At 38.5% G+C, this 144,179-nt stretch overlaps 1 protein-coding gene across 3 annotated transcripts; it reads left to right on the top strand.

Moving 5' to 3' along the window:
- The first annotated feature begins 62,581 nt into the window (after positions 1–62,581).
- On the top strand, positions 62,582–136,403 carry ADGRL4 (adhesion G protein-coupled receptor L4). Of its 3 annotated transcripts, XM_040073193.2 has the most exons (17): positions 62,588–62,814; positions 62,945–63,005; positions 64,452–64,601; positions 100,563–100,715; positions 106,714–106,869; positions 107,375–107,445; positions 109,146–109,319; positions 109,409–109,592; positions 111,832–111,948; positions 113,031–113,224; positions 114,500–114,667; positions 116,182–116,385; positions 117,379–117,599; positions 117,694–117,760; positions 132,488–132,579; positions 134,082–134,250; positions 134,690–136,388. In XM_040073193.2, exons 2-17 carry the CDS (start codon positions 62,984–62,986, stop codon positions 134,750–134,752), a joined length of 2,205 nt encoding a protein of 734 aa, XP_039929127.1. In that variant the 5' UTR covers positions 62,588–62,814; positions 62,945–62,983; the 3' UTR covers positions 134,753–136,388. The 3 variants fall into 3 exon arrangements, with proteins under 3 accessions (XP_039929126.1, XP_039929127.1, XP_039929128.1); XM_040073192.2 differs by having other exon boundaries at positions 62,582–63,005; positions 134,690–136,403; XM_040073194.1 differs by lacking the exon at positions 106,714–106,869 and having other exon boundaries at positions 62,588–63,005; positions 134,690–136,403.
- The last annotated feature ends 7,776 nt before the right edge of the window (positions 136,404–144,179 follow it).

Genomic DNA, 144,179 nt, shown 5'->3' with positions numbered 1-144,179 from the left:
TCCAAACCATTGCTAGGCTTTACACTTTCTGATGCTGGAAACAGATCAGAAAAGAGGAGGGGAAGCAAGCTCTCCAAAGCTTTTCTGTAAGACTGCTCTGCTCCCACCCTCAGGACAGGCTATCTGTGAAGATCAGCTCACATCTGAGACGCAGCAGCTTCTCAACACGTGCCAGCAGAATCTGCGGAGTCCTGGCAGAAGCATGCTAATGTCTTTGGGGTAGTTATTTTATGTTCATTTAAAATGCAATTAAACAGAACAAATACTGTGAGGAAATGGACAAGATTTTACATTTGCATACAAAAATTAGGGGAAAGATCTTTCCATCACATTATAAATTTTATATAAACATTTTGGAAGGGAAATAATATGTGGCAATAATATAGACTGATATAATGAAATAACTAGAATGATGGTATTGTCGTCCATGGGGTCAAAAATTGTTCCCAGGAAAGAATGAATAATTTATGGAAGTGTTTATCCCTGTAATTAAATGCTGGAATTGGGAGCCACCTCCTGCTTAGTTGTTCTGCAAAAATCAATCCTAAACCCTAGAAACAGAAACATGTATGAAAAAAATAACTTTAGAAGGTTATTGTATTTTTGTCTAAAAAGGCTCCTTTGCTCTGATTTATAATGGGATGAGCCTTATTTTCAGACAAAATGTAGGATGCAAGCAAGGGGAACCATGGGATTTGTCTTGGAAAGGGAATTGGAAATGAGCAACCAAACTATGATTTTGTACATGTAGCGTAGTTGTACTAAATGGTAATGAGATATTTCAACATATTTCTTAACAAGTGTAGTGCTAGACACTGTCAGGTGGAGCACAACTGCACACGCAGTGATAAACATGACAAAGTTCCTGCTTAAGTGGTCTTGAACTTGAATAAGGAATTTTCTGTATATGGGCACAGAAGTAAAATTGTAATAAAGCAGTTATGTTGAATACTACTTTTCTACAAGCATCTTCCAAGCCAGTATGGCTTGTACAGCTCTTTTAATACACCAGGAGTTCAATTCTAATCCAGAGTAAAGGGATGAATTCCCAATTCAATAAACTTTACTTGAATGAATGCAAAAGTGAAGACCTAGCTTTTGGCAGGCTACCACCTGTATTTTTCTGACTAATGTTAATGAGTTTGATATTATCATAATGTAACCACTGCATTTCATTTTTAACCTGGATAATTAAAAAGAAAAAAAAAAAAGAAGCTGAAGGCAGGGGTAGAATGGGGGAAGGGGAAAATTACTTGAAATGCAATCTGCCCTGGTTTCAACTCTTAGGTAATATTAATCTTTCTTGGCAAGGAGAACACACTGAATTTACTTGTGCTGCTGAATGTAAGTGGGAGAGAGCACAGGTAAGTGGGAGGAAAACATGAATTCCCACTTGCCCTTGAACGACTGGCCAAGAGGTTCAGCTCTATCATTCCTCATGCCCCATAAATCCACACAAACATGGGCACAGCGGAAGGCTCTTTCTCTAAATAGCCAAGAAATATTTCTAGCAAGAGAATTTGGAAACTCCATGTGCCTGTGGGAGCAATGAAGCAATGTTAAATCCCTCATGCTGCCTCTGGGTTTGGAAGGCCAGGAGGTTGAATATGATACTGTGGGAGTCACATTTACCCAGATAATATCTGCCAAGATCCCCGATACGCTCGAGCCCTCAATGAGCCTGGTGAAAGCCCCATCCTTCCTCATTACTAACACACGATTACAAGTGCCACAACTGGGCACTATTAAAAATTTCCTTTTTGTCCAGTGAGCACTGACTGATACAGCTATAGGGTCATCATACAAAGGCAATCCATTATTTTGATTAGTGTAACACTTAAAGGCCAGCTTGCACATTAACTATTTTAATTGTCAACTACAACAGCACTGTGGTGTAACATTAAAGGTGCTCTAAAGTTTGCTGCTTGCTGACAGTGCATGACAGTTCTGCAAACCATAACACTTTCCCAAATGCTCTGAGGCAGGCAATATATATTTTATTTTTTTTTGCCTGTGTAGTTTGAATTAACATGAGTTTTTCTGAGAGAAGTCCAGATGGCTGGATTGTTATTAGTCACCCACACACACTGTTCTCGTATAGAATGAAAATTTAGGTTCTGAAAAAATAAGGATGAGGTTGTTTTGTGTTCAAGTCTTTTATTGGTTTGTTTTTAAAATAAAATTACATCAATTTCTTGTTGAAAATGTTATCTTTCTTTAATTTGAATGAAATATCAGGGAAGCTGTTCTAGATTTATTCAGTAGAGGACCAGTCCCCTTCCTCATAAATGGTCTGCTCTACTCAGCTGCCTTTAGATGTTTTTTGGATAAGTTTTATATATTGATATTCCCTTAACCCTTAAAAGTTAGAGTGAATTTGCTGAGGAGCCTCTTGCTTGTTTTCCTGCCCTCAGGCAATGGTCTGCCTCTGACACCTTTATCTTCTTCCTGCATCAGCACCTTGGACAACATGAAGTGACCTTGTTTCTTTAAAGCATGGAATAAATACCAATGATGAATTTTTCTCTCAGAATCCCACAAGTGTCCTCTGAGGCAGCCTTCTTCCCTCAGGTCTATTTCTTCCATTTTTATTTTTTTTTTTCAAGTCTATAGTCAGATAATTTTTTTTATCTTTTTTTTTTTTTCTCTTTAAACTTCATTTTGAGGTCAGACAGGCCAGTCAGTATCTGCTGGAGCTGCTGGCTGCCCCTGCAGTCAAATCAAGTCATCTGCCATCACATATCTTATAAACTCTTTTTTTCTTTCATGACAGTATTTGAATTCAGAGTTTATTTTGTAGGTTTTTAGTGTTGATGAGATTATGGAAGAGATTTTTCAAAGGCATAAACAAGACTTATATGCTCAAGTCTCTCTGGCTTTCAGCAGGACTAGTTGGTGCCAGAAGCATTTTGTGCCCTTGACAATCTTCCCCTGTTGCTCAAAACAAGACGGTACAAATAGAAGGTTCTTTCATTTTAAAAGCATTTGTAGGGATCATAAATTGAGGCTTAGATAGATAAACAATTTAAATCCAGTATGCTTTGTAGTGTAACTATGCCCCAGAGTGCACTGTGAACAAAGACCCAGAGCATGTTGGATGCAGCAGCAGCCGGGGCCTTTGCTGGTTGAATGCCAGCGGTGCCAGAGCCACAAGGATCTCCAAATGCAGGGAGCGAGGTGAGAGAGGAGCTTACTGGGGCAGGACAGTGGGAGGAGTCCACTGGGAGGAAATGGAACATTAATGGAGAAACCAGACAGAGTAAGGACCTCTATTCCTATCTTGCTTCTCACTTAATTTGGGGATGTCTCTCACTGCAATACCACGACACAAAATGTGGCATTTGTGGTAACTACTGAAGGAGGAAACTGCCAATAATATCAAGCTTCAAGCAGGTGAAAAAGCAATTGGATATGAGTTGCTTTCTCCACCTCTCACCTCCACAGATAGGAGTACTTAACTGTATATTATTTATAAAGTAAAATCCCACTGCTGAATTCTGTTTACCTGGTAAAGGGACTTTTTTGTCACTCTTCCAATTAATCAGTGTTTCCTGTGCACATGGAAAGATTCATCTAGTGAGGCCCCTGCTCCTGCAGATAATAGCAGGGTGTGGGTGGGCATGGCTGAATAATATGCCTTTAAATTCCTTTTGGGTTATAAGTTCTTGAGGCATAATGACTTTTCAGGTACTCTGTCATATGTCACAATGTCACATCGTATAATGTAAATATGACTTATGTAATCCAGTTTGATACATTGCCATTAGAATATGCTGAAGGGGTTTTTTATGCAGTGAAATAATCCACACAAAGTGTTTTCCCCCCTGCATTTTACTGTTTCAGGCGGAAATGTTTGCAGGAATGCAACCGATCCTTCCCATTTACCCTCCAACAGAGGAATCTCAAGAGCCTTTGCAGAGTCTCTTGACATGGCAGAGCATGGCACAGTCAAAAAACCTGCTGAAAATGTAGAAGTGGCAAGTTTTAACCCTCAGGAAGAGAAAAAATGTGGCTATTTTAAGAGAGAGAATCTCTTAAATCCCTCTGGTAAACAGCAGGAGATGCAGTCTGTCAGTGTCTTGAAGTCTCTGAAATCTGCTGAACCATTTGGCACTGTCTTACAGTTGAAAATGTTTTATTTTTTTTTTATATGATAATGGGAAAAGGAGAGATTTTTGTTGGGTTTCTTTGGCTTTGTTCTGCGTTTGCTTTTATTTGTTTTGTATGTAACATCAAGGAAATGCCTCAGAGTAGTAAAAAACTGTCCCAAACAGATTTTTTTTTTTTTTTTTTTTTTTTTTTTTTTTTTTTTTTTTTTTTTTTTTTTTTTTTTTTGTACATTTGCTTGCCAGGTAATCACAGCAGTTATTTGGCATTCTAGCTAACAGGAGGTAAACACAGAAATGAGGAAGCATTTCAGCAAGCAGATCAGTGCTATCTCTTAAAAGAAGTGTCTAAAATAAATAAATAAATAATAATTTAAAAAATCTTCCATAAACCCCTGGAACAATAGATCATTATTTTCTCTCCCATTTTGGTGGGGGTGGAGTTGCTGAGATGGAGCTGATTACCCCAGCTGCAGGGCAGTGTGGCATTGCACAAACAGCAGAGCACAGGCTGTGCTTTCCAAGGAGAGCCTTTGGATTGTTTGGAGTCCACCAGGAAGTCAACTCTGCCCTGGTTTCCGATGTGATTCAATAGGTTATTTTCCAAAGATGTCTGGAGCCAGGATAAAACCCGTCTAACAGGGTTGTCGAGAGTATTCCCATGATTATAAAACCACAGGGGGACAACTTGTTTTGGGAGGTGTACTGACAACGAACAACAAAAGTCTTTGCATTATCAAGCAGATATTGTGTTCTTGAATAAAAGACTGATAATGCCTGGGCACACAGGGCTGCTTTCTGCTCACAGCTATAAACAGACTACTCCTACTGACTTCAGACAGCTGCATGTAACTTGGAGGAGAAACTCAAAGTTTTTCCTCTGAGGTGTACTTTATTTATTATTAATTCTCTCTGGGTCCTCCATGTTTCCAAACTCACTTCTGCAATGCACTCACTTCTTTGATCTGGGCTGTAGCCTCATGCACCTCCAAGAAGGGGGGTACAGCGTGAAGAGCTTTGGCTTCTGAACAGTTAATTGATCTAGACACAGGAGAGACGGTGATACTTGTCCTTTTGGCACTGGTTTTCCCCTTCCTACATCCTTCCCCTATAATGGTGGCACAAGTCAGTGAGGCACCGCTGCCCCCTGCCCTGCCCCTTCTCACAGATGCCTTTGTCACACAGGGTGGTCACAGTCCTTTCTCACTTGCTGTCCTGTCCTGTAAATTCATACTAACCTCAGAATATCTGGGATGCTTGTGACTGTGCTTTTTTTCTTTCCCCTGGTGTTTATTTCTTTTTTTATGATGCTTCCTGCCAGGTACGTGTAATTGCAGTTAAAAGGGCCACGCAGATATGATTATGTACCTCTTGTCTGGAGTGAACTTTTGCTACAGTCATTGTCACAGAGGCACCTGGATGTGCACAGATCTATCTGACTCAAGTGCGGCAGTCATAGCCCCTTTTACTTTGTTTGCCTACTTAGCACCACAGAGTGATGCTTGTTAAGGGCTCCTCCTCTGGGCTGAGGCTGAGTCAGTCCAAGTATGTAACACATTTCCCTTGAGGAGGTATTCATGTATCCTGAAATCCTGCTCCTACCCCTTTGGGCACAAAAGGACTTAACAACTGCGGATTCTTCTGTGCATGATGGCTGAGAGAGACACAGTGATAGAGGAACACTCAGGAATATTATTCAGTGTCATCTTGTCATGATGCTGAAAAGGAAAAACAAGGGTGTTCAGTTCAACTGGTCATTTGCAGACAGACTTCCTTGCAGTGAGATGCACCAGGATTGCTTAGGTAGCTGGAATATTAATTAGTGTCCATTAAATAACTGAGAAAATAATGGTAGCAAGTGAAACTATTCTAAATTTCAAGTCTTGTCAAGGACATATGCACAGCACCCACTCTGAGTAGTGGTTATGGAAAAAAAATAAGGATCTAGAACACTCATGTTCTTTTTTGTCTATGATGCTGAACCCAGAGCAAAGTAACAATCCTGCACCAGCTAAAGGCAAGTGATGAAAATCTGACAGACTTGCTGGAGACGTTGCACTCACTGTTTAATATTTCCCCATCTAATATCCTTTTTTACCAAATACCTTTGCAGCAAAATATTAGACCGTGTCACTCTGTCGGTTTTTAATTGGGAGAATGTGACCTGCACTAGTCTGTTCCAAGAAGCTCTGATAGGAGTTTAAGAACTTGTCTGTTGCTTCTGCCAAGTACTTCTTTCAGAGAGGAGAGAGAAGATGTTTCGTCTCTCGCTGAAAGCAGTGGGAATGAGAGCAGCTCTCCTGAAATCACCTTCCTGTCTGTTGCAATGATCAGCAGAAGAGCATGAGTGGCTTTTAAAAAGACTGTTGGCATATGGGCAACACAAATGAAGCTGCACATTGTGACACTCCTAAAGAAAGAGGCAAGAGGTTCAATAATTGCTTTATGAGTCTCACAGCTGGATCACTAAGGTAGGAAACACAAGCAAGCTATCATGTCACTCTTACAGGAGTGGAGAAAAGATGCTCCTCTCACTGCTTAGGGAAGCTGAGATGCTGCAGTACTTTTTCTAATCAGTGCAGGTCATATACGGTATTTCTGAGTTTCAACTGTAAAAAATGAAACCACAAAAATGCAATGTGCTGTAGTATGTGTGAGTGTTTTTGGATTACAAAAGAATTTTGGATGAGATTTTTTTCTGCCAGCACACCCCCTTGCTACTGTGCAGCTAGACTGACTTGGGAATATTTAAAGGGGAAAAATAAAAAAATTGCTAAGGGTTTAAAGATTAATAAGCACAGCAAAACCTTCCATAACTAGGCAACAGTTCCAGGTCTTGGCTCTCGCACGTCTTTTCCAATTCCTTTCTCTAATCCTATTTCACTGCAGATGGAAGCGGGGTGGAACAACAGTGTATGACATCAGGACAGAGATTATCAGTAGAAATTAGTTAAACTTTCAGTGTTCTCACACAGCAGCCCTTTCCATTCTCCAACAGCAGACTCCCCTGCTGTTTTTCCCATGGCAGGATGATGAGCATTACCAGCTGCACTGTTCTAAGTGATGGAGATACACAAACTTTAAAAGAGAAATATCACTATATTTTTTCAGGAGATTTCAGACTAAGCAGTGTTTTCCAAGTAATATCTCTCACTAAAGCCTTTGGATTTTGCGTTACTTGAGAACAGAAAAGACTCTTCTTTCCCTCTATGACTTGTATGTATGGGCTTGCACACAAACACGCTTCTCTCTTGCACTCACCAACCAGTAATATACACAACAATTAAAACATTTCACTCCCAAGTTACTGGGTGGCACTTCAATAGTCTTCCAGTACCTCTCTATTTTCATTCAGAAGAGCAGTGATGCCTTAGAATTTGCAAAGAAACAAAGATAAAGGTTGGCATTTTTGATTTTTTGCTATGAAGGAGAGAGTGGTTTACTAAAAGTCAGATGTGGTTTTTTCTCCCATGAAAATACAAAACTTGTAAAATGGAAAAATTATTTTAAACATTGTCTCATGGCATGTCTTTCAGAGTTTTGTATCCAAGAGCTTTTCTTTTATTAAGAATATACTTTTATTAAACACTTTTATTAACACTTTTCTTTAAAAAGTGCTTTTATTAAAAAGCCCCACTGAAGAATCATAATACTAGTACTCAGCCTGTGTCTCTGAATGCTGAAGTTAATTCTGTTCAGGATTTAGCAAACACCCACCTTCAAAGAAATCAATCTGTTTGAACTCAATTTAGACTACAGTAAATGCACAGGGCTAATGCATATGGAAGAAAAGGCTATGCTTCTCCACGTCTGAAACTGTATAATATGTAAAGGCCCAGAGGCTTTTATGTTGGCTAATATTTTTGAAATATTCAATTGCCAATCAAAAATGCCAAAGAAATACCTTAAAGAGATGTAAATCTTTGTAGTCAGATAAACTCAAGATACTGAGCGCGAGGCAGAGTTTCTGGATCTGGTCAGAGTTAGGTATATATTCGGGTTGGGAATATGTACACTGAAGTGCTCATACAGAGAATTAAGAGTAAAAATACAGCTCAAAGTCTAAATGAAAAGCAATGGTGTTAACTTCTCTGACTGACCTTAAAAGGCTATATACAGTCTGCTAGTGCAGGGAATGGTTGCACAGGGAGATGAGAAGGAGATTATTGATGATGTGGAAAGGTGAATGAGTTCAACAAATGCCAAACAGTGATTTTTAGTTGTATTTATAATTCTACAGAACATGCTTTTTAGAATTCCTGAGGATTAATGAATTTGCCACATTGATGCAAACTGAGTCTGTTCAAACCAAATAATACTACTTAGGTAGTTTCTGTTGGGCTTTTTGTTGTTTGGGGTTTTTTTTATTCAGGATGGTTAAGGCAGATCCTAAGACTGACTCATTCAGAGGAGTTCTGGGTGGACTGGTAGAAAAATGCATTTGAGTATAGTATATATTATGATGACATTTTTTGTGTTGGGCAACATAAGTGGCATAGCCACTGAAAACCTTGTGCAGGAGAGAGCACAGAGATACGATTTCCTGAGGAAGGTGGGCATGAAAGCAATGTTTTCTGCAGAAGCTGTGGAAGCAAATCTTATGTGGGAATGGCTCCCAGGAGAAGGTGGGGTGGGGAGCAGGGTTGCAGGCAGGGGCAGGATGTTCTGCAGTCTGTGCCCAATTTCCCAAAGGCCCCACGGCGGTGCAAGGGGAGCACCGAGATTCCAGAGCAGCCTGGGTAATTTTTGCAACCTCTTCCACAAACTGCCTGTTTAACAAAAGATTGTTTTACATTGGGATTTTTACCAGCTCTTTTCACGCAACTTATGTACCTATTAGATTAGGTTCAAGTTTCACTTGCATTCAGGCTGTATCCAGACAACATGGATAAACTGTCCAGGCCTACATGCTGTTCTGCTCATTAGTTAAGATCCTTAGCAGCCTAACAGAGCATGCTGGTTGCCTGGCTCGTACTTCCTACCACTTTCTCAGCATCACCATGTGGCCATAAAGGGGAAGGTGTCTGTACCTTCTTCTGACTGAGGGTGAAGTATCCTGGCCACAAGGGAAGGATGCTACTGTGCAGAGGCTCTGTCTCCAGAGCTAGATTATTCAGTAGAGCATTAGTCCCTGGATTGTTATTTTTCTCAAACTTTGAAATCCCTCACTTATTCAAGAAACTCAAAGTGTTAGGGACATGCTGCATGTTTCAGCAAATGTACAAGAAGTTCAGGCAACTGGCTCCCACATTAAACTGTTACCCTGTGGTCTGCACTGTAAATGAAGAGGAATAACAGAGGTTATTGAAAGTTGTTCTACTTTGTCACAGAGCCACTGGAGCTGTCTGAGCAACATTTCTTGCTTTTTGGAAACGTTAGAGGAGAATATGACCTAGGAACAATCATACCTTTGTAGTCCAACTGTTCCTGTGTTAAAAAAAAAAAAAAAAAAAAAAAAAAAAAAAAAAAAAAAAAAAAAAAAAAAAGTGATCAGGGTAGCAATATTGTACAATGTGGCTGTGTTTTAAAGTTACTCAGAAAATCTACATATTTTGTCATTGCTTTTAGACACAATAAAGGGACAGTTATTAATCCTGCAATTATCCAGCCTTATCACTGCTATACACACAGACTGACTGAGGCTGGACCTCTAGATGATATTGTTTTCATTAGAGTGACCAAAATGAAATTTAATTAGAGGCTCATCTCTCAAATGGACAATTGAAAAATTTAAGGATTAGGAAATTAATCCTAATACATAATTACAATAAGATACTTCGCCATTCTGGATGGGAGATTTTTTGATAGTCTGGGTAGCTCTTCTATTAATTCACTCTTTAGTGGCTGTAAAGCATGACTATGGGAATGGGGGAAATGCTGTTCATGACATTAAAAAGCATATCCTTCCTGTCAGCTCTGAGCATGGAACAGGAATATCTAATCAAAAGGGTTTGCACTGGATCATATCAGTTCCTGACTGCAAGCTCTAAATCCACATTGTAGGAGCAAGACAAAATGATCTGCAGGTAACAGAAATGGAAAAAATGGATTGATAGGGAGATCAGACTGAGACTAAATGGAAGCAGTGAGGCTGAAAGGCAGCATTTTAATAAGGAAGGCTTTTGTACGGTTTTCAGGTACAATTGGGCAGATTTGTATGAAACAAAATTTCATCCTGGAGACCATTTAAATTTCATTGATAAGAATGCACTTCATTGCTTCATGTAGAAACTTCCACTGCGGCTTTTCCCCCCTTATTTCTTTGTATAAAAATAAGAACCATCTGTAGGGAAAAAAAAAATAGAAACCCACACAACTTGTTTGTGTGAATGCTTTGCTGTTGTTGTTTAGATTTCTAGGAAACAGATGCATGTTTTTCATTTGGGGAAAGCATACATCTGTTCTGCCAAATTCTCTCCAGAAATTCTTAATTTTTCTGTAAAAGCTCATTCAGCTACATTTGAAAATAAGAAACTTTCCCTCCATCATCCATCTACACGCAGATATGTTTCAGGGAAAGATGGTCATTTTGACACAGTAAGGAATTGTTTTCTCAGCAAATCCATAAATGTTTACAAAATGCTATATAATAATTTAGGTGAGAAGAAAAAAGAGAAGGTAGCAACAAATTTGCTTCTGTAATATGTGAAAGAATATTAGCACAGTTGGAGCTCTTACAGTCTCATGTTGAAGAGTGGCATTCAATTTAACAAGGCTGAAACCAATAAGGTTGTATAGAAATTCAAGTGTAAAGTTTAATAAAAATGTAATTCTGTCTACAAATTACTTAAGCCATTGAATGGAATTCTATAGTTGGAGTATTTTGTAGGGAGGTTATCATTCTGTTACATTTACATGTCTTCTCCAGAAGGGGAGCAGGGGAAATAATTCCAAGAGTTCTAAATGTTAGTCTACTTTTGGATCTACTTCAAAACATTACGTTGTATATTTTTCTATTGCCTCTTGTTTTGAAAAGAAACAAGAACTACAACATAACTGTTAATAGCACAGGAACTATCTTCATATGTGCCCATTTCACGGTTTGCATTAAAGTACCTTGCATTAAGGTATCTTCCTTTGCCTGGGGGATTTTTATCTTTAGCTTAGAAATAGAAGATGAAAAAAAGCATAATCAGTAGTCAAATCCCAGTGCAGAAGGAATCTATGAGTACATCAAGTAGAGCAAACCTATTAACTTGTTCACCTTCAGGGAGAATATACTACAGTAGTGATGCATTTTGGAAATAAATTCAAAGCAGGTGGACGGAGCAGCAGGAGGGCAACACCAGCCGGTCAGAAAACACTGAATCATATGGACTGTGGGGAGCTGCATATTAGAATTGCCAAACCGACTGTTTCTGACTGCAGATCTTAAATAAACTAGACCTGCACAGAAATGTGGGCCATGGTATCTCCCCACATGGCACAAATAACAATGAAAATGAGAGTTGCCCAGGTGTGCTCCAGTAAAGCTCTGAATCCTCGGGCTGGGTGTTGCTTCGGTTCTGTTTAAGCTTGTCACTGTCAGTGAAGCCCGTGGCCAGATGTAAATGGGCCCATAGGTATTCCTTAATGTTGGTGCTGTTTTCTACATAGCAGTGAATTTCCTTCAGTGCAACAAACACAGCTCCTTCTGCTTTGTATTCCTCTCTAAATCCAGTACTGATGCCATCAGGAGGTGGTGGTGTGGGACTGGTAGGAGATGAGAGCTCAGCAGGGAGGTCACGGCTTCCTGAAGGAATGACAGGAAGGGAGAGACGTCCCTGAATATACTAGAGAGTGAGAAAGCTGTGCTAAGCTCCTGCAGCAGCCTGTCCAGTCAAGGCACCCTGCGGCCTCCAGACATCCTTTCCCAGGTCACAACAGGGATTCTGTTTTCCTCTGAGCAGCGGATATAAACAGCTGCCTTGAAGTAAAAGTGAAATCTCCAAGTGGCAATACAGGGATGGAGACTCCTGTGCAGTGCCAGCCCAACCGCTAACACTTCAGAAAGGGGTGGAAGGGGTAACTTTGTTCAGGCCCTTTGCTAATGGACTTAAAATGGGCCTTGAGTGTGCTGCCTGGGATGCTGCGTGAAGCAGGACTGATCCACTCATCCTCAACCTTCATCTGTCCAGAACAGTCCCTGACACCCTTGATTTGTCACGCTAGCTAATGTGGGGCTGCTTGCACTGAAGTGCATGCGTTTGTTCATGTACCCACACCTCTGCTGCTCTGCTCCTGGAGGTCTGGGCTCTTGGCTGGTGCTCCTTGGGCAGCTGTTGGCAGTCGCTCTGCCTGGATGTTGCCCACCTGCTCGTCTGTCCAGAGATGGCTGATATCCTGCCTGCTGTCACTCTGGCTGTATCTTTTTATTTGTCTGTGGCAGCTGGCCTGGTTGCGAGTTGATTTGTTGCACGCAGTGTTTTTTCTCCCCTGACTGCATACCTTAGGCTACGAATTATACTCTGAATTTTCCATCCCACAAGGGTGCAATGGAAAGTCAGTTGAATGCAGGAAAAACCTCCCGCTGACTTCAATGGGACACTAATCATATCCCAAATCACTGATGCTACAGGGTTCATCATGAAGTTTCTCTCTTTGCTCAAAATACTGCACATCTGAGAATGGTGTCCAGCAAATTATGTTCTTTTGGAAATGTCCCTGCTCCCTTATTGAGGCTTCTTAGCATTTGTGCTTTTAGGCCTCGCCTCTTCTTAAGAGCCACTCTTGAGAATGTATTTTTAGCAATTTCAGTCTGAAGAAAATTCCTGCTCCTAAAGTGTCCTGGTCTGCCTTTCATTCCATTTAACCAGTGGAAATGGTTTCTTGCTGCTGAAGAAATTGTTCTTTCAAGGCAGACATCCTCCCTTTAGTCTCCTGAGAATGGAGCTGAATTTTTGAAAGAGAAAACTTCTCTGCTGCACCTTTGAGTTTCCCTGGAGTTTCCTTGGCGTTCCCATCTGTCCTCCCAGTAGATTATACAAATTAGTGAGACAGTCAGCATTTGCCACTCCATCCCCTTTATTTCACTACCTCACAGAGGAGCTTGAGATGCTGGGAGAGCATGCCCAAGGCCGAGTCCCCAGCAAGCTGAGGTCCCTTAACAGTATTTCAGAGTTATAGGATTTGATTATGCAATGTTGTACCATGGGTACATTTGCAGTGACTTTCCTGTGAAATTCTTTCCACTCTAATTAGTGGAGCACAAATATTTGTCTTCTAACTATGGATTTAGTAGAAGTTTAACACTCAGCTATAAATCATCATCTGAAAACTGAAAAGTATTTTAATGCAGAAACATGTTTCTAAAACTTTGGTGTGATGAGTTTGTTGTTGTCTGCCACGTGCAGACCCCAGCTACTCCCAGTTTGCATCACCACAGACTACACAGAAATCAAAAACCCTTGCAAAAATGAGGTTATTGTGTCATACTCTCAATTGTGAGGACATTACTTCCCAGCGGTCTCTACTTTCAGATCACCTAAGGAATAAAATAACTTCCCAACTAAAAAAGGAAGATCTCCTTTGCAAATAATTGTAATGAGGTTTGAGACTTTCAGTTGTTACAAGTAAAAGACTATATAGCAATTAAACATAACAAAGGCAATCTATGCTAATCATTTTTATGTTCAAAAAAGCCATTCATGGATGCTCATTGTTAATCTTCCAGCAAAAATAAAGTCATGGGCTTTTGGCTTCTGCTCCATGATCTGCTTTGTTTCTTGGGGTGCACACTGTGTCTCAAGGTTATGAGTTTTAAAAGATTTCAGTTGTCCTTCATGAGGTCTGGTTGCAAAAATGTACTGGCTGTGTCAACATTAGTTTATTTCCTGTCATGCTAAGGTTTAGTTTGGGAATTTTTTTTGCTTGAGAGTTGGGGTTGCAGTTTTTTTGTTCTGCAAGGTTTTGCTGACATATTTATTAATTTTTTAAAAAATGTGGTAGTGACTGTGGTGTCAGGTACAAGTCACAAATTGCATCCATTTTTTAAGATAGGGAGCACATTAAAAAATTAAGTTTCTATAATTGGTCTACTGTGAAGCTGTATGTGTTACCTCAGGAGAAAAGTGTCAGCTCTGCCAGTTCTGTGAGAGATATTTGCTGGGAATCCTTTGGACACAAGCTCTAGTTCATTCGTGTCAGTCAAGAGAAAAATTTGGTGGTACCCTCCTCAGACTAGACTAAAGAAAAAGGATGAAGATGAAGAAGTTAAAAACAAAATTTAATGAGTTTAAAAAAAAAAAAATCCTAAAACAGTTTAAATTTAACCCTTTCCTTTTCATAAATTTCCTAAAATGTAATGGGTGACTGAGGGACAGAAAATCAAAGTCCCTTTTTTCAGCAATAGGTTGACTTTATCACTTGAAAAATATACAAAGTTCAGTGTAATCAGAGTCAGGTTTAAAATAGTTAAAATGCGTCCACTAGTAGCAAATCAAACTTTCTGAAATTGTTCTTTTTTAAAAGCAAACTGCCTCCAAAATATTGATTCAATACTTAAGGGAAAGTATGGAATTCTGAAAAGTTGAACAGGTTCAAAGACTGTTTTAACCAATGGGGTCAGGTATTCCCCTTGTTTTCTAGATATTCCCACAATGAAAAGAGTAGAAAACAGGGGTGCACTGCAATCACTGATGAATGAGAAAGAAAATCAAAAGCAGGGCAAAAAGTCTCACACACAATTGATAAAAAATTTACCTGCTTCGCCTGACACTTCACTACTGACTTTATATAATGTGGAAAACAATCATAACAGAAATAGTAATGTACACTATCGATAACAGAAAGCAGCACAAATTGAGTGCAAACAACATGAAAAGAGAAAGTCACCAGTCCAGTTAGTCAATAAAGATCACAATTTTCAAGGACCGTGCTCGAATCCCTGTTATTAATCAGGGTCCCAATATACAACAGATGATATTGTGCAGCTGGTGATTGATAATCCTTCCAGGCATAATGTCGGTCCTTCCTTGAACCATGAAGACACAGCTTGTATGTGTTTGAGAACTCATAGATTGGTGAGCTCCACAGTTCACCAGCTGCCCAAATTACTTTCTATTGAAAAAAATGCTTTTATCTGGGGAGAGGGAAGGAATGAATTCGTAATATTTCTCTGTTCTTCTCTTTTCCCTGTGTTTGTTTGTTTGTTTGTTTAAGATATGGAGGTAAATTTGCAAAACTGAAAATAAAAGTGAAAGCCATTAGAAGCAATAATGTTGCCAGGACACAAACATCTGTCACTCGTGCACACATCATCCTGTAAACTCATCTAATTATATCTAGTTTCCCTTCTGATTGTATCAGGGTAGCTGATGCATGACAGGGATTTGAGTGACAAACGTCCAACCTGGAACAGAGCTATATGCGTATTTATATTTGTTTGCAGAGCCTTATCACTCCTGAAAGATGTAAATTTTAAAATTTCCTTTTATCGAGAAAAGAAATTATGAGGAAGAGGTTGTTACCTTGGAACACAGAGTCAACGTTATTGTAGGGCTCTGGCTTTCATAAAAATTTACCAAGTTTTTAAATTGTCTAATGAAAAAAAAGCATGAATAATTTAAATGGAGACCACATTTTCTATATTAGAACCATACTATACCAATACAACAGAAGAGACAACACTTGAGATAGCCTAACTTAATCCTCTTCCTCCCAGACTTTGATTACAATCTTCAAAACTGCTACAGAACTTCAATATTAAGGGCAGATTTCTCCCTATCTTCCTGTTAAATTATTGTTAGATTACTAGAATGCAACCGTAATAAGTTTCATCAATGAGATTTTAATTTTTGTTTGTGGTGGCCTCAGCAATATAATGAAAATTGGATAACTATTTAAACTTTTAGATATAGACCACTGGATATCTTTACATTCCAAGATATTAAAGCCTTTTTATGTAATTATTTTTAATTTTTTTTTTTAGCAATTATAGCAAATTCATTCCCAATTCTGACAGGTCTGTGAAGAATCAGGCAGTTTTGTTTGTGGTAGGGACAATCCAAATACTTACACAGGTATGTTCAAACAGTACTAAAAGTGTTTTCTTTGCAGTGTTCCAGATGTAATGGGTTACATATCCCCTATAAACAAAGCTTTTTGCCCAGGGATCTGCAACATAGGCAAAATATGGTCCTTTGCCAATAAAACCATGTTCTCTCTTTATTGATACCAATCTGTATGTTGGCATTTTGCATTACGCACTTATTTGTCAAGCAGTAAATTGATTTGTTCAAGAGAGAAAGAGAATAATGTGCAACCTAATAATCCTGAACTACTGTAGTATATGACAGAAAGGTTTAAGTGCTTATTTTCCAAAGGCCACACTCTCATTTTAAATCTGTGCTCTTTGATCTGAAATAAAAACGAAGGGGAAAGAAGGGTAATTTATACCTGATCAGTGTTTCCCTATCCTGGGCCCTCTAATCTGATGTCCAGCAGGTAATCATCCTGATCAGATGACTTCTTTCGAAACTGCATCCATTTTCTCTTTCTTGCTTGTGGCTTTTTGCAGAGGTAGCCTGTGAAGAGCAGAGAGAAGAAGGTGAAGTGCAGGTGAATATGTTGGGGAGGATCGCTGGATGGAGCTTTTTACAAGGCAGGAGAGAAAGTTGTCTCAATTACAATTACTAGGAAAAAAATTAACTAAGTGAAAGTAATGTTTAATCAATTTTAACTATTACTCTTAAATTTGAGATGAAATCTTTATACAGTGAGCCAGAATATATCATCTTAAATATTTGCCCAGGATACTGGACTAACAAATATTCATAGCTATAGCTGGCTATACTTTTTGTGGTAACCATTGATTCTGTGAAAACAATGCTTGTTTTCACAGAAATAAAAAGCTTTTGTCTTGGACTGTTTTTCATTTTGAAGCCTGTGTTACCTTAAATCAGGTACTAAATGACTAGTGTCTGATTTTCCCACAGTAATAATAAAGCAGCCTCCCCCAGTGCCTTCCCTCTCCCCAGACCTCACTGATTTACAGCCATTTCTGGAGCACCAGTTTCTGTTATGTCTATTGCTTATTTTATTTCTTTTAAATTATTGTTACTGTTGTGATAGAGCACAGAGTACCTTGTTGCAAACCATATGGGCACCGGTTAAAAAAATAGAAGGCTTCCATTTCCTTATGAAGTTTAAAATTACTCCATCTGAAGACAGAAACTGTGTGAGAAAAACTAAAGCTATTGCAAGAAATAACAGCATAATAGTGGAAAGATTATGCTTCCCATCAGAGAGGTGGTCCAAAATGTGAAAATGTCATCAAGTATCTCGGGACAGACATTTTTTGAAATTACAGCCTAATCTACACTTCAGCCAACAGAACAGGCAAAATGGGGTGTACTCTGACTCTTTATACAGAGAAAAATGGAGGTCTGTTAAATATCTGCTAATCTGAGGTAGAAATTTTGGAACTGCCATTTTGTGATTGAGTTAAACTCTCCATTCCTAATTTTATTACAGGCTTTGTCAGAGAATGACTAAAAGTCTGCTCAGTAGTCCTGGTCTCAATCTTTATCTCAGGAGACTTTTATCGTAATTAGTGTTAATTCTATTAAATTAATTGAGAGGTTGTTATTTTCATCTCTGAATGGTGTGTATTTTTGATTGACTGGTCAATGACAAGTCTCTTTTCATTTTGCACTATAGTAAAGCTATGAAAAAGAAAAGAAGTGGAATAGTTGGCCAATTGAGTTATACAATAATGACAAGGGCAGGGCAAAGAAAGTACATTGTGGTAGTTTACAAATTACTAAGGTATTTGAGTTTTTCATGTTCCTTACAGAAATTGTAATGAAAATAAAAAGTGACACATGAATCCATTAACATGACAGCACAATAAAAGGGAGGAGAAATAATTTTAAGCATACAAGTATACATCAAAATAGTTTGAAGGGATCAGAGACAAACCCACAAGATAATTCTGACTCTTTCCAAAATAAGACAATACACCACATATATTGCAAATCAATATACATTCCCCATTCCCTCCTATGTCTTTCCCAGTTGGTTTCCTGTATTTCAGGAATGTTTTTCCTTGCTTTATCTCTCGATCTGCCCTACCTCTGAGTAAGACCTCTGAGTCATGCAAAGATGGTTCTATTCATTGAAGTCTTGATGTTGGTGTAATGAATGTGTTGCTTTGCCAAGAAAAGAGCAGCTCTCAAAAAATGTGTGAAGCTGTGCCAGTAAAAAGTGACACATTTATAAATATGGAACAATGTAGCCGTATTAAACCTATGCCTGCAAACATCCTGCATATTACATCACTCTGGTTGAACTGCTTTACCCAACAGACTTATGGAATTCATTTGCTGAAAAAGAAAGGGCTGGGCTCCTGTCTTAAAGTTTAGCAGAATTAAAAAAAGTTTGGAGGAGGAGAGTTGTACCGCTAGCTGTTTGCAGCATATTTTTGTGGCTAAGGTGCAAGCACATTGTGTTACAAAACAATCATGAAGGATTTGTTCTCTTTTATAAAGTAAGACAAAAATATTACCTCATCTGAACATGTCATCAAATTATGTAAATGACCTCTTTAAACATCTGGGGTACTCTAGGCTTTCTAACAATAAAATTAATATTGTCCATCATTTATCTTGCACAGTACCTGCACAGGAAGCTCATGTGAATAGATGACAAAGATCTCTCCTTAATGTATTAAGAGCATGGTCAAAAAAGATAAAAGGTGGGCTTCGTGCTGACTTTCCCTGAGAACTTTTCTTCAAATTAAGGTGATCTCTAAAATACATAGGGGAGTTAAGAACTCTTCTATAGTCTGCTGAATGGGAGAGATCCTTCTGAGCCTGCTGGGCTCTACCAGCATAGCTCACTCTGCATCTGGCAAGAACATTTCTTTCAGGCCCACCCTGCAAGTTCCCAGTAACTGTGGGTGGCATGGCACTGGCCACATCAAAGAAATCTCCAGCCATCCTGTTAAAATAGCTCTTGGCACTTACAGCAGAGTACAAAGGTGAGAGTCAGGCTCAAACTTCAATACTTCATTGCAAAATGTTCTCACACTGATGCACACTTTATGCAAGTACAGCAAATTTATCCAGGGACCTTAGATTATTTTGCAAATATAGAGCAAAACAAAACTGTTCTATTTGCAGATCTTGACTCCTTCGGATGCAAATAGGTGCTGCCTGAGGTCAAGCTCCCAAAAGGATCTTAAGTCTGCCTTCGCCAGGGAACTTTGTATGGTCTTGCACAAAGCATGGTGACTGCTCCAAACAGCCCTTGTTTCACCAATGCTCTAGACGGAGAGAATCATTTTCCCAACGCCATTAGTCTCTTTGGATGCCTTATGTAAATGTAACAAATTAGCCTTGCTGCTACTGTTGCAATGTTTTAAACTACCAGAACACACAGCTTTCTGCCAGCTGTGTCGGTAACACATCCCGTCCGAGTTGACGCATTAGGGTGTCAGGTTTCAGACTGTTCAGTTATCTCCCGTTCTTGTGATAGCAAATTCTGCGGGATTTTGACACCTTGTCTTTCAGTCTCTCTCTCACTCATCCTTTCTTGCCTTTTGGGAATGAAGAAGAAACTTTCCATCCTGTGTCTCTTTGCACATCAGAGCAGATCTCTGAGTGATTCCCTCAAGACAGCTCATGACAAAGAAAGAATAAATTAATGTGATTTTTTTTTTTTTTTCCTGGCTTGGTACTAAAAGGGAAAAAAAAAAAAAAATCTATTTATGTATCATCAGCAAAATTCATTGACTTCACCCAGATTTTGTGTTCTTTTCACTGAACACAGCTGCTATCTCCAAATAGTATTTGATAAGTCTGTTCTTTTAGTAGATGGTATTATCTCTTAGAAAAGGATATTAGTGTGCTGCCTTTGTCTCTCATTATGAATTTGAGAACCTGATAAGGGTAAAGATCATCAAGCATCAGAGCTGTAATAATATTTAAATTTTTTTCCACCTAACAAAATTCTGTGAGGTTTTTAAAAATGCATGGTAAGCTCAGGCCTCTTGATCATAGAATAGTTGAGGTGGGCAGAGATGCCCCTCTGGAGATCATCTACTGCAAATACCTGCCCAAAGCAGGGTCAGTGAGAGCAGGTTGCTCTGGGCAACACGTCAGGTGGATTTTAAATATCTGCACAGATAGAGATTCTTAACCTTCTCTGTTTAACTTGTTCCTACTTTTGATCATCTGCACAGGAATTTGTTTGTTTTTTCTTATATTATAATGGAATTTCCAGTATTTCATTCATTTGTCCTGTGAGGACCATGAAGAAGACTCTGACTACATCTCCCTTACTCCTTCCCATCAGGTATTTTTACACATTGGTGAGATCCCCTTGAGCCATTTGTTCTCCGGGCTGAAGAGTTCAAGTGTCTCTTCACAGAGTGGATGCCCCAGTTCATCTGTCATCTTCATGGCTCCTTGCTAATATTTATTCATGTCAGGGATCTATGTGTCACCAAATTAGATACCAGTTAAGATCACATCCCAGACAAGCTCGTGTCTTCTCTGGAGAGAAAAGGGCATCCCTGGAGCTTTTTAGATTGCAGAGGATGGAATTTCTAAATTGGAATGGATACGTTTTTTTCTGCTAGCAACTTTCATGTAAGTGCTATTCTTAGAAAACTGTGATCTGTAATCTGATAAATTAATTTACCTGTTTTTCTCACAGTGAAGAGGCCTGTGCCCCTTTAGGTAGTATTTTTATGAGAACCTTTTTTTGATTGTGGTTTAGAAAAACATAAATAATTTTTCCTCCATACTCTGGAAGAATAAAAGATAGGTGGTAAAGTCAGCTTGCAGGGTTAAAATATGATTCAGTGTTCCTTCCTAAATCATATACTGATGGCAATAACGATCTGCCAAAATATATATCTTCATAGTCATTTTTCCCCTACTCATTCTGATGTCAGGAACCTAACACAGAAAGGGAAGGTATGAGTAGAACAGCAGCTGACACAATCACTCACACAGCCTAAGCTTTCTGACCCTTAGTCTTCCAGATGGACACCGTCCTCTTGTAAACATTCTTTGGGTTATTTTTTCATAAATAATGTTAGGTAGATGCTTACTGAATACTCAGTTGTGTTTTCACAGCTATTGGACTGCAGTAAAGAATATTCTTCCTCCCAGGCAAGGATGATAAAGAATGCGAAAAGGCAGCACATCTCAATTCTCTGTCACTGCTGGCTTCTTGAGCATGAGCTCACACACACCATGGACTTTGAAGATACGATGATTGAATCTGTGCAGAGTGGAGAGAAAAGAAATTTGAAATCTATAACCTAACATTGTCTTTAGCAGGGACTAATATAGGACATTAAAATTCACCATGGATGAGAATGCATGGTTGAATGTGTTGAAGCTTTTTTCTCTAAAATAGCTTTTATAGGATTTTTTTTTTCATAAGTAATACCAGAATAAAGCATAAAACAATGTTGCAAGCCACTGTCGCTGTATGGTGTGAAGTATAATTGATGCACTGTGACAGAGAAGGCAAAAAAGTATGCCCAAGGATAAATTTTTCACTAAATTGACTGAAGGACAGCAAAAGCCACAGGAAAAAGAAACTGGAAACATTGTTTATGAGAAATATTTTATTTATATTCAAATATGCTGCCACTTTTGTACTCTCACTAAGCCTACCACACACAATATTTGCAAAAACATCTGTTTCTCCCGTACTTTAGCTCAATATTCTTTATTGCAATATTTTTTGTCCCCCATCCAATCAGTAATTTTAATTATTTCCATTATCATGTACTCAGCTAAGAGTTTAGTTTCAGTAGATTAGACTAAATCAGTTTGCTTTCATTATTTTCTATTTGTTCCACTTACTGCAAATTGTTCTCTTTGGTTGTTATTATTTTTCATTAAGTTCTTTGAATTCTTCAAATCCTTTCTTGAAATACTCAGCAACACACGTATTTAAACTAAATCTGTTTTCAAAAGTTATTTCATGCTTTTAGTTTTCACTGCAAGAAAAACAGAAACCAAATGACAACATGGTCTAATTCCTCTGTTCTAAAATCTAACACCCAGTGTCCCTGAGGGCAGAGACTCTCTTTCCTCATGGAACTGTTCCACCATATTTTTTTTTCTTCTCTTCTTCTACAGCATGATCTCTTAATATTGGAGAGGATATCTTCGTTTTTAGCCTCCTGATGCAAAGTTTATGTATGTATTACCTACCACTTTCTTACAATGTGGAATGACCCTCAAGATATTCATTTGGTTTTCTCAGCTGGGAAAAGTACATGTGAGGCTCAGCCAAAGGCAACAAAAAGCAACAGAAGACCCTCAAGCAAAGCAATAGCTCTTCTTATCACACCACATGGCATGTCCAACAAAAAATGTAAAAACAGCCATGCTTCTTCTACCTTTCCCCGGGTCTGTGACGTTCATAAACCTCCGTGGCTGTCGTGACTGTCCTCTCCAGTGCACGTGTGCCTTCTGAGCTCTGAGTGCCTCTGCCCCTGCAGCCCGCTCCAGATGCTCCTGAAATACATTGGGCCCCTGCTAAGGGCTCTGTCTTAGCAAACTTTTATTTCTGGAGCTTGATGTCTCGCCTTGTTGCCCTGTTTCAGGACAAGAGTGCTGGCAGTCCCCTGCACTGTGAGATGCAGGTGTGGGTTACAGCCCAAGGAGGAGCCTCTCCACACCAGGCTGCATTCACATGGGGGTCATTTGCTCAAATCAAATATCTGTAAACAAATTACTTTACTAGCTATTGGAACTCCCTTGCACATCTCATAAAAGATCAAGATTCCTAGCTTAGCTGGCAGGGGTTTTTTCTTAGCACAGTCAATTTGTTTCAGTTTGTTTTATCACAAGTTTTACATCTACTATTTACAAGAGAATTTAAACTACACAGGTTACTTGCTTATAAAATACATTTTGCAAATATGGATCCAGCAAGGTTTTGGGAGATAAATACTAAAGCATTGCTTATTCTCATTCTCCAAGTACTGAAATTTTCTGTAAAGTACAAAACTTTTTTTCGCAGTTATCATGGATTTCTGGTATCCCACACAATAGTAATTTAAAATCAGTAACAAGAAATAAGGGGAAAATAGGCACTGAATAGACATGTAGTCAAAAACACCTCAGAAATAATTGATTTGAGTGATTAAGGAGGTTGAAAGTGTACAATAGATGTGCACAGCTTTACCTGGCTTTAAAGCAGAGGCAATATTGACTGGCTGGGCTTAGCACAGCACAGGTCATCTCATGTATATAAATAACCAATGTCACTGCTAAAAAATTATTTTCTGTGTGACAGTCAACTAAGTAAAAAAGAAAAGATAGAAGAGAGAAGATTCAACAGCAGAGAGTCATTTCCATGCAGAAATTACTAATGTTTTGTTGTGAAGTAATTTCCAGCAATGAGTCCTAGATGTGCTTGAAATGATTCAACCCAGTCCCTTTCCTATCACACCAAAAAAATGTGACAAGGAATGAACAAATGACACAACTTCCCTGCAAATACCAGTGATTCTTGATTGTACTTTCATCTCAAAGCATAGCTGAACCTGTGGATGGAACAAGTCCTTGAAGATGTCTCATCATAGCAGATGCATGCAGAACTGCCCAGGAGCTTCTGTGAGGTGGATGGGGGAAGGGTTAAACTCCACACATGTTGGAATTTTATTAATGCACATGTAGAGCAAATGTAAAAATGTTTATACTTGTTTGAGATATCTTAACTTTCCATTGATATTCAGTACTTAAGAAGAATCTAAAATTTGGAAACAGAGTGCTATTTCAAACATAACACTTTTTTTTTAAGCACATGGTTGTCTTTTTTTTCCTGATCCTGTTCTTCTTCCTTGAAGGTCTGCTGTCACTTTTTCATTACCTTTTTAATCGTCTTCATCTATTGAGTCAAAATCTGAGCCTGTAGAACACTGGTCTTTAAGTGTACAATAGCTAACATGAAAATTCATACTAATTGCAACAGAAAAATTATGTAATCATAGCATAGCAAGAACTAGAAAATTTGCAACAATCTAATCAGGTCAGTGCTGCATAGCTGTACACAATCCTGTCTCACAAACTTGCACCTCTTCTCCCAAAAATTACTACTTTTTTTGCAGCATCTTGCGCACAAGAATACCTGATGGGCACGTGCTTGTTTTAGGCAGGTGTGCCATCACACTGCAGCAGTGTGCTGCCGAGGACAATTGGATGGGTCAGTACTGTCTGAAGGACCAGGCATAAAAATTAACCTGCACATTTCCTAAGTGGGACAGAACAGCTTGTGATGTGCTAATTTACAAATGTGAGTTTTCGACAACTTATTCAACTCATGTCACATAAGCTGTGCCATTAGGCAAGAAGCAAAACAGATGAGAAAGGGCAGGAGAGAGTGTTTAAGTCTCCTTGACTCTATAAAGGGGAGGAAAGGGCAATTTAACTTTGAGAGTGTGCTAAGAGGGTTAATTCAGGAGAAGTTCTGCAATTTATTCTCCGTCTCCATAACATTGGACCTTAGGGCTTAATGTAATGGAATGTGATTTAGAGTTCTAGATGTGCTAATTTTGTAATTCAGGTGTCCTGTGGAGAGACTGTGTTCATGCCAGCTGTCTGGGGAATTAAATGCAGCTGATTTGTGTTGGGGAAATTGTGAGGTTTGCTTCAGGCCAAAATTGTTGTAAAATTTAAACCAGTGTATTTTTCTCTTTCCTTAATTTAAAGTATGGGATACAGGTGGGCCTGAGGGGAATTACCAAGGGCTCCCACATACTTCCTGGTATTTAGTATAGAAAATTCTCATATTGTTAAATTACAGCACTGGATAACCAACATAAAACCAGTTTTATTTACAACACTGCTCTTCTGTTTTCTTTGTGCCCTGCTTTGGGTGTTCCATCTTCATCAAACACTAATTAAAGTAGGATTTTGAGTCTCATGCTCTCTGTAAGGATGAGAAGTCTATCTAATGGCCAATTTCTTCAGAAGAAACTCTAGTGCTAAGTAGCAATTTGATATTCCGCCACAACAGAGGTCTGGGGTGGGAAAGTGGTTTTCGTAATATTCTTGAGCAATATTTGTGGATATTGCTGTGAAATTGTGAGTTAACGGTGCCTGTAAACAGTAAGGGCCGTGCTCGAGTGTTGGCTCAGCACAGCAAGTTGAGCTTGCCAGGTGGATAACATAGCCCTGAATTATTTATTTATTTCAAAACATATCCTCGGGATATTACAAAATGTGGTTCTGGAAACACAGGACCATGGTTTTGGTTTATGTAAATCAGAGTTGCTCCGTTTGGTTCAGTGCAACTGTGCTGATTTATGCCAGTTAAAGAGCTGGGCCACTGCTCCTTGGGCTATGAAAATGCTTGCTGCTCTAGAAATGACTCTGCATCTAAATGGCATTATCACACCATAACACCTGACCTGAGAGGTGAAATTGGTTACTTTTATTGAAATCAAAACAATTATATGTCTGTCTTTACTGCTTTCCTTGAGCTGCCTCAGGGAAACGTTTCAGGAAAACAGGAAGATGAAGTCGGCTCTCTGTGTTTTTGCAAGAGTACTGCTTTTTGGATATACAGCAAAGACCTCTTACATAGAAATGTTGGTGAATAGAAAATAAAAAGTGTCTACTTCAGTTTTTTTCTCTACCTCCATCTTAATCCTTTTACTACATTTTTGTGCAGATAAGCATTAGTACAATCTCTTAAAATAAAAGCAAAATGCTTGGAAAACAGAAAACTCAAAAATGCTAATAGCAAAGCACAGTGAATAAAAAGATCTACCCAAACCAGCATCTGGAAGTATGGCAATTCAGACATTCAGCACATGATACTTATGTCCATCAGACACATTTCGTGATGTGCTTTTAAACAGCAATATTTTATATTTGTTCATTTTGCTAGAGGAGGGATGGAGTTTGCAGAAAAGACAAAGGAAGCAGTGTGCAGATGTGAGGTATGTGCTCCAAAGAAATGTTAAAATCAATTTCTGTTATACAGAGAATATATACGAGCTGATTTTATTTTGCTCTGTTTGAGCATGACTTAAAATATTTTCTCCACAAAATCAAGATGCCAGTGTATGAGAATGTGGGCACGTATTAATATTCCACTAATATCTGACAGATAAAATTTCATTTCTAAAAGGGCAAAGCCTAACACCATGGTAAAAACACCTTAATTCAGAGTGGATAAAATGGAAGATGAAAGTTGCCCTCAATGGAAATCAAAATTGTTTAAAATTGCAAAATTATTGCATTCTGACTTGACCATATTTCAAAGTTTTGCATGTTGATACATTTAGTCCCTGCCTTTATATTTATTCAAAGCTCAAGAGGTTTGTGATAATTTGTCCTCTCTCTTATATTACCAATGACCGTTGGACTTAGTATTAGTTTTATGTACCCTGGATGTAATCCTCTTGTTGTTTCTTCTTAGTTAAATTATCCAGTCAATAGCTCATAGGTTTCTTCCTGTGTCACTTTTGTAATTAACATCTTTTCCTGGTTTTAGATTGTCAATGAAATGGTTCCCCAGAAGTGAGGAGTCAGTCACTATTGAATAAGACCTTATCTGTATGACTACCAGAAAATTAATCTGAATTGGCCATTTAAATAGTGGAGCTAAATCACTTTAAGACTTTATTGTGGACACTTGTATTCAGAATTAAATTAGTGTTAATTTGATTTTATTTCCCTCACTTCACAATATGATAACACTTTGTTACACCACTGTCTACTGTAAGTCTATCAGACTTTTTAAATGCAGAAAAATAGGCTGTAGAAAGGGGCACCAGTTATTAAATGCACATCATTTCGGCATCCAGTTGTAATTAAATTAAAGATGAAGAAAAGTATATGGGGTAATAACCTATTGAATGTGAAAATGAGAAATGTGAAATTGAGGTCTTGACCACTTTGCATAAAAGTATGTCCAGATTATATCTCTGAAGTGCTGTTGCTATTTCCAGTGGAGAATAGTCTTCCCACCTGATTAAATTTTTGTGGATTGTTTTTGAGTTTCACACCAGGGCAGTTTTATTTCAGGTTGTAATTATCCGTTCTCCATTGTTTGCATAAGTTAAGTGATGCTCGTAAGTCATTCTGGTTTCTTCAGAAAAAGCAGCTAGAGAAGTTCAAACTCTTACTTACCTCATCCAACGCAGACACTGGGCATCATGACAAAGTATTCTGCTCTTTTTCTGACATGTGAGTTTGTCAGAATATAATTGTGTTAGATGCTTCATCTGGAAATCGTAAATTTAATCCAAGCTTTTTTCATTAGAACTAACATATTTCGCCTTCAGTCAGAAATTTGCTGTTTCTACCACTGGTTATTATTATATTACCCAAGGATTATTAATATTTGGCATCAAGTTCAATTTTATTTGGTGACTGTAACAGAGATCAACCTTTTTTGATCCCTTGCTTTTTCTTTAAGGAAATTAGTTCCAAATGATGCAGCTGAGTTGAAGAACTGAGAATTTAAATTTATCTTCTCTGCTGGTTGAAGGAGTATGCATACTTATAACAGGAATAGCAAACTCTACGTCTTGATTCCCCATAATTTATTACTTGCCACTGGTAGCAAAACTTCAGTGCTCTCAGCATTTCTAGTAGGTTTTTGGGGGGTTTTGTAAACTGTGTTATCTAGGAGTTAGTAGTTCCATCCCAGAATTTGATAAAGGGATATTCTTCTGCTTTTATTAATTGATTTAATCTTTGTCTTAAATTTTATCATAGATGGGTGAAAACAAAATGTGTCTTCTGTTCCTATCATTTCTATCTGTTCTCCATGCCTTGTTCAGAGTGTCCAGGTTCTTCAAGTGTAGTTCATGTACTTTTGCTTTGCTTTGTCTGTATGTCAGATATTGACACAGAATTCATTTGTGAATCCCTTTGAAGGCTACTAATGGAAAAAGACAACACTGAAAACTAGTTGACAGTATTAATATTGCCTTGTTTGGCCTAAAATATAAAAAGAAATTTGTTCAAGGCTTTTTACAACCCTCCCCACCAAAGAACATTTTCTTCTTGTGAGCTGCACAAGTTGCCTTTGGGTTAGAGGCTGATGGTCTTTTCCACTCATCATCTTCTTCAACCCCAGAGAGCCACCAAACTGAGTGATATAGAGCAGACATATGCCCTCAGCTTCCTACATTGAGCTAATTAACTGTTTTACTTGGGGTTTTTGCATTTCTTTCATGACTTTTTTCCTTCATCCCCTCATCCATGGTGAGGCATATAGTAAATATCACTGTTTTACCTTCTTGTCACTTCTACAAACACAGCCTCTATAAACGTCCTGGAAAGGTGTCTAGTGAGAAAAATGGACCTAGTCAGGAAATCCCTTCCTTATAGCCTATCTAGACTTGTGTTTTCTTTCCCCAGTGACTCCCATGTTGAAAGCAGGATTAGCCATGGAGGCAAGAGGCAGAGTTCTTGAGCACAGGACAGGGGTGCCTTGAGCTTGTCTGGATGTGATGGTTCTACACAAATCCCCTGCCCAGGGGTGATCATAGGTGCTGCTGATAGAGACGGTGCATAAGCCCTAAAAAATGTTCATCCATGCAGAAGGAGGAAGAGGAGAGCCAGCACCCTGGTGTGTGCTACAAGTTGGTGAAGGAATTTTGTTTAATGCCATCTCCGTTATACTCCTTGTTTTCATTTTCAATTCAATAAATGCAACAATCTGTCCTGTCCTGACTCACCATAACTAGCTCGACCAGCAATGGATACCAGCAATTAATTTAGGGACAAAGTTGTTGCTACTGATTAGAATAATTTCTGCCACCTCCTCTCTCTTAGCAGCATCACAGGGAGAAATGTGTGGTTATTTCAAGGCCTTTTGACACAGGGCTTCTGTAAGACATTCAAGCATTCTGAACAGCTGACCTCAATCATGCTGTTTCTTCTGCTTACAGAGCCAGTTTTGGTCATAACTACAAAACATTTAAAATGTCTATAAAATTGGTAGGACATTAAAATTACATGTTTCCAAGGTGTCTTTTTATTACTGTTCTGTGCTGGTCACGGTCATGCCCACTATGTTACAGAGCTATACAGCAGATCTGCCCAGATGATGATGATGCTTTTTCAAAAAGTGTTTTGGATTTAGAATAATAACCACAATCTGCTACAAGACAAATGTTGATGAAAAGAGGATGCCAGCAACATAAAATGTGAGAGAGCTGGAATTTCTATTAGCAAAGCTCTGTGTGCAGCAGTGTTATTCACACTTGGAAGTGCGATCTCCTTCACATAGCACTGCCTTCTGATATGCAGTGTGGGCCTGATCTAAAGCCTATTTAATTCAGTGGACTGATTCCCAATGACTTTAATGGGCTTTGGATTACACTCTGATTGCACTGATGTTCCTTTTAGTAAAGCTCTTAGTTATAATGAAGCTCAACAATGCTGTTTGTTTTTCCCTCATTTCCAGGTGTTAATATTGTCCCTCTTGCCATCTAAGCAAAGCCTCAATTATCAGGGAGGAGAGAGGAAAACCCAATTTTTTCACCAACTGCAGTGATCTGCTGCACATATATCGCTAATGCTCAATGCTGAGTCACAGCAAGCAAGGTGATGATTATCATGTCAAGGTGGTTAATAAAAGCAAAAGTGCAGTGGCATTTCAAGCCTGATTTGACAAGAAATGTCTCCATGCATGAATGACCCGCTCTAGTGAGACAACCCAAAGCTGAGATAGGAATGACCGAATATGAAACAGGACCAGAGTTCAGGGGGAGGAAAGATCTTACAAGAATCAATGAGAGAATTTCTCCTTTGCTTGTGAAAACATAAAGAAAACAACTCATAGTTCACAGGGGCACTGGCTGTTTCTAGAACTTTTCTCTAAAAAATATAAACAACAAAAATCCTGCCCTAGTATGCCTGTTTTGAACGGGTCTTGTAAATGCTGGGGTAAATTGCCTTTCCCTCCCTGGTGGGCAGCTCCCATGAGGACAGGGCTGTATCCTTCCACTATAAGCAAAAGGTAGATAAGAATGTCCTGTGCCTATTCCTGTTTTGTAAAGTAGCATTTCTGGCAAAATAACAACATTTACATCGTTAAATTCTCATCTGAAAACTAAAAATCATCTTCCCACTAGTGAGATGGGATACTCCTGTGACTGCTGCTTGCTAACTAAACATATTGACACAAGCTGCCTATAAATTAATTAATTGCTTAAGCAAATTAAACAGATGGAAAATGGGGAATTGGCTATGAGGGAGCGAGGGAGGAATGGACAGTCAGGGACACATATAGGCACACTGCTGATGACAGCATTCCCTTTCTCTTCCTGTGGTCTTCTCCTTTCTGAACAGAGAATATACAGTTTTGTCCATTCACTAAACACCGTGGTCCTGCTGAAGTCAAGTGGTAAAAATCTATGAAATTGGATGAACCATAGAATTTGTTTTAGGTTCTGACTATAAGCAACAGATTTAAGCAAACTAAAAATTAGAGAAAAAATATAGGTCCACAAATACTGAAAACTAGAAAATGTTCCTTTTATATGTTTTGTTCAAGATAAGATTTTTTTTTTTACCTTGAGCAGAATATTCTTCCTCATTTAAAGCATATTTAATTTTTTTGTGCTTTTTTAAAATGAAAAATTAATTTCAAAATAAAAATTCAGAAATGTTCTCTTAGAAGATGTCAAAGTGAAACATTTTGTTATTTCCATAAGGGAATATTTTAATTTCAAGCCATGTCAAAAGAAAATGTTTCATTTTTTGGGTAAAAATATTTTCATAAGTTAGCCTGAATTTGCTGATAAGTTTTCTCCTCCTACTCAAAATGGAAGGGGGATTGTTTGCTTTATTGAGCTTTCTAGCAAATTTGTTATTCATCATTTTCTTTCCAACTCCACCCTTGATTCCATGTGTCTAGTTTTTTGATGTGGAAAATATTTTACTTAAGGAAAAGTACACTCTCACACTTTCTACACTAAGGTAGAAAGCTTGATGTGAAAAAGAAAATGGGTGATATGGATCAACATAATGCTTTGATTATTAAAGTATGAGCAGAAAACACCTTACATACTCTGGCAGGTAACAAACCCTTTGAATAGTTTGAATTTCCATATCTCAGTTTTTCAAAGTTTGCCCAGAAAAGGGATGTGTTTTCTGTGTACTATTTCTACCCACAGATTGTAAAGTGTGCTATTATTTCTGTGTACAGAAAAAGAAAATAGAAAAAGGGAAAAAAAAAAAAAATCCAGAATCTGAAAAACCTTAAGAAATGGGGAAAAAAAAAAAAAAAATCTCCCTCAAGTACAAATTACTCAAAGATCTCCAAGAATTTAAAAGTTTAATAAGACTTATGTCTTAAAAATCTTTATGGGACCAAAACTACTAGAAAAGAATGTTTCAGCAGCTAAGCATCTCTCTGCATGACTATGAATCACAGCTGTTATTGTTGTTCTTACAGAAGGAAGACAGAGTATCTGATGATAAGTCCTTCTATTATTTTTTACATTCGAGTTACCTGTTTTTAGCTGTGTGAAATGCCTATACTAAGCTGTTATTCTGATTCAACCAAGGAGCTGTATAATGTTACTTGTTTAATGCTGTTTTTCAGCTTACAGCATAGCACAGTTGTTTTTGTAAAATAAACAAAAAATTTTATCGTTAAGTAACATTGTATAAAACTATGATCAATATCATCTAAAAAACTGTTTACTTTTGAAATAGTTTAGAAGAGGCACTGACTATCCTGTTTTTCGTAGGGAATTTCCTCTCTCCTTCTGCTTTTATGCTGTATATACTATGCAGTTTCTGGGTAAGCTATGCCCATCTCAGTGAAATATACTTCAAATTAAAATCCCACGTAAAACACCTTTATCTCTTAGATCTATATTACTTACCTACCTGTGTATGCCATATCCTTTATGTACTTAATCCTTCAAATATTAAGACAACCATGTAATATTTACTCATTTTAGCTCTTTGGTATATGATGCTTACTGGACAGGAATGAAACTGTGAGCCCTAGCCTAAATAAAGGCCTCAAGACAAACCTAGAGTTCAATTTCTGTTGCAGCCATAATAATTTTCAAATGTTTCCACCAAAAAGAATTTAAATTAAGTTACCATGGAAATTTTTTTCAGTCCTGTATCTAAATATTCATCACTTCAGTTGTCTCCTACTTTGCCTGCACTGTATCACCAGGCTTTATCCTGACAGTTACTTGCTTTCCCTTCCATGACCTGCAGCACTTTATTGTCATTTGCACTCACTTAAAGTGCACCAGTGGTGTCTATTTTGCAGCCAGTTAGGGCTTCTGAATAGATAATTTACACGTTCCTTTGGTCTATGCTTGGCCTGGCAGCTTTTCTCTTTAAATGCTGCTGTCTCAGTGGAAGCTGCAACAAATAATCAAAAGCTTTCTACATTAGGGATAACGGAAACCTTAACATTTCCATTTGATTTTAAAAGCATGAAAATATTTATGTTAGTTAACATTGATAAACTATATTTCCAGTAACACTGAAGTAAGTAAAGGGCCCATGGTGAATCACACACTGTTAGTATGGGGTTTGTTTGATCTTGGTCATAGATGTATTATTTTCTTCTGAAGTCCGAGTGTAATTTACTTGTCAGGTTGAATGGTCAGAGAGAAAGTTGTTCATTGACCCAAAGAAATGTATGGTGTCTTCATGATGATGAAGAACATAAAAGAGTCTCCTTCTTGGGAAATATTAGAGTTGATAGGGAGTGTTTGAAGAATAATGTGTCAAAGAGACTGACAGCAGCATGGACAAAAGGAGGAAGGGAAAAAGAAGATGAGAGGCTGAATTTGTTCTCTTGGGATTTCACATTTAGGAATTTTAACAAAGAAAGGGTCATTATCTGGGCAGCATAACTTCCTGGACCCATCTTTTATCTCTTCTTGTCCTTTCATGTAATTGAAAAAAAAAGGGGTCTTTCACACAGACAAACAGTAGAGGAACTGGAGGAAACACGATGGACAGAGGAGAAAATCCCTGTGGCACAGCTTTTCAGCGCTTCTCATGGGGCGGGATGTGGCAACCTCTCACTTGCACCTAAGGTTCACTGCTCTTTAGAGTCTCCATGCCCTTCTGAAGCTGGGAACTTTTTGTTGCACTCTTTTAATGTTCTCTCTCTTTTTTTTTCTTTTTTGCTAGTTGCTATGCTTCTCAAGAATTGTGTTCGTTCTTTCCACAAGCTGTTTGATCTGAGGCTACTCGTTTCCTAATGCAGCTCTACTTAATCAAAGAGAAATTCGACCCATTATTCAGAATCCAATTGTAATACTATGCATTAAACTAAATATTTGCTACACTGTATGAAGTCCATACAGGTTTGTTGTTTGCTTTCTTCTCCATGAGTGGGGTTATTAGATTGTATATCCCAGTAATACCAGCTGTGAAAGGTAAATAAGCTCTGAAGTTACCTGATATTCTGCTGGCATTTGATTTATTATTTCTCTCCTTGGCCTCTTCCTTAACTCTGCCCACCTTAAACTTAGTCTAATTCAAGTCCTCACCTCTTGCCTGTCTTCAGTCTGGTGAATTTATTTTGGCTTAGTACAAAAAAGCATCTCACATCCATGTGGTGAAGCACCTTGGATTGAGGCTGTCCTGGAGCAGGGAGTTTGGCCATTGGAATGAAAAAGGTGAGGAAGTGAAGAAGATATGGGGCTAACAGCAGGTTTGCCATGAAAAGATTCAAAGCAGGAATGAAGAACTACATTATTCACTCAGATCCCATCCAATTTCACAACCCACTTTTCCAGTCCTTATGATTATCTTTGGGTAAGTTCTCTAGTTCTATCACCTTGTTATGCATCTCTGTACCCAAATAGTGTTATTTTCCCATTACAGCTGTGATCATGTCCCTTTTATGGATCAAAGTATACAATCATAAAAATCCATGATTGTAACAAGTTTTAATAATGAGGATATTATATATATATATGTGACAAGCTGCCCAGCTCCACACAGGAAAAAAGGACAAGTGAACCCAATGAACAAGAGACTTATTTTAAACGCAGCAAGAGCCTTGATAAAAGGTACAGCTCCAGTAGGCTGGTTGGCTGGTTTGGCAAAACAGCAGTTTGTGCTTCATTCAGTATATCCAGCGTGTCTATATTGGTAGTAATTTACCGAGTAAAAAATACCTGAAGGACTGTAAGGTGTGCACATACACATACACGCACTTAGGTATTTGTGAAGTCTGCTGGACTTGAGGATTGTAAAATCCAAGAAAATGAGACACAAAAAGTAAGCAGTTTACTTTGCAACTTTCATTTGCAAATATTTAATAACTATGTAGTAAATATTTACTAAAGAAGGCAATACAAAATTTGACTCCAAAGTTTACTGTGCCAAATTTAGAGGCTACTCAACCATTAAAGTGTGAAATAAGGCTGTTTCAGCCTTGATTTAAATGCAAATCTCAGCCCAGTCTTAACTAGGGAGTCATTAGTAATACACTATTATAAAATAAATCATTCAGTGTATTTACAGTGTTCAGTTTTCATGCCATCCTCCCTCCCTCAGGGTACCATCCACCAGGAAGGAGAGCTTTCTAGCTGATAAGGCATTTGATAAAGGACGTTAATGGCCAAAATTCAATCTTCCTTTTTATAAAGGTTTTACATTAAATTCTCTTGATTCTTCCAGATATATTTGTAACTGCTATAGAAGAGTGATAACATAATTTATGTTGAAAAGTATGTAACATTTATACCTCCTATGTACCTTTGGAATGGCCAATATTCATCCAAAAATAATTCACTATTTTTTTTTTTTTTGAGTGCATTTGTGAAATACACAACAGTTTTGCTACAATATGGAGCAAAACATGCTACAATATGGAGCAAAACATGCTACAACATCAGAAATGCTCATGAGCATTCATTGAGCCCATTCTTCTATCTGAGGTTTTGGCTACAGATTGTTTAGGGCAGCATTTTGGTTTACCAAATCTTTAAATTGAGCTCCACAGTTTGAGGAATCCAGACATTTTAGTTTCTGTCCAGGTAAATGAGATGTGTAAAAACTCCCTTTACTTTCAGACTTGCACTTACAGATATTTTTCTCATCTTAGCTGATCAATGAAGTGCAAACTCTTGTGACTGACTGCAAGTTTCCATTTACACAATGGTCCATCGTATCATTTCTGATGGTCTTAACTATTCGCTGTAGGTCAGTCCCATTGTTAAGCCAGCTTGCATGAAGGCAAGGCTTTAAAAATAGATTTTGCAGTTTAATGCCCAATCAATTTCATATGACAACTTAATTGGCTCTAGTATGGTTTTTTAGTGGATAGAGGAGCAGTTTCAAGGACTGTTCATGAAATAAAAAAGAAATACTTTGATGTTATAATAGAAAGGGTCTTGATCATCTGTCTACAGATTCCAGCCCTGATCTGATGTACATGAATGTTCAAAGGTCTTCCATGAAAGTGTTTTTGGGGCTTAATTATCTCTTACAAGGATCTAAAAATGGTATCAAAGCAGGAGGATCCCAAGCAAGACAGGTGTTAGCACTTAACCTCTCTCTCAATTTAATATCTGGGATTCAGCTCTTGTGAGCACAGAAATGCCATTCATTGAAAACTCTGGGATGATGTAGCTCAGTCTTCCAGGCTGCAAGGCTGAGGCCTTAATCAGGGTTAGGTTTACAGAAGAAATGCTAGTGGTACTATCTATGTGGGATAATGCACACACATGCATACATACATATATATATATATATGTATGTATGTACGTATGTAAATGAAAGAGAATGAAAGGTGTGTTATCATTATTTCAGTGTTATTGGAAATACTTGTCAGTAGAGTTAAATAGAAACTTAAGGTAAACATGTTTGATCCTCATACATTTGCCTGCTTTGGAATGTAGATTTTTGGCTTACTTTATAGTCTTTCATTATTTGAACATATTTATTCATTTTTAATCAGTGTTCTTCCTTTTAGAATAGCTTTGTACTTTTCCTCCGTGCCAACACCTTATACTTTATTTAAAAGTGCCTGATAGAAGTGAATATCTGATTATGGAAACCCATTGCAAAACACTGCCTGCTTACTCATTGTAAAAAAAAGATTCAAACATCCAAACATGATTTTTAATACAAGCTTGAGATCAAAGGACAAAGTGGCTATGTTCTTCAGAATACAGCAAAGAATCCTTATTTTATTGTATTTGAATAGGGCAGGTGGCACCCGCAAATTACATTACAGTCCCTGGGTAATACAACAAGGAAAATAAGCAATAAAATACACCTTATTTGAACTCACAGCTACAGTGAATAGTTGGTTTGTTTTAAAAAGCTCTGTCCTTGTCAGTGTACTGACATAAAAACAAAAATTTCTTGGGACTCGCTCACATCTTACAATCTTTTCTTTTCAAGTAAGGAACCTACACAGCTGTATCTTAGCTAAATCGTATTTAAAAATTTATTAGCAAGGCTTTCAGGTAGCGAGTAGATCACAGTTAGTGCTTTCTTATGGGCCCCCTAATTTGTTTTGGGTGTGAATTTTAACATGTAGGGCTCCATGAGAGTTTGGAATAATTCTAATGGGATGTGTGATCCACCACAGCAGCAGTCAGAGGCAGTGCACCACCTGCACCCCCAGAAATTCTTAATCCACAAGAATGACCAGACTTCAGAGAGGGAGATGGGAAGGTAACGCATCCACCAATCAAAAATAGCCTGAATTGTTGGTCTCAACACCATGCAAGTAGGAAATCTGGGGAAAGGACAGAAGCTGGGGTGGTGTCTGGAGAGACATAAACTTAACATGGTTTAGGTTCCTGATAAGAAAGGAAGTTATCTTCAATTTGTTGTAGGAAGAGTTCTGCTGGGAGACTGAAATAAAAGACAACTATATCTGATCATTGCTTTTGCCAGAACTCAAAATTCTTCATGCATTGGAGAGACAATGGGTCCAAATAACTGCCAGAAATTAACGTTGTTTGGAGAAGGGAGAAGTGGGGAAGATAGGAAGGCATGTCAGAGTTTCATAACATTTCTATAGTTTTTACTGGAAATGTCAATGTATATTACTTTATTCCTGATCTAAACTCACCCACGTAGGCAAGATGTGCGGTAAAAGACTGAGCCATAAAAATAGATAAATAGATAAATAAAAGGCACTGTAATTGCATTTGATAAAAATCAACTAAGTCTGGAAAAAATTCACTTGTCTCAGAGCCAAAACACTTCTTTTCTTTGGATTTGGCTCCTAATTGAAAATGAAAATAAAACAGATGCTAGAAATGTCAATTAAACAAAATTTTCAGTCTGTTTTTTATAGTTTTTAGCTCTTTATACGTGGACAGACTTCTGTTTTCAAATCATTAGCTGTACTTTTTATTTTATTGTATTTTTATTTTTTAAGTAAAAATGCTCCCATGGAGCATGACTCAGTGTATACACAATTAGTATGCACTCACAAGACTCTTTTGCATGTCATTTTCCAGCATTAAATAATTTCTTTTTTTAATCATGAGTCCATTAGAGCCATCATTTATATTTCCATGATGGCTAGTGCAAATTACTGCTACCTCTACTGCTCACCTGCTTGCTGCTTTATTATAAATATGAATGATAGAGTTAGACCCTGTAATAGCTGCTCTAAAGACTCATTATAAGATGAGAACCTGAAGAAATTATCATTCACTTTTCACTTCTTCTATTTGTTTCCATTTTCTTGAACTAAACATATGACCTGAGAAGTCGGGTTTATTGTCTACTTCCCTGTTACTTGTGTCTTCTGAGGAAGATTTGCCAGAGTTTTCTAAAGAATTAGTACAGCAAAATCTTAGGAAATATATAACAAATTGCTCTTTTGGGTTTGGTGGCTTAAGAAAAACTCTTGCAAATTGTCAATCGGGGTGAGTATTTTATCTTTCGATTTTTCTAAAGGCACGGTTTTCTTCTTTGGTAAAGTAGTTTGAAAGGTTTGATGTTTAAAATGTTTACAGTCTGGTAGCTGGTTGTATAAAGACACAGCTGAATTTGGTGCTGAATTTTGTGTGCAGTCTGTAGTGCTACAGAGAGGGCAGGAGAGGCTGCTCCTCCTTCCCTCCATTGCTCCTGTGGGCAAAAAGCACTCCAGTCACACATCAATCTGCCACATTGCCTTGTAGCTCCGGGAAGAATTGGCCTGGAACCTCAAACTATTATTTGCAACTTGACTATTCACAGCTGGGGTAGCTATGGGTTTGTTATTTGTAAAACACCCACGAGTTTCACCACAAGCTCCCTAGCAACACTGAGGCACCCGTGAGTCGGGCTGTTGCCCAGGTGTTGGTTCTGCTGGTTGCTCACCCGCGGCCGTTCGGTTACCGCTGACGGTGACACCGCGCCCCGGAGCACTGCGGCCACACAGCTCCGCACAGACCGTTAGTTCCCAGCGGGAAGGACAGCCTTGCTTCTCATGATAAAAACTGCCTGCCAATGGTTTGATTCCTCGCCAGTGTTTGCTGGCAGCTATCGATGTCGCGGCATCAGCCATTGTTTCAGTCTAGTCCTTACAGGCCACTCAGAAGCGCACAGGGTGATTTTCTACCTTAGGAGAAAAAGAAGAAGGAAAAGGAAAAAAAAAAAAAAAATACCAAAAACACTTCCATTAGGAAGAAGGGAATGAACAAAGGCTGTGGAGAATTGAATGAATATCCAACAAATGTTGTTCGAAGCTTATCTTCAAATGAGCAAATCAGCTCCAAAGTCCTTAATAAATGGCCTTATCAATAAACCTCAGAAGCTACAATTTCTTTTTACAATGTGGATATAATTTAGGTTTTATTTTAAAGCATTTACTGATAACTAAATCATCATAATCAGTTACTTATTTTTAAGAAACACATCGCATTTACAGATTGGTGAAAACTGTTTGAAACTTTATTTAGTTGGTTCATTGTTAGACAAGGGCAGTGGAAAAAAGATCAGAGGCTAACAAGTGCGTTCACACTTGGAGAGAATTCCTTGGCTTTTCAAGAGTACCTATTGTTATTTTAAATTACTGGCACAGGATATCTGAAGGCTGTCATGTTCAGATAGCAATTCTGAGACGTAGGAGCTGTCCTAAGTTTCACTGGAGTCTGCCTAAGATCAAATCCGACCATGAATATTTTAGGTTTCATCTTGCAAGACAAAGGGAAGTACTTCTATTTTAGAAAACTTAAAAAATTAATTAGTCTGTGCTGTTGATCAGAGAAATACATGGTTTTCCTCTTTGTGATGGAGAAGTTCTACTCCCTCCATGGATTGGAACAGAAACTTGGAATTTTATTATGAGAACTGCCAGGCCTGAACTGTAATGGGTTCTTACGGACTTTAAGGGATTTTGCATTTGATGATGATGGAGTCATGATTTTCTTTATTCCCAAGAGATCTACAGATTTTTTCCAAGGGGGGAGGTCGCACCCTAAATGTTAGGTCATGATTTAAGATACCTTAAACTTCTCAGATGGCAATAAGAGTGTAAAAGCAATTAGTAAATTAAAATATGGGATTGACTTTTGATATCTTTTTAATCTTGTTTTTCTATGGGTAATTTTATCATGGGAGGTAGCAGAATTCTCCTGCTATTCTTCTGTATTCCTGGGCAGCAGGGAGAAGAGTAAGACACATATATCTTGTCTGATACAGCCTTTGAAAAGAGCCATCAAACACTGGTGACGTGCACCCTCTGCAAGACATATTTGCCTGGAAACTGAAGAAAAATGGGACAGATACTTGCCCAAACACTTAGCTAGGAAAGAGTTTTTTGCTCTGTTGGACAGAGAAATTGTGCCACAGAAGTGAAGAGGTAGAATTTCCTATTTTAATGTGTGTGACTTCTCTTTCCATATGTGACCAAATGTATTATTTTTTATTACTAATAGTAGCAGCAGTATCATGTTCTTATTTGTAGGGGACGAGTTTGCAAAAATACTGTGCTGTTCATTTTATTTTGGGCAGTGATCATCAAGTTCTTGTTGAGGGAATCTTCACACAGTCTTCACTAATTACACTGAATATATTGGTTCCCTACTTCTGAAGATACACACCAACTATCTTCTCTGTGAATATTTGGTATCAGCAGAAAGAGCCACTACTTAAAAAAAAAAATCCACTGTGTCACATTTTTGGAACTTTATACCTGGTGCATATGACCCAAGAAGATGTTTCAGTCCTTTCAGTTCAGAGATAAGAAAATGACCATCTGAGCAAAACCTGCCAAGATTTCACTTGTTTTAAATTAACAACAACAACAAAAAAGCCCCACCTTAGTCAGTGCTTATTGTTTTATTCTAGTTTTGCTGTAATTTATCTTTGATATTAGGATACCTAGATTGATTGGTTCATCTCAGATCATGTAACAGTGAAGGGGATATATTTATTTATTTTGAGGTGGTCATTTATTTCCTTCTCTTTTCTGTTCTTCAGGTTTATGTTCTGACCTTCCTCAGCTAAAGGTGTTGGATGGTTTAGCTTAAGTTGTGTGCGGAATTTTTTATTTCAGTTTTGGTATCAAAGGCAATGCCAGAGAATTTAAATCACTTTTATCTCAAAGACTTTCAACCTAGCTAAAATATTACATTAGGCATATGAGAATACATGGCATTTGTGTGTTTCTCCTTCCCGTCCCCCCTCCCCAGGTAATGTTTCTGTCATACTGATATAAATGAAGATACGCTGTAAACATCTAAAGGTATATTCTTTATACCATTATCTTGCAATGTGCTTTAGTGTATAGGTTTAGCAGAGAAACAGGAGCAGAATAGCTGTGTGGTGCTCATGCTTTCTGCCATTAGCAGAGTACTTCTGTGCAGGTCACACACCATTGCCTGGCACCCCAGCTCGGGTGCAGCAGCCCCATCCCCACCCTGCTGCTGGAGCAGCTCCGAGGCTGCAGCAGCCCAAGCCCAGGGCAAAGCCCTCTCCAGGCTCAGCTAACAGTCATTAATGACTGCACAGCTGCCTCACTGCAGCTCTTGCCTTAATAAAATATCTGGGAAAATTTTTTCATTTTTCTCAATGAATTAGTGAGCATTTCTGTTCCCTCCATTTAGAAGATGAGGATTAAGAGGAACATCATGCCACAGGTATTATTAGACAAAAGCAATGGATATTAAGCCATTACTTGTGCATTAGCAAGTTTTCCCCAGGTAGGCTTTATCATTTCAAGACATTTTGTTTTGTGTGGTTCTTCTTTTTTTGTCTAATCACCTCTAAAATTATGAACACTCCAAGAATAAAACATCCTGAATAGTAAAGCAGCCTGAAATATTCATAACTAAGAATGCAACTGGTAATGCTCATAAACAAAGTTGTTTGGAGACCCCTTTATTAATTTTTAATTTATTTTCAGTCAATTCCTTATTACTTCCAAATTCCTGTAGGGGATTCTGTTAATTAGTCATGTGTAAAATATTCATTAAAAACAGATTCCTATTTTCATCTTTTATTGCAAATTTACATTTCTAATCTTATAACCAAAATAAATGCCATTGGGTAGAGAGACCACATTAATTTTGATCAAACTCTTGAAACAGAAACCCAGAGAACAAAAGATATGGTAATAAAATCATAGTTACATTGTGCTTTCAACTCACTTGAAACAGGTATGCATATTTTAAATTGTTGTCTTCTTTGGATATAAACAAAATATATTTTAGATTATTTTAGGAATTCTTGTTAGAGGAGGGGGAAAAAACAGCAAATGGGAAATCACAGTCTCCCACTGGCATTTTCTTTGGGCATTTACCCTTCTGAATTTGATAAAGGAACTGTTTTTGAAATCTGGTCCCAAAATGGAGGCAAAACTATTTCCAAGCAAATTGAAGTTTCTCTTCCACCTCACTTTTTTTCTAATGATTAAATAGAGGAAATGTGCTCTTGTGATTTAGTTAGGCTCTCAGAGGTCTGAATTCAATTTTTCTTCTGATATATAGTCACTTCCTGGCAACGGCATCCCTCTGGACCTCAATTCGTTCCGTGTAAACCCTGATTCATATTTCTGGCCCTGTGAGTTCTTAGGTCTTATAGTCAACTTTAAATATGTGATGAGGCCAGTGGAAAGGTTGGATTACTATCAGTAGTAGAAGTTGAACCTATGCACAAATGTTTATGGGTCAGAATCTCTGTGCTGTCTATTCCAATGGGTAGGAAAAGGAGATGTATCTCTTTAAACTGTATCAATAAATGTGAATGCTGCTGTGTTTGGACCATAATCTTGTGTTTATATTATGTTATTGCAATGATATTATGCTATGATATAGGTCCCTTCCGTGGAAGTCAGGCTAAAACTATACTTCTTTTTTCCATTTTCTTTGGCCTCTGTCAGCATAAGCATAGAATAATTCCAACAAACCTGTAAGCATTGACAAATGTTCTGTGTGCAGATCAGAAGCCAAGCCCATAGCCTGGCACAGATCTCCATAAAATCAGGGGCAATTATTTCCCCTCAATGGGGCATATCTCCCATGGATATAAGGCATATGGTTAATTTGCTACAATAAAGCCAACTTGGTTTCTTTCTCTTTTGTTGTCAGGGTGGCTGACACTGCAAAAAAAAAAAGCTATTATTTTTCTTCATTTTCCCAGGGAATAGACATTAAAAAGCAGGGGAAATACTCTGGAAATAGTACCTACTGTTGAGAAGAAAACTCTGTGAAATAAATAATGGCAAAATATTGTCCAGCGTCACCATCTTGACTCTTTTATCTCTTTTTACACTAAATACAGAGAGGCTGATCCAGTTTCCTGCCAGGAAGAGGAGTCAGAAAAAAAAGTAAAAACACATCCTGTTAGAGGTATGGGAATACAGAATTTTGTATGTATAAAGGAAAAATCCAGAAAACAAAGACTGGAACAGCCCAGCAGATCTGGACTGGAACTGGAATGACTGAGTTCTGAAGGAGCATAATGAGGCAAATCAGCATAGCTTTGCTACTGCCAGCATTTCTGAGTTTGATATCTTTCTTCCCTCAAGAAACCAATTCAGTTGTAGGAAAGTAGGGCTGATACAGAGCATTCATAAGGTGATCAACTCTCTTATGAGTTGTGCATCCTGAACACCAGAATGGTGACTAGCATGGGAAATAGCAAGACAAAGAGTCCAGAGGCCGTTCCCTACCTGGGGAGAAGCAGCTGAGGCTCAGTGCAGAAGTAAAAATGTCAGGGCTGTTGAATGTTCCCCGTACCCAAGTGCAAATTAATTATTTCAATCTCCAAAGTAATGTACTTTGCTCTTCTCTCAATCCTGGCCTGGCCATTAAAGCGGAGGACAAAGAATAGGGCTATGAGGAATGGTATTGCAGGCAGGCAAAGCAGAGCCTTTGTAAGACTGCTAAGGAGAAGGAGGCTCAATGGCATCTTGACTAGGGAAATCTGCATTTCACGTTAAATTTCCATTTCAGGAACCATTTTCCCTTTGTGATGTCATTTACAAAAAAATCCACTGGACATAAAATGCATATTTTGTGGTATTCTAAATATAACTGAGGCCATTTAGAATTGCTTTGAAGCTTCTCTCTGAATTGGGAATGCTGCTGACCTGAATTCTCCACTCAGTACCACACACAGTCTGTCACGCTCCTGGAAGCAGTGAGAAGCTGCAAGTTCTTCTGCTTGGTGGTCCTTTGTACTCAGCTCAAGTTGAATACACATTACTATGCAATTAGCATACTTATGTCCCCCTGTATTCATCCCAGGAGAAAACTGGCTTTTCAATGGTCTTTTTATGTGTATTCTCCCCCTTTAATCACTGGTCTTCCCCTATCACTATATTTGTAATCATTTTCAAAGTAACACTTTAAAAATTGTTATATAAATTGTGACTCACTGTTTCTTCCATTCCTTCACATAAGAGCTCATAACTTCTGCTCCATCAATACCCAGAGTCCCCCTCAGATGCTTTTAATATATATAACAGTAACTCTAAGAAAATATTTATTGCTGCTCGGAATTCTGACAATAGATTTGGCCAAGATCAAATTAATCACTGCCTTAAAATCACTAGAGATTATGTAGTACAGTGCTGGCTGAGCTGAACCATGACTCAGCCTGATAATACTCTATCTGAAAACTAATCACCATCCACCATATCATCATCTTGAGCCAGCAATTCATCTCCATTATCTCAGTGGCTCTTCTGATTGCAACTAGATCAAAACATCTTGCTGCAGTCCAGATTAATTTTACCTCATCCTTTTTACCCAGTTCAGTGTGTGGAAAAAGTCGATCAGTGATGTTAGCCTGAGTTCAGCAAACGCAAGCTGACTCTGCTGAGATGCTTTCCACTCCATCAGTTCTCATAAATTAATTCCTCTGTGATGCTTTCAAATTCTCCACCTGGAACAAAAGCCAGGTTAAAAGTTTACATGTCCCGGTCACTTATTTTTTCCTCTCTGTTCAAACTCGAGCACTACAATTTGTTTAACATTAGGGTGGTGGAGCCTGATCTGCAAAATCAATCAGATGCCCCCTGCCATCATCTGTGCTAGTTCCTTGTCCCCAAGTAGCAAAACCCTTCAGATCCCAGAGTATTCTTTGGTTAACTTAAGTATATGTTTACATTCCCTTCACCGAAGATCAGTTTTACATTTTCCCTTGTTTTTCTTGGATTTTGCATCCAATACATCTTTGCTTCTGATTAATTCCTATTATAAGTATGAAGAGAAGTGTTTACACAGTAGTTCTGTCATGCCTAAGTCCTTGGTGATTGTTTCTCCTTCTCTGTTATTCAAAAATCTTACTCAGTCTTTTGTTTTTCTCTCCCCTGGACATTTTTGAAAACTCTGCTCTTTTTTCTTTAATATTACAGCACAGGAGTTCATTATATTTTGAAGAATTTCATTTTCCTCCTTCAGTTCTTGACTGCTAGCAGATATTTTAGGTGTTGTACGGGCATTTTTAATCACACTCTCTCTTAAGAAGTCTTATGCAAATCTGTTCTGTACTTAATACATTTCTGCTCTGAAGGCGAAAGTTTTTAATGTTCCAGTTAAAAATCTTCAAATACAAAATTCACAATATAAAAATGTTAAATAATAAAGAGTGTGACTTTACATCACAGCAAAAATTTTAACAAGGGACTTCCATAGATCTCAATGAAATAATTAAGAAAGGAGCCATGGAATATATTATTCCTATGGCAAAGTTGCAAAGTACATCTCTTTGGAGACATTGAGTATGTATTTACACAGAAACTGACACAAGTTACAATTAGGCTCACGTTTTGATTCCTTTGCCCTTTTAATCTGGTCAGCCAGTACAGAACAATTTGGTAGGGTTGAGGGTAAGAACGTCTGCTTCAGTTCTCTGGGGTTTGGTGGAGATTTTCCACTTTTACCATTTTTCAGTGTTTTCTCTGTATTGCTGTTTCCTTTTACCTACCTCTTTATTCTTGATTTCATACTAGTGTGCTAGGAGGATAATTGTGCTGGGAATTTTATACAAAACACATGTTAATTTTTTTCAAGGATATTGTGCATATGCTGTAGGCTATAATTGTTTTGGAAGATTGCACTGAATTAGAAAGAGTACTTCGATTCAAAATGAGACAATATTGTGCCCTCTAGGACTCTCAAGATGTATGTTTAGATCCTGCCTTGACAAAGACTTCGTACATAACCTTGGCATGTCCCCTCATCTCTCTGTTCTTCGTGTTTCCAGCTACCCAGCCAAGACAGGAATACTCCCCATGCCTCCTCTCTTTGGGGTAGACTGTAGCATGCTTTGGTGTTTTGCACAATTTTTTTCCTGAGAACAATCACTTCGATTTTAGTGGGATATTTTTGATTCATGGAAATTCTGCCAAAGGCAATTTTTTTCCTAGCACTGGACCTCATTAGATGCTTAAGAAGTTTATAAAGCTTTATCCAAAATAATTTCAGTGCTATATGACATATGTTGTCTCCAAGAAAACACTACATAAATTTGCAACTAATATGTCCTAATTATAAACTGTAATTGAATGATGTTATGTTCTGAAATGAAAACTATCCAATAATTTTCTAATGAAGAGGCATAAATTTTAAGCTTTTCCCCAGTAAGCCTGAACCCTATCCTTTAGCTCATGAGATCACTGTCCAGTTGTTTTCTTTCACAAGTGTATATCCCTGTTATGAGAAGGCGTGTTATTTCTATCCAAAGTGCTTAATATACCCTGTTGTAAATACTTTCCCAAAAGAATCAATCTTCAGCGTTAAAGGTTACTTCACTTTAGTGTGCAGTATACCACAATTTCTGCTGTTTGATCCGTCTGAGCCGGGGAGTTGCTAAGATTATACATGGTTTATACCGCATGGATTTTTAATGTTTCACACATTAGCTTTTAAAAATTGCCTTCATATTCTCTATATTGATTTTTGTGGCTCCCAACATGCAGCACCCGCTGAGTGGCTTTGCCAAACTCTCCTGATGAAAAGATGATATAAAAATCCTCAGCAGGAGCAACGACAACCATAGATTAAAAAATCTAGCACCCAGTTGACCATTTTTCTTAAGTCTCATGGTAAGATATTTTTTTTCCTTTTCTTTTTTTTTCTTTTCATGATGGCATGCACAGTATAACTGCCTAGGGGCATGCTTATTATAGACTGTATTTTAAAGCTGATTAAAAATAAATTCTCCATGCCTGTCTGAAACTTATTCCACAGAGAATCTTGTTTCATATTGGACGAGTAAAAGGATCTGTTGCTTATGTTCACCTTTTACCTCAGCCCACATTTAAAAACACATATCAGATTTCCATTACACTTCATCCATTATCCAGTCTTTCTGCTTTCATCAGAGGAAGGATTACAATGTCTGTGACTTTGAAGACTTTTTATAATTAATGTGTGCATGTGTACATATATATATTATATTTTATTTATACTCCATATAAAAATTAGGCTATCAAGTCTGACAGAATGATCTTGGTACCATAATAAACAGACCTCTCTTCACAATCATTCTGCAGCACACAGGACTTGGCAAACTGTCAGATGGCAGGACGAAGAGGTAAAGAGCAGAATCTGCAAATTCTGGCTGTGCACATGGGAATAGGTTCTGGGCTTTCCAAGAACTTGTGGAGAAAATGAAACTTGGCAGGATCCATTCAGAAAATCATTTCATCTGTTTTCATTTTACACTGTCTGTCATCTAGTTTTTGATCACTAAATGAAAAAGAAAAATGAAGTTCTGCCATATGCATTCTATAAATTTCAATTTAGCTATCAGGTGTCACACCTGCCACAATTTTGCTTTTTGCTGCGTTTCAGACAACAAACATAATCATTTGTTTGTGTTACCAATGTTGGCTCAGGAAAGTATATTTATGGTCATATTTGCAGTAAATCTGCTCATTTCCAACCACTGCTGTATAAACCTACCATTTGAAATGCAGTCAGTTATGTCAGCCTGTATAGGGAACATATTGTACAGTGTTAATTAAAGGGCATTATTTGTGATCTCTGCTCCTCCACTGAAATGCCCTGAACCCTGAAACTGGCTGCTTATGAGGTTTTGAACAAAGCCACACTCCAAAGCAGGTTTCAGGCCCAGTTCCTCTGCGTGGGAGGTGTGGTTCACGTGTTCTGTGCACGGAGAAGGCATTGCCCTGCACGGACAGGTGACAGCCATTGTTCACCTCCACCTCCCCTGACCCCTCAGGGTTTGTTTGGGTGAGGTCGGTGATGCGCTCCTGGGGCTGTGGCCATTCCAAATTTCACTTGCTGCAGTTGCTCTGGCCATGAAAGGTTGGCTGGAGCCTTCCCCACATCAACCCCCCCCAGCTCCCACAGCCCCACCACAGCTTTGGGATTTGCTCCCTGTAGTGCTGCCCACACCCACCCAGCCTCAATGCACCTGCGTTGTAACAGGTCACTCCCTTTTTATTTCATATGTCCAAACTTGAGTGTTCATACCTTAGAAGGAGGACTCTGTACAAGGTAAATTTATGCTGTTATTAGCTGTCAGGATTAATTGTAGCAAGTTATCTCTCCATGAGCTGTCCGATATATTTACGCTGGAACCTCTTCCCCAGTTGTGTTTGGTTTTTTTCTATAGAAAAACATAAAAAGTAAAGTTGAAAAATTCATAAATAAATTAGTCTCCTTGCCAAGTACCAGGAGAAAGTATGGGTAGGTCAAATTTTGTTCGAAAACACTGATTGGGTGGCAATAAAAATTTCCTTGGCTCCATTTCAATTTTTATGAATTGTTTGGGTCAAGAAGAGATTGATGGAAATTTAAATAAAAACTGAAATAGAAGTTAAGGTGCTTTACTCTGATTCAATATCTTGATGTCCCAGTACTCCAAATTGAAAGGATTTTTCTACTTGAAGGTCTTTTTTCTTTACCATTTTAATTTTTAAACTGCTATCTTATGTTTTCAGGTAGTTCATGCTTTCTCATTCTGACTCAGGTGGTTTGGAACTGCTTCAGACTCTTTGGAATTGCTGGAAAAGCAGAAAATGTTCTGCATGTGGTTCTACACAGAGTAGAAATATAAGCCTATTGAATTAATTTCTTTTTCATTTCCTCTTTTCATATTCTCTTTAAAGACTAAATATTTGAGCCACAATTTGAGACCAGGTAGGCAATGCAAAGTGCAAGAACTATCTATTAAATAATATTGCAGCAATGAAACACAAGCCATATAGCAGTCTTACTGATGAAAAAGCATGATACCATGTGTCATGCTGTATACATGGCTATTGGTATTTCGGATCATAGGATCATGAAGTCTTATACTTTTTAAAGTTTGGAGACAGGATGGAAGATTAGCAAAACCATTCTTGTTCGGCTTTAATTTATACCATAATTTTTAATGGTATTTCGTTGTAGAGTTTTACCTTTGCTCTTGGATAGGTGAGGAATTTACAGATTCTCAATTAATTACAGTAATTTTGAAAAGTTCTGATATACGTTCTGATAAATGTTGATCCAGGGTCTGAGGAAAAATATAATTCACATTGAGGAAATAAGGCAGAGAATTCATAGGGTGACAGTGCACATCTGTAGAGTGACTTACTGGATATATAATTTTGAAATGAACCTACTTGAGTTATAATGAGAAAGCAGCTGTGGGGGAAGTTGTCATGTTAAGCATTAAGCTTGAGCATACTGATAAGCAGAGGGGCTGACACCCTCCTCACACCCATACACCCATACACTCTGTCATACTTATCTGAAAGGGAGCACATCTCTCACTGAAGGATTCATAAATTTGTTAGCTTCTTAGAGCAGAAATTTGGAAAAGTGGTGTTGAAATTAAAACAGTAATTAGCTGGACTTCATTTTTTTTTCCTCTTATTCATTCTCTTTGATTTTGTGATATTTTACACTCCGTGATTTTTAAAAATTATTGTAATTTCTTTCATGGAACAATGGCAAACCTCTACCTGTCCCTGGTCTTCAGTGTCTGTCAGCCTCACTCCTGGTGCTGTACAGCTCTGCAGCCTCGGCAGTTCAGCTGTGCCAGCAGAGCCAGCGCCCATGGGCAGGCACGTTCCTGCTCACCTTGTGAGTCACACGCTGCTGTGTGCCCTTCGTAGGAAATCTACTTAAGTGCAAAAATATACAGTGTTTTATACCTGCAACTCTAAGGAAGATGAAGTACCACGTAGCTATTAATAAAACTGTTGGGAGTCAAGTATATCAGACTGTGTATCTCTGGCTTTTTTAGAAACTGACAGATTTAATCAATTTAACTCCAATGTTCTATTCATAGCTCGAGTTTTTTATGGTACAAAGATTTGCATTCCAATTAGTGCTTGCAAAAAAGTTCTCATGTTAACCTGATCAGTAGTATTTCCCCCTCCTTGGTGTCTATCTTATTCCATTGAGACTGCAGCAATGTGTCAGGAAGACGATCTCAGTTACCTTCTGATTGAACAAAACTCTCTTAGGGTTCCTTTGAAATCTTGAGGGCTTGTCACTTGAGGCATTATTTTTTTAAGCATGAACAAATCTTGTCAGCCTAAGCTGAGAAATCAGGTGTATTTTATCAGCATTTTGGGATGAAACGTTCAGTATTCAGCACTGGGTGCTGTGTGTGAGACAAAACTAGAGGTTACACTATGCTTTAGGAAGACCACCTCTGGTGACAGGAGGATGAGTTTAATACTGTCTCTAGACCACATTTACAAAAAAAAAAAAAAAAAAAAAAGCAGATACTTTTGCTAGTGTGCTATATAAAATGCTTAATATCTTTCAACACTTGCTTACTTATGTAGGCATATTCTGTTAAATTAACTACAGCTTCTTTGACTTAAAGTGCCTTGAATCCACACACAACTTTTTAAAGAGAATTAATTGGCAGCATAGGTCTTTTGTAATTAATCCTCCTTAAGGCTGAGGTAATGCTGCTTTGTAGCAGGTCTATCACTTACCCAATTACTCACTGATTGCTGTGCACTCTAGTCTTCCATCTGGACATCTGTAGAGCTCTGGGACTCAAATAGCTGCATGCTCAGTCCCATCTGGAAGGGTGTCACAAAAGCAAATGTCTACAAGATGTTGTTGGAATAAATAAAACTGAGATGGTAATTCTGCTCCTACTCCTTGTGCCAAGTCAAAGGAAAAATATTCAGTGGTAGTGACTGAAGACAAGAGAGGACCAAGCCTCAGTCAGTGCTCCCAATACCTTCCTGTTTTCTTGGAAAACAGAGAGCACTTTGGCAAGATGTTCTATCACTGCATACTCCCAGTGTGCTTACTGACATGATGGAAAATTTCTCAAAAATTGTTGAAGCCAAGCAAGAACCCAAGAAAAAGTGACAAATTCCCACGATACCGTAATAAGAGAAAAAAAACCTTCCTACACAAATGCTGAGATCTGACCAGGAGGAGACTTTTAACAGTGCTCATAAGGTATATGACCTTGCAGACAATGAGAGCTCTTCATGTACAGTATTTCTGTGTATGCCTTGTGAAATTTGCAAAAGTCAGGGTTGGAACTTTGCTCCCAGGACTGAGCTGTGCATCAGTGGTACAATGCAGACAGAGAGCACTGGATCTGAAACTCTGCATTGATGGGCTAACTTTCAAAGTAGAGACACTTCTTAAGAAATTTTAATAATTTTAAAACTTTCTTTATACTGTGGGTGCAAAGTGAGATGTGGGAGTGGGTGTCATAAAGGACAGCTCATGGCAAAACTGTTTTAGCATGTTCATTTCAAGATAGGTTTTATCTCGTGAATTGTCCAGGTCTTCTTCCATTTCTGAGGCAGTAGTTTCTCACCCAGGGGCAGCACAGTGTGTTACAGACCCAGCCAAATGTCCTTAATGTCTGTAGGGGGCATCCATAAAACCCAGTACATTCCCCACTTGTTGCTGCTGCCTTTCAAGCTTTTGCTTCTTCAGCATTTTGGGCAAGAAGGGTATTAAATCAGAGGGAGAAAAAGGTTTTCAAGTGCATATTCTCTATCTTCGAATGAGCACCAAACAGCTTAGTGGGATCATCACCTTCTCTGGCACAAAATTCTTCAGCAGTGCTTTTCTCCCAGGAATTCATCCTACCAGACACTGACAGCTTGCCAAGGAAAGCGGCAATGTTGCACTTTCTAAATGCATTTGCAGAGAGAGGCCTCCAAAGAAAAAACAAAACAAAACAAAAAAAACCCAAACCAAAACTACCAAAAACACAACAAACCACAAAAGGCAACACAGGATGCTTTTTACTTCATCCTCCAGACTTCCTTCTTCGGAAATCATAATGTTGCTCCTCCAAAGCTACATGGGCAAATCCATCTGACTGCATGAGTGCCAATACAAGACATTATCCTGTTTATATTAAAGACTTCTGCAAGTGAGCAGTGTGTCTTCCAGGCTGCTCTCATGGCAGTTTAGAAATGGAGCTGGCAAAACACAGCTGAGTTATGAGAAAAGCATCATGGCAATTTAACACAGCCAGTCTCAGGCCTACTGCCAGTTGTAGGAGGCATCTCATAAAGCACGGTGAGAAAAATCACAAAGCTGACACGCAAAAGTTTGCACTGGGTTCCTTGCCAAAATTGCCAACTATGAAGTCAAAAAAATCAGAATCTGTAAATGAAATGGTTAACATAGGAATTTCTGTAAATCAGCTCTAGGCAGTGGAGTGGAAGCCCCTTCTTCCATTTAACATAATCTAGCACTGACTTCTTTGCCTCATTCTAAAATTCCCATGTAGACAAACCTAATATGCTAAAAAAAAATAACAAGATAGCTTAAAGTTTCATTGGCATTATTTTTTTGTAGAGTAGCTTAAGTCAGTTTCTTTTGGCCTTATATACCTTGCATCAGAGGGCAAAAATAATGAAAAATTGATATTTCATCTAGTATCTTGAGCACACAGATAAGTACATATTTAAAATAAATGCTTATAATGCTTCTTCTTATAATGTAAACCAGTGTGGGAACCCTGAGAAAAGAATAAATTACAAGCATGTATAACAACCATGTCAGTTTAAAAACCATGCAATAGCCAAGCATGAAGGGGGGAGTTAAAGGATTATATGTGCAAGAAGTGACTCTAAAATTTGTATTGTGTTAGGTTTAAGTCCCACCATTATAATTGTATTTAGTGGTGTTTTTACATGCTGTTGAGTAATAGTTTGTCCACACCCTGGCTTTTATCGAAGGAACTGCTTGCACAGAGATTGTGCTGACAGTAACCTCTAATACAGCAATGGTCACTTAATTAAACAAATTGGAAGCTTAATTTAGGTGACATTTAAAATTGAAATTTCAAGTATGTTATTCTATCATGTTCTCTCTCGTTATTGTTCAGTAAAATACTGTATTCAAGGAAATCCATAAAATTACAATTCAAAGACTGTGATAAGAATGGATTATTTTTGTACCATTTTTAGCTCTCATTACAATTTTTGTTGGAAGACTAAGTCTACAGATTGAGTATAAAGTATATCAAGCTTTAAATTTGGTGATAAGTCATTGTTAGGACAAAGAATTTTGTGATAACACAGGCAGTAGATTAATCCACTCTGATGACAGCCCTGCAAGTCTATGAGGAACAGAACACAGAGTAAGATTTATCCATTGCATTGACAAGGACGATGAGGGGAATGGGAAATGGAACAAAATTAGTCCATTTGCATGACAGCCTAAGACTATAATCATATGGTTCCACTCAAATCCTACAGTAATGGAACATAAAGAAAAAAAGCATGAATAAGGCACATCATTTAAAACTATATTGTACTCATCAACCTTTCCAGTGTCTGTAGAAAACATAATCAGGGAGGAAAAAATAATTTCAGCCTGCTAAATTGCACTGTAAATACAGAGGGAATCCAACAGTATTGTTCAAACAAACTTATTCATGTGGCTTTCATAAGTTTGGATAAATTCAATCTGCTCTGTATTCACTAAGATGAGACTATCTGACTAAATCCCCAGCTTGCATAAAGCTGCATAGTTCCCTTGACTTCAGTGAACTCAAAATCTCAAAATCTCCAAGGAAACCTTCTTCTTGATAGGGAAGCTTCAAAAGTATTGAAATAAAAGATAATTCAAGATACCTAGGGGAGAATTTTTAAAAACAAAGGTTGACAAACAATGTGAAATATAGAACAGCAAATGTATACGTTCATCTTCTGCATCCCTGAAACACACTGGGATTTCTCACGAGCACCCATTTGTGCACCCAGATGTTTCTAGCATCATGGCTGTGAGGCTGTAGGGAAGGGCTTGGTGTGCTGAAGTCCAGCATATCATCACTTAAATTAATTAAAACAACTGTGATGATTGTGAGGGTTATAACATATCTACTATTTAATGAATATACTATGAATCTATAGTTGGTTTATTCTTTAAGTAACTAAATTGCAGACCAAGGCATAGGCACCAAGTAAATATGATGTCATTATTGGAAAGCTCTTAAATGCTTTGTCTAAAGGTCAGAGTCAGAATTACATTAATTTAGTCATGAACCTTTGCACTTTCTCATCTAAACAATGGAATCCCATTTTAATTTCCTTTCTTTTTCCACTTTAAATACAGGCATTTCTGTGAAGGAAGTTGCATATGACTATCTGCACGTCTCCTTTCCTGCAGTCTTATGAAAAAAGCTGTATCATATGGTATAATCAGCACTAACTGGGCCACATGCATACAGCAGCAGTGTGTTTTGAAAATATTTTAAATATTTAATCTGAAAACATCTGATTTAGTAAGTGAGAACTTCAGTGTACTAGTGAAGGCAGATCGTGAACAGACTTATTGTATTCCAGCTCTTTTAAAGAGCAAGTCCTATAGCTATGCATGAGCAAAATTTCTACTAAATTTAGCTTGCAGGCAGGAGTTTATTCAGGAAATGCCTGCCACACCTGGGTGTTCACATAGAGAACTACATATGACTGAGGCAAGCACATATTTCTTGCTGCTTTTTAAGTACTGCAAACCATTCCATCCTGGTTTTGTCATTATAGTAATGCGGGGAGCAGATCTTAAAACAATTTAGGCTAATCACACAAAAGGCCAAATTGTCTACTATGAGAGTGTGTTTGTTTTTCTGTGTGTGTGACATTGTGTTCACGTGGAGCTAAATGCAGAGCATAGATTTGAATTTACTGAAGCAGCTGAAGGGGTTCTTTTCCTTATATGCATGCTTAACAGAGTATAGATACCATTTTAAAAAAATAAGGAATAAAGTATGGGGGCAATCAAATTAAACTGCTCACCACCTATCTCCATTCAACCTTTTCTTGGCATTTGGAAGACAAATCAATTTAATCACTTGGTTACAGCAGTGTTTTTCATGCACTGTGTCACAGTATCTCAGATTTCCTGCCTCGTTCACAAGCCTTGCTTCTCTTTCTCCCTTTTCAGCATCTACATGAATTCCAAAGATAACCTTGATCTAGGTTAGAGCTGCTGTGCAACTCATAACAGAATTTCTAACAGACTGGATGGGTTCTTAACTGCTATTTTAAAATAGCTCATTCTTTTATGGTCTTCATTTATTACACATCTCATTATGTTGTTTCAGAAATGCACAGGGTAATGTTTAAAAAGGAGCTGTGCTCAGTGTAAGCAGTGCAACTTTTGCTGTACAGGTGAGGGAGGCTCTTGTTTCTTGAAATGGTCACCTGGCAAAGGTGGCCAGGGACCCACGAGGTGCAGTGAGCTGCCCAAGGCTTTGTCTGGGTGTTCAGCTGCAGAGCAGAGCAGGGCCCACGGCCAGCAGCCTGCAAATGGCTCAGCTGACCATAGCCAGGCAGGAGCCACGCTGGCACAGAGCCCACAGTGCCCTACCAGACAGGACTGGGCCAGAATGCCAGGATGCATGGAACAGCTAATCCACAAGACAAACTAGCGGGAAATGTGGACAGGAGCCCATGCAGATGGCAGCAGAAGGCTGCAGGTCTTTGCTTGGCGTTGGGTGAACACCGGTGCAGATGTTGAATGGGATGGGTCAGAAATGCAGTTCTCTTCTCACTTGTCTTGGGTCAGATTGTCTCTGCATGAGAAAGGAACGAGTCTTTCAAATATACTCTTAGCTTCTGAGATTCTGTCCCCTTTCTGGAGATAGCTCCTCTACTTCTGAAATGTTAATTTTGTCTAGAAACACGCAGGTGGAAATTCTTGGAGAGATTATTTGTATATGGGAATAAAATGTGAATCTTCTGCATGCATTCACACTAGTAAATCTTTAGCACTCAGTTGTTTGCAGAAAGTGAACAAGGGCTAGTCACGAATGCTGTGAAAATGGAATTTGCTTTTAACTTCAAATGAATATTCATGAATAATTTCCTCCACTATTTGCTCACCACTCATATTTAATGATATGGGAAATGGAATGAATAACAAGGTGCTGAAATTTGCTGACAATACACAATTATTTAAGTTAATATAAACCAAGGAGCAAAGTAAGGAATTTCAAGAGAAGCTAATAAAACCTGAGTGACTGACTAACAAGATACCAGATGAAGTTCACTGCAGACAGGTACAAGATAATGAACACTGTAGGAAGTCATTTAAACTACTTGTGTGTATTGATGGGGTGTGAATTAGCTCTAACCTCTGGGTTAGGATGGATGCACTATCCAGCAGAAGAGAGGAAGGAAAAGTGTTGTAAGCCAGGGGGGAGTGTAAATCCAGAGCAGAAATATCTCTGCAGTCCTACTCCAGCCACAAGCAGGGCTAATGTAAGATAGAAATATATATAGTGATGCCTAGACCTGTAAGAATAAGTCCAAACTGGGAGACAATAATCCCTAGATTTATTTATTTATAATTAATTCCTCTTTTTGGGGGGATAAAATCACATCAACTTAAGCTAAAAGGCAACTCTGAAAAGCCAGAGTCAAACAACTGCAGGTGAAATGGCAGGTACATGTGAGAAGGGGTCTGAAGGATGCAAGTTAAACTTGCAAGTTTACTTTCAAAGTCAAGAGAGCATCAAGAGCACGAGTGCCATACAAAATACGCAACTCTGTGAGGGCATATTTTGAGTTTCTTCCAGACATGCCACAATCCAATATCTATCGTGAGAGAACAGATAGAAAGTTTTAGCAATGAGTTTGTAGGCTTGTATACGCACGCTAACCATTTCAGCATACTTAGATCTCATTTTAAACTGCTCCAACAGAACTTGCCAGCACTCAAACATTAGTGCCCCAACACCAGAGAAACAGCATGAATGAGGGAGAACATGGCTCTAAGTCACTGGTACAAACAAAAAAGACTGAACTTTTCCATATCTGCTACAAACTGCTTTGTAGTACTGGGGTCCAGAGAAAGCCTCTTGTGCACTCAGTTTGCATGAAGAACATGCTTTACCAAGTGACTGGTGTGATAAAAGTGATTGGATAATAGCAGGGTTGCCTGAAGACCTGTCCCTCCTGTCCATGCTTTTCTCCAAACATTACAACTTCCCAGCAAATTCTCATGTTTCTGAAACCTTCAAAGAAGGAGATGATATCACAGAGAAAGAATATTACAGAATAATTGTTTTATTGGCCCATGCACCACAGAGTACTTTCTGCCTGGGAAGGAATAGTGCAAGAAGTCAGTGATTATATGATTGTTGTTTGTAATGAAGATGTTTGAGGTTGACTTAAAGCACTCTTGGCAGTTCATACAATGAACTTTCCACTCTGTCTTAAATGATCATTCATTTTCCTCTTCTGAGTATTATTTTGTTTCCTGTCATGGTCGATGTATTTTTCCTTCTGTGAGAGTTCTCAGATAGGAAATGAACAAGTTCTTGAGGAGTCACTGGGAGAAAGGATGAAGAAGAAAGGTGGCAAGGAAGGAAAGAGGGCAGGGGGAGGAGGGCTCTGGCTTCAGCATGACAGTGAGAAGTGAGGCAGAACACGGCAGCAGCGGAGTGTCAGAACTTTTATGAACTGTTATCCAGGACATCTGTAATTGTGAGGGACTGAGAGGATGGAAAAGAGCATCTTCTTTTCCAGTATTGTGTATACATCATTCTTACCACAGTTCTGTCCATCCCTGTGGCCACATCTAGCTCGTCACACCTCCTCCTTTGCTCCCTATGACCTGTGTTTCTGCAAGATACAACCTCATGGCACATCAAGGTTCCTGGGAATGCAGGACCAAATCCCAGTATCCTTACTTGGGGTCAAGTCATTCTTCAATAGACAGTGAGGTTAATTGATAAGACCCCAAACCTATGTCATAATTTAACCAATTTTCAGAGTGTTACCTGAGGACAAAAAAAATCAAGATGGATTTTGTGGGATATTGTTCTGCTGGGAGACTGACTGTAGCATTGAGAGGGTAAACCCTGGACAGGGCAGGACAGGGACTGCCAGTCTAGGAATCTGTGGTAGGCAAACAAGAAGTGTCAGAACTCTTCTCCCATGTGAAAAACGCTAAGATGTAATCTTAGGCTTGTAGGACTGAGTCTGGTTGTCTGGTGGTTCAGATGATAGCCCTGCACTGTAAGAACCCTTCGCTTCTGATGCTCTGGCATAAAATGAGTGTATTAAAAGAAACTGGTAGGCTGGCATTTCATTGGTGTAATTATTCATGGAGTTCACTCTATTTCTCCTGCAGAGATGTGACTATTGTTACAATTTCACTGTAGCATGACCAAGAGAACACAAACAGACATGGAAACTGAATTACTTTATCCCTTTTAGCTATGGGGAACTTTATATTCAATCTGTACATCTCTGTTGTATTATAGCAGATGCAGAAACAGAGCCCAATTTCAGGGCAGTTAATCTGGCTTTCAGAAACATTGCATTCACTTTAAATTCCCTTATTTCATGACTTCATCCGAGGTAAAACAAAGAGAAGAAAGAAACTGGCTCTGAGCACTGAAATGTGCCATTTCCTTCAGATGGACATAGCTACGCAGATTTAGGAGGATGTGTGCATGCATATGTTTATGTGAGTTTGTGTGTTTATTGCTTCAGAATTGCCTAGAGTTACATCATCCCAAGAGATCTATTCAGCCCTGTATGCTCAGATGGAATATGATGTTTGCACATAAAATGATAAGGATTTGTAAAGCACTCAGACAGGAAGGTGAGGTGAGACAGTTATAAAACAGATGCTGACACTACTTTTGAGCTAGAGCCCTCTGAGATAGGCTGCCCTGTGATTGAGTGGCCTGTGTCTGAAAATACTTTCCATGGATTTTTTTTAATTTGAAAATAATTTTAACCAATAATGGAAATTCATTATTTTGATCTGACATTTACGTACATTTTCAATTGTATCCAGATTTCAGTGACTAGATGAAAAAACCCTATAATTGTCTTAGTGACAAGAAATATTTCTGAAGTATTATGAAGACCATCTAAATTTTTGAAGTGATACGACTTGATTTGAAAGCAATAAATAAATTTGATATAAAAAACCACAGCAAGCCTCAGAGAAAAAGCTATATCCAATTTATTTGTGCATCCTCTGTCTGTTTTACATCATATTTTCTTTTTGGCAGGAAACTTGGTGACTCAATAGTCATTTGTCAAAAAGAAAGCAAAGACTGGAAGGAAAGATCATGACCATAATTATCATAATTTTATTATTGGCATTAAAAATTTATTATCCCAATTCAGTAACTGATACACGCATGTACTTATGTGATAGAGACAAGTGTGTGTACTGCATGCACATGCCTTTGGCTGTTCTGCACACACAGGGTGGATTATACTGGAGCACACTGATGGGTTAGATACTGGCATCTGAGTGTGCTGAAAATACACAGAACTGAACACCAAGGAGGCTGAAGGTTTATAAATCCCCCCCGGGGCATTCAGGATCTCTCAATCTGATATACCCTCTCACCATCTGCCTAGAGGATGACCTGTTGTGGTCTGAAAGTGGGGTCTGCAACCTATGGCAAACTGCAAATTTAGTGAGATTCTCTCTTACATATTCAGTAGTAGTCCAGATTTGATCACACCAAACAATATCTTTAATACAGCAGACCATGCTTCTGCTTATTTAAAAACACACACTTAATACTAGCTCTGTTCAGTTTTTGCTCCTTTGTTGGCACTGTAGGCATTTTCTGGAATGAAAGAAGTGCTCTGTATCTATATTTATCTTTTGAAAGCTACATAAGATTGAGCTCTAGGAAGCCATGTGCATGTTATTTTCACAGTATTGTCTGCAAAATCAGCATCCCAATTACCTTTAAAATCGTTATAAATAAATAGATTTTTTTCATGATACAAAGCTTGGAAAATACCCAATAATTTTTAAAAGAAGGCTGATGTCTTCCATGTCTTCCTATCAGTTCACCAGCAAAAAAAAAAAAAAAAGCTTGAGGACTCTACAGTCACATGTGAGATGTTGTAATCCAGTGATCAATAATCAGAAATGTGTGGTTTGAAGTCAAGCATGTTAACCTGTGTGTATTCATTTACTTATGCCTTCCAAACTCAGTCTTGCAAAAATAAATGAGCCCATTTATAAAATGAGCAACACAGTTAAGTATAGAACTGGGACTTTGCTCTCTATTATAAGAATGGAAAGAATGACTTTTGCAATATTTCCACAAACCATTTATTTTTAATGCTTCTTAATGGTGGATTCTGCAGCGCTGATATTCCATATTCTTGTACCCATTTTATTTAGCTTAGACATATTCTCTACTCTTTCAGGAGTCCCTCCTCCCTGCCTAAAAAGACAGGCACCCACCAATACTTCAGTTTTCTGACACCTCAATATTTTTTTCTCAGGATTTTTTGAAATTTTTGACAGCACAAATTTGAAAGTGTTTCCTTTTCATGTGTTCACTTGCTCATCTCCACTTGTTTAACTCCTGTCCCTGTATGCCAATAGATATAATCAGTAAATCCTCTTGGTTTAATCTCCAAAATGTCTCAGAAATCTCTTCTTTCCTCCTCATTCTCTCCATAAAATCTTTGTCAAGTCCATCCTTCTCCACATCCATTCCTATTGCGACCTTGCTGTCTTCAGCCTCTAAATGACACTCACATTAGCCAGTTTTTAAAGCGGTGTAATGCAAAAGTAATCCACTGCTCCCAGTATCGAGATCTCATTAAGATATTCCTAAATCCCTCTTCTTCACTGTCTCCCTATTGCCTTCTAAATCTGATCGAAGCTCCTTTTATCACCGAGTTGCTCTTGACCTAGCCTACCTTCTCCTGTCCTTGCTCAGTTCTTCCTCATCTTTCTTCTTTACGTGCTCCCTGCTCCCCCATTGCCAGTCACAGTGTAAACCTCTTGCCAATTAGACCTGTGCGCTGCCTTCGATGCCATCCACGATACCTGTCAGTGCAGTGAGTAGGTCAACAGCACCATTCCAGATGGAAAACATCCTGATGTGATTGGCACAGTCCCCCCTGTAAGTCTGAATTCTTGACGAGTGAAAAGGTGTTATCGCATGCTTTTTTAGCAAAAAGAAAAGGAGGCATTTGTCTCCCAATAGTAAGATTATGGGGTTTTTTTCTGAGTAATCCACAATTTCTCCTCTATCCTTAGACCTTGAATCAGAAAAGGAATTAAAGTTTTTTGCTCTAAATTTACTGTCACTGGGGTTATGAAATTGCTTTCCGACCAGTCTATCTGAACACTCCTTGTAGAATGCTGGTGTATAGACAAAATTGACATGTACAACTCTGGCTTTTGAAAATGTGTTTTCAGCTCTTCAGATTGAATCTTAGGTTGTAACTTCTTGCTCTCTTGATTACTGTTAAAATCTTTTAGCTTGATTTTGGGGAGTTGATTTTGGGGAGTAATAAGACACAGAACAATAACATATTTTCTGCATTGTAGGTTTTCAGCCCCTATTATTCCACTGAAGTTTAAGAGCAGGATCTGTAAGTTAGTACACACCAGCTGCACTTACAGCACATGCCAGCACAAGGGACAGGACGTGCAGATCAAAGCTGTCCTCAGGTCATCTGATTTTGTGTTCCTCTGTGTCTCCATGCATTAGATTACGGGAAAACTTAGCAAAACAAATTCCTAGTCCCTTCCTCTCTTACCCTTTAAGTCCTTCCCCCATCACAAAGTCAAACAGGAGGAAAAAAGTCTTCCTACACCTGGACTCTTTGTTCACTCTTCTGCAGTTCATCAGAAATTAACATCCGGCTCCTGGAGCTTCCTCTCTGTTTGCCAGGGGGCTCCAGGAGTACTTTGTGCCAAGCAGACACCTACGTGCTATTTCTACATGCTTCACACCTCCCTGGCCTGAGTAGAGTTTTACCCACTGAACTCCACCCAGCAGTGATCATGAGGCTGGAAAATGGTGATGAGCAAATAATTCCTAAAAAGATTAGAAAAAATGTTGCCAGATCTAGAGACAATTCCCAAGAGCAAACTGATGCTTTCCCATCAGATACCCAACAAAGTCCCAGCCTCAAAACCTGCTAATCAGACATGATATATTTTGTCACAGTGACATTCCACAGCCTCACGTGTTTGATTTACCTCAGAAAGATTCTCCACTCTCCCAGCAGCATGGCTGTTTGTGCACGTCCCTCAGCTTGCATCTATGAGGGCAGGCTCACGACATTGCTTCACTTTTACAGTGCTTCAGTGTGAGAGTCGTCATGTCCAGAAAGCTGGGAAATGACTGTAGGCACATTGTCCCTGGCAAGATTAGAGAAAATATCGCCATATCAGTGCATGGTGTAAGTACATGCTGAAGTCCCATCAGGATGCTATAATGAGAATAGAACTGCTCTCACATTAAACACAAAGACACACCAAATGCTGTATTGAGCACGTCCTATTACACAACCCATGAACTCATAGAAATTTGGTCTCCTTCAGCTCCTGAGCTTCCTGCCTCTTTCCTCTCTGCCTATGTCTTTGTTTTCCTCACAAAGCGGAGTTCAGTGATTTCCTGTACTTCCCTTGCATCCCATTACCCTTAAAGCAACATTGCTAGACTGCAGTAAAGATCCCTCTCAAAACTGAAGAAAGCAGTAAGAACAACAGCAGTTAGCCAAGACTGATTCCAAAACAAAAGGAGTCTCAGGGCTCACACATACTCATGTCAGCAGGAAAAGGTGGAAGGAAGCATGTAGACCATTACCTCTGAGCTCGTAAACACTGAGCAAGTTACTGTTCTCCTCCCTCTTCCTCACCCTCCCTCATCTGCTCCACCTGCTGCTCCTGTACTGCCAGCAGGCTGCAGTCACCCCTTCCAGCCTCACCCTCCCCCTGCCCCAACAGCTCCATGCTCCTCTAACCTCCTCACCCCGGAATCCTCTCTGATATCCTCTGCAAGGCGCAGCCTCTTGTTTCCCTTTTGCTCTCTCGTTGCTTTCCTCCTTGCCAGAAGACCAGGTCCTTAGCCCCTCCTGACCCTTCCTGTCCTGCCTGAGAGCCTCAGGAACTTTTGGAAGCGTAAGGCTTGGGACAAAGGGCAGTGTCAGGGCTGTGTCTGTACCAGGACATCGCTTTCCTGATAGTCATATGTGTGTATTTTGCACATGGTCATACATTTTAAAGCAGGGAGTTTTTTCATCTGACACAGGGGCTCTGCACCAGGCACTGCACAGGAACAGCATCACCAATGAAACTGCTTCCATTCCTAGGTAGGTGAAATCTCTGTCTCTGGGGACTGTGGCAGGTGAGAAGGGAGTGGGATCTGACAAGGAGAAATTATTATATTGAGGATGGTTGAAAGCTGTTGGGTACATGGGACTGGAAGTCCCTGTAGTTTTGATCAGGGCTGCTGCTGAATTTGGTAATTGCATGGTTGGGATCACCCCACAACCAAACCCCAAAATGCCTGTCTTTATCTCACTGTGGTTTTTGTTAAAAAAAAAAAAAAAAAAAAAAAAAAAAAAAAAAAAAAAAAAAAAAGGTGTGTTTCTGTGCATTTGTTTTGGGGGTTTTTTCCTTCTCTCTCTCCAACTGCTTGGAAAATTTTTAGATTTCACATGCTGAAAACAGTAAAATGACAACAGAATCCCGCAGGTTTCTGCTTTAATCCCTGTGGAAGACAGTGTCTCCTCTCAGAAACACAGAGAAAATGTGAAATTTGTTGATATCTAAGTTGACTTGATTATATACAATTATTTAAAAATGTGTGTTATTTTTAGTCTTTTGAATTTTTTGTGAAGTCTTAATTTGTCCAAGAAAACAACATTTCAGAGAGATTTCATGAGGCAATGAAACTGTGACACTAGGCTAGCAAATATCCAGAATGACATTTAGATAGGGAAAAGCAGAACCGCAGGGGAAGACAGCACCCAGAAAGATCTTTGTGTTCTGCGTCTTTCACTGCATCCTGCTAACTATTTTTGAACTACAAAGTAAAAAACTTACTTTCCTTTCTGAGCTAAATGCCTTCTGTCTGACCAGTTACAGGGGGGGTGTGTACAGTGATCTGTTAGTTTTCTCAAAAGAAGAGATTCTTTTTTTAATTTGTGTTGAAAACTATATGCGTTTATACAATGGGAAAGTCTTTATGGTATTTTAAGGGCTTAAACTTAAATAATTTGCCACACCACAAATAACTTTTAAACTGTGCTGTCATAATGATGTAGATATGTGACATTTCATCTTAATTTACCAGACCACACCTATGTGTTAGCTACAGAAGTATGGGAGTACTTATAAGAATAAAAAGTCTGATCAGGGGAACCCCCTTTGTCATTTTTCCTTCGGGCGTGTAGGGCAGTTTGGATTATTCTCCATACATAATTCAGAGTTCAAATGAATGCCTGGGCTTTACTGGAAACTCCTAGAGAGCTTTGAAAGCCATCCAAATGTTTCCTCCAGATCACTGAGTAACTTCTATGCTGTTCACCAATTTTATGCTGATTGAGAACACGTTCAAATTGTCTGTCTGTGGTGTCTGCTGCTTTACCAAAGATGCCCCTGTAGCTGGTGGCCCTGGCCTTGTCCTGCATGAGTCTGTGATGATGTTTACAGGAACACACCCATTTCATGGAAACCTTTGGCCCAAATCTTGTTTTAGAGCTCCAAATAAAGTTTATACATAATGACACAAGTCTGATTTTCCTTTGTTCCAGTTCTGATTTCCAGTCTGCTGGAGTATGGCTGCACTTCTCCAAGCTGCAACATGACATGCCACAAAGATGCCAGGTGTGAGGTTCAGGGTGGGACAACAGGTTGCTATTGCTCCCAAGGATACACAGGAAATGGCATAACAGTCTGTAAAGGTAAAGATATTTTTCCTATACAATTTTTTGTTATGTGCTTACTTGAAAAACTTACCAAGAGCCCACTAGCTCAAAGATTAAACTTTGTCACAACACTGTCATACACTAACATGTTTTCAAACCCAAAAACTTTAATATTTTCTGAGAAATTGTACAAATTAAGCTCAGCCTGGTGTTTTGATATAGCTTGCCAGGTATCTCAGTTGAGTATTATGTTTTCCAGCTTTTTTCCAGGAGAGCTGATAACTAATCTTTGCTGACTAACCTTCAACAATTTCCCTTGTGACTCAGGATTTCTGAAGTTAGGGCTGGTGTGGTGGCGACTGTACAACCCTCAGCTCCCTGCCTCACACACACAGCACTTGGCCACTCTTCCCAGCACCTGACCACCATCAAACCACAGCTCCTGGGCTGCTCTAGAAAACCAAGGAGGTGTGTATGCCACAGAGACATGCCAGCGTTGATTTTTTTACTACACGTTCTTGCAAGAGAAATATGCCAGAAATCCTAATAAGGGATCTACTTTAGCATGACTCTGTCTTTCACCTAAAGAAAAGTAAGCCAAAATATTTTTCCTACCTTCATGTTAGAGTTGTCTTCCACTATGAATAGCTCTAATACTTTTTTTCACTGCTAGGTATGGCTATGACCAGCTGCAGACAGGTTGAAATTCACATGAATCTTGTCAGTTTTCAGTATCTTGAGAAGCAGTTATGAGTAGTAACCATCTACCAGGTCAGTTTTTGTGTTTCAAGCATCTTGGGAAATTTAACAGGTACTACTTAGCAGTAGCACTTTGGTTTAATATGAGTGTAGGAAAACAGCCCACAGGTATTTTGGATTTTTATAGCTCATTTGCCATGCTGTGCTTGGAAGTATGTTTGTTTTGGACAATTTAGAATGCAAAAGCCTTTTTTTTTCTAAGGAAGGTGTCTACCCTTTTGTAAAGTGAGAACGTTTAAAGAGAAATATAGATTGTTAAAATAACAAAAAATGAGGACTCACAAAATCATAGAATAATTTCGTTTGGAAGAGACTTGTGTTGGTCATCTGGTCCAGCTCCCGACTCAGAGCAGGTTCAGCTGAAGCAGGTAGCTTAGGGCTTTGACAGGCTAAGTCTTGAGTATCTCCAAAGATGAAACCTGCCCCTCTGGGCCCTTGTTTCAGTGTCTGACCACCTAATATTTTCACTAACTGTGAAAACAATTTTTCTGGTATCTGGTTGAGGTTTCTCTGGTGATAGCTTGTAACTTTTCTTTCCCATGCGTAGTTACCACTGTACATTTCTTATAATAGTTTAGCTTCATCTCCTCCATAAGCCCTCATGACCTCCCATTAGGTAGTGTAGGCAGCACTATTATTTGCCCTTTTTCTTCCCTTCTAAAGTCTGAACAAACAGTGTTCTGTCAGTGTCTTCTTTGCATCAAAATGTCATGTAGTTTCTAAACATATTGCTTGAATTTAATGGTAACCTTGCCCATGATAGGTTAATCATTATTTCTCTATTGAGCTGGTCAAAAGTAAGTAAGAAGTGGCCTTTACAACACTGGTTTTGCTCTGGCACTAGTTCCGTTTTAACACCATGAAAGTCAGCTGGTTTGAACAACAAGTGCACATCATGTTTCCAGAGTCAAGGGCCTACACTTGTGAATAGTGCAGAGAAACAAGCAAAACAAGTCAATTTTAGCAATACTGTCTGGAATAAATCAAACTAGCATCATCTGGTACCCACTACATTGTCTGTACTTGTCTAGAAAGTCTGTGATTATGAATCATCAATTAAATTTGCTGTAAAGACGCCAGTTGTTCTCACTGCCATGACTGGTGTTCTTAAGCCACCATTATATATGTACCTATTATATTGTTATTGAATCCAAATTTTTGAGGACAGATTTATCTTGCCTTCCATGCTCTTTTTTTTAATTTTTTTTCTCATACAATAACTTTTTCTTATTTTCTCTTTTGCCTGTATTTTCTTAGACAAATCTACATTCAAATTTTATAAAAAACATATATTGAGCACTTAAAGAAAATTCAGTGCAGTGAAATATGTATTCACATATACATTCACAATATGCATTCTTGTTAGTACCTAACTGTTTATTAAGAATTATATTCAGTGTTTGAAAACTCAATCTTTAGAAGAAAATTTCCAATATCAGCCCAGGCAAACAAGATACTAGATGTACTTGTGGTGCTTTGCAGTCAAGTGGCAATGGTTTGAAGCAAGTCTCATGTCTGGACACCAACATTTTCTCTGGTAAAATACCGCAACAGCCACCAAAGTCACTTACCCTCCAGCAAAGCAGCAAAGCTTATATCAGAGCTGTGTGTATGCAACACTGTGCATTGCTAATACTGTGCAGTAGTTCTCTAATAGCATAAAAAAGTAACCAGAATTTTAATTGGGTAGGTTCTAAAAGGGATTAGAAATGTAGGCTACACCCTATCATAAATAGTTTAAAGCTGTGAAAATGTAAAACAAAACCTCAGTTGTTTAATGATGTATGAGATCTTGTTGTTCTGTGTGGCAAAAGCAGCAGGTGTATCTGTTCTTCTAGAGATAGCTACCCATTTTTATTCAGTTAATATTCTTGGGCTTTTACAATGATAGTGCAGTCACCTTCAAAGGAGATCATCAATTATGTGCTAATACTGGCATTTTCAAATGAGCCTATATAGTACATTGTGTTTCCATATTTGTCCTTTTAGTTATTCAGATAGATTGTGAGAGTCATAATTATGGCCAACATTAGTAATTTTGCGTAATGTAGAACCAACTTCTTCATTGTGCTTATCCTGGTAGACAAACCAGAGCAGTCATTCTTTTTAGACTTTATTCTGAAGCAAGCAATTCAAATTCTTCCTCCTTATAAACACTTTGAACAGAAAATGTTAGTTTTCAGGTTAGTCCTCTTAAGCTTTAATAGCTGAGAAACTCTTCATTTTTATTTATAGGTACATTCTAACAGTGAAAGGTTTACATTTGTTTCTCTACTTTCACTTGCTTTTAACACCTCTTAAATACTTGTAAAAATTATTTCTTTGCTAGTCCAGTCTTTTCACTGTGACACACTTAGATATTTTCCCTTGAGTTTTCTGTGCTGCAAAAGGCAATAATGTCCTCTTACATTTATTTCCTAGCACCATTATTGATGAATCATGAATCACTGATGTCAACATACCTTAGGAATGGGGTTTGTTAGTCTTGACTTTGCTCCCTTTGCCAGCTGGCTAAGTGACTGCAGAGAGCTCGAGATTATTGGATTTGCTGTGTATAGATAAAGACACATAGATATGAATTTAATTTCCTGGTGTCAAAGTCATGGCTTTTAAAGTAATTATTCTCTTACAATCTTTCCCACAAGATTTCAACTACTTTAAATTAGGTCATGTTTTGGACTTTCTGAAGGCATACTTTGGCCACTCTAACAAAAAGCTAATCCTCTTCATAATCTCATTGTCCTTAGCAAGAATACATGCAGGAATGCACATAGTCAGGAGAATAACTGATTGTGGTATCTGGCCTCTTTTTATATATTGAAATTATAACCTACATAGCAATAAATTCCTTCTGTACAATATCTTACAGAAAGCCATAAATGAGTCACCTTGTCAAGGTTTACACCTCTGAGATACAAAATACTATCCCAGTCTCCTACTTTTTCTTTAGTATTTATATTCCTTGCTTTATGTAGTATTAAATAATAGAGAATGACCTCTGATAGTACATCTATTTGCTTTTTAGGACTTTTCTTGGGCAGATGTGTATTCTGCTTGTAATGCACAAGGCTTTAGCTCCACAATATCATACACCTAATTGAAGTAACACAGGCTTTATGCTCTTGGCATAAAAAATAAAGATATACCCAGAAACAACTGATTTATAGACAAGTTAACTTCCTCTCATGCAAGAATGCCACAGATTTTTTACAGATAAATAGAATACATTTGCCACAGTTTTAAATGTATTTCTTTATATAAGACGAGTTGGACATATAAATTAGGTGTTGTTCATAATTCCAGCTTTCTTCCAAGAGAAAATTAAAGGAAACAAACAAAATCTTAGATCCTTTAGAAAAGATAAGAGTAGAAGTAAAACTTCATAGAAGCCAATATTTTATTTTTAAAACAAAAGAGAAAATGAGTTGGCATCAGTGATGCTTTCCTAAGCAGCTCTGCTGTTTCAAATGCTGGCTGCTTCTTGATTGCTGACTGCCAATTTGCTGCTTTGCTGGCACACTGCAGGAAATTAAAGTAAACAGTGTGATCACAGTGTTTACTTTAACTTTGTAAAATACGGAAGGAAAATGAAGCAGTGCTGTTTGTTCCAGGAGGGTAGGCAGGCAAGCAGGAAAAGCCTGAACACAATATCCCTCCCAGATATCCCTACACATTATTCCCTTGTAAATGTCACTTGCAAATTATACTGCAAGATTAATCAGTCTTACTTGTAAAATAGTTAGAGCTTTTCCAGAAATACTGAGCAAGGACTTAGGCTGTCAGAGAAACTCTATTGGAGCAAGGCAGTAACTCTGTTTCCGAAGTGCAGTGTAGGAAGATTTTTCATTTTACAGAGGTAAAAAATACATTAGTGCAAAGTGGTATTTTGTATCAAAATACAGATTCCCTGTTAGAACACAGGGCAATTTGTATAAATCCAGCTGAATCAAATTGAAAGCATGCTCAATATCTGAACACAAACATATTTTCTTGTTTTATGGAGGGTCAAAAGACCAACTCTCTGGCTTTTGCCAGCTATAAAAAGGAGTTTTTCTGTGAGATCTCAGTCCCTTGTTCTAACATCATGCTGCTGAGTTCCACCAGCAGTTGACTTTTATTGCAGTCACTGAATTTCTTTTGATTCACCAGTGTCATTGTTGTCTTTCTGCAGCTCTCAATTTGTGTATAGTTTGTGTGTAGTTTATATAGAGGGAATTTTTTCTTTCAAATTAAAATGACCCTGTAAAACCACTGTGTATAATCATTTTATTCTATCCAAAACTGTTCTTCAATAGAAAACTATTTAATTCAAATGATGATTCATCAAAGGAGAATTTTATTTTTACTTTTTTAACAGCAGGAATGCATCACTGGATGTCACTTCTGTGTTTACCAAATAGTCTGAAATCACTGATATGGAAGATCCAATCCACACACTTCCTAAATTCATTTCACTGCTATCAGTTACCACAAGCTATAAAAAGGCAAATTGCAGCTGCTCTAACATAACACAGCAGGAGAAAGATATGCCTTAGCCAAACGCTAACAGGGCTCAACTCAGCGTGTGACAACTCGGAAAACTTGGGATGTGCCATACAGGGGGCCAAGGAAGATCACTAATTCCTTACCCTTTTCCTTCCCCCTTCTCTTCCTGCATGTGTTAATCTCTACTGCTTTGCCTCTCTATTCTGCTGGAACTTTTACGTGGTTTCAGGGAAAGAGCAGGAGTCACCTTTGAATTCAGAATTCCTACTGCAGGTTTAGGTGTTGGGCATTTTGGTGACCCCAACCTTTTTTGGGAGGCACCATTCTGTTTGTTGCATACTTAGGTGTTATATTTAACTAAGCCCATAGTTTTAGGGTTCCTCTCCAGGGGACAGAAAGTGTTCTTCCCTTGTGTCTTCTTCAGTAATAATATAGCTGAATGGTTTTTTACTCTTCTTGAAGATTGACTGCTGAGCCGCGAGATTTTACCCAGCTGAGGATCTTGATTTCATATTCCAAATTAAACCTGCAGGAAGATTACAGAAGTGAAAACTCTGGACAAATTAACTGGGAGGATTTGATTTTCTGGTGCATAACAGTCTACTTGCCTAGGAAAGTGCTGGTGTTAATGTTAACATAGCAGGTTCCTGCCCATTTGGGGACCTACGGCTTTATGTATTTCTTTTGCTTTTTCATGACCAAGATGTCACAGTTTTCTGTGAATTTGGGAAGGGCTTGATGGCTGTGATGTCTGCAGGCTGCTGGGGACAAACCAGCTGTTGTATGGTTGCCTTCCAGCCACAAAGGATGGAGTTATGTTTACGTTCTTCAAAATAGCCGTACCCTAGGCTAAGAGTATTAGTCAAAACAGCTTCTGTAGCCTTGAATTTATTTTTATTTTATAGCTGATATTCAAATTATGTTTTAGTTGAATTTTTTAAGAGTAATTTAGGAATTTGAAAGGGGAGCACGTGTTACAGAAGTGCCTGGTGATGCATGAGAACATGAGTCAGGAAGAAAGCAGTGCAGGATGTCTGGAGTAACAATACAACCCTGCTGAACAAGGCAAGGTGGAGGCTGTCTCACTCCAATTGTCTTACCTCTGGAGATGGCTGTGTCCATAAAACTTTGACTCAGTGTTTTATGCATCCAAAGTGTCTAATCCAGAAATGAAGAAATCCCTCCCAGTTTCCCACTCAAATTGGAGAGACAGAGGATCTTCAGAGGGTTAGCTCTTCTTCCTACTGCTAGAAAACACAGTTCACCTGAGCCAAAGACACAGCCCACAATAATAATTTGTAAAGCCTTGGACAAATTCCATGTTAGGGACTTTTTAGATAGACTAATTACATTCACAGATTTGAGGGGGAAAAAAAATCCTCTATTTTTTTTAATGTGTTTTGTTTACATTTTCTTGAAATGGTACTTTGAGCATGACTAAAATACAGTAATGAATTTTTGAATGAACCAGAAAGAAACAAAATTTCCTCTAGTTATATCTTTAATCATATCCAGACTCTCTTTTAAATTCGTCCTGTTTGCATCTAAAAAGAGTTTTTAAAATGTGTGTAGATGATGTGGTAGGTATTTGTCTCTCTCAAAAATTTGCCCAAATCTTTAGCCTGATCATCTGCTCTTGGATGGTTTCTTACTTGTTTAATTCAAAATGTGTTTTAACCCTTGCCAAATAACGCTAATTTCCTTTCTTGAGAAAATACTCCTTTTATCCTTTTTTATGGTACTAAGAATCAACATGTTACATGTTTAGAGGAAGTGGGAAAATTCATTTAAGGAGCTATAAACTTGTTATTTCAGAGTTTGCTTACTTTGTGTTTACCACAGATATGATTCCCTTCCTGTGTCTCTAACATCTGAAGTAGTCCCAGGAGGTCCAACAGCAACAATATGTTATTCTCACTTGCTAGTTTGAAGTAAAAGGATGAAAAGTATTTCCTGAACATGTATACTCATACATGTATAATAAATGCACACAACCATGTACACAGGGACCTGTGTATAAGTAGGCATGTGAATAAAAGCAGACTTTTCTATTAAAAAAAAGTAAGGCAATGTCGAAACTGTCAGTTTTACTCATTCTGTGATTGTATAGTCAAAATTAGCTTTTGTTAAGGAAAGACCAGGATTTATTGTAAAGAAATTGCTTCCATACATTCCACTTCCTTGAGACTTCTCAACCTAGACTCGCCCGTGGAGAGGCTGCTGCAGCCATCGGACTGTGCAGCTGCCTTTGGGGCTATGAAGTCAGTGTCACCCACAGGACAAGGGATGTATTGTCAGGAATTGCACACGTAAGAGATGATGTCATTTCTGCACAGCTACACTGATTTATGTATAGTAGCCCACTAATCTCCAATACTCATTTTACTTTTTTCTCTGTAACTCTATATTGAACTCATAGAGTTCAATTGCAGAAAAATGTTCTCTTTGGGATTTTTTTTTCCTTTTTTTTTAATTGTTGCTTTTTATTTTCTTCTGTCATAATATAGTAGCCAGGAGTGGTGAAGTTGTATGTAACCACATTTGAAATGTGTAATTTATCTAGGATGATATGCTGGTGCACAGTTTTTCAGTGTATGACTGTGAAAAATGCCGACTGAGCTGTTGGCAGACAGAATATCAAACCCATCTCAGTTCTTTGTGTATGAAAGAGTTTAAGAAGGTAATTGACACTTTGGACCTCTATTTGCCAAAGAAAGAGATAATGACGTTCTCCAAGAAGATTAGAATCTAACCAAACATTGTGCTCTAAATATAGAGCACAAAGCCAGGTGATGTTTGTGAAAATGCTGCTGGGCTGCAAGAGAAGGAGGGGGGCTGAAGGACTGCAATTTTGCACTGTATATTTTTTAGGTACACAGATTTAATTTAGAGATTATGGCTTGAAAATGAAATTTACAGTATGTGTGTTTTTCGGCGATAAGAAATTGATTTTGTGACCTTGGTACACACTAATTGAAATATCTGGCACTGTGTTTTGCTGAGGTTAAAGGAAGCCATATATGCCTGGGACCGCATTCTTCTTTCACCTTGAACTGCGTGGTTAATCACAGCCCCAATCAGGGGCAGGAAGGAAGCTGCTGTTTCACTGAGGTACAAGGAAGCTGAATAATCTCTGCTCATTGTCTAAGGGATAGCTTGTTGTGTGATTACTTCTGGCTGGGTTTAGGAGATTCACAATTGCTTTGAAAAGGAGAATTCTGCTGGAATTACCATTCAGGGAGCACCGTAGGCCAGAGCCTCAGTAGCTGCGGTGCCGCAGCCCGAGCAGGCAGGGCTGCACAACCCAGCCTGGGGGGTTCTCCTTCCACCTGCCCACCACAAACCTGGCTGCTCCTCTAGGGCTGAGACAGCTCTGTCCTGTGCTCCCTGGCACTGTGCCAGCACAGGAAACAGGGAAAAGGTTCTCTGGCTGTGTTCTTTGCATGCTGTTCCAGTGGCATGGAGCACTCTGCCCGGGAGGGTTCCTCCTGTGCATCCTCCCACTCCAAAGGCTGGTTGCAGCATTAAGGAACAGCAACTTTGTCCCAAGGGACTCTGCTGGTGGGGTTTTGGCTGAATATATCTGCTTACCTTAACTGGGTTTCTTCCTTAGCTTGGACATGTACAGCTGTGACACTCTAAGGTTGTCTATAAGCTAGTGTGGTAGGATGTCCCATTATTTTGTTTATTATTTAATGTTACACATTTGCTAGGTTGGCACAGGATCCTGTTTTTCAAAAAGGAAAATGAAAGCTCCTGAAAAGCCTTGACAATAAATGGTTGTTTGTTCGAAACAGCCAAGTCTAATCTTTGTTTATGTTACTAGGCTTTGTGTAATGGTGTTGCAATAAAGAAAAATAGTTCTTCAGGATATGCACTGGCTTTTATGTTTTATTTGTAAGGAAAGCCATGCACATAGGCAGCAATCTACATAAGTTACAATGAGGGAGAACATAAGCTTGAATGGTGACTTGCATGTTTATATATTTACTTTTTATTTGTTGCAAAGTGTCTGAATCTCAATTTTAAAAAACATGAAATTAGCCTGAGGTATTCCAGTTTTCATCCCCAGAATTTTACCAGTGGTAGACAGAGAGAGAAGGTGAATTTATCCTACACTAGGAGACCACAACTTCTCTCCTGCCCCATCTGTGCAGATGAGCTGTGGGTCTGCTCCCACAGCCATTGCCCTGTCTTCTCATGTTCAGTCCCCAGCTGGGACAGAGTACTAATTAATCAGAGTACTGATTAATTGTTCTGACCAGGATGGCAATCTTCACTGCCCACCTAATGGTGTAGTGGGTTTTGGGTACCCCCAAAGCTCAATAACACAGCCTTGGCTCACAGTTTGCATCAGGAGTGTCACGGCAGGCAGGGAGATATTGCAGCTATAATCTTGCATCACATGCCAGCCTTCTTCACTGATCCCTGTAACATCAGAGGCCCTAAAGAAACGCCAGGGAAACTTCAGGATGTTGGCATGGACTGAAAGAGAAATTCAACTAAGCTCTGCAGGTTTAAATAGGAGCTCTGAGTCCTGTATCTTTTCCTTGTGGTGATGGGAAAGGAGTAGGTGGAAAATTGTATTACAGTGAAGGCCTTGCCTTACTTTTTCTCTTGAATAAATAATTTTCATGGGTAGCATTGATCCTGAGGAAGTTCTCCCTTTCCAAAATCAGCCTGTAAAGGAGTTCAGAAGGGAGAGAAAGCTGGAGGTACTCAGACAGATGGTTTCAGGCCCTTTGTTCCCTTCCAAAATGTCTATTATTTAGAGTTATGATGAAGCATGCATCAATTCATAAATATGACCCACTGTGCAATATAAAATATCAATATTTCTCTCCCATTGTGTAAGGGCTATCTGGTGCATACAGAAAGACTTTCGTCTCCTTAACTACCACAGAGAAAATGGGAAAGGCAAATAACCTTCAAAAGTGACTCAAAAGCAGAGATGAAGAGAAGTTTCTAAAACTTAACACACCTTTTCATCTGAGTGGATCAAAATAGGAACTGTGCAGGGCAGCAGTTGTAAACGATGCAGAGCTACAACTTGGCTTCTTTTTCAGTGTTGTCGTGAAAACCTTGGTATGGTGATTCCACAACTCTTTCATCATACTCAGCTCTATGGTTAAAACCTAGGAAACTCACAGTAAAGCGACTTTAGAAATGAGGTCACTTCAGGGATGCATCATATGGCATCACTGGTTTCACAGAGGTCAAATATTCAGTCCTAGGTTTGTTGGGACACACAGTGGGTCACACAAGGGTTGAGCTCCATTTATATAGTTTTGCACACAAGGTCTGGGGTTCAGGTGGATGTCAAAGGAGAGGCTGGGATAATATTTACACAGCTGTAGACTGAAGGAAAAAGGATCTGTTAACTGAACTTTTTGTATTTCCTATTGAATAAACAGGTAGTATGTTAATACCAGCAAATGCTTCTTGTTTGAGCAGAGGGATGTGCTGTAAGAACTCTGGGCTTTATTCTCTGTTCTTAGAGGATGCTAGTGCAGCTTTCATTAGCTGTAAACTGCTCTTGAATTATTACTCAAGTTTTGGCCTTAGACTGATAACCATACAGGAAACTTTTAACCTGGCAATGGCCCATTACCCTCAAGGAATGCCATACAGAGAGTGACATTCCATTTTGAGCTTGATATTCAGGCTGGTAAGGAGTCTGTGCTGCAATATGGTCATCTGGCTTTGAGTGCTGAAAGGGAAATCCAAGAGCAGGGCTATTGCTGCCTTCACTGGCAGTGTGGTAAAAATAGACCTGCTGCCTCTCTTCTTGTAGCAGCAAGCAGCGGCAAGAGCAGGGATGAGTGTAGCCAGGTATTTTATGATAGTTTCCTGCAGAAGGGGGATGCCGATGACATTCCCCAACAGGGAGGTAGGTGACTTACAACTGAGTCTCGCTAGCCACAATGGCTGTGGGACACAAAGCCACACTTAGGGATGGATTTTCCAAAGAAATATATGTTGAGCAGTTTTGAACTGTCTGGCTCTATCCGAGGTGCCTAAAGGAGGACTGAGTTCCTTCAAAAGAATACTCCCAGCTGTGGATGCCAAGCAATTGAAAATCTGTCCCTGAAGTGCCTTTTATTTTCCTATCATCTGATGGCAGTTTGGATTTTTAATTGATTTATTTCTTTATTTTTAACTGTAAAGACCTTTTAATTAGGGAGAGGAGCTATGTGAATGAGCTGGAGCTGCTGGTGGTAGCAGCTCCTTGCCATTAGAGATTGGGTCATTAAATAAGTAGATAATATTCTCCTTATGGAGGAGATTTAGGAAATCATAAGGACTCTGCATTATTACAGTGTTTAGCATTCACAAATGGAGTAAAAAACCCCATAATGGCAATTTTCATTAGCTGCAATGCATGTGGAGGGCTCTTTTCTTTCTTTGAACAGCCAAACACTAAAAAATTCCTAAATCCCTCCTTGTTACTTATGTTTTCTTCTTGGTGGTTAAAAACCCCATAAAGCAGAAATTGAAGACTTGCTATTAAAATACTTGCTGACAGCTCCATTCAAAACATCCTTTCAAATAGTGCTATATCACATTGTGATTCATCTGCTATTCTGATAGAGTTGCTTTAACAAGTACCTTCCTACTTGGTTAGGGCCCATCCCTTTTTACTGGAAAATTCTTCCTTTAAACACTTTACTGGATATCTGCTGTAAGCAAGCCTTTCTCTGGTGCTGCACTGTTTGTGTTGCAGAACAATGTAACCCCTAAAAAGTGTGGTGATGGGCTTATTTGGCATGAAAATGGAGAAAGCAGCCAGAGAAAGAAACCCTAGCTCTTTTCCCTGGTTCACCTGTGCTGCACAGGTGCAAACACCCTGTGAAATTATCCCGAGTGAGGGTTTCTGGCTCAGCATTGTGTCCCCAGGAGGGCACACAGCCCTGCAGGGCTGCCACACCTCCTGGCACCACTGGGCACTGCTCTGCCAGGGCCAGAGCCTGTAAAGCACCACTGCAGCACCACCGTGCAGCTTCCACCAGCTGAAGACCAAACCCAGGAACACCCTGGGGATTAAGTGGTTCCCACTCAAGCAGGGTGAATTTCGTTGTTGAAGCTTGAAGTTAGAATTATTTACAGTCACTTTAACGGGACAACAGCTGCTCTTTACCTAGAGATGAGCCAAGAGCACTGAAAGAATTTGGATCTGAATTGCAGATGGATGGATTTCAATTTGATTCAAGTAGCTGGACTGCACGATTCTGTACTGTAAGCTCTCAAAGTCAGAGCTTGTGAGAAAAATCATTAATTTGGAAGCTGATACCCTGAAAGACTTTTATGAAGCAATATATTTTCATAGCAGACACAGATCAATTTAAAAGTAGTAATCAAGAGTCATGTGCTACGTGTTCACAGACAAAAAATGTAGGTAATCCAGCCAGAGCCAGACACTTAACATTCAGAGCATTCAGACTAGCACTGAAGATATTGCCTCTATGGAAAATAGCAAGGTTCAGAATTAAAGTATTGTGAATTTGTGAAATAATCACAATGCTGTGCAGATATAAGATGCTGCCAGATTGCTGCCAGAAACTAGCTCAACATAACTTTTCTAGGCAAGTTTGTGTTTAACTTCTCTTGAAGCTTTAGAGGAAGAGTCCCTGCCAATATTTCATTGAAAAGATGTGTTAAATTCCTAAGAAAAGAAGGAAAATTATAATATAAGAGAAGCTATTAAAAACACTTTTTATTGTATTTGAAAGGCATTCTCTAAATTTAAAGTAACTCTACAAGCTTTCATCTAATGAGATTCAGGCCCAGGTATTTTTACCCTTGCCAGCCCTGAGAATTTTTAAGTGTAACATTCACTTAGAAAATAAATCATCCACACATTAGTGGTTTATGTCATGCATTGCACAAAACCAAAATTTATGTTTACTTGGATAGTACCACAACTAAACTCCTGGAAATTTTTAACCTTGCTCCCTAAGTAGTCTCTTTGGCAATACTTACATGGAAAAAAAAAAAAAAAATAGAAGCCAGAAACAGATAGGTATTTCAAAAGTTGGATTAAAATCCTCTCTTATCAGCTCCTCAAACATTTGGGAACTGTACTTGGAGTCAGGCACGGTGTTCATTCCTCTGCTGAAGTCATCCTCTGTCATGACTTAAAGCAACCTGAAGAGACTTTTGTGTGTGTTACGTACACTTTCCTAGTGTTGATTTTGCTCTAGTTTTTCATACAAGTGTTTACCAGACAGGAGGGAGAGTAGGGAATGGTATAATCTTCAATGGGTAACTTTGTTTTAGCTGACATGTTAAGGTTTTCAGTGTGTCATGTTTTAACTCCAACCAGCGACTCAGCCCCACGCTGCTGCTGCTTTGCCTTCCCCAGTGGGGTAGGGGAGAGAATCAGAAAAGTAAAAGTGAGAAGACTTGTGGGCTGAAAAAAAGTACACAGTCTTTACAAGTACAGCAAGAGTCATGCACACAAGAAAAGCAGAACAAGGCTTTCATTCACCAATCCCATGAGCAGGCAGGTGCTCAGTCATTCCAGGACAGCAGGGCTCCATCATCTGTAACTTAGAAAAACAAAAGTCATCACTCTGAATGTCTCCCCCTTCCACCTTCTTCCTCCAGCTATACGTGCTGAGCATGACACAATTGGTCATGGAATAGTATGATGGAGTTAAGAACTCTGCACATTTTTCCTAAAATAGATAAGGACAGTGGCGTATTTTCATGGGTGTTTCCATAGTACACAGGGCATAATGCTTGGAAAAAATCTTATTTTTCATGAGGAGCCTGGTCTAGTGAAAGGCTGCTCACAGCTGAGGGGTTAGAACTAGATCTTTATGGTCCTTTTAAACCCAAACCATTCTCTGATGATTCTATGATTTGGTAACATAAGACCTATTGGGCATGTGCAGAATTAATTTTTGCTTTTACACCTCTAGGCAGATTCCATTTGAGTGGATTGTTTTTGCTTGTGGAGAGTGAAATTCTTAGAAGGTCTTAATGCCTCTGTGTCAACTTTTACTGCTTCTGTTCTCATCATGTTGTTAGTATATACAAAGAAGTCATACAAAGAAAATGATAAGATTTTTACCACTGGTTTCTCCTCAGAAAAGAGATGTTATATATCTCATATATATTTATACACATGAAGATGCATGGCTTTGTTTTACATTGCTACATACTACTCTGTACCATGAAACCACACAAAATCTAGAAAACCACAAACATAGAAATTTATTGAGACTAGAAAATGAGCATTGTATCTGGCATCTTTGGGAGAAATGTTATAATTAATAATTACCTCCTAGCTGATTTTGTTGTTATTCTCTGCTCCAGCCTTTGGCAGACCAGATGTAAGCTGCTTTTGGCTGAGCTGGGACATAAAACCCTTCTTCACACATTTGTGTCGCTGAGGCTGGTCACAGACTCTTCCCATTCTCCTCCTCTCTGCTTTCCCTCTGTGGAATATTTCTGTCCTGATTGATATTAAAAACATCTAGTAATTTAGTATCATCCATTAATTTAATTCTCAGAATGATCATCTCTTTTTCCAGAGCATTAAGAAATATGTAAAATGAAACACCAGCTCCTGGAGAAACCCAATGGGACACCCCTTCACAGCGCAGGGCAGTGCTGTTTGTCATGACCCATTGTCCTTTGTTTACATTCCTGCAGCCAGTTTGCAATCCCCATGACAGCACTCTTATCCAAGACATTATAAGATATTTTTCTAATAAGATTTTGTGAGCCACGGTGCTACATCCAGATATGTTTTGCTTTCAGCCATTGCTGAGACCCACACCTGAGGTTTTCAGGCAACGGGAGTAGTAAATCCCAATTCATATACTTCGTCAATGGGAATCTCATATACGAAGTGCCACCAGAAAACCAGGTTGGCAGAGAGGTGGGAATAGCTACATTTAGGAGACACAGTCAGAAGGAAAGGACAGAATGGCATGGTATAGCTGATAGCAGGGGGAGGGCTTGCCATGATGGTCTGAACAGAAGAAAGGAGAAGGACAAGTCAAAGAGAGTCTCAAAACTGGGAATCAACTTGATGGGGGAATTCTGGAGCTGTCAGCTCTGAGGGAGGATCTCTGAGCTGTCATGCATTCAGTGGTTTTTTTTGATTCTCTTCAAACCAGGAGCCATGCCTTACTCTCCTTCATAGTAATTCTTCTGCTGCTGTTTGTATCACTTGCTACTTGGGGGTTTGGGAAACAATTTGAAAAATACCCAGCAATTCTCTGCATGAATTCCAAGGGAGGAATCTTGTGTGTGCACTGTGCAGTTTATATCTGTAGGACATCTCTTCTCCATGTGGATTGGTGTGAACAGGATCTTTTGCTCTCATAGCCCCATGTTTGGGATTCGTCTCTTACGCAAAACTTGTGATGGCTTTACCAGGAGCTATTCCTGCCTGAGAATGGCAAGATCACGCTGAGGATCAAATCCGCTTTCTGAAGGGATTACATTTCCTGCCAAATATGTGACATGGTTCAGTTTCAAGAGCATAAAAAATAAATCTCTGTCAAGACAGACATTTAACAGTGGCTTAGTATCCAGGACTGTCATGGGAGACAGTTCTCAGCATCCAATCTAGCAAGATATTCTGGCCAATGTCTTCAAGACCTTGGGATCTGCCTCTCTTAAATAATTTATAGGGATAGTATCTAATGAAGCTTTTGTATTAATTTATATGTTAATTTTGGGGGGAGATAACTTCTGAGAAGCCACCTGTAAAGATATTAGTTCTCCTTCCTGTCGACTCTTGTCACTGCTTGCAAAACTTCACCCTCTTCTTTGTGTCACTTACCCATGTTCTTCCTTGGGCTTTAAAATGCATTCATCAAAGAGATAACAGATTTAGTTTTGTACATCACCAAGGATTATCCTGTGAAAACAATAGTGCTGAAAATATGATGGCTGATTTGTAAGTTATGTGCAGATAATTTATGCATATTAAAAAAATTTCAGTCCGGCGCCTGGGAAAAAAAGAAAAAGAATAAATACAATCTTGCTCAGGAGATTCCTGTTTCTGGCAGTAGTGGGTGCCTGTTCTGAGGGCTCCCAAAAGTCATACTTCCTGTGCTGGGACAATCAGAGGCAGATGCTGTCATTTCCACCCTGGAAACTAGCTGCTAATCTAGTTAATGCCCTGCTCAGAATACTCACATAGGAAAGTATGGGTAATCATGAAATGAGATTTTTTTTCCCTTATGAAAATATGCAAAAACAAAAGAAGAAAGAAAAGAAAATATAAGGATGTTTTGAACCAGATATGCCAGCCTAAATATTTTGCACCACCTTCCTCCTCTGGAAATTAAGAATGTTTAAAGCAGATTAATTTAGGAGTGTGTTGGCATGGCTATGTGATCCCGAGATCCAATCCATACTTCAAATTGCACCAATTGGAAAAATGGTCTCATGAATAAAATAATGCAGGATCAAGTGTTGTTTATGTTTTCTGTTCTCGGCAGATTAGCTATGTACATCTTGTAACACAAGCTGACTTTGTGGAATATCAAGCACTTCAAGAAACCTGTTTGAAAATAAATTACATTACCCAGCCAAAGCAATATCAGAAATGTCCCAGAGTCTACGCTATCTTAATGTTGATTTAAAATCATATATTCATATTACCTTTTTATGTCTAGTAAAGCAATGTGGTGGAGCCTTTCTTTTGCCAAAGTTGTATTATCTCATTTCTCTGAGTTAGGTAAACTGTAATGTGTCTGCTTTACAGATGGGTAAATTTAGCATAAAGAGAGGGAAGCCACTGCTTTGAGTTAAGAAAGCCTAAATGTAAGCACTTTCATCTATTTTGGTCAGTCATAGTGGCAGTGGCTCCTAAAATGAGCTTCTTTCCATTCATTTATATGACAGATTATTTTACTTTAAACAATTCTTGGATAAAATACATTAGGCATCCCTAGGGCAGGAACCTGAAATCAAGACTGGCACATGAGACATTACCTGCCCAGCTGGAGAGATGCACTCCTGGGCTCAGGGTGATTGAGCTGCTCTTGCCAGCTGAAGGAGCCTGGGTAGGAGGGATGGGGTGAAGATCTGCTCAGGCACTGCCTGCAGCTGGCTGATCAGGATGAGGAGAGGGCAGGTTTATTTAGGACTGTTTCTGAGCTCCTTCATGCTGAAACACAGCTGATGAAGAGGGCATTGCTGTTATCTCCATGCCTTTCTCCTTTTCTTCTTCCTGTGTTTGAACAAAAGTGATCATAGCACAAGCTCCCAGAGGTGTTTTTAGGACCCCAACCCTTTGGCAATGATCTCCCAGTGGAATTGAGGCATCATTACAAAATTAAGACTGCCCCACTTGACAGGGTCAAGACAATCCCAAGCATATCAAGAAGCACAACACAGGCATTTGTCAAAGTGGTTTTGGTGCCAAATTTTTTTTTCAAGTTTTGATTAAAGAAGTAGCCACAGAGAAAGGAATTAGAGTACCCCAGTGGTATGGTACTGTCAGTAGCCAGTCTTTTCCAGACAGCATTTTTAGAAATGTTGTATAAATTATAGCATAGCATAAATTATAGGCATGTAAATTACAACTAGTATTATGAAACATTGGACCTGCTGGGAGTTTTAGCCTGTATGTATGGAACAGTCAACATACTGTTTCCATCATTTTAATAACCTATATAGAGCAGGTGGCTGATGCAGTTAAGGCGGGCATCATTTTTCTTTCCCTATGTGATTTGCTGTGATGACAGTTCTGTCATTTCATTTTGACTATTTAAGGCTATTAGGAAGCATTTTTAGGTAATCATCTAGTACAGGTATTTACAAGCATGCCTAAAGCATATAGGGTTTCACCACCTTTCACACTGCATATTTCTAAATAAGTATATGATATATTCTTTGTAAATCAATGAGAAAACTATGGACAAGATAAACTGCCTAGCTTCATTTAGTTAGATGGAGTTATACTCTTTTGTTCCAGAAGGAGATGAAGTCCAACATCGTACAATTGCAAACATTTCAAAGAAGTGAAACATTTCTAAGATCATTGAAATATCTATTTTGCATTTCAAAGATAAAATACCAATATGTCATCAAACCATTTAATTTTCTTCCAAGTCTGAAAGTAAATTGACGAGAGATCAGCAACTGGCAGGAGAACAAATAAAATATATTGAAAGAGCCAATTTGGTGGTGTCGAGGGAAGCAGATGTGTCAGTTTTACATCTGCTTCAGCAAAGTCGTTGTTTTTTCTCCCTCCACCTTTCAAAAAATATTTAATTATCTAAAGGTTTCATAATTAGATAATTGAATGATCCTTGATAAATGGCAAGGTAGCAGTCTGTTCATTGGAGAGTCCCTTTAATCACCATGCTATGATTCAGGGAGTTGCAGTTCATTTGTGGAAGTTTCCGACTTTTTTCCTCAGAACTCATCACACCTGACACGCACAAGATTTCAACTGCAGCTGAGTAGTTGCCTGGTAGATTCCAATCTACTACCTCTTTCCTGAAGTAGCTATTAAAAGGGAAGGAAGTGGAAACAGCACTGAGATTTCCACCACCAGTTTGTTTCAGGGTATAGGCAGACATGGCAGTGGGCAGCAGCAGAAGCAAAAAAAAAAGCAGGGAGGGTAAATGCTTCCATGTTTTTAAATGCAGAAAGCAAGGTGGGACCCTTACACAGTTATTTTTTCTGTGGAGCAGGTAGGCATATATGAGCTAAGTCTGTCAATAGGTGATAGTCAGAGTTGCAAGACTGAAGTGTGTCAGAAGCTGATGTTTGAAGAAATATGTGCAGGTAATGAAATGAGTGATTCCCTGTCATTGACTTTCCCTTGATTATTTGCTGGTCTCTATCTTTTCTATTGTTAGTTTATAATCTGTCACATTCTTGTGAGGAGGTTTTCAGGAATGCATCAACAAAACAAGGAGGCACAATTATTTAACTCAATATTTTATTAATTTTCAAGAGATTTGATAGGTGGTATGCCCAGGGTGTGTCTGCAAAATTGAAAAACCAAAGAATTTAATGAGAGAAATGGTAGGACCACTGGATTTGTGGAACGTTTTGGCCAAGTTATGTATCTGTGAACCAGACCTCCTATGTGCATTATCCTGCAAAGCAGAGAAGTGGAAACATGAAAATATTTGACTTTCTTTTATTTAAAATAGATTAAAATTTCTGTTGCTAGGAGCTGCTGATACTTGGGGTTTGGAGATTTTTGTTTTAAGTTTCCAGTATTACAGTTGTTAATGTGATTTCAGGACCTAGAGCTTTAAGTAAAAAAAATACTGAAAGCTGTAAAAGTGTTCATTTCATAAACTGGCGGCATTTCTAAAGACTGAGCACTTTAGCCTTAAGGTGCCCATTAATGCATAAAAATAGCAAGCAATTCTGCTCGAAATAGACTATCACAGCCCTCTTTTTGTCTGCAATTTGGACCTTCGATTCTACATTAGAACATTTTTCTATAGGAGGAGGAACTTTTCTTTAGAGCGGGGCTTAATCCGCTTGAGAAAGTTGTTGCGAGGAGGGCACCTGGCTGGAGGACCTCACCCCTGTGTCTCCAGATCATCTCCAGTGCCCAACAAGGGAAACAACAGTACAGGGCTTAGAGACAAGCATGAGCAACGTGTACCTTCACTGCAATACCAAAAGGGTGTTCAAGGTTAAACCTCCCAACCACTCGAATCAGTGGCAGAATTTCCTTTTTAGCTCTGATTTTTAATGGGGTAATACGGTACCTTTCTAACTATGCAACATATCTCGCACCGTCCTTTGCTCGAAGCAAAAACATTCTGGAGAGCAGTGTTTGAAAGGAAGTTTCAGTTTGTTTCATTTCTTAAGATTCATTATGTGGTTTAAGCTTACCCAAACAAGATCAAGCTACCAAATGAGTTCATATTGCTATCAAAGCAAATGTGACCTTTAAGGGTTTGAGTTCATTTTGTTTAAATCAAAACAGACAAGGTAAATGAAAGGATTTTGTAAATGGGGAACCAAGACAAAGGCAGGCTAAGTGATTCCACAGGCTTCCACAGCCTTCCACCCACAGTCTATAGGACAGTCAATAAAAGAAAATGAAACCTGTGAGTCTCTCAAGGTTATGTAATCAAGGGTGCATACAGCTCACAACCTTTGGTTGTATAGGTAGCTTCAGGAGCATGTATGGAGGTGGAAAATTAGGAAAGGAGACTGCTGTGTAAAGCAAGAAATGCACCTTTTGCATTTGGGAATTACTTGGGGGCTGGGGTTTGGGAGGCTCTGACTCTCTAGAGGCACATGGCATGTGTAGAACTGTGAAGGTCAGCAGAGATGTTGGTATTTGCCAGAACAGTTTACACTTGCTTAGTTTGCTCTTTGTTATCAGGTGCAACCCCTTGCTGAGTAGCCACCAAAGATGAGATTTCCTGCTGGGTTAACGACTTGTAATTGTGCTGTTCCTGTTATCATTCCAACAACACCCCTCATCACAAAATGGTGTGCTATAGCCATGCTGGCATAAAAGATGTGGAGAGTATTTGTCATGCTGTCTGCTGGACAGTCCAGGACACTTCCCTGTGCTTAGTATAGATGGAAAGTTTTCAGTATCAGTAGGCAAATGTTGAATTATTAAATTATGTCTGCAGCACTTCATATAATTATTGCCCAAGTGATGGTATAGCAAGATAAGCCCAGTGTCGGCAAGCAGACATTTCCACCTTCGGAGTTTGGTTAACAGGCTTGCTATTTTGAAATTCAAGAGAAGTCCACTCTCTCTGAAAGAATTTAAATAGAAAATTAAATGGGTTTGCATAGTCTGCATGACAGATTTTTTGTTAACTTTCAAAGTCTGCATGATGTAACCAAGCATGTGGAAGCAAGATACATATTTCTGAGTGCTATAATTTCTGTTATTGTGGAAAATTGTTAAAGGTAAGTAGTTACCCCAAATGTTATTTTAATTCGCTAAATATTCTGTGGATTAGTAATACTGTATGTGGAGACAGTGGAACAGGAATGGCTGAAATAATTTTTTGTGTGGCTTCTCAGCTGGCTGCTTTCAGAGGGAATTCACTCTGGTGATTTTTTTCTTCCTTAAGGAAAAGTATTTAGACAAGAAATTACTCCACAATTATGTCTTGGCTAGAAATTACTGCGCCAGAAACTCTGTTTGGTCTTCCCGTTCCTTTCTGATAAGGTGCAATTAGTGCATCCCTTGACTCACTCTCTGAGAAGCTTGTGGGCAGGGGTATTGTGAGGGAACATAAGCTGCTACCACAGCCATTCTCTAAACATGCAGTTGGGAACGACAGCTCTGTTCTGGTGACAGAAAACATCAAAGCAACAAAACATGCTATTTTATCTGATGGGGGTAACAATATCTCAGCTAATAAAATGGCTGTCATCCCTGCCTATTGTATAGATAAGGAAGCTGACGATGTTGGGATGCTCTTTGTTGGTATGCCAAGTTGCAATTATCCTATGACAGAGCCCTTCTGGGCTATGATTGATGAAACATTTTGAGGGGGAAAGTGAATTTCAATTGGATTTGATGATGATATTGCTTGCACAATGGTTGGCAAAAACAAAAACATTTTAAGTGGAACTAGGAAAATGTGGTCTTATTTAATCTGCCTGAGATGTCCTTGCCACATTCATATATTTGTATTTTATGTTGGATGTAAACAAGTCTAATTCTGAAGTTCTTGTGTTGACCTTTTCTGGCATTGAGATCAAAGTACTGTCTGCAATAAAGATGAGAAGACTTTAAAGACTTCGGTGGCTTGTCAGAGTAGGGTACATTTAAGCATAAAATATCACAACACAGCAGCCTTTGGCTAAAACAGGCACCAAATGAAGTTCTAAAGAAATTTGTTGCTCCTCAAAAACCCATCATTATCTTGCATTTTAATGGCCTAAAAGTGGGGCCTGCTTAGAAAACAATTTTTCCTTCTTGCCTGAGCCTTAACTCACAGGGTGACTCTAGCAGCTGTAACATGGATGTCACCAGTTAAGAGGAAAGGCATGCCCTTTCTTTACTCAAATCCCTATGTAGATTTTAGGACTGGTAAAATCCTCTGAACAATAGTCAGCCCTCTGTAAAATATCAGCCTTCCCAAAGCATGGCACGCTGACCCATCCCCAACATGCCCTTTTCCCTGGCTCCAGCTGTTCTGTATCCCAGATCTTTCAATGAGTCTCTGAAGGAGGTCCTGGAGGTTAACTTTATGCCTCATCTGGAGCCAAGGCAGCTGGTATAAGAATTTGAGCTCTAATATATTATTTTCTTATATAACAGCTTGGCCATATGAAAATTAATGACTTTTTAAGCCCTACTTTATGTGTCCATAGTCTGAATTTAGATTTGAGGTTTAACCTACTCAAAGTGAAATATTTAATGTTTAGAATAATATAAAATTTGCAAGAATTCCAAACACAGAGAACATTTCCTAACAAACTGAAACTGGGATTTTTCAGTACTTTGATTGTGTTAGGACTTTTGGAGCAAAACTGAGGCTGTCCTGTAGAACTGCCTGTGCTGATGCATCCACAGGTGGGTGCAGAGGACAAAAGGCAATGACGTCTTTTGATTAACAAAACATTTGATACATGATGTAATAGTTTTCCTAGATTGGAAACAAAGTAACTATCTTTACTGCAGCTTGCAGCTCTTCACCGAATTTCCAATAAACGGCCCAATTTACAGGGATACTTAACATGCTGCAGAAATCTACCCAATGCTTCTGTGAGTTCAGTTGATTCAGTAATTGTAATATTTATCTTGATTGATTTTGCTTGAACTTAGTTTTAGGCACTTACTTGGAGGAGTTTGTTTCAGTATGTGAAGGGAAGGTTCTTTCTGTATTTTTGAGTGATTTTCTTGGGAAGCAAGTTTTTAGCCTTTCCAACAGAGAACTTTGAAGCTGAGTAATACTGAGAAACAACACTAGTGAAAGTTTCTGCAGTGCCTCCCTCTCAGATGGAATCTCAGCACGGCAATCTGTGGAAATCTGTTGTGCTTTACGTGCATTTATTCAGTGCCTTATGATAATCCTCCCTTTCTGACATCTTAGTACATAAATTTTACCCATCACTTTAGCCAGTGGCAGCAGTGTTTTCTCTGTGCTTTGTAACTGGACTTTTTCTCCAAGTGTCTGCTGAGCTGAGAGAGTGCAGTGCTGGATAAACCAGGTGGAACAACAGCGAGTGGCACCGTGGCTGTGCTGCGATGGTCAGGTTAAAGGGGATCTAAAGAGCAAATTAACTTGTCTAGAGAGAAGCACTACTGCACCATCCCTGCCTGTGGTAGGACAAACCTCTGAGCTCACACAGCCCCCCAGTGCGGCACACAGCCTGTCTCCTGCCGCCAAAAATACACAGCATTCATGCAACATATCCACACCCTCCCACCTGTCAGTACTCCCAGGCATAAAATGCACATAAATGACACTTTATGTGGCAGGTTGTATCATGGTCTACAAACTTAAGAGTTTTCATCTCTGACATGTGCCACATTTCAACTTTATTCCATGGTACATGTATTACTTCTGCCCAAACTCTAGATATGTTTTTAATGGAATTTTATATTTTTGCCTAGTAAGAGTTTTGTATCTTTGGGATAATAAAGTCCTTAGCCCCTGTTTCTGAGAATAAAAACCTGCACTAGAAAATGACACATTTATGTAGACAACAGTGATTATGAATAAACAGAATATTTCAACTTAGCATGTATTAACTAATGAAGAGTAGAGTTGTTATTGTAGTCAGCAAGGGAGAAGTCACTTTAGATTGATTTAGGATGCTACATACTCTCCTCACACTAAAAATTAATTAAGGGATCTTGTTGGAGTCCAGGGCATTCCTTTGGCTGCCCTGGAGGGTCAGAGACCTGGACAGGGGGGTCTGGGACTCTGGCCCAGAGCCCAGGAAGACACTGGCTTTGATCCCAGTCCGTGGGAAAGGCTTCCTGCACTGCGGGAAGGATTGCAAGCCACAAGAGTGTGAAAGATAGTAGTTTAGCTTATCACAGGATGAGAATACAGTAGGTTTGGGTTTTTAGTATGGAAGTAAATGGGAGCAAGATGGAGGATTTGGGGCATTGTCTCCTGCTTCTTCTTTCTTCTTCCCTCACTCCATTTTCTGCAGTGACGGTGGCACAAAGTCGTTTCAGGAGATTGGGTCAAAGTAGAGATGACCTTTTTAGTATAAGTGATAGGTATTGGCAAATAATGATAAATAAAGAACACGTAGCAATTAGTATAAAAGATAGTGACAGCCCAGTCCGGGAGGAGTCATCAAATGCCCGAGCAGCTGCACAGACCTTTGTTAGGCACTGAGAAAATTGTAAGATAAGAAACAATAAACAAAGCGCGCAACCTTGAAAAATCAGAACCTGAAGACTCCGTTTCTTTCTTGCATCTGGCTCAGAGCTTTGCAGAAGGCAAAAAGACTCTAAAACCACCTGAATCTCAGAACCAAAAACTGAGAGGATCTGAGCAGGTTAACTTATTCTGCTGTTTGTCATGAAGCTAAAATTTTCCAGACTTTATGCCTTAGAAAAAAGGTCCAGAAAGATCTACCAGATTATTTGCCATGAGGAGACCATGAGTTCCATCACTTCAAAGCTGTATGTTTCAGGAGGGAGAGATGAAAGAGGAAATTTGGCCTTAAGACCAGTCTGGTTTTTGGAAGAGGTTGCTACAGAAAGGAGGAGAGCTAGATGGTTTTTAAATTAGTAAATTCCACTAAGATGATATCTGGCTATTATATGAGAAAGCTATTATCATTATCCAAAAAGCTGCATCCTTTCAACTGAGGCAAACAGTACCACAGACCTGAATTCTCCTAAGTTTTATAACCTCCTGTTTCACTTCTATCATTACATTTAACTTTAATTCCCGTCAGAAGAAAAAAAAAAAAAAAAAAAAAAAGGGAGGCTGTGGGGAGTATGCAACATCAAAACCTGTGTGATTATATAGTGATTTTTTTTCCAAAATCATCCACTGGGGTCAGTCTCTGAGAGTATCACTGTCAGTAGTTGAGATGTTTTGACCATGGAGTTAAATACATACAGCATTGACAGTAGCTGGAAATACTTCAGTGGTTATTGTTGTAGTCATTAGTCCAGCTGAAATAATGCTGGCATGTTTTCCCTCTGGGTGGAATTCCTCAGCCTAATTGTCTCCTCCTTGCCAGACTATATTTGATATCTTCAGGTTTGGAGATTGGATGTATCCCAGCAATTAATGGCTTTTCTCAGTTATAGGTTGAAATTATTTCCTATTGTGATTTAGTCTGTTATCCCGAAGTGAAGCTATTGAATTCCAGAACATTTAAATGGGATAACTTACAAACAGGACTAATATAAAAAGCACAGTCATCAAGCCAAATGAAAGCTATGTGGGCCATTGTAGAAGATGAATATTTCACACGTAATTTTTTAAGAATAAAATAAATAAAACTGCTATATATATTGTAGTATCTTCTTCTAATGACCTAATCCAAATATTATCTTAGAGCAAAATAGGTCCAAGTGTCTCATAAAGCAGGATGAGGTCACCTTATCTAATCTCCTGAAGAGTGGCAATCAAATTTTTTCAAGATACTCCTGTCTCTAGTACTGTAAATTGGGTTTGACAGAAGTGGTGATCTCTGTGTTTCTGATGCCCAGACCAGACTGCTTAAGGTACTTTATCCATTCAGAGCATAATTAGCCTGTGATTTCAGAAATCAATGAATTTTTCCACAGTGGAAAAAAAGATAGCTTCTGTAGTCACTGTTTTATGGCCTTCCATGTTATTTGAGTTACTACTTCTCTCAAAGAAATTTTACCACATCTTTTATTGTATTCTGCCTTTTAAATCCCAAATGGAACATTGTACACATCTCAAAAGCAAGAAATGTTCTTAATACTGTTTCAGATATGTTATAGGAAATTATCTGCAATAAATTTGTCCTTTCGAAAATTACTTAGCAAAATGACACCTGGGCTTCATAATGTAGTACCTGTTTCTAAGCAGCAAATTCAAAAGCTGAACACTGAGCAGCCCAGTTGTTCCTTTTTACATGTCTAGCTGTCCTTGTTTCCCGAAGAAAATCTTCATGCTACAGTTCTAAATTTAGGATTTAGCAAAAACTTTCTAAGTAAAATTCAGTTCCTCTTTTCTCTTCCAAATTTGCTGATAAAATGGTAAATGTAAATGGACAGAGTTCATCCCCCATGGAGCAGGAAAGTAGTCTGGAAATGCAAGATGTAGGAATTCATGTTCACCCTGACCTCTAGATTTGTGTTTCACTTGCTGTTTGATGGGTCGCTGTTGAGGAAACCAGAGAGATCCCTGCCTCTGAGTGATATCCTCTGTAACTGTCTGTAGGAGACATCCATCTAGTAGCTTTTGGGATTTAGATGTGAACAGAGTAGTCCTGACGTGGTTATACTGTTTTTCTTTAGATGCACTTAACATCTGTTGCATGCAGATCAGATAGATCACAAGATTTGGTGCATGGTTACATACAACCTCTTTGCAGCTAATGGAGAATTATGTCCTCTACAAGAGCGTTTATGATTCTGATGTAACATGAAAAAAAATCTGTCATACTGAGTTTATGTGTTTCAGAAAGTTCTGCAAGCAGAGTTTTGAGAAATTAGTGCTGGAAATAACTAGAACCAGGTGCATTGCTAAATGAATGACATTGAGTCTTATTTTCCTTAATACCATTATACAGGGCCTATAGGAGTATTGGACAGATATGTGTACACATATAAATATGTGTAAGAATAAGTAAATACTCTGAAGAAAGAGATAATGTAATCAAGACTTCACTCTCACATTCTGATGTATCTGCTTTCGTGGATGATGCTGATTCCATGCCAGCATTATGGAAAATGGCAAATGCAATGGGAAATGTGCGAGAAATTAGAATACAGATATTGTCTGGCTGTACTTCGTTTTGGGTTTGGTTGGATTTCTGGTTTTCTTTGTTGGTTCTTTTTAATGCAGTTTTATTTGCGGTGCTGAAAAAGAACTTCTACTTGGGGTCCCACTCAGTTCTGCAGGAGAGAACATGGTTATCTACTGTCAAATCCCTTTCAGCAGGGGACTGCTGTGCTGCTCACTTTCCTTTAAAAAAAAATATTCAGATTGTGCATGTCCTGCTGTAGTTTTCAGTTAAAGGAAGTTCTTCTGTGAAAACAAGCCAGTTATCAACAAAAATAAAAGCTCGATGGGAAACTATGTAATTTAATAACAGGGAAGTTTCTAAAACATTTCTGCTGGTAGCATTCAGAAAAACACCGACACCTGCATACTGCCAGCAGTTCAAATCCAGCATATCCCCATTCAGCTGCACTTCACTTTGTGTTAATTCCTTGTTTTTGAAGAAGGGGAACCAAGAAACTAATGATGTGTCTCAATTACATTCTGTCTAATCCTGAGGTAGCAAGCTTGACACAGGGTGTCTGCCAGGATGTTGAGGTTGGATTTTGTAATTAAATCAGTGTGGGGTGAGGAAAGGAAGATCAATGTGGTCTTCATTCTTGACTTCTGCTCCTGGCAGGTTTTGCCCTTTGCTCCTGCAATAGCAATGTTGTGGGTTAATAGGAGTCACTCCTCGGCCATTTGTGAGTTTGTGGTCAGGCTCTTTTATGGAAACAGAATTTTCACACACTTATACCAAACAGGAGTATATTCACTTGGAAAGAAATGCAGAAACAGTCCTGGTATTTCTGAGCCTGGCGCAAGGAGCAATGGAGCAAGTCAGCTAGGGAAAAGCCTGCTTCAGAATCAGATATGAACCTGAGTTTGTCCTTTAGTTCAAACACACCTGTCTGCCCACCCAGGGAGGAATTCACCAACCCAATCTTAATTGCTGGCTCCCAAATGCATAATATAAATCACCCCAAACAAATGGATCCCATCAACTCCAATTAAAACTACCTTTACCAGCTAGCTCTGTACCTGAGCAGTTATTTTATGAATCATTGCAGAGCCCCACGTACTTACTCATTTGTGTCCATCATTGTGTGCCACCTGTGGAATGAGCTCACACACCTCTCAGTGTCACTGACCCTAAGTGTTTGATACTGCCCTTTGTGCTTTGCAGAGGCTCCCAGAGCAGCACAGGTGCATTTGGGTGCCTCCAGCCCCGGCTGCCTAGCACAGTGGGAACACAGTGCTGCTGTTGCCATGTGACATTCCAGACCCCAGGATGTAGTTCTGAGTGACTGAAGAATGATAAGCCCATATCCTGACACAGAACAGCACCATTTCTTATCATAGCCTTTGCTGTAAGTTTGTGGCAAGTTTGATAAAGCTCATCAGACAATGCTCAATGTTCCCATGCCTCAGTCAAGCTGTGTTGTCTCTCAGTTACACCTTCTTCACATCTTGCTCACCCATACCACAGTGGCCCCACTCTGCATTCATATTTAAGCCGTAAAGTGCTGATGTATTTCTTGGCTGTGCTTTCTGAATAAATACACGGTTTTGTTTTGAAATTTAGGACAGTGTTGCCTGGAAGGAAAGCTTTTATTCCCCCTTAATCAGACTGTTTCCTAATCTGCTTTCCTTCTGTCTAATCTCTTGCGTGGGACCAAAATGTTTAGATTTGAGTGGTGACATCTCACTCATTCACATCCTGTCAGATGGGAGTATTGTGTTGTTTAAGTTCACAATGTAACCAACCAGGAGATGCATATGACTGGAACCAAAATTAGGATTATTTTTTATTCACTCCTATTCAAAATCCATTAACAAGTTTTCCAAATAATTCACCTAGTCACAACTTCTCACCTCATAAACCAGTCTTGCAACTCCAGATCATCTTCAACCTATTCTGGGGCTTTGCCCCACGGTACTGTCTCTGACATTACTCTGCTACAGTCTCTCTCCTTCTTTAGCATTGCATTTTAGCAGCTCATCAGACCAGCTGGTAAATTAATGCCATGTTCTGGGAGAAAGGCAGAAGGGGATCCTGGAGCACTGCAGACACAAGGAGGTCATGGTCTACTACCCTGAAGAGTGAGTGGCAGTTCCTTGTCCCTTGTGCCTGAGCTGTCACTTGGGCTGTGCTCAACACCCACACCCCTGACAGGCACCTGGGACCCTGCTCTCCACAAAGAGGGGATGCCTGATCAGCTCCGAGTTTTGCCTGCAGTAAAAAGGGTGAATCTTCACAGCACTCCCAGGTCTTCCCCTCATGACCTGCTCAGGGAAGGGGTGTCAGTCAGATAATAAATCACTAATTTGTGGTTTGAACACCCAAACTGATGCTCTGCACTTGCAGCTCTGAAGTTTTTTTGCTGAATTTCAGTGGGTCAGTGTGGCAAGGAGGTCTCTTCTGGGAGAGTGATAGGAGGGTGTTGATGCACTGCATGTAAACCTCTGCTCTCCAGAGGTGCCAGGTAGGAAGTGATGGGGGAAAGGTGCAACAGGACCATTCAATATTTATTCCCTCCTTCAATTATTTAATCTCCCTTTTACTTCTGTTTCACTAATTTAAGCACCTTGTTCCTTTCTGTTCTCAAATTCTTGTAGATGCCTCTCAGGGTAAAAGGTTTGTTTCCAGTCAAGGACTAGTACCTTTAATGATATACACCCCACCACAACCCCATTCTTCACATATGAGTGATCACAAATTATAGATTTCCTTTTTCTGATATTTCACAAGTGTTGAAAAGGCAGGGTGTTCTGTGTGGCTAAACAAATGACAATTTCATCACTGGCATGTACCAAATAATAAATACTTTTCATATTTAATTTATAATGTCTGGAAATATCAGCAAGAGATGAAGGAAACTGTTTAGATAATCTATTAACCTCTCCAAACCTTGTCCATTCTCTGAAACTCAACCTGAGTGTTACTTCAATATGTAGGAAACTTTCCTTTCCTCCTTCTTTCAAGCTGTTCTGTCCTGTTCCTAAATTGGGACTAAGGGAATTTTCAGTTGTGAGGCCCTTAAGTTCATCCAGACATGAAAGAACTGCTGATCTGAAATCATCCCTTTATCTACACATAGCATGTGAAGATGTGAGAGAAAATATTTTTTTGTTGTAGTAAGACCTTATAGGAGATCAGCTAGTAGCAGGACCACCAAATTAAAACTAGTTAAAAACTCATGTCAAGCTACAAAAACACCCCAAGCAGGCATTGTGAAAAGCTCTTGAGAGGGTAGGGAAACATGAAATCTTAACAAGGCTGAGCTTGCAGTGGCAAGATTTCCTATGCAGCAACTGCATGGTTCCCTGCCCAGGTGTAGGACAAAGATGAATCAGGCCATTATGAAAGCAATTCATATTTAAATGAGTTTTCCAGCCCAGTCTCTACAGTCTCAAGTGGTTATTCTAAGCATCTGCTCTTTCATGCTGATTTAGACCAAGCTCGAATGCTGAATCTTTGGAGAATCATAAACAAATTATGTTAAATTGGCATTAATGGAAACAAATCACAAGAAAGGAAATGCAAGGTTGTTAATGGCATTGCCGTTCTTAACTCGGGCTTTGATGGCAGTAGATGCAGTGCTGCAGCACAGAAGTAATGTATGTAAAATCACCCACTGTTCTGAGACCTCCAGACAAGCCAAGCACAGCGGGGGGAGTAGCATTGGAATTTGTTTTACAGGAAGCCTTTCATTTCCTTGCTTTTGAGGGGTTAAGTGAGGCACACTTCAAGCCCTGTTCTCCCATGAGGTTTATGCTAGGGAAGGGTAGGTTTCGTTTCCTCCAGGGGCTCCACAGCGGCTCTGGCAGCAGAGGCTACTGTCAAGAAGAGAACAGCCGGATGCAATGAATCTGTGTATTCCCCAGGCACCCTGGCTGCATTTCCTTCCTACCCGCGGCTGTCCACTCTCCGACTGCTGTGTCCGATAGATACTGCGTCCATCGTGATAGATGGGCATGCCCCAGGGGCCTCCAGCCTTGGTTTCCACAGATAGGTTTCCATGGATTAGGGAAAAATTAATTGTTGATGTTTTAATTGCATTAACTTTATGTCCTGTGGGGAACGCGCTAAATAGAATGTGCGTATATTGTAGTGTAAGAGCTGCTTGTAGTCCTTAGTAACATCAGGCTTCACTAAACTCATGAAAATCACAGCATTGGGCCTATACTTGTTGCAGTGTGGCTTTGGGAAAACTCAGGTATAACAAATTCAAGCTCCGGTCAGGAGTCCTTAATATCTTCTTCATTTCTACAAAAAATCTCATTTTGCATAATTGGGGAGGACTGAAAATGCACAGATCATTCCGTTTAACTTTGGATTTCCACCTTGTTTGTTTGTTACTTGAAGTGAAGGGAGGAACAATTTATTTCAAAATTTATAAAAACTAAAGTAAGAAAAATTTTGTGTGGTTGTGAATCAATATGACAAGTTTCACCCCAAAACTAACTCTTCATATTATATGTCATCATATCATGAAAAGTTTATCACAGAGATGTGCCCAGTGCAATGAAAATCTTTCTTAGCTGTTTGATAAATCCCCTACCAGAAGACTTTTCCTCATGATATTTTTCATGTAAATATGCAAACAATATTACATAAATATTCTATCCAAAATTGATAACTCAAAGAATTTTCCAATGCTTGTCAAAGAAAAAACGAAATTGTGTAATTTTGTAGCTGTTTTCCAATTGTAGGTTATAATTTCATAACCACACATTATTAAAATACCTTATATTTACCATATTTGACATGGTAAATCTTGCACTTTAAAAGGGATATGGAATACAACAAAGGAAATGTTCCAGGTTGGGTTTTTTTTCCCTCCTAAAATCTTATCAGATTCCTCTAGTTTCCAAGTGCCCTAAAATCATGACCCTAAAATCCGCAAATCATTCTTCTTTTTGCATTGGTATGTTTGAAAGTTTCTAAAAGAATTTAATGCTCTCTATACAAAAATGTACTCATATTTATGAGCACAAGTGTTTTAAAACAGATTTACTAGCTCAAATCGAAATGGAGCTCTAGAGGGGTATATCAGCTTTTCATATTTTTTTCTTTCCTTTGCTTTTGAAAATCCATAATACATTCTCAAGAGACTAGTAGAGGTATGATTACATTACATTGATTACTATAACAGTAGCTGATTTTATGTAACCATAATGACATTTATGTACAGCAAAATACATGCTAGCTGCAATTTTAAGGTAAAAATGGAAAATGGATTTTATTATACAACTCTACCATGTAAACATCATACGAGTATTCTGGTACACATTCCTAAATCCCCTACATGTCTTTGAGTCACTCAACACAAATTTCCTTGGAAATTATTTATAACCTGCCTTACATTTTGATTGGTAATAATGAGATTTTAGAGCAATCCAAATCATAGAACTGCCAAGTAAAAAAATAACTAAACAAAAATGGAAAGTAACCCAAAAAAACAACTGAGCCTAGAACCCCAACAACCTGCTCTGTGTCCCCAGTGGCGTTTCTGAGGACAGTGCAGCTATTCAGGAAATGCCTGGTGTATCAGACTTGAATGCAACATTAACATCTAGCCATGATAATTAACCTTGTCATTTGGCTAGTCATGTCTCTAAAGTCTCCCAATTTTTCATAACTTACTGGAGAAAATATATCTTTAAAGTAATATGTATTCCCAAACTACTGCCTGCAGTGTTCAATGGGTGTCTGTGCAGCATTAAATGCACATGCTGTGATTAAATTAGGTAGCAACAAGCAGGTGGATTATATGAGTGCTGTCACTTAAAGTATCATTTCTGTGTAGGCAAAAAATTTTGTTGAAAACTTTTTTTATCTATAAATCCCGTTGTTTATTCCTGACTTTCACAAATCCAACGACACTATAAATCATCTAAAATTTGGAATACTACTTTAAGCCCCTGGGCTCCTCATTGGAGTGCTGTCTGAATAAAAAATTCAGGTTGTTTACACAGAGAACTCGATAATATTTTTCCATCATTTTTTATTTTGTAGAATATCTTGTGTAAAAAAGAAATGTTTAAATGACTGTATATGAAAATACTTTCTGTTTCTTTTTTCAAACTTTTTCTCTTGCCTTTGTCATTAACCTAGTAGTTTTCCATAGCCTACTTACGTCAGTAACTTTTATGTCATTAATTTCAATGCAAGCATGATGTGGTCCAGTAAATCATCTCCCAGCACAGTCTGCTCAGTATTACTTTAGACCATGGGAATAGTGAAAAGAAATCTCCATATGAATTTAACTCTTTAAAATATTCATTCTTGTATTTGCAATGTAAGTTATTGTTGTTCTTCAATGTTCAAAATTTTTCTGTAGTGATCTGAAAGATCTCTCAATAAGCAAAATTACTGAGGCCATATAGTCACCATTAAACCCCTTGCAGACATCATAAATACTGAGGAAAAACACCAATAATCCAGTGAAGTTATTTAGGAATAATTGTAGAGGATATATTGATAACCACTCCATGAGTCGTTCTAATATTGCTTATAAATCCTTCAGACCTCCTGGAAGAGGCAATATTGCTGGATATTGAGGACTATAGTTGAACTCCTAGAAAAAAAAAAATCCAAAAGAAATGTTCTTGTATGTAGTCTTTAGACTCCTTATCGCTGTTATTCCTCTACTTTAAATCAAGTCCTGCCACCATCAGTGACCTTCTACTTCTCATCTTGCAAGACTGCAATCCCATGAGCTTTCCGAAGTCAACACATAGTCTTTTCTAGAATCTGTAATATTTTCCCAAGACCAAATTTATTTTACAACTATAATAGGGTAGGCCACACTTTTTTTTGTTGTCATTAAATTCTAGGGTCTGGGAGCAAATTTGGGTTGCAAAGGAGTCAGACACACACAAAATACATTAGAAGTGGACCTTATAATCAAGGTTTGCAAAGTTTTCTGGGACCTGGTCTCGGCAATGCTACGTGACAAACCAGATTTTTCACATTCGCATGCTTTTTTTTTAACTGGGATCAACATCAAACTTTTTCCTCCCTATCATAGTTCCACTTAGGCTGATTAGATTTGACTTTGGCACTCTTTAAGACCCAAATCATACACATCTTCTGCTGTATTCTCATGAATGCCAAGGCTGTAGAATAAATATTGTTGATATATGTTGGCACAGTACTTTTATACATGGATTCCTCATTTAATTACATTAAACTTTAGTTTTAATGAGTGTAATCCATTTGATACTGTTGACCCAAATTCCCCTGAGGAAAACTGCAGTTCTGAATTGATATTTGCATGTCTGAGTCAACTGAGTCACATTCAAAATCATGTCAGATTTCAAATCTCAAAAAATGTCCTGTTTGAGTTATGCTGAGGGTTGTAACTAAGTTATATTCCAGAAATGTATTCCTGCAAGGCTTTATGGCTTTTGCTGTACTTTAATCTTGTCACTGTCCCAGCTTATGTGACACTTTCTTTATCTGCATCCTATCTCTGTAAACAGCTTATGAGAACTCTGACCATCAGGGAGCAGGAGCACCTTTATAAAGCTCATCCTTGGGTTTCTTTTCTGAAATCATATTTCTTCTCCCTGTCATGTTCCTTAATCATTTCTCTTCTGCAATAAATTGTTATTTCTCTCCCTGTTAGAATTCTTTCCTGCCATTCATCATGTTATGAGTACCTTTTACCTGAGAACAGGAGCAAAATCCCAGTACACTTAAGGAAGTCTTTAACTCTTTTCCTTTCTCATGATGTAGAAAATAGAAAATTCCACTAAAGTGTCACCTTCTTTGGGAGACTTTCATTGATTTTTTTTTTTTTTGGTTTTGGGGTACTTTAAAAGAAATGGGCTATTGGAAAGATGGGTTTATCAGTATTGTGAGTGTTTCTCTCAGTTTGATAAGTAGTGTGCCTGGATAAGAAAGTTTTTGAAGTTTTTTCAAGTTTGGTCTAAAAATTATTCAATAGACAAAAGAAACCTTGGACGATTTTGAAGAGAAAATGTTTTTATTGAGTCATTGCAGGAGATCAACTATGCAGTTCAAAACATGAGTTTATGATTTTGTTTTGAACTTTGATTAAGATTTCTGGATCCCCATGCTCATAACGACAGCACATGCTGAGGCTCTGCAGAGATGACAGTCTCAAACTTGTGTGTATCACTCCTTTTCACTGTGTCAATGGAGGACTAGGATTAACCCTGTAAAATTGTTTATAGAATTTAAACGTACAAAAATTATGACTTGCAGAGCAATTGCTAAGAGGTAAGGCTCAAGACATGAATCGTACTGACCTCTTTGTTAAAATCTTTGGGATAACTAAGAAAAAATAATGTACTCAAAAACTCAGACCAGTCAGTAGGATAAATTTTTGAGTTTGTTTTCCAGTGCTGAGAAATATCACAGAAGATCTTTAAAAACAAGCCATAAAAAAATGTGTATTTAGCTATAGTGGTTCTGCTTTGATGATAGAGAAAGGGGTGATTTTTTGTATCCCTTTGACCTCTGCTTTTTATAATTCAGAATTCCCAGACACATCCTCAGAGAGACTTTCTACCTGTAGTTTTTTGGATAGGAAAAAAATGTTATCCATTACAAGCACGGCAGAACATGCATTTTTCTCCGTCCTGTATTCCAAGTGTATATCCAACTAAATCATTCATTTCACTATCCCACTGATTCTCTCACTTGATTCACACAGAATGAGGCAGATGAGTGTTGCTGAGCACCTGATTATATCCTTGGCAATGGGAAAACTACATAGACAAACACCAAGAGTGCCAGCTCAGCATTCGAGACTTATACAAGTGAAATACCAGAACCAAATTAAGCTTATACAATACTGTTTTCTTCAATCATCAAATGTAAATATATTTCTTCATAATTTGTGCCTTGCAGATGATAATGAGTGTGAAAATGCTACTCAGCCTTGTGGAGAGCATGCCAATTGCACAAACACAGAGGGAAGTTATTACTGCACATGTATGTCTGGTTTCAAACCCAGCAATGGTCAACAAAGTTTTGTTCCTAATGATGGAACCTCCTGCGTGGGTAAGTTATTGCTGTCTGCCAGATAGCTTTACATTGTCACTCTTCTCTTACTGCTTCTGCTAATTACAGAAATCTGCAAAATGCTTTCATATTTGTGAAGTTTGGAGTCTGGGTACAAAATTTCCACATTTTGGACTGGATCAGGCTTACTTAATGTTCCAGCTCAGGCCCACACTCTTCCCTGACAACACAGCAGCTGCCATTGTTTTCAGTAACACTTGAATCTTGACTCTGCTTACAATATATTTAAATCCACCTGTCACAGATCTACACAATAAATATGTAGCTAAGGCAACATAGAAAGCACCAATTTACCCATTTATGCCACGGTTTCACTGATCTGTGTGCAAGGTGGTCACATTCCCAGGAAAAAAGTACCAAATATTCAGCATTCAGATCCGGATCAACAAAATTCTCTATAAGTTCAAGCTGGTATGCTTCAAGTATCTTTTATTTGGAAACTTGGTAGGGATACTTTTGGTAATTTTTCAAGTCGGATCAAAAGCAACGAGCAAGATCAGTGGCTATCCTACCTCCTGTACCATTCATTAGCCTCTGTTTCTGTACCTGTTGGATGGAACACATTCAAGATTACAGAGGAGGAAAAGTTCTCTGGAAAAATGTTATTTCTGAACAACCATGCAATCCTTTAGGATTTCCTCTGAATGGAAGAACTGTAACTATTTCTCTTTTTTCAAACTCCTGGTAATTTTCTCTGTATGTTGCAAAAGTCCTCAGGGAACAGGAAAATGAGAAATAAATCTATTGCCCTTTACACCTTTATGCTGACTGTGTCTCATTCTAGGTATGTCTCCTGTGAGCTTGTGAGTGCTGACAACCTCTCTTCTCACTGCTCTTAATATCAGCAGAGTGGTTGCATATTAAGCCAGAAAGTGATCTAATCGACATTTCTTGCCCATTGCTCACATCCATCTCAAAGTGCTCTGCTTTATCCAGCTGCTATGAATCATTCTTAAATTAGCTGGGATAGAGACAGTTAGCACATTGAGCTGTAAATATTCTCACCATTTCTGCTCCAGGTTTTGATTTTTACATGATGATATTTCCTCAGCTTCAGAAGTTTGTCTTCAGAGTTATTTCTCTGACTATTTTTGTGTCACCTTAACTTCTTACCATTAGCCTGATAATTTCTTCTCTTTTTTCCCTCTTTACTGGGAAGATTGGTCTGTTTTTCCTCTACTAGAGTTTAGTTTAGTACTTCTTTTTAAAAATCCACATGGAGGAGCCAAGAGTTTTGAAATTCACACTGAAATAAAAAAAAATACCTGTGGACTCCTTTTGTCCTTAAACAAGTGAACCAATTACTTTACCAAGATGTGAGTCCTAAATACAACCTTTTGGTCCACAGTCAATTTTTGACTTCATCTACAAGGGAAACCATAGTAGGATATGTGTACCCGATGGACCTGCTGCTACAGGTAGTAGATAGGACTTGCACACGAGCAGCTGACAGTTGTGCATTCTGGGTGAGAGCTGAAGCAAATATCAACATTTCATTGTAAATAGAGTGCAAGTTATTTAGTACAAATCACAGGACAGAACAACCAGATATCCATCCTGCACAAGTTTATAGGGCCCCACAATATATTTTTAGAAGTCTTAAGTCTTCTTTTTAATATATGTGCACAGCAGTAACTGCTAAACTACAGTGGTTGAATTTTGGAGAGTATGCCGTTATGAACTCTGTTTGTTTATGCCCTCAAAGCTACCTGAGTTTCCAATAGTGCGAGTGTGCTTCATACCCGTGAGTGTGCAAGTCACTTTCCAGGTCCATGCACATACACGTGTGGTCCCTCTTTGGAAACCACAATAAGCTCCCAAGTGAAAAGTGATAATGTTCCCCAAGGTCGTAGACCAAAAGCAATCTTGGGACAACAGCTTTGAGAAATGCTGGTTCGCCCTTAATTCCAGTCAGAATGCTGAGTTTTGAGTTGAAGGTCAAAAGTATTTCCTCCCCATGTTATCAAGTCGAATTGGTGAAGATATGACAAAGAAAGAGTAGGAGCTGGACAGTAGGAAGGGAAAGAGAGGAGAAGAAAAGGATAAAGGAAATGAAAAAAAATAAGGATGCAGAGATGTGATATTTCTGAAGATATTTTTCTGCTGTTCTAAGCTATTAAAATCTCTTTTTTGATTTGTGTAACAGCCATACTTTTCCTTAGACTTCACAATTTATTGAATGCTCAGCTGCAGATAAAAAAGTGAAATATAAACCTACTTTTTCACCCCAGTCAACGGAGTAAAAACTTGGAAATGGCCATCTGTGAAACAAAAGTGAAATCCACGCCACTCTGCCTTTTCTGGGAACATGCTATTAGTTCTCTTCAGGTATTTCTGAGAGCACTGGGAAGGCACCCATTCTCCATCTTATCCTTTGCTGTGACAAGGGAGCTGTACAGTGGATGGAATCTGGCACTGGGCCACATTGCTAACTTTTCTTTTACCTTTGCCATTCATAGGCTTTTTCATTTCTACTTTGTATGTGTCGCTGCCTTCCACAGTGTGGAGACACAGGGAGGGAACACCTAGTCCTTTGCAATTGGACTTTTCAATCACTTGCAAGCTACTAATAAGCAGAAGGTATAATGTAGACATCAAGCTGTCTTGACTGGCTGGTGAAGAATCAAAGCCATGTAGGTACAATCCTGTAATTGGCAAGACTGAACATAATAACTGTTCTCCGTACTTTTAATTTAATTGGAATTTCCTTGCCTGCTGCAGTAAATGAGGAGTGACAAAGCACAGAAATAAAATAAAAGGTTATAAATCTATTTTCACACTAGCCTAAGTGCTGTTGGTGATATTATTTTCATGATCACAGCTTTTATAAAAGCTTCAAAGTTCAGCTCCAGGATTTGTTTTGAATATTTACTGAAAGGCCAGGGCTTTTTTTACAGACCTATGGCAAATGCTTTTCTGTTTAAAAACCTGCTGTTCTTCAACTTTTGCTCAGGAATGCTGTCTGTGAGGACTGCTCATGCAAGCCTTGGCAGCCCACTCCTGCTCTCCTGCTCCCTGCTCAAGGAGGAGAGTTTGGGATCCTCACCCCAAAGCTCTACTAAAATTGGATTGCTGAAAGTACTGACAAGCTGTTGTCCATGTGTGGTCCAACAATTTCATATTTGGCTAAAAAGGCCTAACTACAAAATATAAATAAACAAAAGCCCACAGTTACTGTTCACAGCATCTCAAAGCAGGAACTTAAAAGCTGCATTCTTGCAACTGTCACAAACTGTTGGCTGCCCCTGACAATCTCATTGATTTTAAAAGGATACAAAGCTGATTAGTACCTTGCAAGATCAGGCATATTGCCTTTAATTTTTTCATCCAGGAGTTGTTTTATTCCTCTGGAAACAGTAGATTAAACAGGCGTGATATGGACTCATTCCATATGGACAACTCAACTGCAGAAAATCTATTTGCATATACTCAACAGGGTGTCTCTATCAGATTTTAAATAGCAGTCCTGTTGCCAGAGATGTGCCAAAATACTTGAATTTCTGCTGTTGTTTTGGATAATCCTGTCTTCTCATTAAAATCTTGATTACACTTAACATCTGACATAATTACAAAAAAAAATTGCATGACTGCCCAATAATTAGAAATAAATGATTTACTGATCTAAAAGTTTATGAAAAGAAAAATGTCATGACAGTTTTGCAACATTTGTATCAGTAAATCATATGGAAACCTGATCCTTAGTAACAACATTCTCAAAAGCAAATATTACTTTTTCTATTTATAGGTTATTGTAAGTTTTGGCAAAGATTGTTGCCAATTGCTGGTGTTTTAGCACTGCATTAAATGATGAATGGCTTGTTCAGAGGTACATGTCTTCCATGTAGCTGACAAGGCCAAAGAAATTTTTGGTTTAAGGATGATGTGTATTCTTGTTAGACAAACTGGCTTTGTCATGATTTTCACCCTTGCCACTTCAATTCATTCAGTCTCTCTGTCTTACAGAGTCACAAAACAAGGCACTGACACACACCCACTTGTTTCAAACAGAGCTTTATAATTTACTGATGTGAGAGGTTATTTAAATGCAGAGAGTAAGAACTCTAGCCTTATGTCTTTAAATGACAGCATTTAATTATGAAGTATCCTGTGTGCAGCACTATATCATGCTATTTTCCTTCCCTTTTGCCAGATTGCTTCATGTATAATGTGGTTGGCTCCATAGCTGTGAACACTGAGGTAACAGAAACCATACAAATATGGACAATGCAAAACTCAGTTCCTTAAAGAGAAACATCAGCAGTTTGGGGCATTAAATATGGAAATAAACTATTGCCCTAATGCAGACAATCATAATTTAACCTCCTGCTTTAAACTTCTGTGCTGGCACCAAGCCATTCAAACACATCACTTTCTTGGTGGCTCTCCCTGCAGAGCAGTGATGGCTGTGCTGGGGAGAGCAAAAGCACCTCCAGCCCCACATCTCCTTCCTGTCCGTGCAGGAGCCTGAATGCCTTCTCCATGGCAGCTTCTGAACGTCAGGCTTGAAACACAGCAAATCAGAGCCAAGGGCTCATTGAGAAAAAGAGATATATGAAAGTGAGGTGGGACTTCAAACTTGAATCCCAGGGAGACCTCTGTCCAAATAGACCGATGACCCCCAGGTATCCTTCAGGGGTTTTTTTGCATTCCCTCGATATATCCATATACGTGCAGTATATCTTTCCATTTTTTAAAAAATAACCTTATTTTACGTGCATTATTGTTCCTTTTGTGTTCTTCTTTGAAAACCACCTAGATTCTTGTATCAAAAGCAGATTGGGAAACTAGTTCCACATATATGCTAATAATGTATTTCCAGCCAGTCCATATCTGCTTTCTGTTTGTCTGTTCTTAACACCCTGTCTGGCTGAGCAGAGGCTGCCTATCAATTCAGATAGCTCTTCTCCTCCACTGATCAATTAACCACTTCTCCTTTTTTCACCAATTTCTTTCCAAAATTAAGCATCATACCAGTTCTTGACTGGAGTTATCATCTCTCCTCCTTTTCCTGCACTGTCTCTCCTTTCCTTCAGTTCAGTTCTCAGGTTGTTACTTTAAACCCACTCATGTACCACTTCATTCTTCAGATATACCTGTCCCAAAGCTCTCCATTTTTTTCTCCTTTCCAGCACAGCACTTCACAGTCCATTACTTCATTCTCCAGAATTATTTGGTATAGTTCCCAGTTTGCTTTCTCCATTGAGTTATTTGATCTTTATCCTTAGCCAGCCAAATAATGCAAAATAATCAGTACTCTAGCCAGGGATTTAGTACCCAGCTCTCCTAAATTGATCACTTCATGGATTACCTTACTGGAATTCATTGGTTTTTCTCTTGGACTATGCCCCACTCCGTTACTGAACTTGTCTACCCAATGGCAATTTATTTAGAAACACAAAAGACATTTTAGGCAAATGTAATTTAAATGTGGACCAAAAGAAAAAGAAAAAAAAAAAAAAAAAAAAAAAAAAAAAAAAAAAAAAAAAAAAAAGCCAAGCACTTTAAAGGATACAGAATTTAATTCTTAGATTAAAAGGATGGACAGAGTGAGCTTTTGCAGTGTCTTTTTAAAGCTACAAGTTAAAAGACAAGTCTGCAGATTGTTTTTTTTTCTTTTTCTAATTGAGCTGAGAAAATCTATTTAGTCTAATCTCTGACAAATGGATTTTAGATGATTTGCATCATGACAACCATTTTGTTATGATAGAATTAATATGGTTTTAAAACATGAGCAGTGGAGTATTATATAGAAATAAAAGTGGTGGTATAAAAATATGATCATTTATGATTTACCCTTCTAATCCTTAATTGGCAGGGATTTTGCCATTGAGATTGTGGGTTTAGTTTTTGGGGTTTTTTTATTACATGAAATTTTATTATGAAGCTGCTTGTAGTGTGCAGGGTTATTATCAACAAAGCAGCAAGGTGTTAGTCTGTAAATACTTAATAAAAATTCAATTTCTCATAATATTTGCAGATGTAGATGAGTGCAGCAATGATGGAACTGTTGCCTGTGGAGATCATGCAAAATGTGAAAACGTGGATGGAGGGTTTAACTGCTCCTGTAAGGAAGGTTATCAACCATCCACAGGAAAATTGCAGTTTAAGCCAAATGATGGCACTTCCTGCCAAGGTACATGATATTATAAAGGTTTATGTGTTATTATAGAGATACATCTTCTGAGAAACCCACCAGTGCCTATTTATCTTCAGTTAGATTAATCAGCAAGACATGAAAAAGAGGCAAGGCTGTGGCGTCTACAATTTCTGAGAATAGAATAATTTTGCAAATGTGTTTTTGCTAAACAGTGTGATGAGATCCATTTGAAATAACGGCTACCTCCTCCTAGTTGTCAGGTCTGTACTCCTCTCTGTAAATTTGTCTCTACTCCCCCTGTGGAAGTCCCATAAAAGGGACCAAACTCTCTACCTGAATGAAACAGCTCATTCCAATCCAATGCTGTAACTTTGGCTGAGATAGTCTTTGTAGTTTGAGAATGGAAGGCTGTGTTTTATGTGCATAATTTCAGAATGCTGGTGGTTTGGGGAATGACCTACACACGAGTTTTTGCAATTACTATGTACAGAATATTGATTGAACTGCAATGTATAATTAGTTTCCCTTCTTATTTTTACAGAAAATCCAAAGGCCAAGTGTGAGTTATTCAAAGACTGTATAGCTGAACATATTAATAGAACTTTAGCCAGAGTAAGTAGCACTGGTTTGTAGATTAATTTTCAAATCCTTTAATTGTTTCTGTTTGAAACTGCTATTTCAATTATAATAGTTCTTAAACAGTTTTTAACAAAGCCTTGAAGCATAAAATTGAACTTAAGCATGTTTACAGAAGGCTTTTTAATAATTTCAAATTATTTGAACTGGGTTGTATGTTCTACTCATGATAATAACTCGCTGGGAATCTGCATGTTCTCTTTCCAGCAAAGAGAGTCATGATGCATGAAAAATTCAGAAGTGTGGTAATCACTCAGCTGTTTCTGTAATTTCTGGAGTTACATGCTGCTGCATTTACTGATGTGCAATTATTTGCTTGTTCAGAAGGAAGGCAAGATAGCTTACAAAAGTAATATCAACAAGTGACTAAACAGAAAAGGGAGCCGTAAGATCTCGGTATGCTGGTTTATTTACTCCTCAAAGGCAAGTGTGTAACAGGATACAGGATTTATAGAAACAAATACTCTGTGGCCAGAGTATTTTTCACCAGAAAATACTTTTTTTCACCAGAAACAGAGATTCCTGAAGCCAATTAAAAATATATTAATGAATGCACTATTCATTATTCTACAACTGCAGTCTTAGTTAATTTTAAAGGCTAAATGACGCATAAGAATAAATAAATTAAAAGTAATTGTATATGCTTGCATTTGTTATAAAGCAATTTAAGTTACTAGATTCAAAAAGATATTCTTTTAAAGAATTTTATTAACCTAGTATTATATATATGATATGTTCATATATTTTTATGCTTACCTGCAATGAAATACATTATATCAAATATAATACCTGCATATCACATTTAGGTGCAAAGCCATGGTAAATGTTAACACAGACTCTTAGAGTGAGATTTTTTTAAAAGATAGACTCAAACTAAACTTAAATTAATAATTCGAAATACTTTCATGTAAATAACTGTCAGATTTTTAGCCACTTTTCTAGTTCAGTTCAGTAGCAAAGACAAAGCAAGCCCCACAGAAGCTGTTGGACAGCAGAGAGTAGAGATCATACAAAATCTGATGTTGAGTGTTTTATTAATTTGATCCCAGTACTGTGAAATAAGAATTCTTCTCTTATTCAGCCATGAGGCTGAAATGTGGGAGGTTAATCTTCATCTCACACTCTCCTTGCTTTATTTTTAAACTAGCTGTTTCATGTAAGTGCATCTAGCCATTTATAAGCTGAAGCACTGAGGGGAAAATAGGCAGTAGAATTCACTCAACTACATGCTTTATAATTTGCATTTGAGAAAAAACAACTAAACAAATTTACAAATACTTCCCATCTGCTCCCACCGCTTCAGTTAAAATTTAAAAGAAAAGTCGATAGATTAATACAGAAGCAGCATAATCTTATCAATGATATTTAATTATTTTTGCAGAACATTTACTAGTTCACTTTAGATCATCAGGATAAATAAAACAGCTGTTGTAGGGAAAAAATGTGTAATGATAGCATATGATCTTTTTAGTTGTGGTTACTTGTGAAGGTTACACTAGACATGTGTAATATCAATAATTTACAGGTCAACCTGTTGATTGAGTAGGGGTGTTTATGCACTAGTGTCTTATAAACCAGAATGTTAATTAACAGAATTCAGTCTATTGCATTCATTTTCACGTGTGGAAATATGGCTTTACTTGTTTTATTAAGATACGAATTCTGGCATTTTTCAGATAAGTCATTTAAAAACACCTCTGGAAAAGCTGCAAGAAATTAACAAAAACACTTTGGGACCCCTTTTACCTGTAGAAGTGGTTTCATATGTTGAAGCACTGTCTTATTCATCGTGGAACACCATGAGTGACTCTGTCTCTGACAATGAAGCCCTTCACAACACCACCATTAACGTGAGTGGATCAAGCCTTGGAGCTCTGGGGTTTATCCCTACTCCAAAGGTAGCGTATGAGTCTTCTCAAACACATGTTTTTACTTACAGGTTTTGGTCAACACTGTGAACAATTTTTTACAAAAAGACAAAATTACAGTCTGGGAGGCTCTGCCTGTAGATAACCAAAGGCGGAGCCTGACTAAGCTGCTGCACACTGCAGAGCAGGTGACACTCCTCATGTCACAGAGCTTCAAAAGGACAGCCCAGCTGGATGCCAATGCAAGTGACATAGGTAAGATAAAGAAAATTATTCTAAGATATACTTCAGATGTGGATTAATCTGAGGAGTTTTCCAGCACAATTATGAAGATTAGAAGTGCTGTTATGTGAAAGACACAGGTGTTAATTTGTATGACTTTTCTAACACCTGACTTTCAGTGTAGGTATCATAATTTTCAAAGACTAAACATTTAAGTCCAGAGCAAAAAAATAAATTGAGAGTCTGTGAGAATTTGTTTTCATGTTCTCTTTAAATCTCTGATTATGTCCATACTCACACGGTTTAGATTCGTTTTTTAAGCACAAAATTATCCTATGCATTTGTGTATGAAAAACACCAGTGGAACAAAATTTGGATTTGCTCTCTACAGAGTTTTTTGACTCTTCTTGGTTCAGTGTAGTTATTATAAATGAACTTGGAATAAAGGTTGTACCTAGTGAGTTTAAATTTGAGAGGCTTTATCTCAACAGGAATTTCTGATTTTAAGAGGGATTCCCCAGGAGGAGAATTGGTTAGTCTCAGCTGCACCATTTTGCTCACCTACCTTCTTTCTCCCTGTGTGCTGGTGTCCTCCCACCAATACCTGCTGATTTTGCTGTGGTAATAATAGTTTTACCATTCCTTCACTGAGAGCAGAGTAAGGCTAACGCCAGCCACTTTTGAAAATCCTGATAAAACATGGCTGATTCCTTTGTCAATGGCCACTTTTTCATCTTTATTTTTCTGAATGTCCCCAAACGGGTATGTGATCTGATTTCTTATTTTAGATTTAGTACGGTCCTTCAGTGTCTCTCACTAACTTGCTGTTTTATATGATGACTTGATGAGAAAGATTCCTACTGTGGTCTTGAGGCAGGTCAGACCACCTGTTCTTCCCTTACCTTTCTCAAAATTAGAGTGATGAAAAAGTAGGGAGAGATTTGTTCCTTGAGATAGACTCTGTAGAATCAGACTTATGTTATTGCAGAGCACCTCTGGGACTGCAGCAGGTCCAGGTGCTGGCTGTAAAATCCCTGTGTCCCCCTCCCCAAACCTCCCTTGCTTGGAAGCAGAGGCTCTCATGACCACAGAGCTGAGGCCATAAAAGTCAGGAAGAGAGGATTCGGGTACAGTCTCCAGTGGAACTGTAGAACTGTGGGTCAGTCACCAAGGTGGCAGAAAAATCTGATAAGGAGAATGGAGAGGAATTCCTGTGTTGAAAGGTTAACCATTATATTCCTAGGTTTTGTTCTAAAATGGTAAACTGTATAAGCTCATTTCCAAATTGGACCCAAACACTAAAGTTTTTTGTTACTATTTTTCAGCATGAATAAATTTTTCACAGGTCTCATACGTGCCACACACAACTATTTTGGGATAAGACCTACAACATCACGCCTTCTCTCTCCACTGCTATTTTTTGGTGCAAGCTCTTGAACTACGAGCTTTTCAAAACTCCAGCCAAAGAAAACAATTTCTTATGCCCTCACAAACATTTTCTGACAGCTGGTCTATTGAATAGCTCATATTAGTTTTGTGTGTTGTGGTATAAGCAATGCAGATGGTCTAGCTTAGTGATATTCCTCCATCAGTCAAGTTTTAGATTTGTTTTCTGTTGTTTTGTTTTGTTTTTAAAAATAGCCTGATTGACTTATTTTTGTTCCCATCCTGGGTGATTGAAACACAGCACCGTAATGAAGCAAATAAAGAGCTCAATAGACTCTAATGTCGTTTTTGTCCTAAGGGGTGATGCTTGCTTGTTTGCTTTTTGACAAGACACATCATTAGTTCACGGTGCAATGTGCATTTGGCAGTGTGGATAGATAACCACAAAATATATACTTTTCAAAAACTGGCTTTTATCAAATGTTATTATTCAGTGGAGAATTTTATGCTTTCCTTTTTATAATTGTGATTTGTAGTCCCTTTCAGAAAAACATTTTTAATAAAGCAATAGCTCTTCCTAAAGTAACCCACATTATTTTTTTCCAGTACCTAATTTAAGGCAAGGTAAATATGAGACTATATTTTTCATGGAAAGAGTAAAAAGTATGAGAGCAAAATGTATGCATGAAAATAAAAAAAAATACATATATATGTTTAAACAAACATGTTATATTAATGACATTTTTCTTGAAATATTTTGCACAAGGATAGAGTCTTAAAATTCACAGTAATTATGCAATCCAGTAGCACATTTATTAACCCAACTCTAAATTATGGTAGGCCATAATGGAACTGTGATTTGTACAGTATTTTTCTTCTTTTGCAGCACTCAAGGTTTTTGCTTTTGATTCACACCACATGAAACACATCCACCCTCATGTATACACAGGGGGAGATTACATAAAGATCTCTCCAAAGAAGAGAAAGGAACCTCATCCAAATGGTAAGAAACAAAGGCTGGAGAGTAGGAGGATTAAGGAACACCTTGGATAGTCTTGTGCCCACTTAGAAAACAGCCAAACATGCAGTTTACCAAGGCTGAACTTCCACACTGCTAACTACAAAGAAAAGGTGTTTTTATCACCCTTTCTCCTTTATTGTCTCATGGAGACTAATATTTCTAACATCCAGTGGCACAGTGAGTATCCAATGAGTTTTTACACTGGGTATTGGTATCGCAGATCTGAGTTTTCTCCTTTACATAGATCTGCTGTATGGCTTTGGAACAGCCCCTTCAACCCTCTGTGCTACTTCTCCTTCAAAATTTGGTGTATCTTTCCATTCTGAGAGTACCTCACCAGGGCAAGAACATGTAATCTTTAGTACCAGAAGCAGCAGGATCTGGTTTGTACCTCGGAGTGCTACAAAAAGGGCTTATAACTATTGTCATCACTAAATATAAATGCATGTGTTTAAGCAGCTCTGAAATTAAACCACATAATTTAATAAACAATGGAAAAAAATTAAATCCTCATGTTCCATCTAATCTCTATCTCGCCATGTATCAGTATCTGAAAATGTGGTTTATTGTGGTACCATGGAGAAAGTCACTACATTTTTTTAAGATCAGCACTGAATCCAAAAATACCTCTTTTCCCTATTTGTATTCCGTCCTTGGTCCACTGTAATGGAAGTCAAAGCAACCCAGGTACTTCAGAAAGGTCCAGTATTTACTTCAGGTGTGAGACATTTTACTTTATAAGAGTTGACACCACATGTGTAACCAGTTGCAGAACAGCAGCAGGCATACATTACTCTAGGAAAAATATATGTGCATATATCTAATTAGTATTGCCAGCGTGAACAGGCATTTTTATTTCTAATGCCAGTTACATTGTTTTAAATAATGCTATATTTCATTGTCTCTAAAACATTTTTATAAGTATTCCACAAAGACTCCATCTGTTTTGCATATTTTATGCAGTAGCAGCAATAATGTCTATTGTTTATTGTTTTCTTAATGTCTTCAATTTTGTTCTTCTATAAAACCCACAAACGACTAACCATGGTCTGTTTGATTGATAGGCACTGTTGCAGTTGTCTTTCTGCGGTACAGCAATATCGGTTCTCTGCTTTCATCACCTAAAAACAGCTCCTCCAAAGATCCTTCAGAGCAGAGACTGACAGTAAGCTCAGCAGTTATAGCTGTTGCAATTAGCTCAAATCCACCCACACTCTATGAGCTTGAGAAAATAACATTTACCTTGAAGTATGCCAAGGTAAGGGGGGTTTTTATTATCAGCTACAAGTAAAACAAAACATTAGTTAATCATTTTATGTGACGTAAGCGTACCTGCAACATAGGATAAGCTAAGACATAATCTGTTGTTTCCTGATGTGAGGCTACCATTTTTTACTCTAATAAGATTTATCTCAAATGTGACATCCTAAGTGCAATATACTAAATATGATACAGGGGAAAATTGCTATGAGACTAAAACAAGGGCAATGATGCCATCTTTGCTGAGTTTTAATATGGGTAAAATATAGATGCCTAAACCAGAGAATATTACAGGATCTTGATTGTTCTGTATTTATGTGGGGCTTTTTTTCCTGAAAGTTTATCAGATACTTAAGCAGTTACAGAGGAAAAAAAAAAAAAAAGGAAGAAATGCTTCAAGTTTAATGCAAAAAAGATAACATGGAATTAGGGGGTAATAGCAGAACCTATAGCTTTTTAGCTTTGTTATTTCTGAAATCTGAACACATTTATTTAAAACTGAGAGGTTTACTTCCAGCAAATACAGATTTTTGCTGGCTTCACTTATGTGTGAAGAATCACCTTAGACGGCACAAAGAATAATCAGAAACATAATAAGCAACTCTGTAGAGAGGTGAGCAATGGGACAAGGTGCTAACCTTGGTTACATAGCTTTTAAATTTGTTACTTCCCTTCTGAGTAAGAAATCGCCTTTATATAAATTTGCATAAATGTATAAAGCCTGTATTACAGAGGGGACTTAGTCTTTAACTAGATTTAGTAAGCACTAACTGTACTAAGTAATACTAATGGTCTTACTCATCACACTTTTGTAGCAGGTGATATAGCAGGTGTGCTATGACCCTGGCTTTATCCCAGATTGCTTTGTAAAATGCACAGAATAAGTCTCAGTTTTTGAACTGCTCATTTGGAATGGATAAGCATTGTGGCTGTAACCTTGGAGTCTAGTCCACGTTCAGCAGGTGCAAAAGTGTATATATAAAAATGTTTTCAATAGGTAAAAATTCCAACAATTTTGCAGGTGCCAGAAGGGTTCAGTAATCTGATTAGACTACATGTTTGGTGGAGTTTTAGCTGTGTGAATAAATTGCTTCCATCCCAGCCACGTTTTAATTGCTTGGAATAGGCCTTGCAGAATGTGTTTTTTGTTTCCCAACCTTCCAATGGTAACAAGCATTTTTTTAATGAATTGCGCGGTCTAGCGTAAGAAAGGTCTCTTGATGGGAAATATCCTGCCTTTTGCCATCAGCAGAACATCTTGTTTCTGTTCCAGACTGCAGATAAAGACATTAAATGTGCATTTTGGAACTACTCAGACACAATGAATGGCAACTGGGCTACAGAAGGCTGTGAGCTGACACATTCCAACTCCACTCATATCTCATGCAAATGTAATCATCTGACTCATTTTGCTGTTTTGATGTCCTCAGGTGGCTCCGTTGTAAGTGTTATTTTAATTTAGTGCTTTACCTGATACTTTCTGCTGTTTTCATTCCTTATGTTTTTATTTTAGTGCAACCTGCATACTTACCCCCCTTTAGACTGTCTCTTGGTTTTGTTCAGCAAACACACAATTTATTGTGCACAAAGCAAACAAAATTCCTCCCATATGTGTTTGAATTTCTTTATGTCCTTTCTGCAGTATTACAGAGCAGTGATGCAGCAAAGTATCTTGTTCCAAAAACACAGTCTGTTGTGCTTATTTTTGGAGCATTGCATTTAATTTTAAATCTCACTTTAAGACTGCTGTGGGATTTATCTGCCATTCATTGGTGGTCAGTAACCATATGGCCCTGAATTTCTGTCTCTCAAAACTTTGCCACCCATTTGTCTAACCTTGGCATCTAAAAATCTGCTTTAAATTCTCTCTGGAGAATTTGCAGCAGCATAATCAATCCAAAGTTTATGACTATTAAACATGGACACTCACGACTAGCACAAAATTGGGAGAATGGCCATTCAATTTATGTCCTTCTTATGTTAAGAAGCCCCACAGATTTCCAGGATCTCAGTGGGGATCTGCAGGAGCTCAGGTCCTGCCTCAGGAGGCAGCTTTATAAGGAATCAGAACTGACAGCAAGCAGAATATTAGCATGAATATACTGTATTGAGACAGTTCTCTCACACTGTGAATTTCATGCTGATAGAGGCTGTTTCCTGGTTGCTAAATAGGATCCTAAGTCTTCAATTCAAATTTAAAACCTTTGCAGGTAGTTATATAGTTATTTTGAAAAGAAAGGCTGGGAGGTGAAGAATCTCTCATCCTTTATTTAGTGAAAAATACTTAGATGCATTTTATGGTCAGCTGAATACTATCCTTTTGCTGATGTTCAGTCATGTATTTCAGAGTTTCTTTGTTCAAATAGCAAACAGCAAAAGAAATTGTATTGTTATACAGAAAATATTCATGTCCAGTATTGAAATATCTTGTGTTTCTCTGGAGAAAGTTCATGTTACATATCTGGAAGAGCATTTGCTTGAAGTGATTGTTATTTCAGAGTCTTGTTTTGATCATGTTGCAAATTCAGTGAGACAGTTATTCAGTTTTGCTTATCTAAGTCACTGCTGTGATAAGTCCTTTTATATTAGAAAATGTTCATGTCATATTAATAGATGTCCTACTGCCAGTGTATTTGTCATTCACTAAAATGATCTGATTTTGAAAATCTTATTAGGAGATACTGATGTTAATAAAAAGTTTTGTTAAGAAATATCAGAAAATGCAAGAGCAGGAATATATACAGTTTATTACTAATTTCCCCTAGAATTATATCTGTCTCACAAAAACCCAATACTTTTTAGATTATCCAAAGTTTACATTTCCAGTGAAACTCTACAAAGAGTTTTGATTAATATTTTGTAGAAAAGAAGAAAAGAGCTGTATTATAGAATGAGGTCTTTCTTGAGAAGTTACAAAGCTGTTCTTTTAAATACTATATTATAATTTTCCCCCAGGGTGTTACAAATTATAGCATTCTTACAAGAATCACTCAGCTAGGAATAATTATTTCGTTGATTTGCCTCTCCATGTGCATTTTCACATTCTGGTTCTTCAGTGAAATTCAAAGCACTAGAACGACAATTCACAAAAACCTCTGCTGCAGCCTTTTCCTGGCGGAACTTATTTTTCTGATTGGAATTAATATGAACAATAATAAGGTGGGTAGTTTTCACTTGTGCCTTGATTTTGTATTTTGTATCAGCAAAACAAATATACAGTATAAAGTATTACTTTCCTTCTACTCCTCACATTTCCTACCTACAATAGTGACCCTGACTTCCCAGTACTGTAACAGGAAATACAAAATGGTCATTGAAAGAAGCAGGGCCTTCGTCTGAGCTGGTGTGCATTGACTTTGCTCCATGGGTTTCATTTAAAATTTGTCACCTTTATTGAGACTGTGATCTCTATGCCTTTAGCATTTTCACTTTACTTAGGATGCTGTAAAAAGCCACATTGGTGGCTCCCAGTCTGACAGTTTTCTCTAAAATCACGCCAGAACTGCAACCCCAAGCTGACATCTGAGATACTGAGCTGTTAGCTGGAGGACCCTATGTGAGGTCTTGACCTGTCCCTTTGGCTTTTCAGAAAGCTAGGGTGTTGAGTTTTCCATCTCAGATTAGTTTTAGGAAATAAAATTATGCATAATTTATAAAAATAGCATACTATAAGTGGCTGAATAGGATTTAAAATCACTTGAAAAAAATATGAGCTGTAATCCCTGAGGTAGCAACCCAGTATTGACGGTTTGAAAAATATCATTTTACAAACACTTTATAACAAAAGTTATTTCAGAAATAATTCTTTGTGATGCCTAAATACAATGTTATCAAACTAATAAAAATTAACTTGTGTAGATCTCTGCTATAACAATAGGACCAACCTAGTGAAACCATTGATACAGTTTTTCTGGGAAGTAATACACTAATTTTAAAACCTGAATGTAGTCTCTTTATTTTACCATTTGCTACAAAAAACACTAATGAATGAAAGTGCAAATGGGTGTAGGCCAAGTTCTTGTTAACCAGCATTACAACTGAGCTGAATCACCACTTTAGGGTCACTCAGTTGCTGTGCATGTATTATATTATATAGAGACAAAAGCCTATTAATAGAATTATGACTACTGCTTTCTCTGATTGAATTTCTAGCTCTTCTGTTCAATTACTGCTGGACTACTCCATTATTTCCTCCTAGCTGCTTTTGCATGGATGTGTATTGAAGGTATTCACCTCTACCTTATAGTTGTGGGAGTCATCTACAACAAGGGTTTCTTGCACAAGAATTTCTATGTCTTTGGCTATGTCAGTCCAGCCGTGGTCGTTGGAATCTCGGCTGCACTGGGATACAAGTACTATGGCACCACAGAAGTGTAAGTAACTTTTTCTGTGTCCAAATCATTGTACAGAAGGAGACAATAATCACAAAAGCACATTTCAAGGCATTTTCTGCTGTTTAATTTTCAGATGTTGGCTCAGCACTAAGAATAACTTTATATGGAGTTTTATAGGACCAGCATGTCTAATAATTCTTGTAAGTATAATTTTAAGTTTTTATTGTAGTACATAAAGCCAATAATAAAAGGTGTTTAATAATCACCCACCCACTGCCGGCATAGCTGTGAGTGCTAATTATAGGGCAAAACTGACTAATTTAGACCTTTTTATAGTACCTCTAAATTATTTATATGCTGTACATCTAAATACTTTACTAGTCTGAAAAATGAATGTTTGACAAAAAAGTTCAGTATAATATCAGAGGATTTTTTTCTTCCTTTCTTTTATCCCAATGGTTTGAGAAATTCTGTGAAGCGTTTCTGGTTTTTACAGAGAAGTGTCTTTGTATGTCACTGGCATCTCAGCATGGCTCAGCAGGAGGTGTACACAGACACCATCCTAGCAGACAGATAATCTGGGTTTTCAAATGTTGTGTGACTTAATCTCTTATCAGTGATTGGTCATCTTTGTAAGATTAGACTGTCATCTCTGTGGTTTTATCATTCGCATGTACCCTGTCATCATCAAAGCCATTTTAAACTAAATTGCAACGTCAGAAAAAAGAACCCGCTATTTCACATGGGCAGACAAGTCAAGTATTGATAGCCCTATTTCAGCTGTGAAGAGGGCCTTTTTAATTCCTATTGGAAGTGGTTTCAAACCCGCAAATTTGACAGGTATTACACGTTAAGTTCTGAATTGAGATGTTTTTGGTGTCTCAGGAGCCTTTCTAAGTGCTATAAAGTTTAAGGAACCATTCTAGCTGTAATGGGGCTTTATTCTGTAAGGCTGTGTTGACAGTGATAGCTGGAGCTAACAGAAGGAGAAGGTGTAATAGTGAGGCCTCCACAACATCTATGGTCAAGTCAGTTACAACTGTGTTGCCTTTTAAACTATTTGGTATAATGTGAGGATTTGTTAAAAAAGAAGTGGAAGATCCTAACACATACAACTTGGTAGAGAAACAGTTTTATTTCAAGGCATTATCTATTTCAAAGCTTAATCAAGTATCAGGTATATTTCTGGTCTAATTTCACACCAAATTCCCACTGCATATTGGGTACAGCCAGAAACAACCTGCCAGATACAGACGGAAGGTTGTGCCTCCCCATCTCACGCTTCTGGTGAGCACAGCGGAGTTTGAGAGGCAAAGCACCGTGACCTTCCCTGGCTCAGTGCTTCTGGGTCAGATAGCCCTGGTGTCCAGCAGGTTACGAAGACACCATCCTTTACTAGGAAATTCTTAACAATTCTTAAGTTTACAACTTCCTATTTCCTCTTTCAACCTTATCTTTTCTTCCATGGAGGCAGCAGGGCTGGGGTTTTGTTGTTATTTCTCTCATTCCTGTTCCTCATCTGCCTTCAGGTAAAGATTTATGCACAGTGAAGTATCTCTGTGCGGTTAGCACATGAAAATCGCATTATCAGAACACACTAAATGCCCCAAGTGTAGGCATCTGTAACCTTGTTTTCAGCTCCAGCTGAGCTGTGCCCAGTGGGGATTCAGGTACACGGCACAGAGGCAGAGCAGGGCTGCGGTGGCTTTACTGTAAATCTGGCTGGCTGCAGAAGCAAATCCTGCAAGCTGGGCTCTGAGGCCTGTAGACATTCTTTGAGCACTCCAGATCTTCCAGCAATCCCTGTAAATTAAAAGGAAAAAGGGAGGTGCTGGAAGTTGATCCAGGCCTGTGCAATCCTCCTATGTATTGAGAGAGCAGCCAAAGAGTTTCTTTTTCTCTCACTCCTCTGCCTAGGGGAAGCCATGCAAAAGACCTGTATCTGAACAGCAAAGAATCCCTGTGGTTGTTCAGCTACTTCTTGTATGTTATAGAAGTATTTTATACTAACTTGTTTTCACAGTATTCGCATACTTTTATTTATTGTCTCTTCATAACAATGTGCCACTAGACCATGGGGGGAAAGGCAACCAGCTTTCAGCAAGGTGCTTCAGCCGCTCTAGGGTTTTTTGAAGGCTTGGACAGCTTGTTTTCATGGAGTGATAGCAAAATGAAGCCTGAACTGCAAGAGGGATGTTTTCTAAGGGTGCAGGGACCTAGGTATTTTGCTCATGATCTATCCAGGTAATAAAGGAAAATATGGAAAACCCTATGAAAACAGGCACTGACACTGGAAGATGAAGTTGGTGTCAGATGTATTCTCGGTGGAAAGCACATTGTTGATAGTAAATCTGTTTCCATTGTCCAGCTTCCTGTTGAGAACACTACATGGGCTCCAACATGACAAAGATTAAACTCTTTCCAAAGTAGCGCCACTCAGGCAGTCCTTTTAACTACAGGAGCCGATCTTTTCCCAATATTTCCATTCTGCCCACAGCTAATTAAAGAGAAAGAATAAAAAAATATTAATTAGGGACTCTGACAAGAAAATATCACTTTTTTTCTGGGATAACCAGATACTGCACTGCAACCATCATATTGAAAGCTGAAAACTCTGGCAGATTCAAGTTTACCTTTAATCCTGAGCTTCATCTACTAATAGTCTTGAATTTTCAGGTTTTCTGAGATCATCAGGAGACCGTGGATACCAATTCTCTGGAGGGCTACTCACCACAAAATTCTTGCACAAAAACATTAAAATCATTGTCAGGACAAATGCCCATGTACCCAAAAGGTGGTTTCATTTCTCTGAGTGGGGTCCCAGGAGATTTGTGGTTTGGATTATACTGTAATATGCCTCTGATACAGCATGTAAATGATGAAGAACAGAACCACTCCTGTCCCAATGGGTCATCTGTCTCAGGGCACGTTGCTTTAAACACATTCTTGGGCTGTAAATCTGTAGTAATAATGAAGCATAGGGAGCTCAAGTGTTTATCAGGAGTACAAATTATCTTCTCCTCTGATTGCCTAACCAGAAACACTGCTTCTGAAGGTGTTTGCTTATTAATACTAAGGTTCTATTAGAAGTTTTAAGTGCAAAGCGATGGCCTCATTGATCCCATCTAAAATTATTATTATTATTATTATTAGATTGGTGACTGTACATGAAAAGAAGTGGGTCAGAAACTCTTTAGATGGACTTAGCAAAGAAAGAGCATTTTAGACCTTTATAAAACAAGCTGCAAACTGAAGATAATTTCTACAACTTATTTCTTCCTCCTAATATTTGTAATCTTTAGAACCACAACCATTTTAAGCAAAACTTTGCAGTAGATTAGATCAAAGCATACAAGTATGGAGAAATTATTTGTAACATGTATTTAAACTTTTTAATAGAAACGTGAGTTTATCTCGAGCTTTAAGGGACAAACATTCACACACATGGCAACCCAAGACTGATTGAGGCAAAGACAAATATAAACCCCAGAGATAAAAGGTATGAAAATGGGAGGGGGGGCAAAAAAGAGAATAAAAACAAGCCTTAGAAAAGCTTTCTTTTCTATTATAATACACTCTTACAATAATAATCTCTCTGTAGTAAGTGTGTAGAATGGAAATGACTGTTTGCCGCCAAGGTGATGGCAGCAGTTTTGATTAGTGTATAGTCAGTCAATAACAAACTCCTTCCCATTGTGGAGGATTTCAACATGGCTTTCCCTTCCTCCGGCATCATAGCTTTTTGAGTGGGAGAAGACTTATGTTAGGACTTTATCCTGCACCCCTGGTGTTTTTGGAAACTTCATTTTTTAAACTCTATGGACACAGCATAAATCCTCCTACTTGTACCTTTTTTGAGGTTCAGCTATATATTAGTTATCCATTTGGGTGTAGAAATGATGTCTGGAAGGGTTGGCCAAGGGCTATTAACACTGTAGTTATGAAAGTCTATGAGACATTAAAAGGAAAATTTGGAAAAGAATCACTCCTATTCCAAGTGCAGCTATAGCCAACCCTTCTAACATACCTTCTCCCACAACGTTCTCCCATCAAATCTGTTCAGCTGAGCTTTGTGCAGCAAGTTCAAAGTCACCCATGAAAACATGATTTGTACCTTTACAGTATCGACAGAGTCATGCAGACTTGACTGTTGTACCTACTGTCGCTGCCACAATAAATTGGCACACCTCTGTGAGGAACCGGGACTCAGAAGTGTGACGTGTTGTAACATTAATAGGTGCAATTTGCCATTTGACAGTATAAATCTATCAGTATCATTTGTTGAGATCACCTCTGTAATAAAAAATACAGACTTGCTCTTTGAGGTTGGAACACTTCCAAAATTGAACATCATCCAGATATAATCCTCTCTGTGGCTTTTATCCAAACATCCCAGTGCTGTGCAGTGAGGAGGTAGCTCCTAAACCTTATTCCTTGTTTTACTCCTCTAATGAGTGTTTTTAGTACTTTGAAGGTGTCTGGCTTGGCTTCAAGTTCCATTTTCTTGAAACAATTGGTAATTGTAGTGTTTACAACACAAAAATGGCTGATACATGAACCCTGCAATTTTCTGAGCATTCTTGTGCACTCAACTTGGAACGTACAAGCCAAGAATAATTCTCGGGAGTGGTGTCCCCAGAAAATCCAAGCCCTTTTTAATAAATGTAATGAATAATCAACTGTAAAGAAAAAATATTCTAAGAACTTGAGTGATTGATTAACCATAGTGTTTTGAACTTCTCTTGTATAAATGAATGGGTAAATGAATAAAATATACAGATTGCAGTTGCAAAATATAAAAAAGTGACATATGAGTGATGAAAGCAGGCTAACAGTAGAGTAGTGCTTTTCATTAAGAAACTGCCTGCATATTCATTAGAGCTAGTCGATTACTTAAAAAATACATTCATCAGATAATTTATTTGATGAATTTTACCATTATTTGTCAAATAATTTATTCAACCAAAAAAGGTAAAATTAATGGACTAGTGCATTTATCAAATCTTAATGGACAGCTCTAATACTTATTCAGTTCTGTACATTTAGGTTGATTCAGGATTAGTAATACTGCTGCAATCAATGCAGCAAAATTTCCTGGCAAATCCATTACTCTACTGTTTTCTCACATACTCACGAATTTTATGTATTTAATCTAGGCTATTCAAATGGAACATCTTTCATTAAAAATATATATATATTCAAAGAATCTAAGATATTCCATTTTCCCAAGCTTCAAAAGGACATGGTCTGATGGACCATTTTAAAATATTTTTTTTAATAATTAAAAATTATATATATATAAAAGCAGCCCCTCTGAGGTCAGTCACATCACACTGATGTCATCAAGTCCACTGCCTCTTTGGGCTTCCTCACTTTATTATCCCTGCTCTTCAGTGAAACATTGCACGTTCAGTATTCCTTACATTTCTTGATATTCTAAGAATTATTATCGAAAACGTTGCTTGACCTCTGTCTTCCACCACAACAAAACATAAAACAATCTCACATTTTTCAGTGAATATTTGTGCTCTGAAAAATTCTATGGGATTTTTTTGTGATAAATGCTTAGTTATGTTTCTTAGATAGATGTGAAAGATACACTCTACATTTACTTTATGTTTTTCAGAAAATAGCCATTTTAAACATTTTTTTATACCTACTGTTATTTCTCAGTCTGCCTTTTTAGTGGAAATAAATTCCTACAGGGACTATCAGTGCCTTTATTATTCCTTTTTAAAGAGTAATAGTCCCCTTTTCATTAGCCCTTCTGTGGCTTCAGTTAAAGGTGTCTCCATGGCATTTCTTATGCCATTGTGGATAAAGTGGAGAGAATTAATTATATAGTGGCATTTAAGACCGAGTCTACAACTTTGCTTGAAACAGCTGAGTTCAAACCACAGTGCTGTTCAGCAGCAATACCTACTGTGCTAAATAATAACTGAGTCAGAAAATACTAGCTGTGTTCAGTGGACAGGATCAGCTTAAATCTCCAAGACAGAGCTTCCATACTGCCAAACCCAATGGATGCAATTTCTCAGCAAGACCAGAGTTTTCACATGAATCAAGGTTTTATCTTCCTTCTCTCTGCCATTAAAGCCCCAATTTTATGGTCCCTGGAAATACTTAGAAAAAAGAGGGTGCATCCATTAGTCATATTAGAGTAATGTAATTGGAAAAATTACTTGATCCTGTGTATCCTTGCATAGTAACAAATTCATCACATAAGGCTGAAGGGTCCTTGAAGGATGTTTCAAACAAAAACTTTTGTTTTTTAAAAAAAAAACTTAGTAGTTCTGTAAGAAAGAGTACATGAAGTTCTCCCTTGCAGTCACTGAAAGGACACTAGACTTGAAACTCAAGCATATCCTCTGTCACCCAGAGTGAACCAAGCAGACACAGCAGGGGAGGGAGCACAGGTGGATGTCAAGGGGAAGGAGAAGAGCACCTGCATGTGCCAGCTGGCTGCAGATTTCCTGAGATGGCTCACAGCTCAGTGCAAATTGATGTCTCACACATCCTCCTTCAGTTCTAGAAAGATGTACTGTGCCCACTCTTTTAATGGATCCATGTATAATCAGCTTTTGTGGATATTTTTTTTCAGGAAAGCCACACAACTGACTGAAATAGGTTGGCTTTGTTGTTTTTTATTTTTAGGGTTTTTTAATTGTTTAATATCTTCTTGGTGGTTCTGTACTTTCCCTTGTTTATAAGCACAATTACTATAAACTCATACATTTACCCTAAATTGTTCATTGAAAAGACCCTGTAGATTTGCTTTGGATAGTTAACATAGAAAGATGATGTCTTTTGGACTTTCTTAGCAATTACATAATTACTTCATCTGCATGACATATTTTCTCACTTGAATCAGATTTTCTTCTACTATTCTACTGCCTCTTTGATTCATCCCTGACAGGCATTTAGAGAGGTGAATTTAAATTCACAATAGTACTGCTTGGAAATCTCACTTGGACACTGAAAGTTTTTGTGGTTTTGCATAAATCACACCATAGGATTTTGTGACCACATCCACAGCAGAATCATGGATATGTCTGAAAAAGCAAAAGGCCAAATCTTCAAGAGGACTTGGCAAATTGTAGAAGGCATGGATAGCTTTCTGCCAAATATTAGCACCTCCAAAAGGGAAAATACAGCTTGTTTTCAGATTTCACATTTCAGTCATGCTCCTGGTGCTTTCTCCTTTCTACTAGCTCATCCAGTCACTGAAGCTAGTTGTACTAAAAGATGATATACAACTATTTCACTCCTCTTTGACATGTAAAGCATCTTCCGCAGGGCTCCTGCATAAGGCTCCAGGTGCAGCCGAAGAAAGGTTTCAATGTATGCAAGGAAACCATAGAACTGGAGCAGTGTGTAGCCTGAACTTTTTGATGCACCTTGAATCAGTTCAACAAACAGCTTGATTTATGTCACTCCCAACTCACAAGACAATACATCTCAAAAGCTTCTTGGAAAAGAAGAGTAAACGTAGGAATTATTTACACTGTGAGAAAAAATAGGTCTCAGTCCTACCACTGGATCTAACTGGGATAACATTTATGGCTGAGCTCAGATACAGCTCTGTTGGTTCACCCCTCCTGACCGTAACTAATGTCTTTAGCTTTGCGATTCAGTAAGAAATAATCTTGAATCCACAAGTCTGCAAAGTTGTTTATCCTGATGAAATTTATTTATTTATTTATTTATTTATTTATTTATTTACATCTTCTTTTAAATGTTTTAAAAATATAAAGGAAACACTTAATTGAGTCTAAATCTATAGCTTGAAGTATGTAACAGAAAACTTTGAAGTACCCATAAATTAAAAGCAATCCTATGTGAATTTTTTTTTTCCCCCCTGAGTCAGGATTTGTAATAAACTCATTTGGTTATGTTTTAACTTTTAAAACAAGTGAAATCATTAAAATCTTAGAAGCATAAAATTCTATCCCTGAATAATTGAAAATATTTCCAAAAAATACAGCCTAAAGGGGGTTCATTAATGTTTTTGTTCCATTTCTTACTCCCAGATAAGACGGCTGTTGTATACTTAAAGCATTCAAGAAGATATATTCACTGGGGACATGGTAATGAGATAAATCAGTCAGGAGACAAACCCTGACTGTTTGACTGCCAGCTTGTGTCCAATTTTATGCAATTAATATAGCATACATTTTCATTTTGAAGCTTAAACTGTGGTATTGTTAATAGCTTAATTCCGTTCTCCCCTGACTGAAATAACGATGACCCACTGAATGTTGTGGTTTTACTCAGCCATTAACCATCCAGCCAGAAAGATAGAAATGTATTGCTCTCTGTGACAGAACTCAGACCATCACAAGCTCATTAATTCAAACGCTCATAATGAGGGTCATTGTACAGACTGATACAGATACAGCTGCTCTGAACTTCAGACATTTTTTAAAAGAGCTAAATTCAATATGATATATGTAAAAAATTCAAGTATATGCCTAAGAGAGCAGCAGGAGAAATTTTCTCATTCTTTTTTTGTGAGATCTGACATCAGCATATAGATGGTTTCATCAATTATTGAGACAGAGACTAAGAAAGGAAAAGGGAATGATTTGGGGGTTTCATTTTTGAAGTTTGAATGTAAAGTGCTCAGACTGAATCAGAACTAGTATGTCTGAGTCTTTAGAATTAGGTGCCTCTTTCTTACACCTTCTCTTCTTTGTAAAACTAGAGAGCCTTTAAAGGCTGGTATTTGAAATGTTTAATAACTTTTGAAAGGCTGGGGTGTATCGTTTACACAAAGATATCCTACATGAAATTCCAAATTCCTTTTTCATTCTATAAATAATGTGTATTGGAAATAGTCTCAAAACCTCAGTGTCATATTAAACAATTACAGCAGTGTTTAAAAAACAAAACTGACTTTAGACAATCCTGGATGAGGAATTGGGGGGTGAGGGAAATCCAGGTCTTTCTGCTCCAGTGAATGTTTAATTATTTATATGGCATGGAATAGATCCAGCAGTAGCAGTGAATAACTATACAGAGCGTGGAGAAACCAAGGGTCATAGCCTAGTCTGAATATTAAGTAAAACAGAAAATTGTGCCCCATGTCGCCAACATCCTGTATAAATGTGCTGTCCACAGGGATTTTCATTGTTCAGGAGTGTCCTTTCTGGTTTTATTCAGAAAAGCTATCCTAGTCAGGAAGTGTTTCCCGGTGAAGACACAGTCTGAAACAGTAAATATCTTTTAGTGCTAATGAACTGACATTTTTCAAGAAAAAATGTATTGGACTAAATTTTTTTGAATGCCCTGTCCTGATCAATTTAATTTCACCAGAAGTCCAAGTGCTAACTGAGCTACCTCCATGAAAGGCAGACCATTCCTCTCTGAGCTTTCAAGTGCTCTTTGTCTTGCTTTAAAAAAGGAAGGACGGTAGAAGGAAAAAAGATGTCTTAGTTGTCAAATTTGACAGCTTTCAGCTACCTTGATTGGGCAGAATTATGATAGATCACTTCACTCAGTGTCTTACAATTTAATTGTAATTAATTATGAAAGAAATTACAGCTCTTCAACATGAGTGCAAATATTTTTATTTGCAAGTTATATTAAATTTTGTGTAGCTCATCCTATTCAGTGTTCAACTAACAAAGAACTATCATTCTGTATCTACACACATAGAGTTTCATGCATTGTGAAGCACTAACATCATATTTACTTGAGGACAGAACACTACGTTACTCTTCCAGTATGTAAAATACGTACATTTAAGAGTGGAATTAAGGACCTATTTTAAATATAGCTGTTGCTAGGCAATGTGCTATTAGCAAAACTCCAGCAGCCTGGAACATTTCATATTTTAGGACCTACATGCTCATTTTTATATTATTGCTTGGTTTCCAAAATACTAGCAATCAACAGAGAAGTTGGTAATTTGTGTAGACAATAGATGAGATCGCTCCTCAGTGCTCTCTACTGGGCAGTCCCAAACCTGACAGGAGTAGCAGCCAGAGCAACAGCATTTTTCTCTGTCCATGCCCAGCTTTCTTTTCTTGCAGAAGCACCTGTTCAGGTAGCCATGGTGGTAGGGAGACAGGGGGGGATGCTAATCCGCAAGCAGATTTCAGAGCTACCCTAGATGTAGGTGAGGTAGGTTAACTCCACACACTGCTTTTCCCATCCTATTCTAAAATACATGTGATTGATTGAACAGAGCTCCCCAGGCTAGTGCCTTTGGCAAAGCTCCCTTATTGTTGACAAGATGATTAGGAAAGCACCAGGAAATTTCTTTGAATTCTAAATTGCTTTATCTCTCATTCAAGAGGAAATTATCCAGATCAGTGCTGTGGGTCACATCTGATCCTAGGACTTGTACCACTCCAGATTGCTCTGAACTCTTCCTTGTGTGCCTGCTGGACCTAACCCACCAACATCACGGCTCTGAATGTGGGAACTGTATCATGGAGTTAAACAGCTGCAGGAAAATTTCACTGTCCCGCTCTTTACCACAGTATGCATCCATGACACCTCTAAGTGCTAATCTGCAGAGAGAAACCTGCAGCAGAGTCCATTAACATCTCTGAATGTCTCGGGCCTGCCATTCTCTGTGGTGCGTACTGATAAAGCCTTGACAGTGTTGGTGCAATGGGAGTTTCACTATTTAACTGGCATTCTGCATATTGGCTTAATGGGGCCAGAAGTCACGCCAAAACCCTAAATCCTTCTGATCCTTTTCATATGTGATGTCCCAGGGAGAGATATGCCAAACACTTACCATCTTTCCTTTAAACTCCATCTCAGGTGTACAACCCAGCTCATGCAGGTTTGTGTCTCCTTAGAGATTACCCAGGGTTATACAGCTACATAAATGTAGCTGCCCATATCTACAGAATCCTGATTTCATGGCATCCTAATAATTGCTCTTGTTCGATGTCTATTTCATACAAATATATTTTAAGCTTTTCATTTGTTCATAAATGTACCACAACATTTTTAGAATTTAAGAAGGCTAAAAATACTTTAACAAATATCTTTAGGGAGACTTGATTCCCTGAAGATGCTGTGAGTGGAAGCTTTTTCTGTCTCAGTCCTTGACTTTGATTAACAACTTAAAAAAAAAAAAAAAAAAAAAAAAGGAAAAATTAATTATTAAAATTAGTCCTGTAGTGCACCTGAGCAATGATGAGTGAAACATGATTCCCACTGAATTGCAGAGGAGGCAGAGCTGAGGATGCTCAGTACTTCAGAGAATTGTCCTGGTAGGGAGAAAGTCTGAGGTTTCCTTTGTAAAATGGTAAGGACTGAGTGCACTGTTTGCCCAATAGCAGTCTCGGGTGGTTTGTTAAATAAATAAAATACAAAAAAATTATTCAGTTCAGGGCTTGGAATCGATGCAATTCCCCTCTAGTCTATTAGACTTGCTGAGAAGCCCCTCTCAGGACACGCAGCAGTTTCTCTGACTGCTCAGCCATGTAATAGCACTGAAAACAAAGGCACCAGAACTTGCCATGTCACACTGTAACATCGTTATTCACCTGATAAAACTGTGGCCATGCCACAACATCTCACGCTCGGGGTTTGCCCCAAGCTGCAGACTAACGTGCTCATTATTCAGGTGGCTCGTCCCCAGGCTGACCCTTCCCAGCCCCGTGCAGAGCCTGTCCTGAGCTCGGTTTCACAGCTGCCTGCACATCCTGCTCTGCTCCAGCTTGCTCCCTCTCCGGAGACAGCAGCCCTCATGTTTGCCATTTCCTTCTCATTCACCTTGCCTGTCACCTTAAGGCAGTCTTAATTATAATGTCATCAAAGGTTTATTCAACAAGGTCTTAACACTGTGGTTTAATTACAAAAACAAAAACACGTGATTGCAACCAAAGTATAAAACAGTATTTGGCTATAAGGAGCAATTGAAACTTTTTAGATGTTTCAGTGTCTCTCATCCTCTGTCACGGAAGGAAAATTAGGGGATCCAGGATTTCTTACATACGTCTATATTCTAGATTACTTTTACAGCCTACTGCCTCAATTTGAAACTCAGTTTTGGATACAAGTTCAAATGTCTTAAGTGCTTGTATCTTTGGCCAGGCATTTTGAGTGCTTTGACTTTTCATTCCATTTGTTAGAACACATATAGCTCTTTGGGGATATCAGTTCTATTTCCCCTTTAGTCCTAATTAGTCCAATTTACTAGTGTTCATACTCAGTCCTGCCATTTAGTATGAACTTTTTACTTTACATTTCCCAGAAATAGTTGAGGCCATTGGTATGTCCGTAGCAAAGAACATGCAGAGTTATCAGATTGAAGCAGGATGCATTAAGTTTAGGATACCTTCTGGGATATCTTTTGGATTACCAGTTTTCTCCCAAGGCCACACTTGACACATTGTTTACATTAGCCAGGTTTTTTCTCCTGGATTTACCCAGGAGTTCGTGCTACTGTTTTCCCTCGAGTTTTGCTTTATTTCTGTGTCACAAGATAGTTACTACAACTTTCATGTTATCCATTTCTTCCCCCCTCAAAGGACAAAATGCAGTTCCAGAGGTTTCTGACTTAGGTTGAGGCATTGTGTAAAGCCAGTCTATGCGCTTTCACTTTGCTAGAGAATTTTTTTTTTTATTAATGGAGTGCTTAAATTGGGGCAAAGGCCGACTTAAGACTTTAATAAATCTTGGAAATGACCGGGTGTTTCAGAAGTTAAGTTCACCCTCATTACCCTGTAACATTACCTCCTGTGAGGCTACCTGAGACATATTGTACAATAATTTTGTTCTGGCAGCTGACTCCAAGAGGCTGGTGTTAACCTCTCCTGTTCCCCTGATACATACAGATTATTCCCATTAGAATGGCTTGGTGAATGAAAAGATCATAGTTAATGGGTATTACTCTAATGCAGAAGGCCAAATCCTATTATCCTGTGAAACGGACAGTGCAAATAGTATTTGTGTAAAGGAGCCCCACTGGGACGAGGAGAAATGGAGCCTGCTGCCCACCCCATCCTTGTTCAGCAAAACCTTGCTGGTTCTGCAGCTGTGTCTGTGAGTAAGGGGGGTTGGCCCATAGAGCTTCTCACAGAACCTAATTCTGGCAGTTTCTAAAGAAGCAACAGAGTGTTCTCCATGCTTACGGTACTTTGATCACATTTCCCGCTACCTTTTTCAAATTAATAGTACATTAGGTGGGTTATGCAGATTACAGTGTATGCGTGGAGTTATTTGATATATTATACACCAACAAATATAAGATAAAAAGTAGTTCTGCATATAATTATCCACAACTGCTGACTGACTCATAATTAACTTTGAAAAATTGCTGGTTTATGAGGTATCATAGATTACAATTTTAAATATAAGGAGCTTCAGAATAGCTCTCGGTACTATCAGCACTAGTACAAGGTATTCAATGAAGGATTAATTCCCTAAACTGCTCATCAGCTCTATCTCTTATCAAATTGTAAATATATTATGCTGCATTAAACTGTGATCATGCAGCTAGTTAAAGCAGAGCCTGCTTTAATATCAGATCCTCCCCCCTCAACACAGCAAAAATGTTCTAAGGACATATGAGTATAAACTAATGAAAGTGACCCCTTTTCAAGTGGTGCTGTGCTCCAACAGCTTTTTGGTTTTATTTCAGAGGCTTTACTTTTTAGGTTGGGTTGGGTTTTGGGTTCAGTTTGGTTTTTTAAAGAAAAAGAAGCAGGGAAAAAAACCATACAGTCTTTCTGGAGAAACAACTTGGGGAAGGCATTAATATTATCCATTCCATCTGGAAGCCCACAGGAAACTGACCAAGGGATTGCAACCAAGAATTTACAAATAGTACCTGAATGACACACAATTAAAATTTGGTTCATTTACTAACATTTTAAATATATTCTGATGTTAAATGCTGCAAAGTAAGAAGGCAACCATCCACATGTTTAAAGGAATGCAATATAAATTTAACTGAAAGATCAGTGAAGCCTAGCCAAGCGAAGAGAGGATCAGAACCATAACTGAGCATCATTTGCAAAATTGCTTGTTTTAGTCGCTTTTCTTTGTTTCAAACTTGAATCAAGTAATGCCATTGTACAAAAATCAAGGAAAAGATACCAAAACTATTAATCTATATTTAAAGAAAAGGAATATATGCAGCCAGATGCCTTTCAACAAAAGCTAGCTTTTAAAAAATTATTTATGTAAGCATCTAAGATTTTTTGTGTCACTTGAAAGTTTTCACACCGCAAAAACCTCAAAATATGATGCTATTGATGTTATTCATCAACAAAAGACACACAAATTTCAAGATCAATATGATACAGTACAATAGGAAACCCATAGGGTTTATCAGTTCCGTTGGAAGTGGAAGGGAAGGAAGGGAAGGACAGGGAGGGAAGGAAGGGAAGGGAAGGGAATGGAAGGGAAGGGAAGGGAAGGGAAGGGAAGGGAAGGGAAGGGAAGGGGGAAGGGAAGGGAAGGGAAGGGAAGGGAAGGGAAGGGAAGGGAAGGAGAAAAAGAAAGACGAAAAAAAAAAACTCTCCCCTTCTCTTTCCCTTCCCTTTCCCTTTCTCTTTTCCCTCTCCTTTCCCTTCTCTTTCCCTTTCTCTTTTCCCTTCTCTTTCCCTTTTCCCTTCTCTTTCCCTTCCTTCATCTCTACTTAGGAAAAATAATATCAGCAGGAAATCAAGGAGATTTACCAATAAAATCAATAAATATTTGCAGACTGTTGGTAGTGATACTGCTGAGATAAAGTAAGGTTACATCCCTGTTTGATCAATGTTTATTTCAGGGCTCATATTTTTTTAATAGAAGTGAATCAGGGTAGGGGGTTTTTTTCCCTCCTGGCATGTAGCTCTGTAGATTTCAGATACACAGAAATTTTATCTGACTTGTTTCATTTAAATGCTTAACAGTTATTGGCATTCAAAAGTATCCTGATTTGAACTAAAAGGTTTTTTCTTCACTGCCCTCAGGTTAATTTGTTGGCTTTTGGAGTGATTATTTATAAAGTATTTCGACACACTGCAATGTTAAAGCCAGAAGTCAGTTGTTATGAAAATATAAGGTAAGTTTGCCACTCAGTACAAATTCTGCCTTCTGTAGGTTTAAATACAGACAGAGATGACAATGAGTATTTAACAGTTTGATATCCTGAGATTTGTAGAAAAAGATTTTTTTTTTCTGTTATTAGGTATATTTGGATGTAAGTTTTGCAAAGATTATTCCCACTGAGCAACACCTTGTATGAGGGTATGTGTGAAAGTTGCACAAAGAAAAAAGGTGGCCCATATCAACCAGAGGGTAAAGGCTGATGGCAAAGTTAAAGCCTCTATGCAAGGCAAAACAGAATCCAAAACTATGCCTGAAATGGGACCAAAATATTTGCCTTGAAGTATCAAGTGATAAGAGATTGGAGCCATTCATATTACTTGGGAGAAGTCTGCAGTGGGACATTATGCTTCTGTGGCACTGGGGGGATGGAGCAGGTTCTTTACTTTGCATGCTGCTATGATTTTTCCATCAACTCACTCTCTTTAAAACTGATTTATAGGGACCTTGAAAATCGTTTGTGCAGGAAAAGCTGAAGTGTACTACAGGGAACATTGAAAACAACTTACTGTTTGTGTTGCTTAGGAACACTCCTGCAGTTTCAACGCATTGCACTAGATTTATAGTTAGGATTTAGCAATTGTTTGATTGATTACTTTCTCTTATTCCTCACCTTTCACAGCTTCTTGTGGTGACCTGTTCCTAATGAAGTTGAAAATTATTCATTTTCAGGGGAACAGTGCTAAAAGTGTCTGCTGTTCAAAGGAAGTCCCGCAATGACTGAGCTGAGAATGAATAAGAAAGTAATCACTGGCTTCATTTCCAAGACAACATGCTGTAATTTGCTCAAGTCTGTGAACAGCATTCTACAGCATCTTGGAAAAAAAAAAAATCATAGCCAATCAGTTCCTACAATTTTAAGGCATCAATATGCTGACCCAGGAACTATTTGAGAGTACTTGTGTTCTAAAAACAATCTTTTTTTTTTCTTTTTAAGAGACAGAAATTTAAAAAGGGTCTGGTTTTACAACTTGCACCGTCCTCTGCAGTGAACCTGAGAGGCAGCCTGGGAATCCTTTGATGTCATGCACATGCACTGACCTAAGAGCATACTGAACATTTTTCTGGGTTATTTTTTTGAGGAAGATAAGGGGGAGGAGGAAAAGTGGGGGAATGCTTCATAACAGACATATGTTTTTCCTTGGGGAATTACACTAACAGTAGATTTAAATCAAATCATATGGTGCTGCAGTACACCAGAGAAAACATATCTGAAGATTAAAGAAGCCAGTGTTTTAAGGCCCTCCAGTTTTACTCCTTTGCTCTTCCAAAGTGATTATGTGATTTTGTTCATGCTACAGTGCTACAGCACACCCTGAAGAGCAGCCCCTGTACTTGCACTTCTCAGGCCTTTGCAGCTGTGAAAAAATTTCCAAGGCAGCATTCACCACTTAAATTGGAGGAAGAGGCGAGTAGCACGTGCCTGTGTGTTGTTCACAATGTTTTCTTCCTGTCTAGATCCTGTGCCCGAGGTGCCCTTGCTCTCCTGTTCCTCCTTGGGGCTACCTGGATTTTCGGGGTCCTCCATGTGGTCCAGGGATCTGTGGTTACTGCCTATCTTTTTACAATCTTCAATGCATTCCAGGGGATGTTCATCTTCATATTTCTTTGTGTATTGTCTAGGAAGGTAAGTGCCCTACTCCTGGTGGGAAGTGACTCAGTCTCATGTTCCCGGCACTGTCCAGATGCCCTGAAATTGATCTGCTGCCTTCAGTGAGGCAGAACCTCTGTCCAGCCTTTATGTTCTCACATATTTTCTCCAGTTTTAAAACTGAAGTATGAAACATGGGAAAATGGGACTTTTTAACTGTAAAACTGGTTATATTGTCATTAACCTGATGAAACAATACAATGTGTGCAATAAAACTTCCTTCCAGTCTTTTCAATTAGAAGCAAGATTCACCCACAGTACCCTGGGATAATACTTCCTTCAGTGTTCTGTCCTAAAGTAAAAGTTAGCCCCACCTTAAACTATCTAGTGACAGTAGCAGTACAAAATGAGTTCAAAGACATATAGAATTCTTAACAAATCTGTTTCATAATTGAATTCAATGTTTTTATTTCAGATTCAGGAGGAGTATTATAGATTGTTCAAAAATGTTCCTTGCTGTTTTGGCTGCTTGAGATAAAAGGAAGGAAAACACTCAAAAGCATCACAGCAGAAGAAAGAAGCAACCTACATGGTATTGTAATGGATATCACTGCAAAATATGGTATTGTGAAAGCATGAAATGACCCAGTGAGCAGGCATATCTCTTAACTAAATTGCTGGTTTTGTACATACATGTGCATTCATTCAGAACATCTGTATTATTCTGTATACTAACAGTATACAAAAGAAACTGGATCATTGCAAAACAAATATTAATAAACACAAGAGAAAGAAGCAATTTCTAAAGAACCTCAAGACTTCATGGCAGAGGTTTTGTTTCTAATATTAAAAATATCTGCAGTTCTTGGAAGTGAGATACCAAAAACCAACTGGCACAGCAGATTTTATGAAGTGCTTTGCTAGTGGAAACATGTTCACCATCCTTTTGTAGTAATGAACTTCATACATTAAGTTGTATGTGACCGTCTGCAGGGAATGGGTTCCATTAAAGAGTCAATAGATAAAGATCTGCTTCAGCCCAGACTTTTAAAAACATTTCTTTTAATTTAAAGTAGATTAAAAAAGGAATTTGTTTAATATTATTCTCTTATCACTCTGAAATATATATTTGTATATTAATCAATCCTTTATTTTTATAACTTCTAAAGAACTGTTTAGATCTAAAGGGCTGAGGTCAGATCTGATACAAGAATGGTGGGATAGTCATTTTATAACTGAAAGATTATTTTGTGAATACTTTGAGAAAAATCTGGTTCTTGTTTTATTTAATTGCCAAAAAGACTGAGATCTGCTTAACTGGCACTATGATTTTGGAGGCTGTGGGAAGAAGATGCTTTCACAGGTTTGTTAATTCATAGAGATACTTGGAATCCAGATTTTGTAGGTTCAAATTAAAGTGGTAGAAATCACCCACGCAGAAGAACACAGATTTAAATTCAAGTTAATGTGGCTCTGTACTATGTAAAACTCCAATTACAGTAGTTTTCTCACAGCATATTTGAATTAAGCAGTTGTCTTCCTCTGAGGCTCCTGGGTTTGAAACAATCCTGCACTTAACCTTAGGAGTACGTATAGAACTACTAAAATCAAAGGGAGTATCAGGGTGCGAGTTTTGCAGATCAGAGCATAAAACACAATGCATCAACCATTCTACCTATGGCATCTGACTTATTTGAAAAGAATGCTTTAATTTCACCCTCTTAGCACTCAAATTATATGAACTGCTGAGCAATTCCACATTGCCTTCCTGTCCACATTGCCTTCTCAGGAAGTGTCTAGGATCTCAGACGAAGCCCAGTATTTTTGCCAGTGAGGCACTGTAAATATGTAGTTGTTAATAAATCCCACTGTTGTGTTGTCTGTTAAAATAAAGCACTAGTCTGAATTTTATTTATATTAAAGGAAATCTTTTTTTAGTAATGGTCAACTTTGTTTTTTATCTTTTTTTTTTTCTCTTTTACACAAGGTTTTCATTGTATGCACTGCAATGGTAGGCTTCATTAAGTATGTTCCATGCCTGTGTCAAGTTTTTTGAAAAAAGAGTAGTCTATTTTTCAAAAAAATACTAAAGAAATTTCCTGGTCCTTTGAATGTAAAATATGTGAATAAACTGGAGTGCTTTGCTTTCACATTTTGACATTTCCATTCATTTAAATAAATACAGTGGCAAAAATTCTCTTTGTTATATATCATTTGCCCTCAATTATTTGCTGTATTTCCTTTGCTGTTGTATATGTTCTTCTAAGGTTGGGAAATGCAGATACATATTACTTAAAAGAGTATTTTCAGGATATCTACCAGCTCATCATTTTTAATCTCCTGCAGAACTGTAACCTATAGTAAGCTGATCTGGACAAAGCATCTCTAGTAACTATATAATGACTTCAGCATGCTCAGGGAGATTGGAAAAAGTTCCTTGGAAAGAAAATATATCATAAATGTTTAGCTTACAATAGTCTTTGTAATGAAAGGACATCTTTTATAGGAAAACTGCTCTCCTGTCTCTGGGTCAGATCTTCATTGAAACTCTGTTTTCCTTACAAACAAAGATGATTTTTCATCTTTTAATACAGTACATAAAGAGCAGAAATTTTTTTTTTAGATTCCCCACCTCAGACCCTGAAAGATATTGCAATTGTCCTTCCTAATGCATGCAGATGTACTGACAAGAAATTAAATCCCTATTTGTCACAGCCCTTAGTTACATGAACCCCAACCCAGCAGAGAGAAAAGGACTGACATTGGACATAAATTGAAAAAAGAGGGGTTTCCACAAGATATGAGGAAAAACCTTTTTGCCATGAGGACAGTCAAGTGTTGGAAAGGATTGCCCAGAAATTTTGTATAGTTGTGTTAAAATCTTTAGAGGTTTTTAAAGCTGCAGAAAGTTCCCAGCAACTTGTTCTCAACCTGACCCTGCTGCGAGGAGGAAAGTGAATGAGATGACCCTCTGAGATCCCTTCCAGCCTGGATTGTTCTATTAGTCTATGGTGTCAGATCACAAAAATAATAATCAGGCATTAGTCACAATTTTGTTGTGAAAACTTGCACTCAAGTGCTATGCAAACTGTATTTCCAAAAGTAAATTCATGTAATCTATTTGTCAGATCAGCTAGCTGACTGGTTTGAAATCTAAGTGTTGTTCAACACTTTTTAAGATTACACACATTTTAGAGGCATGTGACATGTCCAGTGGTGCCAACAGGAAAAATAAAAAAATAAAAACAAATCCGTGATTGACCAGAGAGATAAAAAGTAAAATGTTAAGGTTTCACTCTGAAAGTAAATGCTTGATGAAGAATTTTTTTCCATTAAACCAAACAGAAATTTTTGTTCAGTGTTGCATTTCAAGGTGTGTTTCTGAACACAATAAAAAGGTAAAGACTCATCTATTCTGAAATAAATATTCCCTCAAAGAAATAGAATTGTATTTCAAAGAAACTGCAGTATTACCCCCATCTCCATTGGGATGTTCAGTCTGCTGGAGATGTGGTAATAAACAGATCTGTGCTGTTTACCTATAGGTAGTAATTTAAAACAAGATAAATGCAGTGCAAATTTATTTCAGACTTTTCTCCAGTGTCCAGCCAGGACTTTGGCCACTTGTGCACCTTGTTGACCACACATAAAAAGCAATGCTGCACATGATTACATGAAGCAGAACAAATATTTTCAGGGCTGATTCCTCCAGCTGCTACAACTCCAGCATCACTTTTCTCATCAATAATATCACTTTATATATCTTTACCATGATAGTTCCTTAAAGGCCAGTTCATAATCACACTCTTTCCATATGCCAGTTAATCCTAGGAGAAGTCCTACTTCCTGCTTTGAAATCTTTATAAAAAAAAAGACAAAAAATTCAAAACCCATGAAGAAAATTAAAACTTTCCTCTGGGAAGAGAGATGGTAGGAGGAGGTCCACTGGCCCACAGCTTCCTGCAGCCTGTGTTACTCTTTTCCCTTGGTTCTCTTACATTCAGTGCTGTGCTGTGAGATTACAGAAGCGACGGTGCCACCTCCCCAAAGTCATCCCCCACACAGTTTTTATATAAAATTAAGCCCTTAAGATGGATGCAGACTTGAAAGCAGCTGATCATCAATGCACTGATCGTCCACGTAAACACAACCAAATTGTCAAGTGCAAATGTGCTAAAGCATGTTCTCAAGCTGCCCGGCTCTCTGCCAGCTCAGCCCTCGGCCGTCGCTGTGGGCAGTCTGTCCCTGGAGATGCACTCACAGAAGGAGGGGACTGCTGTTTCACACTCTGTGTCTCCATGACAACCCTCCTGAACAAACCTTATGGAGAACCAAGAGCCCTTGACACATCCAGACTTTGCCAGGAGTCAGGTCCATGGCCACATGTGGAACCTGGAGGCCCTGGGACTGCTGCTTCAAAACAAGATGCAAGATGTGACTAATATGAAATACAATAATTCCATCAGCTTTACTGCTACACAGCAATATTGACAGCAGCAGTCCTGCTGGGTCAGAAGAACAGAAATTATGAAAAAAAAAAAATCCATACACACCAAAAAGTAACAGTAAAACTGACTTCTGAGAATATGCTCTTTTTTCCAAGTGGTACAAAAGTGTTTAAAAAGCACACTGAAATTATCATGAAACATAAATTATTACTGGTTTTATTTATAGCAATTATGTTTTTTAGAGGCTTTATTTTACATCTTCCCAATGTAGGGTTGCATTTTTTCCAGAATTCCTTTTCCAGCACTATCCCTTTAAATTTGGCAGAAGCTGTTCAGTTCCACAGGTTTGGTTTTACAACTCCTTGGTTTCTTTCTTGCCTTGCTGGTAAGTACACAAATTTTATTGTATTTTCTCTTCTGGATTCCGAAGGAAACTGTTTTCATCAAACATAGGGGAAACTTCTCCATTTCCCAAAGCATTGCTGAGTATTCTAATTAAAACTAGCTCCAAGACTGACCATCAGTCTTCACTGCAGTGCAGTAGGCACCTCCCTCCAATGTAAGCTTTTGTATTTATTGTAACTATTTATATAAATGCTGCAGTCAGCTCTGTATCCACATAAACCTAACACCTTTTAAATTAATTTTGTAAGACTTTTGTGAGACACTGCTGAATAATTTAGTCAAATCCAAGTTGATTATAAACTGTTCTTCTTTATAATAACTAAGTTTGAAAACTATGTTTTTAAGAGACAATCCTGTTTACTTTGTTAAAGTCAGTTTTATTTTAATCTGGGCAGGGATGTTTTCCTCCTGTGACTGGCCCACCATTATTTGGTCTAATGGATTGAGTTAGAGGTAACAGTCTTCAAAATCCCATTCCTCTCTCTCTCTGAATGTTTCTGCACTATACAGACTTCTGGCATCACCTTGGCTTCTGCTGGGTTTCAGAAATAATTGTTGATGATACAGTAAATTTGTTTTCTCTCCCTTGTGTTTAAATCCCAATCTTACAAACACTCATGTATTTGCTCAGTTTTATGCACGACTAAGTCTTTGGCGTTAATGAGGCTGCTCATGTGCATAAAGTTAAGCATATGTGCAAGTGTTGTATGATCAGGGTCTTAGGATGCCAATTTGCAGTAATAACAGATTTGCATAAACTCATGGTCCCAAGCACTGGGCTTCCTGCTCATTATCACTAGTGGAATTAATTTAGCTGGTTTTCATTCCATGATGTTTATGAGCATTTTCTTTTAATTTCTTTTCATTTTTTTTTTTTTTTGTGAACTTCAAGATTTTTTTATTACCACTCCTCAGCCATTTTTGATTTTGTCCCTGTAACTTACCATATGTGGGATTTTCCCCTCCACTTACAAATGCCCACCTTAGCCGTGTTAGTATGAGCTCATTTACGCTCAAGATGAAAGATCGGGTCACACTTCTTAAGCTGAAAATATGCTCCTTGCTGGGTAAGAGAGCTATAGAAACACCAATTGCAAATACCCAGCTAGGACTCATCAAAATCCTGTGCGCAAGTCATGGCTTCTGTTGTCAAGGGGTTAGGCCCTAAATGAAGTGAGTAGCAGCTGTAACCCCTTTAGTACAGATGCCAGCTAAGGGAGAGGCAGCTTGTACTCCTCTCTGGCAGGTGGGTCGCATTGAAGCAGAAAAAGGTAAAGTATACCCTCACTGAAATTACAGTGCATGTCCTACTGAAGGATAATCTCCTTTCTGATGCTCAGCTCTGCTTTGTCTTCATTATAATTGACACTTTATACCTATAATACAACTCCTAGAGACTTTGGGGTTTGATTCCTCATTCTCAGAAGCAGTACTGCATTTACTCCCTCTCTAAATGGATGGGGCAGGACCAGGTGGCCATCCTTCCCTGGCAGGTACTGATGAAGACACAGCTACCCAGAGAAAGCTCCCTCTGTGTTGCACCCAGCCCCCACAGCTGACCCCCAGCCTAAGTCCCCAGCACAGCTGAGAAGGCTGGAGTGCAAGGTTTGGCTTTGGAGTGAGTCAGGGACAGCAGTGCTGCAATAGGGAAACCAAGGTAAAAACAAAGGCATGAATACAATCTAATCCTAATATGAAAAGTTTTCAAAGAGGGGGAGAAAGATATAAGAATGAGTTCTGGTACCAAAGAGACAGTTGAGAGCTAGCATCTAGAGAACCTCATGGTTCCCTACCTGAATAACTGCATTTGCCAAAAGAAAAGGGGAGTAGTGCTGGGGAGGAGGAGGTGGTAGGGAGGAGGCTCGTGGTGTGGGGGCAACACAAACAGATTATGGATTATTGGGAAAGTGAGGGTAGCATCAAGCAGTAATTTTGTAAGGACATCTTCCCTAAAGCTAAACTAAAGTGAAAAAAAATCCACTGATCCTTGAAGCAACTCCCAATTACACCCCATATGTTATCTTTTTAATGAATTATTTGTGTGCAAAATTTCTAGACTAAAAATATTACGCATTAGTGAATCCAGCAGCATAATCTTGCAGGAAAATTAGGAAAAAGTTTACAGTAAGAGAGAAAAAGGGAAAGACCCTGTGGTTCTGCACAGCTTTTGTGAAACCATGTGAGCCTGTGAGATCTGCTTTATACTGTTGCATGGCTTGAATGGTCTTATTTAGTTGTTTTTTCTCCTTTAAAACAATTGTTTTCTCCAGAAAGGCATTGTCTGCATGGAATACATGTGCTGTGAGCTACAAATGAGTAGTATCCTTCTGAATCTGGCAACCTTAGGCTGCATCCATTTCAGAGATATTTCCTCTGCATGTGTTATATGTCTGTGCAGGGAAGGATGAACAGAAATGTGCTCTCTGCTCATGCGTAGTGTACAAGTTACATAAAACCACGTTTTAAAGTAAGCTATCCTTTCAAGTGGTCAGTGTTATCTTAACTATTTGAATGACCAAAAAGTTGTCATTCTCTCTACTACATACTGTCTGCTTCAAGCCCATTTAGAAATGATCCCACGTTTTGTGGCTATTTTAGACCTCCTCCCCAGACCAAAATGAAAGCAATACTAACAGAGGGCAAGTGACAGTTCTACCGAGTCTCCTCTGCCCGAGGGCTGCTGGTGAAGGGCACGGTGTGATGACAATGAAGCAATCACCTCTTCTCCAAGTCCTGTACAGTGCCAGTGCACGCTGACCTCCGAGGTTTTTCCTGCCAGGCTCTGCATATAGCTGATACAGGCTGGTTAACAAAGCCAATGTCCTTTCCAGGAGTGCAGCCACGTTTCAGGTCTCCCCTTTCTATATCAGGAAGGGAGGAAGGGAATTTGTAACAAAGGCATGCTCCAGAGGTGGTTCTCAAGTATGTTGAATGGAGATGATGAAAAATTCTGCCCACTTTCATGACAAAAGCAGTGGCTGAGGTGCATTCTGGTTCAGGTTATTTTAGGTACCAGTTGTAATAAAAGTACCGGAATAGCAGGGCTGATTCCAGGACAGAACCCGTGCCCAGCTCTGGCCGTGGCAGGAGCTGTGCCTGTGCTGTCAGGACAGAGGGAGGCATGTGGGCTGCTGCCAGGCCCATCCCCAGTGTGCCCACCTCAGCACGGCACCGGGCGCTGGGGCAGCAGCAAAAGCCAAGCGGGAGGCTGCCAGGGAAAGCTGCACTGCAATTCTGTGACAAAGTGGAGGGGGAGAAGGAAAGGAACGAGGGGTGCTGAGGGGCTGTTTTCTGTGACCTGTACCACTGGCACGGTTAAGAATGCTTCCATGGGTTCCTGGCATTTCACAGTTCTTTATTTAGGGACCGTACATTTCAAATTGTAACTCCCACATCTGACCCTAATGAGGGCAGCAAAACTTTGGAGATTTCTGTAAGCCAGCTGGAGCCACAGAGAGCAGTATCTCTGGAGGCCAGCCCAGGAGGAAGATATTAACCTTCTCAGTGCTGGTGGAGAAGCCAAAAAGCCAGAAAGTAGTACTAAATAAACGAGTCTCTGTGTGTCTCAAAGGCTTAACTGCAATTATTTTCAGTACAGTATGCCTTCTTTACCAGCCCTTGAACACACAGTCACAAGGGGACTGCACAAAGAGGCATCACTGTCTCTTTGCAGGAGCTGCAGAGTGGAGGGTCTGGAGCAGAGGTCTGCAAGGGCAGAAACGGCAGCGAGGAGCATCCGATTGTGTCCCGCCTTTTGCAAGTCAGGAACTCCCCTTTCTTGAACAGCTTTGTTCCCCTACCAGGGGCTGCTCTCTGAGGCTGCATCTGATTGTAGTTTCCAAGCTCTGGCTTGGTTCTTGCAGACGCTATTCCTGTAACAGACAAGCCTGCTCCTCTGCCACGTATTTGTTTAAATGGGTTCAAAAGTTCTCAGCTTCCTGACAATTTTTTTCCCCCTTTGTTTTATACCAATCAGTTAATTTGCTAACATCACCCTCCATATCTTCTGATCTTAGGCAAGCTGGCTGGGTTTACTGGTGCCTTTATCACCAGATTACAGCCAGCAGTGAGGAATGCAGGTCAGAAGGGAAATAAGAAGGGACGGCTCTTTTGAAATGGGGAGGAACAAGGTCAGGGTTCTGGGGCAAACAGGAGAGGGTGGAAGTACAGAAAAGGGATGTACTTTAAAAACAAACTCATGCTGCACTAATCCAACTGCTATTCAGCTTTATCCCCCTCTGCTTATACATTGCTAGAAATGTCTTTTTATCTTCCTTTGTCTCTTTTTCTTATACTGTCTATTATAAAGTCTTCACGAACCCACTTATTTTTGTTATACGTTTTATAAAATGCTATGACTATTTCACAACACGCTTTTATTAACTTCTGATCAAGAAGTCTGTTTCAAATGAAAACATTAGAACTGATCAGAAATGGGAACATTTTTCACAAAAGGTGATCGTTTTGTTTTGAGAACACTTTACTTTTTAGTCAGAATTTTTGTCCTAGCCAACAAAGAGCTTTTTTATCTCTCTCCCAGTTACTCCAGATTTACAAGAGTGAGAATGAAAACAGACTGTAATTTTTGTCCTCATTACAAAAGGGAAGGAGATTTACAAGAAAAAGATTCATTGAGCAGTTATATTAGAATAAAATTGTGTTGTTTGGCTTTGGTAGCTTTGTGCTTTTTGATATCAGTGGAATGATCAGAGACACTCATATTTTGTTTTCTTCCACAGCTCTGCATGTCCTTGGTGAACAGGACAGTCCTGCTTTATCTCTCACAATGTTCTTCCAGGTCATGGTTGAGCACAGAGGCATGACCATGAGGAAACTTTCCTTTACTTCTGCCAATCACATACCAGTCGATAAAGAGAAATCCATTTTCTTTCTACCTAGCACTAAAGTGGAAGAAGAAAGGTTCTCCCTTCCTTTTTCCTTTTTTTATTTATGTGTGTATGTGTGTGTGTGTGTGTGTGTGTGTGCAGCAAAGCAAACAAAAGTTTAAAGGAAACTTTTTCAAATAACTCTTTTTCCTGGCAGAACTTTCTCTGCCTTCTGCTGGCTGAAGGGCATTGTAATTCATGCAATAAAAGGGGAAAAGATCTGCTG

This window comes from Hirundo rustica, chromosome 9 (assembly GCF_015227805.2).
Source record: "Hirundo rustica isolate bHirRus1 chromosome 9, bHirRus1.pri.v3, whole genome shotgun sequence".
In the NCBI taxonomy this organism is placed as follows: Eukaryota; Metazoa; Chordata; class Aves; order Passeriformes; family Hirundinidae; genus Hirundo; species Hirundo rustica.
Note: the sequence above shows the minus strand (reverse complement) of the source record. Positions and strands in the feature narration are given on the sequence as shown.

Bases quoted from the DNA above. Each gene is read 5' to 3' on its own strand.
- ADGRL4 (XM_040073192.2), top strand. From the start codon at position 62,984: ATGAAACTGCTTCCATTCCTAG. The intron at 132,580-134,081 runs GTAAGTTTGCCA...CTTCCTGTCTAG, and splicing joins AGTTGTTATGAAAATATAAG to ATCCTGTGCCCGAGGTGCCC. The intron at 134,251-134,689 runs GTAAGTGCCCTA...TTTTTATTTCAG, and splicing joins TTTGTGTATTGTCTAGGAAG to ATTCAGGAGGAGTATTATAG.